The sequence below is a fragment of the Ovis canadensis genome, chromosome 1, assembly GCF_042477335.2.
Source record: "Ovis canadensis isolate MfBH-ARS-UI-01 breed Bighorn chromosome 1, ARS-UI_OviCan_v2, whole genome shotgun sequence".
Lineage (NCBI taxonomy): Eukaryota > Metazoa > Chordata > Mammalia > Artiodactyla > Bovidae > Ovis > Ovis canadensis.
In genome coordinates, this window is record NC_091245.1 from 10,676,894 (window position 1) to 10,821,072 (window position 144,179).

At 40.1% G+C, this 144,179-nt stretch overlaps 6 protein-coding genes across 49 annotated transcripts in view; 1 reads left to right on the forward strand and 5 right to left on the reverse strand.

Moving 5' to 3' along the window:
• Window positions 1–16,482: 16,482 nt before the first annotated feature.
• On the reverse strand, window positions 16,483–17,481 carry LOC138432794 (platelet-activating factor receptor-like). The gene has a single exon (XM_069574382.1). It carries the CDS (start codon window positions 17,479–17,481, stop codon window positions 16,483–16,485), a length of 999 nt encoding a protein of 332 aa, XP_069430483.1.
• A 4,065-nt stretch (window positions 17,482–21,546) lies between these two features.
• On the reverse strand, window positions 21,547–24,940 carry TMEM35B (transmembrane protein 35B). Its single transcript, XM_069585841.1, has 3 exons — window positions 24,579–24,940; window positions 22,939–23,119; window positions 21,547–21,986 (listed from the first exon to the last, which is right to left on the reverse strand). Exons 1-3 carry the CDS (start codon window positions 24,870–24,872, stop codon window positions 21,889–21,891), a joined length of 573 nt encoding a protein of 190 aa, XP_069441942.1. The 5' UTR covers window positions 24,873–24,940; the 3' UTR covers window positions 21,547–21,888.
• Window positions 24,941–26,385: 1,445 nt separating this feature from the next.
• Window positions 26,386–72,713, reverse strand: ZMYM6 (zinc finger MYM-type containing 6). 11 transcript variants are annotated; one of them, XM_069585718.2, is made up of 17 exons: window positions 72,531–72,678; window positions 71,280–71,441; window positions 69,073–69,204; window positions 60,313–60,397; window positions 59,247–59,496; window positions 55,505–55,679; window positions 55,215–55,406; window positions 49,895–50,045; window positions 49,162–49,277; window positions 48,051–48,323; window positions 47,735–47,885; window positions 46,981–47,153; window positions 45,368–45,518; window positions 42,700–42,834; window positions 42,220–42,260; window positions 30,245–30,389; window positions 26,386–28,342 (listed from the first exon to the last, which is right to left on the reverse strand). In XM_069585718.2, the coding sequence occupies exons 5-17, from the start codon at window positions 59,381–59,383 to the stop codon at window positions 26,511–26,513; spliced, it is 3,672 nt and encodes a 1,223-aa protein (XP_069441819.1). In that variant the 5' UTR covers window positions 59,384–59,496; window positions 60,313–60,397; window positions 69,073–69,204; window positions 71,280–71,441; window positions 72,531–72,678; the 3' UTR covers window positions 26,386–26,510. The 11 variants fall into 11 exon arrangements, with proteins under 11 accessions (XP_069441819.1, XP_069441808.1, XP_069441799.1 ...); XM_069585707.2 differs by lacking the exon at window positions 72,531–72,678 and adding an exon at window positions 72,249–72,455; XM_069585698.2 differs by lacking the exon at window positions 72,531–72,678 and adding an exon at window positions 72,341–72,444.
• Window positions 60,742–72,709, reverse strand: LOC138437859 (ribonuclease P protein subunit p20-like). Of its 5 annotated transcripts, none has more exons than XM_070289242.1 (5): window positions 72,341–72,457; window positions 71,280–71,441; window positions 69,073–69,204; window positions 64,476–64,572; window positions 60,742–63,170 (listed from the first exon to the last, which is right to left on the reverse strand). In XM_070289242.1, exon 5 carries the CDS (start codon window positions 62,573–62,575, stop codon window positions 62,108–62,110), a length of 468 nt encoding a protein of 155 aa, XP_070145343.1. In that variant the 5' UTR covers window positions 62,576–63,170; window positions 64,476–64,572; window positions 69,073–69,204; window positions 71,280–71,441; window positions 72,341–72,457; the 3' UTR covers window positions 60,742–62,107. The 5 variants fall into 5 exon arrangements, with proteins under 5 accessions (XP_070145343.1, XP_070145342.1, XP_070145339.1 ...); XM_070289241.1 differs by having other exon boundaries at window positions 60,742–62,642; window positions 72,341–72,439; XM_070289238.1 differs by lacking the exons at window positions 64,476–64,572; window positions 72,341–72,457 and adding an exon at window positions 72,531–72,709 and having other exon boundaries at window positions 60,742–62,642.
• A 23,775-nt stretch (window positions 72,714–96,488) lies between the features above and the next one.
• On the forward strand, window positions 96,489–124,506 carry ZMYM1 (zinc finger MYM-type containing 1). Of its 30 annotated transcripts, none has more exons than XM_069585922.1 (12): window positions 96,532–96,761; window positions 106,731–106,867; window positions 109,537–109,700; window positions 110,257–110,484; window positions 111,071–111,140; window positions 111,349–111,598; window positions 117,136–117,310; window positions 117,402–117,614; window positions 119,531–119,684; window positions 120,615–120,740; window positions 120,909–120,946; window positions 121,553–124,506. In XM_069585922.1, exons 4-12 carry the CDS (start codon window positions 110,440–110,442, stop codon window positions 123,824–123,826), a joined length of 3,345 nt encoding a protein of 1,114 aa, XP_069442023.1. In that variant the 5' UTR covers window positions 96,532–96,761; window positions 106,731–106,867; window positions 109,537–109,700; window positions 110,257–110,439; the 3' UTR covers window positions 123,827–124,506. The 30 variants fall into 30 exon arrangements, with proteins under 30 accessions (XP_069442097.1, XP_069441984.1, XP_069441991.1 ...); XM_069585937.1 differs by having other exon boundaries at window positions 110,316–110,484; XM_069585890.1 differs by lacking the exon at window positions 106,731–106,867 and having other exon boundaries at window positions 96,497–96,761.
• A 6,538-nt stretch (window positions 124,507–131,044) lies between these two features.
• The window catches only part of LOC138437952 (lysine-specific demethylase 2A-like), a 14,163-nt gene continuing 1,028 nt past the window's right edge, over window positions 131,045–144,179 (reverse strand). The window contains exons 3-4 of the mRNA XM_069586118.1: window positions 138,433–138,827; window positions 131,045–132,118 (exon numbers count right to left, since the gene is read on the reverse strand). Coding sequence (XP_069442219.1) covers window positions 138,816–138,827 — 12 coding nt within the window. The 3' untranslated portion in view covers window positions 131,045–132,118; window positions 138,433–138,815. The remainder of the gene's footprint in view (window positions 132,119–138,432; window positions 138,828–144,179) is intronic.

Genomic DNA, 144,179 nt, shown 5'->3' on the forward strand with positions numbered 1-144,179 from the left:
GAAGGACTGATGCTGAAGCTGAAACTCCAATACTTTGGCCACCTAATGCGAATAGCAGTCTCATTGGAAAAGACCCTGATGCTGAGAAAGATTGAAGGCAAAAGGAGAAGAGGGTGGCAGAGGATGAGATGGTTACATAGCATCACTAACTCAATGGACATGAACTTGAACAAACTCTGGGAGATAGTGGAGGACAGGAAAGCCTGGGGTGCTGCAGTCCATGGGGGTCAAAAAGAGTTGGACACGACTGAGCAAATGAACTAAACTGGTTGTGTCTTATAAATGTCAATTGGGTGCAGTTGATTAACTGTGTCATTTAAACATTTTATATTCTTACTGAATTTTTGTCTATGTATTGTATCAGTTTTGAGAGAAAAACACTACCTCTCCAGTCTAATTGTAGATGTGTCTATCCCCCCTTTTAGTCCCGTTAGTTCTTCCTTTACATATTTCCTACATTGTTTTAAGATGTATTATTAGATCATATAAGTTTAGATTTGCTATCTACTTTGGATGGACTCTTTTATCATTGAGTTGTTGTCATGCTGTGTTAGCCACTCAGTGGTGTTCAACTGTTTGTGACCCCAAGGATTGTAGCCAGGCTCCTCTGTCCATGGAATTCTCCAAGCAAGAATACTGGAGTGGATTGCCATACCCTTCCCCAGGGGATCTTCCTGACCCAAGAATTGAACCTGGGTCTCCCGCATTGCGGACAGATTCTTTACCATCTGAGTCACCAGGGAAGCCCCTTAAGAAATATCCTTTTTCCTCTCCATTAATACTTCTTGACTCAAAGTCTACTTTAATATTAATATAGCTGCACCAGCATTCTTTTAATCAATATTCATATATCTTTTCCATATTTTCACTTTCAGCTTGTCTGCATCCTTTTATATAAAGTGTATCTCATAAAAAGCAAATTGTTGGGTTTTGTTTCTTATCTGATCAGACCAGTGTTGACTCCTAATTTGATCATTTAGTGATTTACATTTAATGTAATTACTAATATAGTTTGGCTTATCTCTGTCATCTTGCTGTTAGTTTTCTCTCAGTCCCATTATGTCTTTGTTCTTTTATGTTACTTACTTGCCTTTTTTAAATTAATTGGTGTTTCTCATTTTCTATTTTTCACTTCCATCACCGTCTATTGCTGTATATTCTCCTATAATTCTTTCAGTGTTTACCCTAGAGGTTGCAATATGCATTCTTGACTTATGACAGTCTAGCCTACACTAGTTTTTCTTATATTGTGGGTATACTAGTGAGGTATACTGGTGATGCCTTCCTCAGTTTTGGTCTTTATCTCACCTTTTTTCTGGCTGCACTGGGTCATCATTGCTGCAGGTGGACTTTCTCTAGTTGTAGCAAGTGGGGGCTACTCTTCATTACGGTGCACAGGCTTCTCACTGGGGTGACTTCTCTAGGAGCAGAGCACAGGCTTTAGGCACGTGGTCTTCAGTAGTTGCAGCACACAGGCCTACTTGTTCCTTGGCATGTGGGATCTTCCTGGACCAGGCAGGGATCAAACTCGTGTCCCCTGCATTGGCAGGTGGATTCTTAACCACTGACCACAGGGAAGTCCCATTTTCACCTTTATTTTATTTTATTTTATTTTGACAGTGAAAAGAGTTTTTATTTGTGTGTTTATGCAACCAACTTGATACACTGGTATATTTGTTTCTCATTGCTTTCACTTATTAGAAATTAGGGTTTTTTAAATTTTTATTTTTACTTTATTTTACTTCACAATACTGTATTGGTTTTGCCATACATTGACATGAATCCACCACAGGTGTACATGAGTTCCCAAACATGAACCCCCCTCCCACCTCCCACCCCATATCATTTCTCTGGATCATCCCTGTGCACCAGCCCCAAGCATCCTGTATCCTGCATCGAACATGGACTGGTGATTCGTTTCTTACATGATAGTATACATGTTTCAGTGCCATTCTCCCAAATCATCCCACCCTCTCCCTCAGGGTCCAAAAGTCCGCTCTACACATCTGTGTCTCTTTTGCTGTCTCGCATACAGGGTCATCATTACCATCTTTCTAAATTCCATATATATGTGTTAGTATGCTGTATTGGTGTTTTTCTTTCTGGCTTACTTCACTCTGTATAATCGGCTCCAGTTTCATCCATCTCATTAGAACTGATTCAAATGCATTCTTTTTAATGGCTAATACTCCATTGTGTATATGTACCACAGCTTTCTTATCCATTCATCTGTTGATGGACATCTAGGTTGTTTCCATGTCCTGGCTATTATAAACAGTGCTGCGATGAACATTGGGGTACATGTGTCTCTTTCTATTCTGGTTTCCTTGGTGTGTATGCCCAGCAGTGGGATTGCTGGGTCATAAGGCAGTTTTATTTGCAATTTTTAAGGAATCTCCACACTGTTCTCCATAGTGGCTGTACAAGTTTGCATTCCCACCAACAGTGCAAGAGGGTTCCCTTTTCTCCACACCCTCTCCAGCATTTATTGCTTGCAGACTTTTGGATCGCAGCCATTCTGACTGGTGTGAAGTGGTACCTCATTGTGGTCTTGATTTGCATTTCTCTAATAATGAGTGATGTTAAGCATCTTTTCATGTGTTTGTTAGCCATCCGTATGTCTTCTTTGGAGAAATGTCTATTTAGTTCTTTGGCCCATTTTTTGATTGGGTCGTTTATTTTTCTGGAATTGAGCTGCATAAGTTGCTTGTATACTTTTGAGATTAGTTGTTTGTCAGTTGCTTCATTTGCTATTATTTTCTCCCATTCAGAAGGCTGTCTTTTCACCTTGCTTATATTTTCCTTTGTTGTGCAGAAGCTTTTCATTTTAATTAGATCCCATTTGTTTATTTTTGCTTTTATTTCCAGAATTCTGGGAGGTGGATCATAGAGGATCCTGCTGTGATTTATGTCGGAGAGTGTTTTGCCTAGGTTCTCCTCTAGGAGTTTTATAGTTTCTGGTCTTACATTTAGATCTTTAATCCATTTTGAGTTTATTTTTGCGTGTGGTGTTAGAAAGTGATCTAGTTTCGTTCTTTTACAAGTGGTTGACCAGTTTTCCCAGCACCAATTGTTAAAGAGATTGTCTTTACTCCATTGTATATTCTTGCCTCCTTTGTCAAAGATAAGGTGTCCATATGTGTGTGGATTTATCTCTGGGCTTTCTATTTTGTTCCATTGATCTATATTTCTGTCTTTGTGCCAGTACCATCGGAGAAGGCAATGGCACCCCACTCCAGTACTTTTGCCTGGAAAATCCCACGGATGGAGGAGCCTAGTAGGCTGCAGTCCATGGGGTCGCAAAGAGTCGGACATGACTGAGCGACTTCACTTTCCCTTTTCACTTTGATGCATTGGAGAAGGAAATGGCAACCCACTCCAGTGTTCTTGCCCGGAGAATCCCAGGAACAGGGAAGCCTGGTGGGCTGCTGTCTATGGGGTCGCACAGAATTGGACACGACTGAAGCGACTTAGCAGCAGCAGCAGCAGCAGCCAGTACCATACTGTCTTGATGACTGTGGCTGAAAGCAATCTACAGATTCAATGCAATCCCTATCAAGCTACCAGTGGTATTTTTCACAGAACTAGAACAAATAATTTCAAGATTTGTATGGAAATACAAAAAACCTCGAATAGCCAAAGCAATCTTGAGAAAGAAGAATGGAACTGGAGGAATCAACTTGCCTGACTTCAGGCTCTACACCTTTATTTTTGAATGATTTTTTTTCTAGGTTGTCAGTTTTTCCCCCAACACTTTGAAGATGTCATTCCGTTGTCTTCTACCGCTATTTTCTATGGAAAATTACATTTTAATCTTATTATTGCTTCTTTGAATGTAATGAGTCTTTTGTATGATTTTAAGATTTTCTACTTTCTGAATTTAAACTCTTTGACTAAAATATGTCTGTGAGGTTTTTGTTTGGTTGTTTTTTTAAATATAAATTTATTTATTTTAATTGGAGGTTAATTACTGGTTGTTTGTTTTTATCACACTTGGAGTTTACTGAAGTTCTTGAAACTGTGAGTCAAAGTATGTCATCAATTTTGAAAAATTCTTAGCTCTATTTTCTTCAGCTATACCCCTTACCCTATCTTCTCTCTCCTCTCCTCTGGCTCTCCATTACAAGCATATTGGAGTTTTCATTGATCTCATATTTTTTGCTCTGTTCTTACATTTTTTTTCTTCTTTATTCTCTGTGTACTTCTATTTGAATATTTTCTATTGGATTTTCTTGAATTTTGCTAATTTTATAATCTATGTCCAATCTGCTGTTAAGTCCATCCAATGAGGTCTTAATTTCAGGTCCTAGAATGTTTATTTGGTTCCTTTTCTTTCTTTTTTAAAGTAATGTCATAGTTTTTTAAAGTAAAGAAATTCAGATTAGTTTTCATTTTTCTTAGCAAATAGTGATAGCTGGGGGGTTTAGACAAAGATGGGCTATAGTCTCAACTTGGAAGTCCCAGCTATGACCAGTTATACAGTCCTCATCAGCAGGTAGTGCCAGAAGGGACTCTCCCTTCTAACAAGATTCTCTGTTCCATTTGCAATGGAAATATGTGAACACTTCTTTTAGCAGAGGATATAACCTACTATCCCTGTTTGTTTAAGCCTGTCCCACTTCTTAATAACAACAGCCTTTTCAGAGAGGTCACTCACCTGCATCAGCCAGAGGAACCTGTTTTTTTCAGTACATCCTCTTGTTTTAGTTAAAATGCATAATGTAGAAGATCAGTTATAATACAAAATCTCAAACATCTCCACTTCTGACATTGTGCTAACAATAAGTTTCTTCTTATTGTCACATTCCAGCTTCTCTGTTTCATGTTGAAAAATATACAGATATAATTCATTTTTACATATCCAAATTTCCTATTCAATATTCAGCTTCAGTGTCTGTCCTGAGTGTGACCAGTGTTTAGATGCTACGTTTTATATTCCATTATATTACACTTGGGCTTCCTTGGTGGCTCAGCTGGTAAAGAATCCGCCTGCAATGTGGGAGACCTGGGTTCGATCCCTGGGTTGGGAAGATCCCCTGGAGAAGAGAATGGCTACCCACTCCAATATTCTGGCCTGGAGAATTCTATGGACTGTATAGTCCATGGGGTCTCAAAGAGTCGGACATGACTGAGTGACTTTCACTTTCACATTACACTTTATTCTTACAGCACTATAGAAGCAAATCTATGCAAAGAAGTCCAAATTAAAAACAAAATTTTCAAACTGAGCATTTAATCTTCAACCACTAGTTCATCACAATTGCAAGAATTAGCACCACTATCTTTTGACACCTTTCCATATTCAAGTATTTTTAAATTTTTTATTTACTCATTTATTTGGCTGCCTGAGATCTTAGTTTGCATACAAAGGTCCGTCTAGTCAAGGCTATGGTTTTTCCAGTGGTCACGTATGGATGTGAGAGTTGGACTGTGAAGAAAGCTGAGCACCAAAGAATTTATGCTTTTGAACTGAGGTGGTGCTAGAGAAGACTCTGGAGAGTCCCTTGGACTGCAAGGAGATCCAACCAGTCCATCCTAAAGGAAATCAGTCCTGGGTGTTCTTTGGAAGGACTGATGTTGAAGCTGAAACTCCAATACTTTGGCCACCTCATGCGAACCGCTGACTCATTACAAAAGATCTTGATGCTAGGAAAGATTGGAGGCAGGAGGAGAAGGGGACGACAGAATATGAGATGGCTGGATGGCATCACCGACTCAATGGACATGAGTTTGGGTGAACTCCGGGAGTTGGTGTTGGACAGGGAGGCCTGGCGTGCGGCAGCTCATGGGGTCGCAAAGAGTCGGACACCACTGAGCAGCTGAACTGAACTGAGCTGAGGTCTTAGCTGTGTCATGTAGGATCTTTTATTGCAGCATGCAGAATCCCCAGAACACAGGCTTAGCTGTTCTGCAGCATATTGGGTCTTACTTTCCCAAATAGGGATCAAACACTCGTCCTCTGCATTGCAAAGCAGATTTTTAACCACTGGACTACCAGGAAAGTCCAATATCCAAGTATTAGAAGAGACACCTTATGAGTGCTATCTCATCTTTTACATCTGAGTAAAATTGATCATGCAAAGGGGCAGTACTTTGCCAAGGTCCTGTATCTGGAACACGGTAAAGGTGGGATTCTATCCTGCTGCTGCTGCTGCTAAGTTGCTTCAGTTGTGTCCGACTCTGTGCAACCCCATAGACTGCAGCCCACCAGGCTCCCTCATCCCTGGAAGTCTCCAGGCAAGAACACTGGAGTGGGTTGCCATTTCCCTCTCCAGTGCATGAAAGTGAAAAATGAAAGTGAAGTCGCTTCAGTCATGTCTGACTCTTAGCAACCCCATGGACTGCAGCCTACCAGGCTCCTCCATCCATGGGACTTTCCAGGCAAGAGTACTGGAGTGGGGTGCCATTGCCTTCTCTGGGATTCTATCCTAGGTCTCTCTAACTCCAGATCCCATGCTTTTCCCCCTCTGTATCCCATGTTTCTGTCATGCCTTAATTTACAAGAAAAATTTAACAATCGAAGCAAAATAATTTGAACATATTGGAATATTAGATTTTGCATTTTCTTCCAAATCATAGTAATATATCATTTTTTTCCCTCAGTTGACACTTTTACAGAGACAGTTTGCTTATATGGCTTAGGCCTTCCCTATGCAAACTGCTGCCAGTTTTGAATTTTCAACCCCAGCTCTGATTATCTCTGATGCTCCAAGACAGAAGCCTTGACAGGCTACAACTAAGAAGGTTATTTGACTCCTCATCGTTTTGTGTGCCAGAGGCCAATAAATTATTTGATGACAGACTTTTCCTATGTTGTTTCCATCAGTGTTGAAATGCTAATGATTCTTTCTTCCTCTCCAAAATTACGATGGTAAAAATTTATCATGTAACACTAATCACTCATGTTTATTGATAGATTTGCTTCTAGCAAGAGATTAATTTTTTTAACTTTTATATATAGGTTTTTGACTGGGTGAAATTAGATATGTGAATTCTGCTTGTTAACTGTTATTCTGTTAATAAAAAAATCCCAAGGTTGCCAATATTACCTTCTCTCTATTGTTCTCAAATCAATCATTGGATTCCTTTTTGAGAATTCTAATTCTCCACTGAAAATGTCTATTTTTAATACATTTTGTCCTTCTTTTCCTCTATATTCTTTAATCATTTTAGTTAATTTTAAATATTTAAAGTCTTTGTCTTATACTCCAACACCTAGATCATTTATGGATCCATTTCTATTTTCTGTTTATTCTCTTGATGATCAGTTTCATTTTCCTACCTCTTTGCATGCCTAGTAACTTTATTGCATGCCAGACATTGTCTGTAAAAGACATGTAGAAGCTCTGTATGATATCTCCCATCATAGAAAATTCCATCTTTTATCTCTTAGGCAGACAGAATAAGGGACTAGTCACCTCAGTCCAGTCAGAAGTTAACTAAGACAGAACCGGGTGACAGTTTTAGTATGATTTGGTCCACTTATGATTCATTTCTGCTTTCAGGCTGATGTTTCTCTAGATTTTGACCAAGAGTCCAGAGGCTCTCTGTCTCCTCAACCCTGAAAGACCTGCCGGAGATTCAGCTCTGCCCTTTAATGATTCTGCACCTAGCCCTACTTCCTATTTACCCTCACATCTTCTAAGTCTGGAAACTTTCTTGAGGGGAATATCAGCAATGTTTTTACATCAGGCCTCATTATTCTAGTTGGACTTTGTGTCCTAAGCATCTCAAGATTATGAGAGACTTCGCTTGGGCTTCTGGAAGCCCTCATCCTAGCTTCCCAGCCTTTCACACTCAAATTCTGAACTCAGAAAATGTCCTGTAGTTATAACCAGCATGTTTTAGAGATCCCAACTTTTCACAACAGCCCCACTTAACTGCCAAAAGACTTGTGGTTCCTTTTTCTACCAGCAGAAGCTCTCTGCATGAGTCAAGCTCAGTTCATGAATAGAATGAGCAAATGCCCAGGGAAGAAAATATCCAGTGACTATCAACCCAACTTTAAACAAGGAATCCTTGCTATCTGAATTCCCATTCTCCTAGTCATTGTTCCTCCCATGGCTCTTCAGTATATTTAACATATGATTTTTGTAATTTATTTAGCTTTTTCTAGTTATTACAAACAGAGTGGAATATTAGGGTGCTGTATCCTATGCAAATCAGAAGCCCAAAACACAAGTTTGATTTGAATTAAGAGCTAAAGAAAAAAACAGCCTTCAATTTCCAATGCTGACTTAAAAGATTGTCAAAGATAAATCTATGGTCATGATGCTGATGTGATTAATGAAGATAGGTATACAAGGCAAAAGCTGGGCCAAAATCCAGAAATATTCTTTGGCCATGTATTGTACATTGTTTGGATTTACTAAAAGACATAGTTTCCAATTTTCACATTGTTCATGGGGTTCTCAAGGCAAGAATACTGAAGTGGTTTGCCATTTCCTTCTCCAGTGGACCATGTTTTGTGGGTCATGGCATCCAGTCCCATCATTTCATGGCAAATAGATGGGGAAACGAAGGAAACAGTGACAGACTTTATTTTCTTGGGCTCCAAAATCACTGCAGATGGTGGCTGTGGCCATGAAATTAAAAGATGTTTGCTCCTTGGAAGAAAAGTGATGAAAAATCTAGACAGCATATTAAAAAGCAGAGACATTACTCTGCCGACAAAGGTCTGTACAGATAAAAGCTATGGTTTTTGCAGTAGCCATGTATGGATGTGAGAGTTAGATCATAAAGAGAGCTGAGTGTTGGAGAATTGATGCTTTTGAACTGTGATGTTGAAGAAGACTCTTGAGGGTCCCTTGGACACCTAGGAGATCAAACTAGTCAATCCTAAAGGAAATCAGTCCTGAATATTCATTGGAAGGACTGATGCTGAAGCTCCAATACTTTAGCCACCTGATGCAAAGAACTGACTCACTGGAAAAGACCCTGATGCTGGGAAAGATTGAGGGCAGGAGGAGAAGGGGGCAACAGAGGATAAAGTGGTTGGATGGCATCACCGACTTGATGGATGTGAGTTTGAGCAAGCTCTGGGAGTTGGTGAAAGACAGGAAAGCCTGGTGTGCTGCAGTCCATGGGGTCACAAAGAGTCAGATACAACTGAATGACTGAAATCAACTGAACTGATAGTTTAGTTCTGTTCTGATAGCAGTGACAGTTTTTGGAGTAATTCAGATTATACACAATACTTTCTGGAAATTCCCAAAGATAGAATACATTGATGAAATACAATAGATATGACCTCAGTGTCACTTTCAGACACATGGTAGAAATCTCAACTAAATGTGATTAAATTAATTATATTTAATTTATTTAAGATATATACACCAGAAAATTAAATGAAACAACTAACATTCTCCAATAAAGAGCAAACCATACTCATTGATGGAAAAATATATTAATTTTAAATAGGTATTACCAAGTTACTTGATTTATACTATTGCTTGTTAATTAAAAATATTAGTAAAAGTTTATAGAAACAGCTGACTAGTTCAGTTTTAAAACTAAAAAATATTTCTATCAGTTCAGTTCAGTTCAGCCACTCAGTCGTGTCTGACTCTTTGCGACCCCATGGACTGCAACACGCCAGGCCTCCCTATCCATCACCAACTCCTAGAGTTGACCCAAACTCATGTCCATTGAGTCAGTGATGCCTTCCAACTACCTCATCCTCTGTTGTCCCCTTCTCCTCCTGCCTTCAATCTTTCCCAGCAATGGGGTCTTTTCAAAATAGTTCTTCGCATGAGGTAGCCAAAGTACTGGAGTTCCAGCTTCAACATCAGTCCTTCCAATGAATATTCAGGACTGATTTCCTTTAAGATGGACTGGTTAGATCTCCTTGCAGTCCAAGGGACTCTCAAGAGTCTTCTCCAGCCCCACAGTTCAAAAGCATCAATTTTTTGGCACTCAGCTTTCTTTATAGTCCAACTCTCCCATCCATACATGACTACTGGAAAAACCATAGCCTAGATTAGACAGACCTTTGTTGGCAAAGTAATGTCTCTGCTTTTTCATATGCTGTCTAGGTTGGTCATAACTTTCCTTCCAAGGAGTAAGAGTCTTTTAATTTCATGGCTGCAGTCACCATCTGCAGTGATTTTGAAGCCCAAAAAAATAAAGTCAGCCACTGTTTCCCCATCTATTTCCCATGAAGTGATGGGACTAAATGCCATGATCTTAGTTTTCTGAATGTTGAGTTTTAAGCCAACTTTTTCACTCTCCTCTTTCACTTTCATCAACAGGCTCTTTACTTCTTTGCTTTCTACCATAAGTGTGGTGTCATCTGCATATCTGAGGTTATTAATATTTCTCCTGGCAATCTTGATTCCAGCTTGTGCTTCATCCAGCCCAGTATTTCTTATGATGTACTCTGCATGTAAGTTAAATAAGCAGGATGACAATATATAGCCTTGACATACTTCTTTTCCTATTTGAAAGCAGTCTGTTGTTCCATGTCCAGTTCTCACTGTTGCCTCCTGACCTGCATACAGATTTTTCAAGAGGCAGGTCAGGTGATTTGGTATTCCCATCTCTTGAAGAATTTTCCACAGTTTAGTGTGATCCACACAGTCAAAGGCTTTGGCATAGTCAATAAAACAGAAATAGATGTGTTTCTGGGATTCTCTTGCTTTTTCGATAATCCAGCAGATGTTGCCAATTTGATCTCTGGTTCCTCTGCTTTTTCTAAACCCAGCTTGGACATCTGGAAGTTCACAGTTCATGTACTGTTGAAGCCTGGCTTGGAGAATTTTGAGCATTATTTTACTAGTGTGTGAGATGAGTGCAATTGTGCGGTAGTTTGAGCATTCTTCTGCATTGCCTTTCTTTGGGATTGGAATGAAAACTGACCTTTTCCAGTCCTGTGGCCACTACTGAGTTTTCCAAATTTGCTGGCATATTGAGTGCAGCACTTTCACAGCATCATCTTTTAGGATTTGAAATAGCTCAACTGGAATTCTATCACCTCCACTAACTTTGTTTGTAGGGATGCTTCTTAAGACCCAGTTGACTTTGCATTCCAGGATGTCTGGCTCTAGGTGAGTGATTACACCATCATGGTTCTCTGGGTCATGAAGATCTTTTTTGTACAGTTCTTCCGTGTATTCTTGCTACCTCTTCTTAATATCTTCTGCTTCTGTTAGTCCATACCATTTCTGTCCTTTATTGTGCCCATCTTTGCATGAAATGTTCCCTTGGTATCTCTAATTTTCTTGAAGAGATCTCTAGTCTTTCTCATTCTATTGTCTTCCTCTATTTCTTTGCACTGATCGCTGAGGAAGGCTTTCTTATCTCTCCTTGCTATTCTTTGGAACTCTGCATCAAATGGGTATATCTTTCCTTTCTCCTTTGCTTTTTGCTTCTCTTCTTTTCACAGCTATTTGTATGGCCTCCTCATACAGCCATTTCACGTTTTTTGCAAAACTGTATTTCTATTTCTATACATATCAGAAAATGTTTTTTTGAAATAAAAAAACATGGCATGTGAAATACACAACCATAATGAGATCTCACTAAAATATAAGGCAGTAGGAACAATAAAAGGAAAATATTTGTCTGACAATGAATAAGATTCAGACCAATAATCTCAAAACAAATTACTATAGAGACTACTTTGTGGCCACTATAGATTGAGTTATAAGCCTGATTGAAGAGAGAGCTGAAGAAATTTAGCAACAAGGTGTCCTTTTCTGTTATTTTAAAATTAAATTCCATTATTGAAATTTTTGAAAAAAAACTCAAGAATTTCTGTGTGAGAATAGAAATGGCTTGAAGAAATGGTAAAAAAAAAATTATAAATTATAGTAACACATATAATGAAATTAAAGTAACATTTTTCTGCAATAATATTTTATTAAATACCACCCAAATATAATATTTAAACATAATATGTAGAATTAAATTCAATCATCTTTGATAATTTGCTGACTTTCAGTCTTGAAAACCACAGCTTTAAACATATTTTTCTAGTCTGTCGTTATAAAGGTATGTTTGTCAAGATAGATGGATGAAACACATTTTATTTAACAATGTGTTTGCTTAATTAATTTGCTTAATTTTGGCTTAGCAGTAATAGAATCCGCCAACAATCAGGAGATGCAGGAGACATGGGTTCAATCCCAGCATCAGGAAGATCCCCTGGAAGAGGAACTGGCAAGCCGCTCCAGTAGCCTTGCCCAGAAAATCCCACGGACAGAGGAGTCTGGCAGGCTACAGTCTGGGGTCACAGAGAGTCAGACAGGAATGAGCACGCACACTTCCACTGCTTGTTTAATTTATAACTTGCAAATATTCAGACATATAATATGTGGGCCTCCATCCATACTTTTGCCCAGGATCCCACAAAGGCTAGGGACGAGCATGAGCCCAGCAGCCCAACCAGTACATTTCAGAACTAGACTGGTGCTCACTAAGAATTAGAGGTGAGGAAGTATGCTTTAATGATCGCATTAGGGGACTTCCCTGGTGGTCCAGTGGTTAAAGAATCCACGTGCAAATGCAGAGGACATGGGATCCATCCTGGGTCCAGGAAGATTCCACATGCTGCAGGGCAGCTAAGCCCATGCACAACAAATACCAAAGCCTGCATACTCTAGGGCCTGCAAGCCATAACTAGTGAGCTCCTGTGCCAAAAACTACTCAAGCTTGTGCATGCCCTAGAGTAGGTGCTCCGCAACAAGAGAAGCCCCCGCAAGAAGAAGCCGTGCACCACAACTAGAGAAGAGCCCCTACTCGCCACAACTAGAGAAAGCCTGCACACAGCAACCAGGGCAACCAAAAAAATATTTTAATGTTAAAAAAAAATGATAGCATTAGGGCCAGATGGTGGACGTGTGCCAAACCAGTGGCAGAACAGTCCTGGGAGAATCCTAGGATGACAGTTCTGGGAAGAAGGCCCCAGTCCCTGAAGCTGGAATGTAGTCCATGGAGCTGGTTTCAGGGCCAGTGAAGGACAGCTGCAGCCACAGGGGCACCTAGGGGACCCAAGGGGAAATACTATACTCCCGCTAAGTCTAAAAGAAAGGGAAATAGATGGCAAGGCAAAGAATCAGCTGTAGAGAGCGCACCTGGGGCCAGGACCTGAGGACGAGAGAGAAACCAGCTGAAGTCTGATTTCCCTACAGAGGTGGAAGGAGCAGGTGGGGCCTGGTCTCCAGGGGAGGACTCAGGAAGAGCAAGCAGGGCCGCAGAGGATGCAGGGCTGGCTGAGGGACTCTAAGCAGGTGTTTGCAGAGCCCAAGGGGTTGGATCCAGAGACCTGGACAGTAACTGAATTGAGGGAAAAAGCGGGAGTCAGTAGAGAAGAGAAACTTTCTTCTTTCTGAGTCAGGAGCAGCTTCTCTGCACCACATGTGCACCCCACAGCCACAGGGTGTAGCCTGGGTGGGTCGGGGTAAGAGTTGGGCATTTCTGGTTTCATTAGAGGGACAGGGCCCTAGGGCATACCGAAAACATGCCCTAGACGCCACCAGCTTCTGGAAACAGTTGGCAGATGAGTTTTTCCTGGATCCTAGAGAAAGTGGGTGTCCAGCATCTAATCAAGGACTAATCTGGGCTCCTTCTTTTTCATCCTGGATTGAGAGTGGGTCTTAGGTCAAATTCTTGAAGGTTTACAATAAATAAGGCAACCAAGAATCCAAAAGGATTGACAGTGCAAAGCAGTCTAGTCTCTCTCATCCCTAGGCTCTTTGCCTCTGGGTTATCTCCCCAGGTTCCCACTCCTCTGAGTCAGCAGGGAGAGAATTCCAACACACAGTAACTCCAGACAGATGCCTTCTTTCCACTGTGCCTGACTCCCAGAGGCAATCGACTCTCAAGTTCTTTTTCCTCAGGTCAGACAAAGAAGACTAAGTTAGACATCTCCCAGAGGAAACTACTTCACTAAGGGAAAAGTCACATCAAAAGCAAGATAGTACAAGACCACAGGGATGGATGATGCCACAGGGAATCATTTTTTATTTGGACAAAATAAAATTCAGCCTCAGGAGATTCAGCTGGCTCTAGTGTGGACACAGGATCATTTCTCAGACTCAGCTTTGCACAGTCCCTGGGGATGAGCAATTCATTCCACCAGAGCAAGTGAATTCATGATGTGGACTCAAGCTGTTTCTGCTGGCCTTGGCTTGAGACGATGGTCGGTGTTGCCTGGAATGAGCCAACGTAACTCCCAGGGAAGGAGAGATGACAATTACTGCAGACCTACCAATGGGTATTTGGGCTCTTGCTTAATTCCTCCAGTGAGAAAGGCAGGGTAAAGTTTGGCTAGTGCGAGGTCTCAGATGATACCCTTTCTCTTCCTACTCCTGCCCCAGACAGGTTTCAAACAAATATGGAGGAGACTGAGAAGCCTTCTAGGAAAAAAAAAACAAATTAACTATGCTCACAGTTGAAATATAGACAGAAGTCCAGAGAGGCAAGTGAAAATATCCATTTCTAATGAGGGTGTGGTAAAACAGGGAATGTTACAAGCTGTTGATTGGTATGTAATTGGTACCCCATTTTTGGAGGCAATCTGGTGACGTGATTAAACAATTTAAGTGCACATACATACTCCTTGACACAGCAATATTATTGCCAGGGATTTATTCTATAGATTTACAAGTATGCAAAGATTTGTGGACAGCGACCCTCTTTGCATCATTATTTATCACAGTAAAACAGTAGAAACAAATGCCCATTAACAGGGGGATCAATTGAGTAAAATAAATACTTTGCATTTATTAAAAAAATGAGGTTGATCAATATGTGCTGATATTAAAAGATGTACAAGATATATTAAATGAGGAAAGCACAGAAAAGCCTTGTACTACTATCCCATTTGTGGATTTTTGGAGGAAATTGACTATAGATACATTTGTACTGAAATAGAAAACCTCTGGAAAGATATACACTACAAGAAACTGTGAATAGTGGTTACCACTGGGAGACCTTTATTTTCTATTTTGCATTTTTCTCTACTTTGTATTTTTATGAACGTGTATTACTTTTAAAATGCAAAAGAAAACATTTAAATAAGGAATAAAGGACCAATGAAAGGTAATTTATCAAAAATAAAAGAAGAAATTTCTCAAACTTACTATTAGAAGGCAAATTCAGTAATAGGACAGTAATAGTAAGACATGATGGCTGATTGGTGAACTTGTCCTGACCCAGCTGACTTGGTAACGTGAATATGCTGCCCTCACTCATTAAACTAAACTCCTTGAGACCCAAGCAGTCTTGCTATGGAGCCCCCAATAACATGGCTAAAGAGAGGGAGAGGTTCCCTTTCCCACTTGAAGCCAACTGCTAAGTCATCAAGGCACAGGGAGAGAAAGAACCAGAGGCCAGAACCATTGGCAGGGATTTGCACCCAGTGACAGACTCTGCTCAGCTGAAGCTGAAGGCAACAAGTCTGGCCAATCCCTCTCCCAGGTAATAGCAGGATGGATATCCAGCTTGGTTATCACCAAGTCTTGGCCCAGGAATCTTGGCCTATTGGAGGTTATGGACGAGTTGCAGATAACCAGCAACAGCCAAAAGGAAGCAATCTTCAGTACTCAGTCAGGAACGCATCTGGGTAATATAAGCTTAGAGAATCCCGGAAACACTTGAAGAAAATCTGAGACTGGAGTGTCTGAATGAGTCCTTGGGCATTTTAAGCTAATGATATTCACATTTCATGCATTCATCTGACATAGTGAAGTGTTACTACGTGCAAAGAACAGTAGCAAGCAGTAAATAAGGCAAACATGGAATTCATTAAGTTGAATTGGATAAAAATAAAACTGCCACTATTCAACCTTTCTGGGTCTATAAAAATGGCCCTTTCTTATGGATCAACATAAACACATTCTGAAAAGAACTACAGGGAGAAAAACTAAGGAAAAAAAAAAGGATAGAACTATCCAGTTAATTTCTTGATTGCAATTACCGAAAGACCTATAAGGGAGCAATCATATCTAATCCAGTCTAGGGTATGGTGTATGTGGTGCTGATCAAGAAAGCTTCCACCTTTGAGGAGGTGACAATGAAAAGAAATTAGTGAAGGAGACCGAGGGACATCATTCCTGGCAATCAATTCCAAAGGCCCTGAAGGGCAGGAAACTGGTCTGTTCCAGGAACTGATAATGTGACTCAACCCATGGAGACGGGCAGACGTGGTAAAGAGGGAAGATGCGGATGAGAGGATGCTGAGAGTGAAGCTGGAGCCAGTCAGGCCTTGGAGGACCTTTTAAGGACTTTGGGGTTTATCCCAAGAGATTTTAAAAACAATGGCATACTACGCGTATCCAAACACTGGTAAAGTCTAGGGAACTTTCGGGTTACAAAGAACGTTTTTTCCCCTTTTGGCAGAGCCTGGAGGTCTACAGTTACAGGCGGCTAGTATGTGGCTGTGTCAGAATTGGAATCCACGTCCTTGCAAAGAGCTTCCTCCACCCAGGACTCGGCTGGGAGGGTGCCAGGGGTGAAGCAGGCAGCGGGCCAGGGACCCTTCTAGGAAGAGGCCAAGGAGGCCGAGTGCGCCCCAGATGCCCCCACCCCCAGACGGCAGCTCAGCGCCCAGCAGTCCTGGCGGAAGCGGCGCACCGAGAAGCAGTAGATGAGAGGGTCCAGGCAGCTGTTGAGACTCAGCAACGCCAGGCTGAGGGTGTGTAGGACGTCGAGCGTGGAGGTAGCCCGGCATCCGCCGCCTTCGCGGCTCGCGGCGACCTCCTGCCCCGTTACCCAGGGCGCCAGCAGCAGATGGTAAGGCGCCAGGCAGAGGGCGAAGACCAGCAGGAGCCCCAACACCATGGTCCTGGCTGCGCGCCGGTGCGGACCGGCGGGGGCTGGGCCCGGGCCCGAGGGCGAGGCGAGCGCCCGCGCCAGGCTCACGTAGGCCGCGAGCACCAGCAGGAAGGCGGCGGTGAAGAAGGCCACGGTGGTGTAGGCCAGGCCGGCGCGCGCCCAGCCGCGCTCCAGGCAGCGAGAGGCGCCGCCCGGCCCGGGGCGCAGCGCGTGCGGGGCGGCCAGCGAGGGTGCGGCGCAGGCCAGGCCTGCCAGCCAGGCGGCGGCGCACGCGGCGCGGGCGGGGCCGCGGCGGCGCAAGGCCGGGCGGGCGGCCGCCTTGGGCCCGGGCCGGTGCACGGAGCTGCAGCGGCACACGCTGATGAGCGCCGCGAAGGCCACGGCCGCGTAGGTGGACACATAGTAGGCGGCCCCGGCTGCGCGGCAGACGGCCTCCGGGAAGGGCCAGTGGGCCGGGCCCAGGTAGTAGGTGAGCCACAGCGGCAGCGTGAGCGTGAAGAGCACGTCGGCCAGGGCCAGGTTGAGCAGGTAGAGACGCAGGGCCTGGCCCAGGCGCCTGCCGCTGCGGACGAACACCGCCAGGGCCGCCACGTTGGCCGGCAGCCCCAGGCCCAGCGCCAAGGCATAGGCCGCGGGCACCACAATGAAGCGAGCAGGGTCGTCCCAGGGGCTGCAGCCGCCAAGGTCCCCCACGCTCCTGTTCATCTCGGACCTTGGACTAGCAAGAGGAAGAGAGGTCACTGTGGAGGCCAGCCGCACAAGAAGCCCTCCACCCCGCCTTTCCTCGCCAGACCCGTCCTCTCTTCCAAAATCCGTGTTGGGAGGAGACTAGAAGCCGGGAAGCCCCTGTGAGGGAATGAGGAATTAGTTCCACTGGCACCCGCTGGAGGTGGAGCAGGGGGGACGCCAGAGTTAGTAGAATGAGTTTGGTGAAAGATGTGGGAAACGAGGGCGGGTCAGGAATCCCAGACAGCTTGGAAATTTTTCACCTTGGTGACTGGGAAGGTGCAAGTGCCCCCTTATAGGTGGAGTAGGGTTCCACTTTGTGGGGCGCTGGCATGTGCATTAAGCCCCAGCAAGGCTGAGCCAACAGGAAGTCATGAGAAACCAGGGTGGAATACAGACTCCTTCCCCGAAAGCCTCCAGCTCCAGTGCCATCCAGGTCAGTAGGGGAGAGGCATGGATGGAGTTACCGCCGTAGGATGCAGTGACCCAGGAGACAGGCCCCTGCACAGTGACCTTGGACTTACCTTGGTGAATGTCCTCTCTGGGGCTTGCCTGGAGCACCTTGGGCAGGGCTGAAAAGGTTTCACATCTCAGGCTTTCCAGCCTGTTTCCTTCCCCCTCGTCTTTTGACCACAAAGAAGTCCGGGGTCTGATTTGGAACTTTAGACAGCAAAGCAAATGGAGCACAGGCCCAGAAATCAGGCAGATTCTAGATACACACATTTATCTGCCATGTGACCTTGGGCAAATTACTCAGCTTCACGGAGCCTGTCTTCTCTGCTGTAAAATGGAGATTAAAATACCTACCACAGGGTTGTTCGGAGGATTATGAGAAAACATAAGTAAAACTCTGAGCACTGGCTGACACTGGGGAGATACGTCATGACCATTAGCTCCCTTCCCCTCTAGGCAGCACACAGATAAATGTGTGCACCCACACAGGCGCACACACACAGCGTTAGAGACAGACACCTCAGTCAAACAGCACAAAGACATCTGGGCATACTGCCCCTCTCTCCAAGGGGGGATAAGCACACAAGCCCATGTCCTGTTCCTATGTTTGGCATACAGTCACACTCCTAGGATATCCCAAAACTTGGTTCCTCCAATACCAAAATTTGTACTTCTGCCTTTGAACTTTGCAGGCTCATCCTTTCTGGGATCCTGAATGAGTCTATCCCTTTCTCCCCCTCCCTCCAGGCACTGTCCACCAAGTCTCCGGCCCTCCACTTCCCCACTCTGAACCTCTCTCTGCCATCCCACCAGATCACTCCTACCTCTTGTTGCTCTGGCTGCTACAGCTCTCTGGGGCCCTGGGTCTAAGCAGCTGAGACAAAGCAGAATCCACTCCCACCCACACATCCTAGACCCTCCCATCAACCAACTAATCCTAGACAGGACATGAAGAATGGGAGCAACAGCTGGAGGGGCAGGGGTCCACCTGTGGCAGCTATGAGTGGGGTTTGTGGGATGCAGCCAGAGCCCCAAAGGAAAGGAGTATCATTGCAAGGCATGGGGGCACAGGGAGGGAGACAGAAATGGATAAGGAAGGCCTTGCTGCTGAATGTCATTCTGCTGACCTGACCAATGCTTAGGCTGTGGTTTGGGGAGGAGGGTGCCATTTCCTAAGGCCTGGCTTCTCCTCTGAGTGAGGCAGCACTGCTAAAGCTGAAGATACTCCTGCTGCTGTCAATCCCAACTACTCCTCCATACCAGCTGGCCAGCCTACTTCTCCAGCACCCTGCCTTTCCTGCAGCTGCTGGTTGGGCCCTAGAGTCAAGCTTGCAGGGCCCTGTAGCTTCTAATCACCTTACAGGCCAGGCCTTCAATCTAATGCCAGCTGTGAGAGATTTTACTCAAAGTCCCGGCTGGAGACAGGCTGGCTGTGGAATCCTGGAAGGGGTGGAGATGGGAAGAGGCCAGGCTCCTAGGATGTCCAGGCTCTACTTTCAAGAGCTTCGAAATATCCATGCAGAGGGGCAATTCTCGGAAGCAATGCAGATTTAATTACGTTGGACTGATCATCCCGTATACCTTCAAGTTGAAGAGCAGGGGTGCCACGCCTGCCCACTTCTGACTTTGGCAGCTGGTGCGGTGGGAAGTGTGGGTTCTGGAGTCAATCAAGCCTTAATTCTAGTCTCAGCACTGACACGTGGGCACTTACGCTTTCTGAATCCACTTTCCCATCTATAGAACTGCTATTTAATAACAGCATTTACTGAGCACTTATTATGTGCAGGCACTATTGTAGCACTTTAACTCACTAAGTCTTTGCAGCAACTCTATGAAAATATTTGCCATTATTACCCATATTTTGCAAGTAAGCAGTAAGAGGCACTACCTACTCTCTCCCTTCTCTTTGCTGACCACTTGACCAGTGTGGGTAAATCTTAACTAGTCTAAGTCCCTCGTGGGAATTCCATTCCCCATGCCAGTGATTGGTGTAAGAATGGAAATGTGATATAATTCTGTAGAGTGGGATATGAGGGGGAAACCTAGGGGTCTTCTAAAAGAGCTTTCCTCTTTCTTTTCATCGTGGTATATTATAGGCAAATGTGTTATCTGGAGCTACTGCAGCTATTTTGCAACCCTGATGTCAGTAGTCAATAAACTGAAAGCAGCAGAGGACAAAGTTGAAAGAATATCAGTCTGGTGTCATCGTAAAGCAGCCAAAATATGCAACATTGAAACTGAAGCTATGTTATCTCTGGACCTCTCATGACAGAAAAAGGTTCCTTATTGTTTTGACACTGTATATGTCGTGGGTTTCCCAGATGCTCAGCAGGTGAAGAAACTACCTGCAATGTAGGAGACACAAGTTTGATCCCCAAGTTGGGACGATCCACCAGAGAAGGAAATGGCAACCCACTCCAGTATTCTTGCCTGGAGAATTCCATGGACAGAGGAGCCTGGCAGACTACAGTCCTTGGGGTCACAAAGAGTCAAACACGACTGAGCAGCACCGGCGTATGTAGTATGCATATATATACACATACATACCCACACACACCTACTATAGGTAGACTGCATCACTGTGTTTTCAGACACCAAAGAGTGCCAGTTTGCCTGAGATTCCCAGCTTGTCAGTGTCAGAGCAGAAATTAGTGTTCTATAGTGAAGATGAAATGGAGTAATGTACACAGATTTCTTTTACTCCTGTGGGCTCCAAAAAGCCACTGACCCTACCCGCAAAAGCAATTTGTAGGCTGGTGGCTAGCGTATTTGTATAAGTAAATGAACGTTTTTTCTTCATTATTTCCCTTGATAGGAAGCACATCATTTCCCTACCTAGGTGAAGACGGTTGGTGATCACCCTAACATGGTCACTGGCCCTTGAGAACTGTCTCACACACACGCTTCTGACTCCCCAGGGCTTCTGCAGTTCACCCCAGGTTTCCGGCACTGCTTTAACACGCAGCACTTTTGGAATTGGCTGTCCCCTGCCTCTACATAGATGTCCAAGGAGCACTGCACTGAGTGCCCTGGCGGTTTCAGATCCTGTAAAATGATGACTCAACGTGCATTTCTGTTAGTTTTGTGACTCTAAGGTGCATGAGATAAAAAGGAATGGGAGGGATTATCTCATGTGGCTCAGCAGGCAAAATCAGGTATTTGTAATATTCTGCCATACTCAGTGTGTAAATTCTAAGCTTATAATAAAATCTTAAAAACATGCATGCCTTTTGAATCAGCCCCTCACTTCAAAGGAGAGAAAATAAGTATGTAGAGGTGATTTACTGTGAGGTTTACAATAGCTAAAAACACTGGGAACAATCCAAATGTTCCTAGTGGGGGCTTTTATAAATACATCACACTGCACCCTTACAGTGGACTACTACGCAACCATTAACATCACTGAGATAAAACAGACATGGAATGGTGTTAATTACAGTGTGTTAGGTTTAGAAAGCAAGCAAAATAAAGTAGTACATACAGTCTCATTTTCATTAAAAACATATCTGAATAAAGACACAGAAGAAAGTTGGGAGGTACAGTTATACAAAGGAATAGAAAGTATCAATAGTTATTTGGGGGCATTAAAAGTTCGGGTGATTTAAATTTACTTTCGCATGACATGAGGAATGCTAAGAGTATGTAACATGGACTCTTCAAAAAAAGAGCAGTAAAATGTCTGAGCAAAAGGCAGGGCCAGGCAGACCAGATGTCTACTTGAGAAAGCAGGGCCAGGTAGACCAAATGTCTACTTCAACACTGGCCACCCTTGGGTATACGGGTAACAAGGTGATGCTCTGTGTTCCACCACGTTTCTGCTTTGACAGTGACATGGCCTGAAGGGACAAGACAATCTACTCCCAGGATTCCTTGAATGGACTTGGAGACTTCTTCCTAGTGGGTCTGGACATCTTTTCTGGTTTGGACTTAGAGCTAGCAGATATCCAGCAGCAGCAGGAGCCCCAGGCAGACGATGGCTGGAATGCAGGTGTTCAGTGACTCTTTTAGAGACATCAAAGTGAAGATAGCCCCTAGAATGGAAAATGAGGTTCCTGAGGCTCCCTGGAAATGCCTGGGAGATCCAGGAGATCAAGGCCCTCCAGCCAAGGCTGACCCACTCCAGCCTAAGCCCTCTCTTGAACACCGTTCCCCTCCCCCCACACACACCCCCTAAACTAGCTGCTCTCAACCCTCTGATCCCCCAGAAAAAGCAGAACCAGAAATCAGAAGCTTCTTAAACTAACACAGCCCCTCTCAGATGGCAAGAAAGAAAACAGGAACAATCCAACCAAACAGGGCATGGAGCGAGTAGGTGGGCATTTTCTGAAGGATCAGATTGCCCCTGATCCTTCTCCTTTCTCATCCCCAGGGAAGGGAAGGGAAGGCCCGTGGACTGGTGGTGGACATGGCGGGGAAGAGCTGAAAATGGGGCACGCTGCGGAGATGGAAAGCCAGCCTGGAAGAAGGGCAGGAGCACCAGCAGCAAGGGTGACGCAAAGCCAGGGGATACAGAAGAGCCTGAAGAAGTCTGGCCTTTGAAGCAGCAGCTGTCTTTGTACACTGGCAGTTCCTGTGGGGAGAGCCACTAAAAGGGGGCCCTCCAGGAATCATCTGCCTTTCTGTTCAGGGGGCCCAGCTTTCTTGCTGTTCCACCTGCCAGACACATGAGTCCAGTAGCAGCTGCTACTCCCTCCCCTCATCTCAGGGCAGGGGGTGAAGAGAAAGGGGTAGGGGCTTTTAGGTTCCAATATATCCTTATGACAGAAATATCATGCAGCCAACAGAACTGCCGACAATTGTTATAGTGTAAGTTTTAAAAGCACCTATCCTAATCTGAAGACCATGGAAACTGCAATTGAGCAGAAAGTGCTTCTGGTTCCAGAGAAAAAAGGGTGGCAACAGTAAAGAGAACAGTCAGATTTTTTCCATCACCCTCCCCCAGAAGTCCCCATTTCACCAGCCCGGTTGCACACCCCCCCTTACCCATCATGAGCAGTGTCAAAATCAAGTTACTCATCTCTTGCAGCATCGGTGGGCCCAGGACCAGCAGCAGCCCAGCCAGCAGTTCCAGCCAGCCCACAGCCACTTGGTAGCTCATGGGATCTGGCTGGTAGCCGAACACCTTCAGCGGAAACACCTCAGCGAACTGCACGAACAGGGCTTTCTAGGGGTGGCAGGGAATGCCTGTCAGCCACAGTCACCAAGGATCCACTGCCCAGATGCTCCACAGGGGCATTCTGTGCCAGCACCCTTAACTTCCCCAGCAAAGGAGCTGGTACATCTAGGCCAGGGCCAGGGCTGACCTCAGCCAGCCTGGAAAGGAGAGGGCCTCCCTGAGGGGCTGAGCTTTGGCATCAGAGAACACTTTATGCTCCAAAAAGGGCTGGATGGTGGTACAGAGATGGAGGAACTTTCTCACCAGTTTACAACCCCGCCCCAGATTCCAGGAAGAGGAAGCTAGGCTTGGCCCGTCTCATCTAGCGCCAAGGCTTGGGAACTTCATGACTTCTCTTTCCTTCTGCCTGGCCTGGCTTCTCTTCAGGCTACTATGCAGGAGTATTTGGAGATGAGGAAGGGGATGGAAGGAGAGACTTTTTTGTTCATTAAACAGATTCTACTGAATATCATATGCTGGGACCCAGATCTCACTGCAGCAGACAGCACAGGAAGTGAGGGGTTCAGAGTGAGTGACTCAACTCACTGAGTCAAACTCTGTCCTGAGCCACATGACTTCACCTGGACCCTTAGCGTGGCTACTTTTTCCTGCTCCCCAACCTCAGTTCTACCTCCCCTACTCAGGGCTCTAAGGAAGAAACTTTAAGCCGTCAGGCTCTGAGGATGTTTCCCCAAACAACCCACCCTAAGCCAGGCCAAAAGAGGGCAGGGGCGGGGAGGTGGGGTGTACTTTGTCTAGAAAGTCTGGCTGGTTTAAGGGGCTGGGTGGATTGGTGTGCAGAAGGACATCTCAGCATTCCCGAGAGTGGAACCAGACAGGGAGCCGAAGGGCGACTTTCTAGGCCTCCCTCTCCGGCTCCGGGAAGGATTCCGGATTCTAAGTTCAGTTCAGTTCAGCTGCTCAGTCGCGTCGACTCTCTGCGACCCCACGGACGGCATCACGCCAGGCTTCCCTAAGGTAGTTGAAGGTCTAAAGTTTGGGTCCTGCTTCCTGACTAGCTGTGTAACATTTAGCAGAAACACTCCACCTTCAGGGCAAGTTTCCTATCCGGCTAAGCGGGGATTAGTTAAACCTCTGCCTCGTGAACTTTCCAAGAACTCAAGCAAACGAAGGAGGGCAGCAAGGGAGCTCGGTCCTACTCCCTCCCGCAAAGGGACCCCGAGCTTTCCTCTTCCGACTCTAGATTTGCCTTGAAAGGGATACCCGATGGGAAGGGGATGCCAGAGAACTCGGAGGAACTCCCCAGGCCGGTGCCCACGTGTACGCCGCGGGGCAGGCGCTCTCCCCCAGCGCTAGCGCCATCTAGCCCGAAGGCAGGCGGGTCCGCGGGGCGCGGGCAGGAGGGGCGGGCCGGCCGGGCACCTGGGTAACGGCCGGGGTTGCAGCCCCCGCTGCCGCGCGGTCGATCCCCCGCCCGAACGCCCTCCGCCCACACCGCGCCGCTCACCATCTGCTCCGACACCGGAGCCGAGATCTGCTCCGAGAGCTTAGCCGCCCCCGTGAGCGCGAAGAAGCTGCCCAGCAGCACGCGCAGAGCGGTGAGCGGGAGCGCCATGACCGCGCAAGCATGCGGGCCGCGCCCGCCCCGGGGTAGGCGCCGCCGAAAACCCGCCCCCTGCCGCCCGGGCGTTGCCTCCCTCCCCGGGCGGCCGGAAGACTTCACCTCCCAGCGGGGCTGCCTCCCTCGCTCGGCCCTCCACCGGCTGCGAGAAGAGACGGCGCTGAGGCAGGGCATCCCCATCTCACAGCTGGGGACACTGACGCCCGATTGCTTTGACACTAAACGGTCCCTTCTGAATTTAGGGAAAGTTTCTCAGCCAATATGGACAGAGCAGAAGAATCAAACATGGGTATCTGGACGTGGCTTGCAAAAGAGCTCCATTTGGGTCAAAAGACGTTGATGGGGTGGGGGGGTCGCTCCCGCCCCTGCCACGCTAGCTTGGCGATCGGAGCTGTCACCTAACTTCAGCGGGCCTCAGTGGTGTCCTCATCTGAAATGTGGATAGCGCCGTATCAGTCCTGAGATACAGCACAACGCCTGGCACAAAGAATTATTTGTAAATTATTTGTGAAATTATTAGGAATAAATAATTGCTAGTGATTATAAAATAAGCTGTTTCTTATCTTTGCCTTAAATATATTTTCGCTCTAATATCTCTCAGTTGAAATTACAATGTGAAGGGTGTTTGAAAATTCAGCTATGGGCAGCGGTGGGTAGAGACGTTTTCACTGAACAAAACCCTACAGTCCACTCCTGGCCCATTTTCTTTTACTGAAATCTATCTAAACCTGGATGAGAAAACTGAGACAAATTCAGAAAGTGCTTTTTTTTTTTTTTTAACCAATCCCCCCCCCCCCCAGCTAACAATGCTTGTTTACATTTTTTAATGATTTTTTAAAAAAATTTAAGGTAGCTTTCATGACACTTGAAAATATATGAAATTCATATTACAGTGTTCATAAGTAGTTTTATTGAACCAGCTTGTCTGTGTATTGTCTACCACTGCATTTGTGATGCAACACGAGAATTGAGTAGTTCCCACCGCATTGCCTGCAAAACCTAAAATATTCACTACCTGGCCTCTTATGAGAAAGGTTTGCTCAGTCAGGTCTAGAGACAGAGAGGCCCCTAACAGAGATCTCAAATTCTCCTGCTGCTTCCATTTCCTGTCAGCCACGCTCCATGGATCTGGTTTTCTATCTACCCATGTGTTTCTAAAGGCCAAGCAGTTTCAACATCCAGGAGTGTTAGCTATTACACTATAAACTGGGCCTTTCACTGAGTCCCTTTGCTGTCCACCTGAAACTCACAACACTGACAACACTGTTAATTGGCTATACCCCAGTGAAAAATAAAAAGTTAAAAAAAAAACACCAAAAAAAAAAAAACCCTCGGCCTTTCATTACCTACGTCTTTGTCACTAATCCAAATGACTGATCCATCAATAAAATAGCTAAGTTCTCTACCTTGGACTATTAAAATTATATATAGTTATGAACTTCCCTGGTGGCTCAGATGGTAAAGCGTCTGTCTACAATGCGAGAGACCCGGGTTCGATCCCTGGGTCGGGAAGATCCTCTGGAGAAGGAAATGGCAATCCACTCCAGTACTATTGCCTGGAAAATCCCATGGACAGAGGAGCCTGGTAGGCTACAGTCCATGGGGTCCCAAAGGGCTGGACACGACTGAGCGACTTCACTTACTTACTTATGTATAAATGTGTAATTATTAAATTCCTCAACAAAAAGAGAAAAATTATTAAAACACATATTTAATCACCAAGAACATATATCCACATTAGGAAATTATTATTTTCAGATACTCATACAAAATTTAACACAAAATTATAGACTCTGATAATAAGGAATATGCAGATTACTATTCTTTCTCCTTTACCAATTTTTCTATCCTTGGAATTAAAGATGTGACAGCAAGTCGTAGTGCAGGGCCAGAAACCAACAGATTTCTTTGTTTTGACTCAGTCAAAGCTGAAAAGGTAGCATCACATAAATAAATAGTTGAAAAAGGTAATAAGCATTTCATTGCCTTTTCATGAAGTTCTGGGTAACTTGCCTTTGCGTTTATCCAAAACTGAGTTACAGACATTGATTTAAATACTGATTGTAACCTTAAATCTGATGATAATTGTGCCAATTTTTCTTCTTCAAAGTCCGTGAGATTACTATTTTGGTGATTTGTAAAAGGATTAATTATCCACAAATTTCCTGAACGCAAGTCTTCTTCTGGTGGATAATAGTCATTGAGCATTTGAGAAAGTCCTTCCAGGTGCTCTAATATAATGCTTGCCATACCGCTCATATTTAAGCCTGATGAGCTTGAGAATTCAGAAAATGAAGGGAACATATCATAATCATTCTCTTGTGTGCGCTTCAACCACGTTTTTAACTTTTTCTTAAGCATATCCATTTTATTATACAAATTGAAGAGTGTAGTCATAGTTCCTTGGAGACTTAAATTTAACCCATTTATAAGTGAAAAAACATCTGATAAATAGGCCACCTTTGCAACCCATTCCTCATCAAAAAAATACTTGGCCAAATCTGAATGCTTCTGATTTAAAAATATTTCAATTTCATGTCGTAATTCAAATAATCTTGTTAAAATTCTTCCTCTTGATATCCAACGTACTTCAGCATGAAGTGGTAAATTCACGTGCTCAGACCCCATCTCTTCACACAAAATTGTCAACATTCGTGAATTCAATGCATTGCTCTTTATAAAGCTTAAAATTTGTGCTGACTGCAAAAGAATTTCATGTAAGCATGGAGACAACTTTTCTGCTGCTAAATGTTCACGGTGAATAAAACAATGTGTAAATGCCACTGTATTCGTGGCAACTTCTTGAATTTTTGCCCTTAAACCAGAACACCTACCAGTCATGCTTGCAGCCCCATCTGTACAGAGACCAACACAATGCTTCCAGTTCAGAGATTTACTATCAATATATTTATTTATTAGTTCAAATATTTCAAAACCCGTCATTTGGGAAGGTATTTCAATGCAACATAATAATTCTTCTTTTATATCATTACAACCATAATCAATGAAACGAATATAGCACAAAAGAAGGGTGGTATTTGAGATTTCTGATGATTCATCTATCTGGAGGGCAAACCACTTGGACTCTCTGACTTTTTGAATCAGCTGATCTTCAATGTCTGCAGACAGCTCATCAATCCTGTGTCCAATTGTATTATTAGAAAGAGGCATGGTTTTCATTTTGTCTCCAGCACTGGAACCCAAAACTTCTGAACACATTTCTACTAAATATGGTTTAATTAATTCTTCAGCAATGGAAAATGGCTTTTTGCTGGCAGCAATTTGGAAAGCAATTAAATAAGAAGCTTTCACAAGTGACTTTTCAACTAGTAAACACTTTTTTAAAGCACTGTTTTGACATTCCATTTCTAGAGATTTTTCTTCAAAAAAATCTACTGGTTTGTTTTCTAATTCTGAATGCTTTGTCTTCAAATGATGAGAAAGATTTGCTGGCTTCATGTTTTCACTGGATAAAATTTCTCCACAGATGACACACTGTGGCCTCGGTGAGCTTTCTTTTGATCCCGGACAGATAATAAAACCAACTTTTAAATATTCCGCATCATAAGTCTGGAAAAAACCTATTCTTTTTTTCTTTGCAGGTGGAGAATCAAGTTCCACATCATTTTTCTCATTAGGCATAGATAAATCTGAATGAAATATTTGAATCAGTTATTTTCAAGAATAAGCAATTTATGTTTATCCCCCAAGCATTTAAAATTTATATTTTGTTACTATTTATATTTCTCAAGAGCATATACTAATTAAGGTTTAAACACAAACCATAATACTTCCATGATGCCATTTTTAATTCAGCTTTTAGCTGAATTTCTGTTTGTTCAAAGCTTGGTCACTGACAGTAGTATTAATAACGCTGTAGGCAGTCATACATGTCCTAGCAATGCCATGTATTTAATACATTAGTGGAATTAGGGTGATGTCTACAGAATACACCAAGTTAAAAATAAACTATTTTACTTTTTAAAAGATGTGGGGACGGGAGTAAGAGGAGAAAAAAAATGCTGAAAAAAGTTAATATTTAGTGAATCTAGATGAAGGGTATATTCATTGTATATATTCATATACCCATCCATTCATATACTCATTCATTGTGCTGTATTTTCAACCTTTCCAAATTCTGAATTTTTCAAAATTAAAGTTGAGGGGAAAGGGGTTTCATACCCAGTGTCAAACTGCTGAGAAATGGATGTTCTCAAACATTGCTAGCTGGAGCATAAATTGATATAACTTTTCAGGAGGGTAATTCTGCAGTAACACATTAAAATCTAAGCCTTAACAATCTATGACAGCTTTTGAATCAGTAATCCCACTACTTAGGATTTATCCTAAGGATATAATTATACAAGTGAAGAAAGATCTGTTTATACACCCTTAACTCAATACTGTTTATAACATTAAAAAACAGGCAACAATCTAAATGTTCAACCTTAGGAAGATGGATATACGTTATATATATATTCATATGTTATATACATTGGAATCTATGCATCCATTAAGAATCTCAGTATATATTTAAATTTATGTTGATATGAAATGTTTTCATGCAATGTCCAGTAAAAAAGTAGTTTACAACAGTATATGGAAAACATCCTAATAGAATCTCGAAATTCAAAAGATGTAATAAGCACACACATACCCACATATGTAGCTGTCCACAGATCCCTTACTACCTTCCATATGTGGATGTGTATTTAATATAAAATATAGGTAAACAAAGAGTGTATCATTTTAACAGGAATATAAAACAAATCAGATTTACTGAGGAAGGAAAACAGAATTCTCCTTGACTCCTACCAAAAGAAAGACATCCTACATAAAAACTCATGGTTAGTTGTTGACAGAGTAAGCTTTTAAATATAGTATATTCTGTGAAGTAAAATTATCATTAAAAAGAAATAGCAAAAAAAGTTTTCGGCAGTATATTTATGGCTGAGTACCTTTGCTGTCCACCTGAAATTATCACAATATTGTTAATTGGTTATATACTCCAATATAAAATAATAAGTCAAAGAAAATGTTTCAGGCAGAACAGGCTATAAAAATACTTGAAAATATAAGGGTAGTGGGATTAAAAGCAGTTAACATGGACTGGGGCAAGAGTATACAACATTTTCAAATAATTTTCCTGATCACCAATACCTCAGACATATAGTTATACTTTTAGTAAATTAATTCAGTGTTTAAAAAAGAACCAAGGTTAATCCACTAAGGCTTTTAACTAAATTTGTATTTAGTAATTATAATAGTCTGTCAGTACATCTCAAGAGCAAGGCACATGTACAGAAGATGTTCGTTCAGAAGATACTGTCCACATAATGCTTTGGTACATATGGACTCAATTTAGTAGTTATTAGTGTTTGTTAATGACAATAAATACAAAAGGAGTAAATTAGATGTTCAAAGTAGGTGATCCAAGAATTAATGATTTTCACATTTAAGAAACTGTCAATGGCTCTTCTTTCTTAAAAAATCAGAAACAAGCACACAAAGCAGAGGACAGACTTACTGCGCGTGGAAAGCACAACACGTACCTGCCTGACATTCCTTGTGTTGTGTATGTGGTTTGCAAGAGGTAGCCTTGGTCTGTGTGACAGGTTTGCACAGTAACGCTTTGTTCTTTAAAACTTTTGAAGACTGGGAAGACAGAAGTTTCATGGCATCTGTCTGCACACTTCCCTAGTTAAAAACAAATTCAGAAACCAAAGAGAGATTTTTTTTTTTTTTAGTATCTTCTCACTGACTAGAATTGCTATCGATCGAAAGGTGATATATAAAAAGAAATATAATTCTCTGAAAGAGTGGTACAATAAAATAGCTTTGGAAAATATATATTAATTACTAATTCTTCTTCAATCAGTATCAGTACTATTTACTGGTTTTTAAAAGTATTCTGCCTACAGTAAGTACAACGGAAACAATCTGCAGATTAGGACAACTGGATATTCAGAAAAACTGGATCAAACTTCAGACCACATGCAAAAAAATACTTCATATTGATTAAAGACCTCAACACGAAAAAAACAAAACTTTAAAACTAATGGAGAATTTTCAAATAACCAGAACTCAGAGAAAATACTGTTCATCTAAGAAGGCCTTCTCATCTCTCCTTGCTATTCTTGGGAACTCTGCATTCAGTATATCTTTCCCTTTCTCCCTTGCCTTCTTTCTCCTTTCCCATTCTTCTGTGCCTGGTTCAAAACTGGGAAAGGAGTATGACAAGGCTGAATACTGTTACCCTGCTGATTTAACTTAAAAGCAGAGAACACAGGGCTTCCCAGGTGGCACTAGTAAAGAACCCGCCTGCAAATACAGGAGAAATAAGAGATCCAGGCTCAATCCCTGGGTCAAGAAGATCCCCTGGAGGAGGGCACGGTAACCCACTCCATTACCCTTGCCTGGAGGATCCCATGGACAGGGGAGTCTGGTGGGCTACAGTCCATAGGGTCCAAAAGAGTTGGACATGACTGAAGTGACTTAGCATGCATGCACACAGATTACATCATGCCAAATACCAGGCTGGATCAATCACAAGCTGGAATCAAGACTGCCCGGAGAAATATCAACAACCTCAGATATGCAGATGATACTAGATGGTAGAAAGTGAAGAGGAACCAAAGAGCCTCTTGATAAGGATGAAAGAGGAAAGTGAAAAAGCTGGCATAAAATTCAACTTTCAGAAAACTAAAGATCATTGCATCTGGTTCCATCACTTCATGGGAAACAGAAGGGGAAAGAGTGGAAACAGTGGCAGATTTTATTTTCATGGGCTCCAGAGTCACTGCAGATGGTGATTGCAGCCATAAAATTAAAAGACACTTGCTCCTTGGAAGAAAAGCTAGGGCAAACCTAGATAGTGTATTAAAAAGCAGAGATATCACTTTGCCAACAAAGGTCCATATAGTCAAAGCTATGGTTTTTCCAGTAGTCATGTACAGACGTTAAGAGTTGGACCATAAAGAATGCTGAGCGCCAAAGAATTGATACTTTTGAATTGTGGTGCTGGAAAAGACTCTTGAGAGTCCCTTGGACTGCAAGGAGTTCAAACCAGTCAATCCTAAAGCGCAGTCCTGAACATTCATTGGAAGGACTGATGCTGAAGCTGAAGCTCCAATACTTCCTCCATCTGGTAAGAGCAGACTCACCAGAAAAGACCCTGATGCTGGGAAAGACTGAAGGCAAAAGGAGAAGAGAGCAGCAGAGGATGAGACGGTCAGATAGCATCACCGACTCAATGAACATGGATCTGAGCAAACTCCAGGAGATAGTGAAGGACAGCTGAGCCTGGTGTGCTGCAGTCCAAGGGATCGCAGAGTCAGACACGACTTAGTGACAACAACAACAACAGAGAAAGAATTCTTAAATTAAACATGAAAGACTACAAGTAGAAAAGGCTGATACAATTGACTGCCTTGAAATTTTAAACTTTTGCAAACAATGGCCTTTAAAGGTGAAGGACAAACAACAGAATGGGCGAATGTATTTAAAACATGTTCTTTCATTCAGTAAACATTTACTGAATATTTACTACAAGCCAGGCACTGTTCTTAGCCCTGGAAGGTCTTAATTTAAAAACAAAACCCAGAAAATTAGGATTGTATTTTAAGAGTGATGGGGAACCACCAAACGGTACACAGCAGTCCCTCGTGTCTGCAGTTTTGCTTTCCTTGGTTTCAGTTACCCATGGTCAACCGCAGTCTGAAAATACAGTATTACTCCAGAAATACACAATTCACAAGTTTATGTTATGGAACTGCGCACCATTCTGAGCAGCACGATAAAATCTCCTGCTGTCCCGTTCTGTCCTGAAGAGGAAGTGAACCATTCCTTTGTCTGGCATATCCTGCCCCATTAGTCATTTCGTAGCCCTGGTGGTTCAGACAGTAAAGAATCCGCCTGCAATGCAGGAGACCTGGGTTTGATCCCTGGGTTGGGAAGAGTCCCTGGAGAAGGGAGTGGCTACCCACCTCAGTATTCTTGCCTGGAGAATCCATGGACAGAAGAACCTGGCAGGCTACAGTCCATGGGATCTCATAGTCACACATGACTGAAGCAATTAACACTTCCACTATTTTTTCCACTTTTAGCCATCAAGGATGTCAAATGATTGCTGTGGTATCACAGTGCTTGCGGTCAAGTAACTGTTACTGTATTTAGGCTCCCAGATAGCTCAGTGGGTAAAGAATCTGCCTACAATGCAGGAGACACAGGAGACGCAGGTTCAATCCCTGGGTCGGGAAGATCCTCTGGAGAAGGCCATGGCAACCCACTCCAGTCTTGCCTGGAGAATCCTGTGGACAGAGGAGCCTGGCGGGCTATAGTCCATGGGGTCACAAAGAGTCAGACACAACTGAGTGACTGAGCACAGCACAGCCTAACTCTTACTGTACTTGATAATGGCATCCCCAAACGCAAGAGCAGCAATTCAGATATGCCAAAGAGAAGTCCTAAAGTGCATCCTTCAAGTGCAAAGGGAAAAGCGTAACACTTCATCACAATGCCTACGTACTTTACCTCACTTAATCATCTCATATCACGACAACAATGGTGATACAGTACAATAAGGTATTTTGAAACAGAGACCACATTCATATAACTTTCATGGTAGTATACTGTTATAACTGTTCTATGTTATTGCTATTGTTGTTAATCTCTGTGCCTAAGTTATAAATTAAACTTTATCATAGATGTGTAGTACAGGAAAAAAATTAGTGTATATATTGGGTTTGGTACTGTCCATAGATTCAGGCACCCACTGAGGGTTTTGCAACATTCTCCCCACAGGTAAGGGGAAGACTGTTATTTAAACTTACTTTTTAAATAGATGTTGAAAGAAAATAAAGTGAAGTCGCTCAGTCATGTCCAACTCTTTGTGACCCCATGGACTGTAACCTACCAGGCTCCACTGTCCATGGGATTTTCCAAGCAAGAGTACTAGAGCGAGTTGCCATTTCCTTCTCCAGGGGATCTTCCCAACCCAGGGATTGAACATGGGTCTCCGGCATTGCAGGCAGGCACTTTACCATCTGAGCCACCAGGGAAAGCCACAATAGATGTTAGATGCAATAATTTCGAATGATGTAGTCATTCATAAAGTATATGCGCGAAAAATAAGTTTTCTACAACTGTGTGCCATGTGTCCAAACTCAGTCTTGAACACAATGTTCTCAGTCTCTTATACATCCTTCTAGAGATGGGCTATATAATTAAGTTGCTTCTGATTACACATGATGTTGTTGTTCAGTTGCTCAGTCATGTCCAATTCTTTGTGACGCCATGAACTGCAGCAAGCCAGGCTCGCGTGTCCTTCACTATCTCCTGGAATTTGCTCAACTCATGTCCATTGAGTTGATGATGCCATCCAACATCTCATCCTCTGTTGCCACCTTCTCCTGCCCTGAATTTTTCCCAGCATCAGGGTCTTTTCCAATGAGTAGGCTCTTCACATCAGGTGGCCAAAGTATTGAAGTTTCAGCTTCAACATCAGTCCTTCCAATGAATATTCAGTGTTGATTTTCTTTAGGACTGATTTGCTGTCCAAGGGACACTCAAGAGTCTTCTCCAGCACCACAGTTCAAAAGCATCAATTCTTCAGCACTCAGCCTTTACACATGGTAGCATATTACTAGCAAGGTTCAGCACCTTGCTTTGCCACCTAGCTAACTATCTTGGAGATATTTTCATATAACTTTATACAAAGCTGCCTGTTAACACTTTTATACACTGAATGCACTATATGTAATTTGAAGAGTCCCTGCTGCTGAACATTAAAGGTTACAAATCTTTTGCTACTATTAACAAAAAAAATATCCTTACATACAAATTGATTCTGCATGTGCTAGTATATCTATAGACTGAGGTCTCTTCTCTTTTCCTGCAAAGCTTTTACTGTCTCCATTCGGTCCACGGCTTGGGAGAGGGCTCCTGGGTCATTAAAAAGCTGCCTAGTGGCTGCAGGAAGACACTCAGGCAGAAGTCCTGACACCTGGGGGATCCACAGTGGCCCCTCAAAGGCAGATGGGCCAGAGGCTCCAAGCCCTTCTTGAGTTGAGGTTGACCCCTCAAAGGGACACTCGCCAGCCCAACGGCAGCCAGTCTGTCAGGTGGATGCCCAACTTCTTGCTGAGTTTCACCTCCTCATCTGTGAAGTGATTCTCTAAGACGTCATAGAGATGGGGGTCTACACAGGCAGAACCATGGTATGAAGATCCAAAAGGGCTTGGTTCAGGTTCTTCTCCACGACCACAGCAGTGTCCATGGTGTCCAGGGTTTTACCTCATTCATCTTGGGACAGCTTCTGCACACCCTGGAAGAGGATACAGCCACTGCACCAGTTTTGTATCTTCAAGACACCAACTCTCAGAATAAGTGGCCCACATTCTCCAGAGCCACAGTGCCATGGTGGAAATGGATGCTCAGAGAGCAGTACGTGTAGGAGGCCTGCAGATGCAGGTTGACCACACGTTTCATGCTGGCCTCCACCTTGGTGGAATAATTCTGATTAATCTGGGAGTTCTTGGTTGACTGGCAATAAAGACAATGTTGGCTGGTCCTGGAGACAGTGAATAGCTGAGAAGATGGTTCTGAAGGTTAGGACTGGAAAAGAGGTTGGAGGGTGGTCAGAGGCTGGAAGAAGAAGCATCCTTGGGTCTAATCCAGCTAGACCCTATTGAAACAAGAGAGATCCGCAGGACCGCCAGGTGTGCTGACTAGAATAAGGTCGTATAAGTGCTATTTGGTGGGTCAAAGTATATGAAAATCTGTATGTTACAATGTATAGGAGTCTGTTTCCCAATACTGTTAAACATCATCAAATGTTTTTTGCTGTTTCTCAGTAAGTGAGAAATTATATAATAGTAGTATGGTTAGATATTTTTCATGTTTAAGCATTATTTATATTTCCTCTTCTGTGAACTGTCTACTCATATCCTTTTCGTGGTTTTCCTTTATCTTTTAACTCTATGCATGTTTTTGAATGGGCAGTATAACATGGGACAATTCCAAAAATTCAAATAGCAAATAATGAAAAAAAAAAAATCCTCCCTGTTAAAATTCTCCCCCAGTCTTTCAGTTCTCCTCAGAGGTAATCACTGCTGTCTCTTTATTGGCTGCCTTCCAGAGGTATTCTATACAAACATACAGGCACGAAACATATATAAGACTGCTTTGTGTCTGTACATAAAAGAGCCACCACATTCTTTTTAACTGCGTGATATTCCACTGCACAAGATATGGTATATTTAACTACAGTCTGAACAGAGCAGCTGTGTATGCGTGCAAGGGACTCCACTTGCCACGCCATGTGACTAAGTGTGGGATTGGAGAGGATGCATTTCAGACTCTCTATTTAGGGCTATTTTCTTTTTTTCTAATTTATACAATATCTCAGGATGAACTTACAACAGCCCTGATCACTGATGAAACAACTAGGATGTTTATAGGCTTTTCCTACTACAAACAATACTGCAATTGTTATCCTTGTACATCATTTCATAAATGTGCAGAATATATCTGAAGGGTAAATTCTTAAAATTGGAGCTCCTGAGTAAAAGGGTATCTACATTTTAAATTTTAACAGGTTTTACTAAGTTGCCCTCTGTAGCAGTTTTACCAACGGCTATCGGCATTTTTATATTTCCCATCTGATAAAACTATAGTTCTAAATGGCATTTCTCTAATCTTGAAGCTGAATTATGTTTGTGTATATTTAAGAACCATTTTTTTTCCCAAGTCTATAAAATTATGGATCATACTTTTACCCATGTTCCTCATGGGTGCTGGATCTTCTCAATGACTCACAGAAACTCTTTACATATGGGAAAACACAGCCTTCTACAACATAAATTGCAACTTCTTCATTTTCCTCATGTGTCCTGACTTTGAAATGTAGTTGAATTTTCCTCACAAATCTTTATGGCTTTTGGGTTCTGTGACATATCTAGAAAGACTTTCCCTATTTCTGCATTAAAGTTCTTTCCTATACTTTTTCCTAATACTTTCATTATTTTTTAAACTTGAAACTTTTCTCCATCTGGGCATCATTTTGGCTTAACTTAGGAGGCAGAAATCCTATGGTATTTTCTTCCATATGTCTACTCAGTTGTCACAACACTGTTTATTGAAAAATCTAGATCTCTCCTAATGATGTGAACTGCCACCTTTATTATTTCTAAAACCGTGTGTGTGTGTGTGTGTATATACATACATATATATATTTACATATATATTATATATATATTTATGCATGCATGCACGCATGCTAAGTCACTTCAGTCATGTCCGACTCTGTGCGACCCTATGGACAGCAGCCCCCAGGTTCCTCTGTCCACAGGATTCTCTAGACAAGAATACTGGAGTGGGTTGCTATTTCCTTCTCCAGATTTATATATAATATATACATAATATTTCTATAATATTTATAATTATATATAATTTTGAAATATGTTTTTATTTATTAAATATATAATATATTATACATTTATAAATATATAATATATTTATATATATTTAGGTCTATTTCTGGACTTCTTTTCTATTGAATTGTCTATCCATGGCTTCCTGTTGTTTCAACTATGTAGCTCTATAAAATCTGTTGTATAAATGATTCACTTCACATCTAAAACTACCACAGCATTGTAAACCAACAATATGCTAATAAAATTTTTTAAACTTTTTTTTCAAATGTGTAGTTATAATTTGGGGAACTAGCTCTTCCCCTTCTTTATTCTTCTTTTTCAGAATTTCGTTGAAGGTTTTTAAAGCATCAGAGTGACAATCTGACTTGTGTTTTAAAATGATCATTCTGGCAACACTGTGGAGGAAAAAAAACTGCAAATGGCAAGAATGGAAGGAGAAAGAAAAGTAGGAGGTCACTGCAATAATACAGAAGAAAGATGATGATGGCCCAGACTAAGAAGATGGCACCAGAAGTGATAAGAAGTAAGGAACACTGGAGAGGGAGTAAAAGGGCTGGACAAAATAAAAGGACTCTGCTTTACCTGAGATGACTATTCATCATCTAAGAGTAGCTGGATGGATACCTGAACCTAGAGCTCAGAGGTCAAGGCAAGAGAAGTCAGTCTGTAATCAGCCACTATCCAGGCGGTTTAAAACCAGAGGACTGTATGAGTCCCCTATAAAGAAATGTATAGGCTGACAAAAGGGATAAGTATGATGACCTAGAAGTTGAAGGTATTTCAAGGAAGGAAAGAGAGATCAGCTGTATCAAATATTACTGAGAGCATGAGGAGAAGGAGAACTGAAAACTGACCACTAGATTTGGCAAAATAAAGACTGATGGAGGTCTTGACAAGACATATTTCAGCAGAGTGGTACAGACAAAAGCCTGACTAGAGTGAGATAAGGAAAGAAAGCAGATTAAAAAAATGATGCAACAAGCAGAGGCCACCCTTAGAGGACTTCTTTCCAAAATGGAAAGCAGAAAAATGGGACAGTAACTGAAAGGCCATGGTATTAAATAAGGATTTTTTTCAGGTAGGAAATAATACCACGTTTTTGTGTTGATAAAAATGATGAGTAGAAAGGAAGACAAATCCAGAATACAGAAAGAAATCTATAAGAAAAAAGACAAATACAAAAATGAAAGAAAACGCAGATGTTCAGAAACAGAAATATAAGCAAACTCACTAGTAATCAGTGACATACAAAATAAAACAATAAGATATTACTGAAGACTGGCAAAAAAAAGTTTAAATCTGAAAACATAAAATGACAGTAAGGCTGTAGGAAATGAGTACAAACATAAACTGCCGGTGGAAATAAAAACTGGAACACCCACTCAATAGGGCAATTTGAAAACTAAAAATGTAAATACACTTTGTCCTCAAAATTCCACTCTTCCATGTCTACACTAGACAAACACACCTGCCACGTGCACAAGAAGACATATACGAGATGTTCATTCATTGCAGCAGATATTTTTGATAGTGAAGCAACATATGTTTATCAACAGGGCAACAGATAAATAAAATGTGGTATCTATAGGCAATATAGGAGATCAAACCAGTCAATCCTAAAGGAAATCAACCCTGAATATTCACTGGAAGGAGTTTTGCTGAAGCTGAAGCTCCAGTACTTTCGTCACCTGATGCAAAGAGCCAACTCATTGGAAAAGACACTGATGCTAAGAAAGATTGAAGGCAAAAGCAGAAGGGGGCAGCAGAGGTTAGACAGTATCACTGACCCAATGCACCTGAATTTGAACAAATTCCGGGCGACAGTAGAGGAGAGAGGAGCCTGGCATGCTGCAGTTTATGGGGGTGCAAAGAGTCAGACTACAACCGAGCAACTGAACAACAACAAAATATACAATATTATACAGTAGTAGTAGAAATGTACCAAATCTATTAAGAATCAGATGGATATTTTAAAAAAATTATTATTTTCGATGGATGTGTATATATGAATGTGAAAGATTAAAAACAGTCTGAAAGGACACACACCAAATTTGTAACAGTAGCTGCATCGAGGGATGTGAAAAAGGACTGGGGGCAGTGATTCATTGTTTAAAAAGGGAGGGTAAGAAAAGAAAAAACTATGAGCAAATAAGCCAAATCTATCAATGGTTAATTATGGATAGAGGGAATATAGTAGAACATGGAGTTGGCAAAGCTTGGTTCATGGGCCCATCATTTGTTTTAAAGTTTTACTAGAACAGAGCCACTTACTTATATATTGTCGACGGCTACTTCTCCACTACAATGGCAGAAGTAAGGAGCTGCAACAGAGACTGCATGGCCTGCAAAGTCTGATTTACTCTCTAGACCTTTACAGAAGAAGTTTGCTGACATCTGCAGTATGTTTTCTTCTTTGCACTTTCCAGTACCTCACCTTTCCCCCAAACTTAAGACCACTTAAATAACCTGAAGGAATCCAGACCAAAGTCCCAGAGAAACAAAGAAAAAGATTCTAAAACAGTCTGGTTTTCTTTTTTAAAAATCATAAAAATACATTATTTATTATTATACTTTTTATAGCCTCAACTGAAAATATTAATCAGAACTATTCTGTAACACAGTTTAAATGACTGGTGAATTACAGAAGTACTCCATATAGGGAAAACATATATAGGGCAGTCACATTTAATATGAGAGATATGCTTCTGAATAATTCAAAAAACCAACATAATTTAAGACTAATTGTCCCATACATATAGAGGAAGAATGCATTATCACAGAATATACACTTATAATATAGAATATTTTTATAATATATAATAACATAATAAATAATACTTCATAACAATAATATTAAGGCACAATGCATTAATAATTCATTATATAATTAAGCAGCTAATAAAATTATTAATTCTATAACAGTGATTTATTAATCATGTAATTTTAAAATATAAAGTACAATACATAATATACATATAAATATGAAATTAACTTAATGACAGTTCATTAACTAATGTGGTATACTGCCTAAAAATAATTAACTAGTGTTATCATTATCCTCTTCCAACCTTAATAATGGAAGAGTTAAGAGATATCAAATTAAGTAGGATAAACTCTCTCTCCACATTATGGTGAAGGCTGGTCTGATTTCCTAGAAGACTTTTGCTAAAGAATGAAGCTAATGAATCTAACATGGTTTGGGTTTTTTCTCTTTTTCTTTCCCACTAAGGATTTCTTCATATGCAAAGACACTTGTCCATCTTTCACCTCACCACCATGGAACTGCAATCCACATACGGATCATCTTCAAAACTAGCAACTGTTGCTGAAATATGGTCAAAAGTCTATGCCAGTCACTTCATTGCTAGTTGATGTGCTGAAGACCCAGGCTAATTGCTGGGGCCCTCTTCCTATTACCTCTGTTTTTCTAATTCTAGCAAGTCCTCCTTTATTAATCCCTGGAAAACAACCCAGGCAAAAATCTCAACATCCCTTTCATCAACCTTGCACAAATTTACCTTCTTTACCATTTTAAAAGCTTCTTTATTAGCAGATGTTATGTTGTCTTCCAAGTTAAAGGCTCTTTAAATTCTGGTAAAGCTGAAATAACCAGTCCACCCTAAAGGAGATCAGTCCTGAATATTCACTGGAAGGACTGACATTGAAGCTGAAACGCCAATACTTTGGCCACCTGATGCAAAGAACTGACTCATTGGAAAAGACCCTGATGCTGGGAAAGATTGAAGGCGGGAGGAGAAGGAGACAACAGAGGGTGAGATGGTTGGATGGCATCACCGACTCAATGGACATGAGTCTGAGAGTAAACTCCGGAAGTTGGTGATGGACAGGGAGGCCTCGCATGCTGCAGTCCATGGGGTCGCAGAGAGTCGGACACGACTGAGCGACTGGACTGACTGACTTGACTGACTGAAAGCTGAAATGTTTTGATAGCTTCAGCGCTCCAGATATAGCTTGCCTGCTCATTTTTATATTCTTAAAACCTTGGTGGGCTTTAAACTTGAAAAGCCAGCCATGACTTGTAGTAAACCTTTTTGTCTCAGTGTCACCTCCTTTCAAATCATCAAAAATACTTCATGTCTTAGCACAGATGAGAGCTTGGCTTTAGGGGCACATTATGGTAACATTGATCTTACATCTGTGTTGCCAGGATTTTTTCAATTTATTCCATCATCCTTGCCTGGTTATAAGATAATTTTGTGAACTGAAGGGTGTATCTGCTCTAAATCCACTTTGGGGCTTTTTGAACATTATCTCTAATACCCTGCAGGGTGCACTCTCCTAAATTAACAGCATGAGATATCATAGCAATGGTCTAGCCTTCTTCACAGAGTTTTATGACATCTAACTTCTCCAAATTTACTGAATTTGGGGCACACTTTTTAATATAGCACTACCACTTAATGAACCTGAATCACACCATTATATGATATTGTTTTAAATACTTTTAATTGTATCAAGAGCAAATATTAAGAGAGCAACACCGTAATGAAAACATTAACCCAAGATCTGACACATTAGGTTTTGTGTGATACTGATAAAGGACGATGGGGATTTTGTTCTCCTGCTAAAGTGATGCTGACATACGACAATGACAAAGTCTGCAATTCTTTCAGCCTACCAGAAATTATGCATTTCTTTACTTTTTTTTTTTTAATTTCAGGAAGTTTCACAATAAAAAGAGAAGTTAAATATTATTTTACTTTGCACTATTCTCAGCTTCACGTAATTCAAAGATGCATAAAACAATAATACAGTGAACTTTTTCAGAACCTTCTAGTCGAGAAGAAAAATACTTGAAAGTAGTAAGAGGAAAATAACCACCCAGATGGAATTAACAAGTATTTAAAGAAACTAAGGAACCAGAACACAAACAGTAAAATAAATCAGAAATGCATTATTAATGATCTAACTTTAAAATTCAAAAACAAAAATTAGTGCATAATATATTACTCCACTTTTTAAAACAACTAAGTAGCAAATAGAAATGTACTCAGACATACATTAGAAGCTATATATTAAAATGAAACTAAACCCAAAGAATATTAATCAGGAAGGTAATTAATAAAACTTACATTTTCAATGATCTTTGTTGCCTCTTCAGTAACAACTGCACCTGTTTTAAATTAAAATACATTATTATCCCTAGAATATACACAAGTAAACACTGAAACCAAGAGGTTACTTTCCTCTCTCTAAGGTGGTCTAGAGTCTAGTCCAGAATTTCTCAAAAAATAGTACAAGGAAATTTGGCATCAATATCACCTGGGGTGCTTGGTAAAGGCAAGGGATTCCTGGGTCCCAATCCTAACATACTGTGTTAGAATCTCTGATGTTAAAGGCAGCTATATTAAATCATTTGGGTTCCTTAAAAAATATATTATACATACCACTTCCTTCACTATGCATGCCACTCTGCTTGCTACCCACTTCCCTCAGAGACAGAGGGCCACGTTTCTTCATATAAATGTACATGTGAGTATTACCAGTAAGCGCTATTTACACTAGGAAAAAACCTCTACCGTTTACCCAAATGCCTTTACTTCAAGTCATACCTTTTAAAACACCACTCCCTGTGGGCTGGGCAGGAGATATTTTTGCCAATGACACCACATTGGTTATAACTGGTGTTGTATTTGTCCTTGCAGCAGGGAGCACCGCTGGAGCAATGTGTGCCTTAGAAATATTTGCTGATTAAAATAAACAAAAAGGTAAGACAAAAGGATCACATGCACACATTAAAAAAAACTCTTAACAACTAAGTTCCAAGGCAATACAAATATATAACTGCATAATGTTGGGTTTCCCAAAGAAAGGCAATGCCAAAGAATGTGCAAACTACTGCGCAACTGCACTCATCTCACACGCTAGTAAAGTAATGCTCAAAATTCTCCAAGCCAGGCTTCAACAATACGTGAACCATGAACCTCCAGATGTTCAAGCTGGATTTAGAAAAGGCAGAGGAACCAGAGATCAAAATGCCAACATCCGCTAGATCATCGAAAAAGCAAAAGAGTTCCAGAAAAACATCTATTTCTGCTTTATTGACTATGCCAAAGCCTTTGACTGTGTGGATCACCACAAACTGTGGAAAATTTTTCAAGAGATGGGAATACCAGACCACCTGACTTGCCTCTTGAGAAATCTGTATGCAGGTCAGAAAGCAACAGTTAGAACTGGACATGGAACAACAGACTGGTTCCAAATAGGAAAAGGAGTACATCAAGGCTGTATATTGTCACCCTGCTTATTTAATGTATATGCAGAGTACATCACGCGAAATGCTGGGCTGGAAGAAACACAAGCTGGAATCCAGATTGCCGGGACAAATATTAATAACCTCAGATATGCAGATGACACCACCCTTATGGCAGAAAGCAAAGAAGAACTAAAGAACCTCTTGATGAAAGTGAAAGAGGAGAGTGAAAAAGTTGGCTTAAAGCTCAACTTTCAGAAAAGTAAGATCATGGCATCTGGTCCCATCACTTCATGGCAAATAGATGGGGAGACAGTGTAAACAGTAGCAGACTTTATTTTCTGGGGCTTCAAAATCACTGCAGATGGTGACTGCAGCCATGAAATTAAAATTCTTTCCTTGAAAGAAAAGTTATGACCAACCTAGACAGTATATTGAAAAGCAGAGACGTTACTTTGTCAACAAAGGTCCGTCTAGTCAAGGCTACAGTTTTTCCAGTGGCCACGTATGGATGTGATAGACTATAATGAAAGCTGAGCACCGAAGAATTGATGCTTTTGAACTCTGGTGTTGGAGAAGACTCTTAAGAGTCCCTTGGATGGGAAAGAGATCCAACCAGTCCATCCTAAAGGAAATCAGTCCTGAATATTCATTGGAAGGACTGATGTCGAAACTGAAACTCCAATACTTTGGCCACCTGATGCAAAGAACTGACTCATTTGAAAAGACCCTGATGCTAGGAAAGATTGAAAGCGGGAGGAGAAGGGGACGACAGAGGATGAGGTGGTTGGATGGCATCACTGGCTCAATGGACAGGAGTCTGAATAAACTCTGGGTGTTGGTGATGGGCATGGAGGCCTGGCATGCTGCAGTCCATGGGGTCGCAAAGAGTCAGACACGATTGAGCAACTGAACTGAACTGAACTGAACTGAATGTTGGGTTGGGTGATCCTGTTTAGATTAGTGCTCACTAGGACTTACAGGGTGTTTAATTCTCTAAAATTAGAAACTTCAAATGATACTCAATGTGTAAAAATACAGTTATCGGCTTCAGGATTAACAGGACTTTTCCATTAGCGAATGTTAAAATTTCTACACCTAAAGCTTGATTCAAATAAAAATTTAACCTGATAATTTTTATGAATAAGTTGGTGACGTAGCTCTCCATCCACATAAGAACACTGATTTTGTTAACCCACATTATAGAATGAAAATTCCACCATTACTGGTCTTAGGGAATGGATGATAACACAAAAGATTAGCACAAAGCATATGTGGTTAAGGTGATGATTAATAAGATTGCAAAAGTAGACAAAGGCCACACCATAAAGCCAGAGCATATGAATTCTGTCAATTCAGGAGCACTCCAGGCTTTGATGAGAGAACATAACATCAAATGTTTTTAGCCTAACTCAGAGAAGTGCTGCTTCAGAGAGCTACTTTCAGAACATGCCACGTATCTATTCATCTGGATATTGTGACCACATTAGCTGTCCTACTTGCAAAATTATTTTATTCTTAGCCAGGAAAAGCTTTGCTACCCATGAAGAACTGGTCTACTTTATTTTTTCTGATATAATTAATGTGTTGTTCTTTTTCCCTTGGCTACAAGCAAGCTCTGAATCAAATCTTACACCAGTAACAGCCACCATATTAATATATCCTCTTCCTTTGTTTGCCCTGATTTTCTATTTTTATTTCTGCTTTATGAACTGAATAGCAATGTATCACTTAGTGTAAGTTATTTATATACAGATAAATTCAATCAAAAGCAAGCAAATCTAATTTTCCTAAAAAATTATTGCTTACATATTTATTGATTCCTTGGTATGTTTGATTTTGAAAACAAAAAGCATCAAGATTAATTTGCCCACTAGGGCAATCTTTAAGGATTCTTAAAGGAAAATTTAAGTAAATTTAGGCTATGTGAATGCAGTGAAATTTTGTTATTACATTATTTACAACTTTGAGTGCTGACAGTAACTTAGCACTGACGGAAAGATCCCATTAGCCAAGTTTAATTTTACCTTTATTTTGTGAAAAAGGGTCATTCATAATTTGCTGACGATGACAAAACTCCAAAACACAAAATAGGTTACAGAAATGTTTGATGTTTCCTCGCCATTTTATGGACTCACTTAGCTTTCCCTGTCGTTTACAACCATCACACTTGGCCATCTGAGAAAGAAATGTGAAACAGGATAGGCTGAAAACTATAAAATAATGAAAACATAACACTAATCATAAAACCAGAAGGAACTATGAAAACAGAATGTGTGAGTCAGTTGAGATCACAAAACTTAAGGTTCCTACCTTAAGATACTGTAGTCAGAAATATACACACTATTCGTTTTATATAGACGCCCTCAATTGAGAGGATATAAAAATTGATCTCCTGTTTTCAAAATTACTGGTGAAGGAATCAAAAGATGGGTTTGTTTTTGTTTTTTTTTTAAGGTTAAGAGGCAGCCCACTGCAGTATAAAGAATATGGGCTATGGTCCCTCTGCTGTGCACCTGGACTGATACATCATTCTTAATCAGCTATACTCCAATATAAAATAAGTTAAAAAAAAAAGAATATGGGCTTTGTAGTCATAAAGACTTTGATTCATTTGACAAATATCTAACTAGGTTTCCTTCGTCTTGAGCATTGAGATAGGTCCTAGTCACATAATTATGAAAATGACATACCTTCTCTCAAAGAAAACTATAGTTTAGGTAGGTAAACAAGTAAACAGGTGATTTTACTGGAGTGTTACAGGTGCTCTTCCTCTCCTACCAGATTCTTCATGGGACCATTACATAACCTCCCTGGACCTTATTCTTTTTCCTTATTTATAAACAGGCAATACCAGAACAACCTAACAATAGCAATACCATACCTTATCTCTTAGGACTGTGAAAGTGTTAGTCACTTAGTCGTGTCCAACTCTTTGCAATCTCATGGGCTGTAGCCCACCAGGCTCTTCTGTCCATGGGACTCTCCAGGCAAGAAAACTAGAGTGGGTAGCCATTTCCTTCTCCAGGGATCTTCCCGACCCAGGGATCAAACCTACATCTCCTGCACTGTGGGCACGTTCTTTTACCATCTGAGCCACCAAGGAATGTGGTGAAGATTAAATGAAATAATATTTATGAAGCACCAGACAGGTATTAGTGGTTTAATCAATTGCAGCTTTTGTTGTTGGGCTTTCAAGAAAGTAATTTTTTAAAAAAGAAGGTAGATGTAGGATAGGGAGGTCAGAGTCATTTAACTCATGAAGTGAGAGCAAAGGCTCACTTCAAGTTCCTCAGAACTCCTTCTGAATGAGAGAGCCACTTAAGGCAACATAACTGTGTAAAATCCCAACTATAAAGAACTAAAAGTTATAAATAAGATCCATGTGCCTTACAAGAAAGCAAAAATTAAAAGGAACAGTTCCCCAAACAACAATAAAAATCTCCAAAAATCCTATCTTCTTGACCCCAAAGATTTCATATTTGTAGTCAACTGAATTTTGCTTTAGGAGCCCACAGCCCATAATTTATTTATTTACCTAGTTCTAAACAACCAATTTCTCTTCACATAATCTGAATATATTTTAAATAGAAAATAACTGTACCAACTTCAGAAAGTCGAAGAGGCACGTCATATTTACCTGATAAAACAGAACCGTAAATTTGGTCATGCAGTCTTCACAACAAAACTCTTCCAACTTGCCCTCCAGTCGATTTTCTACCAAATTAGGGGATGTCTGTGAACAATAACTGCACATCTTACAGTAGTTTCCCCATCGTTCTCCAAAGTCACGGGCAGAGAGGAATCTGCAAACTGAGCACCAGAAGGATAAAACGAAGAGACATCAAGTTTACATTAACCAGAAGGCAGTGAAGTGAATTTCTACAGTCTTCAATAATACCAGCCTTAAGCTAACTTCTAAATCTGGACACAATTATTTGGCTCTAGGTTAAAAGAGAGTCCTATCTGTATTCACAAAACAAACTCATATCACCTTTGAAACATACACTCCAAATATTAGGTTATCTATATTCAGAAACGTAAGAGGTATAAAAGTTCCTTAAGCCGAGAAGCAGTAATTGCCCAACTACCCCATTTATGAAAGGGTACAAACAATGATCTTTGAAGTTAAACTTAACAAAGAGATTTTCTATACTCCATACTAATACCATTGCTCTAATTATATTTGGAAAGGTTTTCTTTATTGAGATTATTATAACATTTAAAAGGATAGACTGAGAAGTGAGTTAACTATACACTCAATAAAAAAGCTTCAAATTATACCTCAAAAAAGAAATTTCTTGAAAATTAATTGTGGATTAAGAGCCCAACTCATCACGAGTTACTTCATAACCACCACATGCTCTGTGGCTACAATGAGCTTTTTTTCTTACCTTCACTACAGAATGGCTTATCAACCCCTGAGAATCGTACAGTCTCCTTTATAATTTTTTGTAGTTTACAGTAGTCACACATTGCCATAACTCTGTTTTTCTTTTTGTATTCATCAGAGCAAAGCTTGCCACAAAACAGAAACATCTTCCCCTGCAGAGGAAGAACAGTCATTAATATCTAATTAAAGTGTTGCTTTAAAGAAATCTTTTTCTCTCTCACTTCAAAACAAAGTGGGTGACTGTCAAAGATGAAAAGACAAAAATGCTTCTATTGGATAAACTCATATGTTCAATGCCTTTTATGATCTCTCTTTACCTTGTAGAAAAGAAGTTCTGGTTTTGTTGCAAACAGATAGTTACAGTGCTGACACCTGAGTCTGGCAATCCTGTGGGTTAAAGCAACTTGCTGGAACTGAGCAGGAGGCTGGAGACTGGTTGCAACGGAGCCACTGACGGAGCGGGGGGTAAAGGCAGAGGTGTGACCTCTTCCGGCTGACACTGCTGACCCAGAGGGTGGGCTTACAATCACTTGGGTCTGAGATATGGGCACTGCCGAAGAGTTTGCTCCTTTTGGCTTGTTAAATACATTCTGAATAAATACAGATAAGGCAAAGATTGTATCAAGTAAGAAATAAGATAACTTGGTCATTTTCATTTTCTCACTTTAATAAATTAATTTCCCCCAATGTTTCTGCAAAGTTTTCCTAAGGAGTTCACAGGAAGAGTTGAAATGGCATATTCCCAGAATAGGACTGAGGAATGTAACACTAAAAGGTTGCAAAAAAAAAAAAAAAAAAGGCTACAGACTAAAATTCAGGCTTTCCAGACAAAGATCTCTAGTACATGACTCTAATAAGTAAGAGCAGGCCTCTCCTTTCCCTCCACCTGCACACCTATTACCAACCAGAATCTCCTAGCTATTAAGAGCACAGTGGACACTTTGCTTTCTCCCTAGGGCCAAGGATACCACATCAGGGATCTTCCCACCCAGGAGGATCACTAAATTCTACCCTTTCTCTGTGTATTAGAGAGTAAGGAGAGAATGCGACAAGTGGAGGCTTCCAATTCCGTGCTGGGAGTCATGATGTATCTGGCCCAGGATGAGAGGAAGGGACACAGGAACCCATCACCATGCCACCTATCCAAACCACAGCCGACTTCCATTCTTTTGAAACGGAGACAGCCAGGGGAGAAAGTGGAAGAGAAAGGTAGTTAGGTGAGAAGGCTGAATAAAGAAGGACTAAAGCTCAAACCTTGGGCTCAGACATTCTGCAGAAACGGCCTCCTGGACTGTAACTGAACAGAATCTCTTTCCTTCCTACCCGAAGCTTGATCTTTGATAAGGATGGTCCCTTCAGCAGTTAACATTTTGCCACAGACCACCGCCTAAGAGAACTGCAAGGGTACAGTACTACCTATGGTCGTACCTGGAAAGCCACCACGCAACTGGAGTTGCAGAAGCTATGTATCGTTCCATTGGACATGGCCAGGTGATACTGAGGGACTGCTTTAGTTTTACAGCTATGGCACAAAACCTGGACACCTTGGTAACAAAACACAAAAACCAATGACTAAGTTACACAGATGAACAAATAAACCAAAAATGTATTAGGGGAGTAAAAGTATCAAATATTCAGTAATATGCAGAACAAAAATGAAAGAACTTTATAGTAACATGTACAGCTAACTACAATTAAGTCCACTTACACAAAAATTAACTTGGAACATACATGTGTTTTTTCTCTCTTTTCACATATGAAATTACAAAATAAATACTTTGATCAAGAAAATCACTGAAAAACTTTGTTGCTTAAAAATCAGCTCTTTGAGGGACTTCCCTGACATCCAAGGGTTAAAACTTTACCTTCCAATGCAGGGGGTGTGGGTTTGATCCCTGCTTGGGGAACTAAGATTCCACATGCTTTGTGGCCAAAACATAATACAGAAAATATTCTAATAAATTCAATGAAATTTTTTTTAATGGTCACATCAAAAAAATCTTAAAAAAATAAATCAGCTCTTTGAAACTAAAGCAACCTTGGGTCTTTATTTAAACCACACAGATTGCTTTAGTTTTGTAATAAAGTAAAAAAAAAAAAAAGCAGTTACATTCCTCTTCAATAGTTACAAAATCTATACATGTATGGAATTAAACATTACCTGAAGAAGTAACTGTCTTAACTCTGTAAGCAGATAAGCAATTAATAGAGCAGAAAAGCTCTGTTTTCCCTGAGTCATTCGTAGTCTCAATCATCTCAGCTGAGGGCCTCAGTGATTTCCCCAAGGCATATGGAGGAGTTTGGGCTGAGTTCTATTAAAATAAAATAACATTTAAATACCGAGTACAAGTATACATATATATATATATGCTCTAAGGAAAGAAAAAAGGAAACGCTACCTACAAGCAAAGGCTTTGGCTAAAATATTTGAGCACGATATTTGACAATGATAGCAGCTACACTAGGTATAGGTTTTCCTAAAACTGGGATGTGGGAAAAATAAATTCTTCCGTCTACTAATACAGGCGTACTTCATTTCATTGTGCTTCACTTTGTTATGCTTTGCAGACACTGCATTTTTCACAAATGGAAGCTTCGGTGGCAATCCTGCATCAGGCAAGTCTATTGGTGCCATTTTCCCAACAGCCTTTGCTCACTGTGACACATTTTTGGTAGATCTCGCAATCTTGCAAACTTTTTCATTATTTTGTTATGGCTGTCTGTAATCAGTGATCTTTAAGGTTACCATTGTACCTACTCTGGGGCTGCCATGAGCCACAGCCATTTAAGACAAGCTTAACTGGGAAACGTTGTATGTGCTCGGACTCCTACACTGACTGCTCGTTTCCCGTCACTCTCCCTCTCCTCAAGCCTCCCTATTCCCTGAGACACAATAATATTTCAATTAGGCTAATTAATACCCTACAATGGTCTTCAGATAGTCAAGTGAAAGGAAGAGTCACATATCTTTCACTTCAAATCAAAAGCTGTAAATGATTAAACTTAGAGAGGAAGACAGAAAAAGCTGACAGAGGCCTAAAGCGAGGCCTCTTGTGCCAGTAAGCCAAGTTCTGAATACAAAGGAGAAGTTCTTTTTTTTTTTTTAAAGGAGAAGTTCTTGAACATAATTAAACCCGCTGCTCCAGTGAACACATAGATGTTAAGAAAGCAAAAATGTCTTACTGCTGATATGGAGGAAGTTTTAGTGTCTGAAAAGATCAAAGCAACCACAATCTTCCCTTAAATCAAAGCCTAACCCAAACCAAGGCCCTGCTGCTGCTGCTTAGTCGCTTCAGTTGTGTCCGACTCTGTGCGACCCCATAGACGGCAGCGCACCAGGCTCCCCCGTCCCTGGGATTCTCCAGGCAAGAACAATGGAGTAGGTCGCCATTTCCTTCTCCAATGCATGAAAGTGAAAAGTGAAAGTGAAGTCGCTCAGTCGTGTCCGACTCTTTGCGACCCCATGGACTGCAGCCTACTAGGCTCCTCAGCCCATGGGATTTTCCAGGCAAGAGTACTGGAGAGGGTTGCCACTGCCTTTTCCAAGCAAGGCCCTACCACTCTTCAATTCAACAAAGTGTGAGACAGGTGAGGAAGCTTCAGAAGAAAATTTTGAAGTGGGCAGAGGTTGGTTTATGAGTTTTAAGGAAAGACACCATCTCTATAACATCCAAGTACAATGGGAAGCACCACGTGGTGATGCAGAAATTACGAGCTATTCAGAAGATCCAGCTAAGACCGTTAACAAAGGTGGCTACATTAAACAACAGATTTTCAACACAGATGAAATAGCCTTCCACTGGAAGAAGATTCCATCTAGGACTTTCACCCTACAGAGAAGCCAATGCGTGGTTTCAAAGCTTCAAGGAAAGGCTGACTCTCCTGTTAGGGGCTAATGCAGCTGGTAACTTGAAGTGGAAGCCAATGTTCACTCATCATTCTAAAAATCCTCAGGCCCTTAAGAATAAGGCTAATTCTACTCTGCCTGTGCTCTGTAAATGGAACAACAAAGCCTAGACGACAGTGTATCTATTGACAACACGGTTTACTGAATATTCGAAGCCCACTATTGAGACCAACTCCTCAGAAAAAAAGATTCCTTTCAAAATACTACTGTTCAATGACAATGCAACTGGTCACACAAGAGCTCTGACAGAGATGTACAATGAGATTAATGTTGTCTGAAAACATGCCTGCTAACAAAGCATCCATTCTGCAGCCCATGGATCAAATTCAAGTTTCATTATTTAAGAAATACATTTTATAAGGCTATTCCTGCCATAGTGATTCTTCTGACAGATCTGGACAAAGTAAATGAAAAGCCTTCTGGAAAGGATTCACCATTCTAGATAGTGATTCATTGGAAAAGGTCAAAGTATCTACATTAACAGGAGTCTAGAAGAAGTTGACTCCAACTTTCAAGGATGACTTTGAGGGATTTAAGACTTCAGTGAATAAAGTAACTGTGCATGTGAAGTCGCTTCAGTCATGTCCGACTCTTTGGCACCCCATGGACTGTAGCCCACCAGGCTTCACTGTCCATGGGATTCTCCAGGCAAGAATACTGGAGTGGGTTGCCATGCCCTCCTCCAGGGGATCTTCCCAACCCAGGGATTGAGCCTGTGTCTCCTGAGGCTCCTGTACTGCAGGCGATTCTTTACCGCTGAGCCACTGCAGAAGCCCCTGCAGATTGGTAGAAATAACAAGAGAACCAGAATTAGAAGTGGAGCCCAACGATGTGACTCAATTTCTGCTATCTCATCATAAAACTTTAATGCTCACAAAAAAGTGACTCCTTGAGATGAAATCTACTCCTGTAAAGATGCTGCAAAGATCACTGAAATGTCAACAAAGGATTTAGAATATTATGTAAGTTTGGTTTAATAAAGCAGTGACGAGGTTTGACAGGATTGACCCCCATTTTGAAAGTTCTATTTTGGGTCAAACGCTATTGAACAGCATTGTATGGCTAGAGAGAAACTGTTTATGAAAGGAAGAGTCAATCCATGCAGCAGACTTCATTGTTGTCTTATTTTAATAAACGGCCATAGCCACCCCAACCTTTAGTAATCACCACGTTGAGCAGTCAGCGGCCATTAACATCAAGGCAAGACCTTCTTCTAGCAAAGAGATTATGACTCTCTGAAGGCTCAAATGAATGGTTAGCATCTTTAAGCAATAAAGTATGTTTAAATTAAGGTATGCACAGTATTTTTTAAGACATAATTCCACTGCACACAGCATAGTATTTACACAGTATAATGTAAATAAACTTTTATATGCACTGGGAAACCAAAAATTCTTGTGTCACTTTATTGCAATATTTGCTTTACTGTGGTGGAATGGAACTGAACACATAATATCTCTGAGGTATGCCTATAAACGCTCTCTTCCTAAAGGTGAGGAAAAGACACATTCTGAATAAGTTATCTAGTGAGCTGCTTTCCTAGCTATGGAAACTGGATGAACTCAATTATGCCTCTAAAACTCTTAACTGATGAAAACTCTATAAATACTATCTTGGAATTATTTAAAGATAAGTTGTTCACTTTTTGAAAGGACCCAATGAGACCTGAAACATACCTCTTTAAACCAAATATATATAAATGATATATATGTGTGTATATATATACATTATATTTGTGTGTATATATGTATATAAGAATTGCTAATATACTCTTCCTTTACTGCAGTGGCCTAGAACCAAACTCACAGTATTTCTGAAGTATGTCTGTAAAATAAAAACTGAAAAAAATTAGTAACTATTCAAATATATTAGCAACAACAAAATACATTAAAAATAATGAATTAATTAGTCATAACATACTTTTCTCATCACAAATAATCAGAGACCAAGTAATCCACAAACCTAAGGACCACCCCCAGGAGAGACTTGGACATCAGTCTAACAGAGAGTCTACCACCTTGAAGGTTATTTAACTAGTAAAACTCTTTAGCAGGAGACAAAAAAGATGTTTAATGTATATTAGGAGATTCTGCAGAACTACCTGTTTTTCAAGCTGAGTTTCACAATAAAATTTGCCTGTAAGTTTATTCACGTTTTAAGAAACACAATAATAATGCCCGCCATTTATATAAATTAAAAATATTATTACTTACTGAGTGCTCATCATGAGCCAGGCGCCATACTAAGCAATTTTATTTACACTGTACCAAAAAATCCTTCCAATAACACAGTGAGATACTTTAAAAAATTATATTAACAAACTGTAACTTTAATCAACTTAACCAAAAAAACCCAAAAAACAGAAAAGTAGGAGATTTAACTTACTTCATCTGGATCCAAAGTCCAGGCTCCTAACCACTACCCCATACTATCACTGGCACACTGTAAAATCTTTCACTAATAAATTACACAGGGAAGTAAAAAGTAGGAAAACATAAATTGCAAAGTTTCTTTACATAATCTTCTGGGTAAAAGAGGAACACCACTTACACAGTGGACAGAATACAATACCAGTAACAAAATCAGGAATGGGACTGATTTGGGGACTATATATACCCACACACACACATACATACACATATAACATGGATTCTATTCTTGCAAAAATAGTAAGCAGACTGCCAAAAGTGGCTAAGTTCCTAGAAAAAGGATACTTTATGAAGATGAATGTCCATTACCAACTGCTCAGAGGAATTAAACCAAACTCCCTAACTGAAAAAAAAATTTTAATTATTATTTATACGTTTTTTGAAAATAATAACTTCTTTTTTTCAGGACTTCCCTGGCAGTCCAGTTAGTAATACTCTGTGCTTCCAATGCAGAGGGCACAGGCTCAATCCTTGGTCAGGGAACTAAGATCCCACATGTCACATGGTATAGCCAAAAAATAAATAAAAATAAAATTTCAGTTTATTTCTTAAATAAATAACTTTTAAAGACCCCAATTTATTCAGCAATGATTAAATTGACAAATTAATACATTTAGTAACAAAACTAATTAAAAATTAGCTAAAGTAAAAAAAAAAAGGCAGTTGGAAAACATAAAAATGCAAAAAAAAAATATCTGAAGCATCCTAATAAAGCAATGTTACCAAAGTAATGACAAATTAATTCCAAAACACACTTAAAATACATACTTTCTAAAATGAAGAAGATATGTTTTATATCTGCTGATTATATCATTTTTTAACTTTTGGTCATAGTCTATCCACAATAATATGGAGTTTTCTTCACTATCAATAGAGCACAAAATTTCAGACTCATAGCAAACCATGAAATTATGTTTGTGAATTCGTGGCCATGAAGGAAACCCTAAAGAATGATCTAGTTCATCTATATTATCTTACTATCAAAATCAACCCTTACAGTTTCAGAATCTACCCCATTTTTCTGGAGGGGAAATCACACACCAGGGTCAACTGGTGGGAAGAGCTTACTCTCTTCTGCACTTCGTCCCTGTGCCGCCATCTGGAAAGGCGCGAGCCTGCAGAGCACACGAGATGGCTATTCGTACCTGCTTATACGCCGTGATACTTGTGGAACTAAACACCTTCTGGGACTGGCAGGGGCCAGAGCTACTGTAGCAGTAGCTCCCACAGTTCTCACAACAGTTCATGCTGAGGTTGTTGGCAGAATGAAATTTTGAAAAACAGGCATCGCTACAAAGACCATGTACCACATTTTGATATTTAACTTCAAATCGAATCTAGGAAAGAAAAACACACACGGACACAAAGTAAGCAGAGCCAGTAAAAAACCTCTGATCTGTGAACAGAATCTCAACAAAGACGAAACAGAACTTACATCAGCATTCTTCTGACACATACTGCACTTAGTTGAAATGCTACTGGTATATATGGTAACAACAGGTTTTTTCTTTAGCTCATAAGAAGAAAGGCATGATTGGCTGCAGAAATCTTTGCTGGGAGAGGAATTTTCAAATGGGGTTGTGATCACATCCTTTGGATTTAAAATGTCTCTAAAAATAAATAACAAAGGCAAAATGAAATGTGTTCTTCCTAATTGTAATCTCTTCCTCTTTGTGAGCTAAAATAACTACATTTACTAAGGGCAGCTATTGTATAAGTAGAAAATGGCTGGCCCTGGGAAAGGCTTCTGGAAAACTGGGCTCGATGATTAGTTCCATTACTTCTCAGCTGAGGGACAATGAGTGAGGCAGCGGGCAATTACTGGCTCAATTTCCTCATGTATAAAATGGAGTTCATAAAACTTAATTTATAGACGTGTTGAGGGAGAATTACATTTAAAAGATATCCAGCCAGATGCTCATGAAAAAAACATTGAGGCTTCCAGTTCCAACCAAGTTTCATCTACTAGAGCCAAAAAGAACAAGTGTCCATCCCACAACTCCAGACCACAAAACACTCGTCCTCTTATGAGCCAGTAGCTGCCAAGAGTAGAAACATAAATGAAACAATGAATGAAAAAAAATTTTTTTTCAAATGTAAGATTTGAGAAACATAAATTATCAAAGATTTGCACTAAAATTTAGCATGATATAGAAAACTTTATCATAACTAAAGAGATCCAAGAAACAAATGACAAACAAAAGGCTTGGTATCAGAGGACAGATGGAAATAAGAATGAGAAAAAAAGAACAGAAATAACTGAGTTCGCCTATGAGACTCCTAGTTATTTTGTGAGAGCTCACTGTTGCAATAAGCACTGCCAGTAAAAAGAGGCTAAGTTATTGCCGTTCTTCTGACAAGTATAAAGACTGAAGGAAATAGTCATTAATTAGAAGAAACACTAGTGTAGGCCACATAGTAAAGAATAATAACGGCAATAATATTATGTACTATAATAATGTACTGGATAACTACTATGTGCCAGATATTGCTCTCTTTACTCAAATTATCCAATCTAATGATCATAAAAAACTCTGTAAGGTAAGTATTATTGGGAGACCAAATCAGAAAGGTTAAATAGCTTGTCATTCAGCTGAGCAGGCAGTGAAGCCAGAATGTAAATCATGGCAGTCTGATTCTATCATCCACAGTTCACCATTCCACTATTCTACCTTCCATCCTGTACTCATCACACTCAACTATTCTATGGTACACTACAAAAGAATTTCAAAGGCGACAGAGCACTACTTTACTTTTCTATAACTCAGCCTTAATAAAAGTGGATATGCTTACTGCACACGAAATATTAATCCTGAAAAGTGATTCTTCTACTAAAATCAAAGCAATTAAGACATTCATTTAACAATGAAAACCTACAAGTGCCATGTATACATACATATACCAATGAGAATGACTTTTTAATGAAAACCTGTGCACATGAATATAAATGCATTCTGAACCTTACACATCCAAATGTATATGCTACACCTAAACATTTACCTTAGAAAAACTATACCTCTTCCAACATCAACATGGCTCAAACACTTTTTCTAATTTCTCATTTAGTTTATAAGAACTCTAAGTACAACTTTTTAATTTTATCATCAGATACCAGGTTTAACAGTATGACTCAGTTTAATTATCTACAACAGTCAGTTGGTAAGACATCAAGTAACTTTTGGCAACTTGCAAAAATCAAACCCCAGCTGAAAGGATAGATTTATCACCTACCTTAGCCTAAAGGAATGTTTCACAGTCTCTGAAGGCAATGCCAAACAAGGAGACAAAAATTTTTCTTGTCAACAACAGTACCGTGGTAAAAAGCCAGTGACAAGAGTGACTACTTTTAAGATAACAATATGTATTTGGATGTATAAGTCATGTTACAGTCTTTCAAATTTCATTAATTTGGGCTTCCTCGGTCCAGTGGTTAAGACTCCACATTTCCACTGCAGGGGGCATGGGTTCAATCCTTGGGTGGAACTAAGACCCCATGTACCACGTGACTTGGTCAAAAAATAAAATAAAGTAAAATTTAATTAATTTCCTCTTGATATTTGATATATTGAAGCTGAACACCTAAAAATAGAAAACTAAATTTGGTTTTCACTGTAGTCATGTATGGATGTGAGAGTTGGACCATAAAGAAGGCTGAGCACCAAAGAATTCATGCTTTCGAATGGTGGTGCAGAAGACTCTTGAGAGTCCCTTGGACTGCAAGATCAAACCAGTCAATCCTAAAGGAAATCAACCCTGAATATTCATTGGAAGGACCACTGCTGAAGCTAAAGCTCCAATACTTTGGCCACCTGATACAAACAGCCAACTCACTGGAAAAGACCCTGATACTTGGAAAGACTGAGGCAGAAAGAAAAGGGGGCAGCAGAGAATGAAATGGTACGGGATGGTTAGATAGTATCACCAACTCAATAGACACGACCTTGAGCAAACTGGGAGACAGAGGAGAGTTTATTCTTCCAGATCAGTTTCATGAGAATGACATAAAAAGTTAAAATAAGGTATTGGGCATTTTGTAACAAAAGTAAATTTGAATATTTAAGTAAAATATTTTAAAATTTCTCTTTCCTTTTAGTTGGGGATTTCCATTTTAATAGGATCTACTTTTAGATACCTAAGGTCAACACAACCAAGCAGAGACAAAACAGAGGTCACAAATTATATGTTAACTATACATAATATCAAATTTATTATTTAAAATAATAAGATCCCACTTATTAAGCATTTGCTGTGTGCTAGGTCCTGTGCTAACACTTTCTCATTAAAACCTGAGGAAGTAGATACTATTTACTAATGAACAAACTGAGGCTGAGAAAAGTTAAATATCTAGCCCAAGGTCATGCAGCTAGTAAGTGATAGAGCTACTAATACAATCAAAGCCAAGCTCGTTTCTTGCCCCACATTAGTGACTACTCCACAACTCACTACATTCCTAGAATTACACTACCACCCAAATAGGCAAAACACGCCAAATTCTTTAAACTTACTAAGTTTATGATTATTATTAATTTTATTATTTTTTATTTTTCTGGCCACACCATGCCCACCACGCCCATCTTACCCAGTTCCCCAACCAGGGACCAAACGCATGCCCCCTGCACTGGAAGTGCAGAGTCCTAACCACTGGACCACCAAGTAATTCCCAAGAAAGACGTTTATAGGGCTCTGTTGCTACTTCTTCCTTTCTCTTCATCTACGCGTTACTATAAGGCAACAGTGATCTTCAAAAAGAGTCACAAGGACTTCTCAGGAATAAATGCATGGTTTTTGTGGCCAATTACCTTCTATAGAATTAAATAACTTTCATACACTATTATAAGGGTGATATTATTTCATTCTATACTTCAGTAACTTTCAAGATAACAAATAATTTTGAATGGTTGTCTACAATTACAACAGACATACAATACGTGCGTGGTCCTGCAATTTCTCACTCCTTTCTAGTAAAATTTAAATTGAAAGACATAGGAAAACTGGTTTAGGCAATCCTTTTTTACATCAAGTCACTAATTTAACTTTATAAACTTTAGAATTTGCAAATTTCTCAATTAGCTAAAAAATATTTCCAAAGAAATGTGCCAAAGAGATTTAAAGTAACAATAGTATGTTTGAACTAAATACACTAAAAAAATAAAAAGATGTAATTAAGAATCTCATACTTTGAGCAGTTTGCACAGGTTTTCTTGGGAGGAGGTAGTAGGCAGACAGATGAAGACTGTCCAATGATGCACCTTGTGGAGCAAAAGAGCTGAGTAGATCCTGTCTTATGAAATGCAGTTTGACCCTTATAGAGCATCTTTTTACAACCAGAGCAAAAAACCTGAAGAGCTACAGCTGGAACTGGAGGAAGCGATACATTTGGGCCAGATGATGCAAGAGAAAGCTGAAAGCCTGGGGTCAACTGTTGGGCTATAAAAACAAAATAAGAAAAAGAAACAAACAGAAAAAAAAAGTTTTCATATCAACATGAACATATATACATTCTCTATATTTTAGGACAAATTCCCTCAGTCTGGAAATGCAATACTGAGACAAGGAACCACTCCAGAACAGGTGATTTCCAATTTATTTAACCATGACACACAGAAAAAACCACACTTCACATCACAACCCAGGAGGCACATACGCAGATTTGTATGTCTGTGAACAGGCATACAAAATTAAATAGCTGAAACAACAGTTTTATGAAGTAATATGTTTCCTTACTATATGCATCACACTCTGATATACAGTTGATCCATGAACAACTCAGGGGCTGGGGTGCCAACCCCCTGCAGTGGAAAATCTGTGTCCTGCTATCTCTGCCTCAAAAACAAAAGAACAGACAAATGACCCATCCAAGGGCAGGCAGATGAAACTGTGGATAGAATCAGGACTCAAACTCTTAATTCCTCTGATTTCACATACTGCAATTTCCAACTGAACATAAAAATTTCCCCATACTTAATTTACAGATCTATAAAAAGAAAATACTGGTACTATATTTATTGAAAAAAATCACCCAAATAAGTTGACCTGCACCTATTCAAATCCATGTGTTCAAGGATCAACTGTAATTATATTCCACTTTTTAAAATTGTGGTCAAGACCAGCCAGCCAGCCTGAAAAGCACTGCTTTGTCTAAAGGAAGAAAACAGACTTACATGAGGAGGTACTTTCCATCCATTCTACTAGTCAGAATATAACAGAATCGGATCGTAACTAACTTACAGTTCTGCTTCTTACCAAGAGGACTGTCACTGACTGAAAACACAGCACTAATTTTCAGTTCACTTTCCTGAGCTTTTGGCTTTGAAGCATGTATATATTCCTTAAAGAAAAAGAAGAGACAGAGAAACAATATAGTGTTAGTACCTGAGTAAACTAGAAATTCAAACAAAAAAAATAACTGTCATATTTATTTCTTCTACCTTATAATCCTAGTCACCTTCACAAATACCTCAAAAGTCAAAATTTACGAGTTATTAGACTGATTTAATCTTTACAAAAAAAGATTCTGTAACTGGATTCTACAGTTACAGAATCTTTTATGATACTTATGTTTACTTACCACATGTAATCTTGAGAGGGAGGGGACATACATATACCTGTGGCTGATTCATGTTGCTATATGGCAGAAACCAACAAAATATTCTAAGTCAATTGTCCTCCAATTAAAAAAAATGTGTTTAATGTAATCTCGCTATACACAGCTATTTCAATGCTGAGCACTACTTTTTTTTTAGGCTGCATTTATAAGGGAGCAATAAATGAAATTAAATCTGAGTGATTTAGAGTTTGGATCAAATTAGTAATTTTATCCAACAGATTTGCAAGCTGTCGTATCTGTTAATGGCACAAAAGATATGTGTTTCAATGCAATCTGCTCATTATATGCAAAATCATCACAGCCTAAATCAGATTTATCTTTAATATATTCTTCAAAATGCTTTAAAATAATATATATAATCATGGAAAAAAATTTAAATACACAAATCTCCCTTTAAAAAGACTAACCTTTATTCTGAGATATGAACTATCCTACCTTTGGGGGGAGGGAACGGATGTTAAAATAGCCTTACATATTTCAAAATAAAAAGCTTTTTTAAAAATAGTCTTGCTTTTTTGAAACAATGGTGACAATTAGTAACTATATTTTTAATCTCCCTGTACTTAGCAAAATAACTGATATATCAGTTTCCAAAGTTACTCCAGCATTTCTCTGGAATATTAAATGCCAAAGATTAAAAACCACTGCATCAATTACCACTTTCCATGGCACCAAACAAGCTACTGCCTTTAACGTAAGACCTACTGAACCTTCTCTATGGATGAGAAAAGTGAGCTTTAGAGACGTTCATCAACTTGCACAAGGTCACAAAAATACCAAGCGCACAAATGGGAATCAAACCTAGGTCTGTTTCAAAACCCATGCTCTCTCCCTTATAAATGCACAAATACAATATAACATAATTACAACAATGAATTCAAACCCTGGCCCCCAAGTCAAGTTCCCCTGGTATAGGCTCTCCCATCTCCTTTCACTCACAGCACTTGTCATAATACATCGCTTCACATTTATTTGGGTGATAATCTGTTTGATGTCTAACATCCCTCTTCCTCCCACACCAGACTGAAAGGACCATGTCCACTATAGGCAGGGATCCCGTCTGTTTTTCCACTTCTGTACATTCAACACCCAGCACAGTCAACATAACACAACGGAGAAGACTATGGGCTCTGAGAGCAGACAGAAACAAGTGTAACCCTGGTTCTTTTTTTGCAGTGGGGTGGCCAGGCACCAACACAACTTGAAAGTTTTTATTGTATAGGACAGTGGTTACAGAACACAAAGATTCGGGAAAACCCACTGCCTGGGCCCAACAAAAGTATTTGCCTTCTCGGTTCACAGTTCTCTGGGCCGCACGGGGACAGCTTCTTCCTACATGGCTCTAGTAGAAGGTCCGTGACAGTAATCAATACAAGAAGAGCCACATCTGAGTCCAGCTGTAGGCGGGTGGGTGGTTAAAGTGGGCCAGCCTCATTTCAATTGCTTGAGTGTGACCCTGAAGACACAGATATGGATGGCTGAGTTGTTGCAGATCTGGAGCAGCGGCTCTGCTGTATCCATCCCTGGTTCCCACTCATCCACAAGCTCCACGGCAGAGGTACCGGCAGTCTTGTGCAAAGCCCTGAAGCTGCTAGCCTGCAGCTGTAGGGCAATGTGAATGACACCAATGATAGGCAGGCCCAAGTGGTGGATGAAGATCTCAGTGCAGGCATTCTGACTCCCAGCCCTTCGGCCTAGCAGTTTCCGGCAGCAGGCCAGCTGGACCATAAGGCCAGTCTTCTTGTGGACATAAATGTCACTGGGCCTCCAGGGCAGGCAGTGGGGAAGCCGCTCCCACAGGGTGTACTCCACTGGGTCAGGCTCAGCCTTGACCACCCCAACAGGCTCTCGATTTTCAGCCACGCTGTGTGTCTCTCTCCAGTCCACAGTGCCCTCCATGTGCTCGTGGCCCACTCCCCACTCAAGCAATCGGCTGATACAAGACGCTGTCCACAACCCCCAGGCTCTGAGAAGGGAGAGAAAGAAAGGGTGCACCGCAGGAATGACAGGACACTAGCAATCCCAGTGTCAGGAATAAGTCATTTGATCTTTTTCAGTTCCAATTTCCTTATCTAAAAAGACAGTATTACCTAACCCACTGGACTGAATTTATGGGACATATGATTTAAAACAAATAAAGTACATAGCATGATCCCTTACAATTAGCCAAAAGTTAAATATGACTCATGAACAAAATGCTACCTCTTATTATTATTTTCATAATTATAACACCGAATAAACATTTGTTGAATGAATGAATCCAAATTCATTCAATTCAAAGTGTGTGTGCGTGCTCAGTAACTCAGTCGTGTCCAACTCTTTGCAACCCCATAGGCTGTAGCCACCAGGCTCCTCTGTCCACGGAATTTTCCAGGCAAGAATACTGGAGTGTGTTGCCATTTTGTCCTCTAGGGGATATTCCCAACCGAGGGACTGAACCCACATCTCCGTGATCTCCTGCACTGGCAGGTGGAGTCTTTTACCACTGAACCACCTGGCAATTCAAAGTGGACATTCTTAAACAGTATACTTAAATAACAATATTCACTTATTGGCACTTGTAAAAAAGAAGTTAAAAGTACATACATAGACTGCCTTCAACTTAAAAAAAACCCACTTAAGACTCAATAAAAGATTGTCCATCATCAACTCAATCTCTTAATATTTTTCTAATATGCCTGCTACATTTCCCTAGTCAATCTGTCTTACTTCACAAAGTAACTGTTCCACACCTCCATCACTCCTAAGTCCAAACCCCATATATTTCTGACTCAGTAATGTTTCTGTTTCACCAAGAAAATAGAAGCAGTTAAGTAAGAATTCCCTCAGCATCCTGACTGCCTCTTCCACCATGCCTACACATGGACTGGCAAACTGTCCTTGAACCTTACAGGAAAAGGCAACCTTCTCAGCCATAGCTGAAACAATGCCTGTTTTCGGGGTCCCTTTCCCTCCCCCTTTTTACAGCACTTCATACTTTCTTTGTGTATCCTAAGCCTCTCTCCACCTTGTCAAGGAAAGCAGCATGAACTGTAAAGAGGCAAAAAGGTAGTCTATATGGATTCTTAGAACTGCAATTCAGGGGTCACAGATTGTGGAGGAACCCAGAATAGTGTCCCAGTGGAGGAGAATGCATAGGAGATTTCACGGGGAAAAGGAGGAAGTTCAAGCAGGCTTACACAAGCTGTTGACTAAGAATTTGGACTGGAGGATAAATCTGTTCTGTACATTCAGTTGGGTTATCGAGCACACCTCATCTGTTACTAGAGAAAGGTATGGTTTCCTTAGTCCAGAAGTAGTCCAGTTCTTAGCACTGTTCTTTCCTTTCGGCAACTCAGCAACTATTCAGCAATTCTGCGTTACAGAGTTCACCCAGAGCTCAGCGTGGGTTCCCAACAGGATGACCCTCAAGGGGTCTCAGCCGTTCCTGCCTTTGTTCCTTTCACAACTTCCATGCTGGTCTCTTCCCTTTAGCTTATAAGGAACCTATCCCATAGGGAACTACTGCCCTCTCTGCTCTCTCCCTTCACAACCAAACTTAACAGGAAAAGTATTCCATGCTTTCTCTACTTTTTCACTGTGATTCCCTCCTGAACACAATGCAATCAAGCTGTTGCTTCAACTGAAAGATAACCAATTATCTCAAATTGCATAATTCAATAAACAATTTTAGGTTTTATCTTTCTCAGTCTCTCAAAAACATGTGACATCACCAATAATTCTATTGGTTGTCTTCTGATTATATTATTTCAATTCATCATTACTATTTCTTAGCATCCTTCATTAATCTTATACTCACCCCAAGTAAATGGTGGGCTCCCCAGGTGGTTCAGTGGTAGAGAATCTGCCTGCCAATGCAGGAGACACAGGTTCAATCCCGAGGTCAGGAAGATCCTCTGGAGAAGGAAATGGCAACCCACTCCAGTATTTTTGCTTGGGAAATCCCATGGACACAGAAGTTTGGTGGGCTACAGTCCATGGGGTCACGAAAGAGTTGGACACAACTTAGCAACTAAGCAACAACAAAGTCAATGGTTCCAAATTCAGTGGCATCGGAAACCCTTAAGGTCTTGTTAAGACATAGATTTTTGGGTTTCAGCCTCAAAATTTCTTATTCAGCAGGTTTGGAGCATGAACTAAGAACATACATTTCTAATAGGTTCCCAGGTAATAACAAGGCTGCTGCTTGGGAGATTACTTGAAGCCATTTTGAAGCATTAAATTAATCCAGTTCCTAGCGCTCTATCCTGAGCTCTACTCTTTTCTCTATTTTTGTTCCCTGAACAACGTCATCCACTTTCATGACTTCAACCATCACCTTATATAGGGTGACCAAATATAAATATAGCAAATAAAAATATAAAACAACCACTTAATTTTAAGTTTCAAATAAACAACAGATAATTTTTTAGTATAAGTCCCCAATACTGAATGCAACATGCATGCTGTCACTTCAGTCATGTCCAACTCTTTGCAACCCTATGGACTATGGCCCACCAGGCTCTGTCCATGGGGTTTTCCAGGCAAGAATACTGGAGTGGGTTGCCATGCCCTTCTCCAGGGGATCTTCCCAACCCAGGGACCAAACCTACATCTCTTACATCTATGTATATTGGCAAGCAGGTTCTTTACCACTAGCTCCACCAATACTTACCTGAAAAAAATATTCACTGTTCATTTGACAGGCAAATGTAACTGAACATTCTGTTTTTAACTGGCAACACAATACCTACATACAGATAACTCTCTAATCTCTAAATACCTCTCTCTAATCTCTAAATATGTGCAAGTGCCTCCGAGGGCAAAATTATCACTTGAATGCCCCCATGAGCCCCTTGAACACAACAGATCTCCAACTACACTCATTACTTCCTCTTAAATTCTGCTCCTAGCCCCTCAGTAAATAGTATCATCACAAACTGAACTTACTGAAGCCCAGAAACCTCTGAGTTTTCCTGGATCCTCCTTGACCCTCATACCTCATATACTATCTCTAAGTCGGATCTGCTGCTGCTAAGTCACTTCAGTCGTGTCTGACTCTGTGCAACCCCATAGACATCAGCCTACCAGGCTCCCCCGTCCCTGGGATTCTCCAGGCAAGAACACTGGAGCGGGTTTCCATTTCCTTCTCCAATGCATGAAAGTGAAAAGTGAAAGTGGAGTTGCTCAGTCGTGTCCAACTCTTCACGACCCCATGGACTGCAGCCCACCAGGCTCCTCTGCCCATGGGATTTTCCAGGCAAGAGTACTGGAGTGGGGTGCCGTTGCCTTCTCCGCTAAGTCGGATCAATTCTATCTAAATATCTAAAATTTATTCTCTTCTCCCACTTTACTGTTGAAATACCCAACCACTGAATATATCACATTCTCTCACCCCTCAATGAGTTGGCACATGCTCTCTTCTCTGTCTGAAGGTTTTAATCAACTGCTATAAGTCAAGCACTACCCACCCTGTGAAACCCTCCTCTTCTCCCTAGACAGACATAAGGTATCCTTTCCCTATGCTCCCTATGCATCTTACACAATCTTTTAAATTATGGTAATTATATCAATTCTGATTCTATATCTGTACAGATTATCTGCACAGATTCTGTATCTGTACAGAGGGAGCACAAAGCAACAGAAAGAATACATGTTTGAAGTCAGTCCAAGCTAAGTTCCTACTCTAACTCTGATGCTTCCTTTGAGTTTGGTTAAGTTACCTAACCTGTCCTTCCTTCAGTTCCCTCCTTTTTAAAACGGGGTGAGGATACTTTCCTCCTATGTTTGTAGAGTTTAAATGAGACTGGGCAAGACACAGTGAGCATACCTTTTGGCAGGGCACAGTCACCCACAAATAGCTACTTCTCCCATTTCCATACCGTTACTCCCCCTCATGCCATCAATTCACTTGAGAGCAGAGGCCCTGTCTTTTCATCTCTGTAGCGCCTCTGAAAACAAAGTGACTAACACAGCTTAGCATCCTGGTTAAGGGTTTGGGCTCTTAAACCAGACCACTTGGGTTCAAATGCTAGCTCATCGATTTACTAGGTTGTGTTACGTTTTATCTGTGTCTGTTTCCCTGTGTGTGAAATGGGAATAATAACATACATAACTCACAGGATTTGTGAGTGTCATGTATAAACTGCTTACAACAGTGTTCAACAAGTGCTATAGGTCATATATGCAGGAATAAAAGCTCAGTGAATAACTGAGTGACAATTCATATAGCTTTAGTAGCCCGGCTTCAGCAATATGTGAACCGTGAACTTCCTGATGTTCAAGCTGGTTTTAGAAAAGGCACAGGAACCAGAGATCAAATTGCCAACATCCGCTAGATCATCGAAAAAGCAAGAGAGTTCCAGAAAAACATCTATTTCTGCTTTATTGACTATGCCAAAGCCTTTGACTGTGTGGATCACAATCAACTGTGGAAAATTCTTCAAGAGATGGGAATACCAGACCACCTAACCTGCCTCTTGAGAAATCTGTATGCAGGTCAGGAAGCAACAGTTAGAACTGGACATGGAACAACAGACTGGTTCCAAATAGGAAAAGGAGTACGTCAAGGCTGTATATTGTCACCCTGCTTATTTAACTTCTATGCAGAGTACATCATGAGAAATGCTGGACTGGAAGACACACAAGCTGGAATCAAGATTGCCGGGAGAAATATCAATAACCTCAGATATGCAGATGACACCACTTTTATGGCAGAAAGTGAAGAGGAGCTAAAAAGCCTCTTGATGAAAGTGAAAGGAGAGTGAAAAAGTTGGCCTAAAGCTCAACATTCAGAAAACGAAGATCATGGCATCTGGTCCCATCACTTCATGGGAAATAGAGGGGGAAACAGTAGAAACAGTGTCAGACTTTATATTTTGGGGGGGCTCCAAAATCACTGCAGATGGTGATTGCAGCCATGAAATTAAAAGACTTTTACTCCTTGGAAGAAAAGTTATGACCAACCTAGATAGCATATTCAAAAGCAGAGACATTACTTTGCCGACTAAGGTCCGTCTAGTCAAGGCTATGGTTTTTCCAGTAGTCATGTATGGATGTGAAAGTTGGACTGTGAAGAAGGCTGAGCGCCGAAGAACTGATGCTTTTGAACTGTGGTGTTGGAGAAGACTCTTGAGAGTCCCTTGGACTGCAAGGAGATCCAACCAGTCCATTCTGAAGGAGATCAGCCCTGGGATTTCTTTGGAAGGAATGATGCTAAAGCTGAAACTCCAGTACTTTGGCCACCTCATGCGAAGAGTTGACTCATTGGAAAAGACTCTGATGCTGGGAGGGATTGGGGACAGGAGGAGGAGGGGACGACCGAGGATGAGATGGCTGGATGGCATCACAGACTCGATGGATGTGAGTCTGACTGAACTCCGGGAGTTGGTAATGGACAGGGAGGCCTGGCGTGCTGCGATTCATGGGGTCGCAAAGAGTCAGACACGACTGAGCGACTGAACTTGCACTTGACTTAGTATCCAGAGCAGACCCCTAGTACATGAGAAAACAGTCAACTTTTTCAACTTCTTCTCTACTATTTTCCAATATTCAAATATTTCCAATATGCAAACATGAAAAGGAGCACACACTGTTTGTTCAATCGGCTTTTCCATCATAGCCAACACCCAATCATGAAAAATTTTAGCCCATTCACCTTCAAGCATTAATATAAACCAAAGAGAACTGAAGAAGCCCCCATCCACTTAAATTTACATTGCAAGCTGTCAGTGGGATTTTCTTTACCACAATTTTTACATTCAGGAAGAATACTCAATTAATTCATAGTTCAATATTTCTTAAATTTTTAGACTACAGGCAAAGTACAATGAAAGAAATATTGGATCCGGAATCTTTAAAAACTGGTTTCGTATGCCAGCTTTGCCATGAGATCTTGACGAAGTCGCTTACTCCTCCATGCTCAGTTTCCTCATCTGTGAAACACAGGCTCTTTTATTTTAATTACTGAGCATATGCAGTCATTGTGCAGGCAACTGAGGTCACATAAGACCAGACTCTGAAAACAAAATTCACTGACCTGTAGATGCCATAACAAAAGTGAAAGCACTACACACAATTTAAAGAAAAATAGAGAGTGGCTAATTCCAAGTGACAAGACAGTTAAACCATATCTTAAAAGAGGAGAAACTTTCTGCCAAGCTACCTAGTTTAGGATACAAAGGCAGAAGAAATGGCATGTGCAAAGGCAAGGAAACAAAAATTAACATAATATAACTTTTTGTGAAATGCAAATAGTTTGCAGGATCATAGATTAGAAAAGGTGGGGAAGATAGCGAAGAGGGAAACAAAGGTCTAAATATGGATAGTTTGGATAGAACACGAAAAAGTTTGTTTTATCCCACAGGAGGAGACAAGGTCTTTAAAGAGAACAATGTCATCAAATTTGTAAAGAGTACCTTAGAGCTCTTTCCCTGTCGCTGTGGAGTCACGGGAGGCAGAGGTTTAGGTGCATTCAAAATTCGGCTCCAACCACCGCCATGGCACCATGGCTATAGCCCACCGCACCGTGGTGGAGGAAGGCATTTCTGCTGGAGGTGTAATGGACATGAACGCTGCTTTACAAGAGGTGCTAAAGACTACCCTTACCCAGGATAGCCTAGCAAGGGGAATTTCAAAGCTACCAAACCCCATCTTTTTGTGTTTGCATCTAATTCTGATGAGCTTATCTCAAGTTGGTGAAGGCCCTTGTGATGAATGATAAATCAACCTAATTAAGGACAATGATAACAAAAAAACCAGAAGAAAGGGCAGGCCTCTGTAAAACTGACAAGAGAGGGGAAAAATCCTGTAAAACAGATAGTTGCAGTTGTGCGGTGGTTATGGACTATAGCAGAGAGTCTCAAGCAAAGGATGTCATTGAGGGGTACTTCTAATATTAATAGAAGAAATGATTTAATTAAAAACTTGGCTCTTGTTACTCAAAAAAAGAGAGAGAGAGAGTACCATGGTATCACTGTATAGGATTTTCATGAATGTGACTGAAGAGATAATGTTTAATAGGAAACTCAATGTTATAAAAGTCCAGATGAGAAATAATGAAACAGAGAGGAAAAGGAAGAGTGAAAAACTCTTAAAAGGTAGAATCCACAAAACTGGGCAAACAAATGGTTACTTTTGGCAAAGGAAGAATTACTATCTGGAGGGAAAATAAGTGTCCCAGATACCACCATCCCCTACCCCACATCCTGCAGAAACTCCCTCAGAACCCTTCGCAGCACACGCCTTTAGGAAGGCGTGGAGGTGATGAACAGACAAATTATTTGACATCCCTGTCCTGGAATGATACTGCCTTTGAGATAATACGAGAAATAAAATATTATCATTATTATTTATATTTTCAGTATTATTGGTTTGCTTCTGCAATAAAGCCAGTAACTGGAGTATACGGCAAAGGAATTGTCCAAGACGAACAAAAAAATCACTTTTTGCAAAAACAACTAGCTGGTCTCTCCACATCGCTCTCCACAGATTTCTAATCTGGGTCCCTAAAAGGTAGCCATACGATCTTTCCAAACATGTTTATCTTATTCTACCAAGTAATACCCTACAATGGCTTCACAAAGTTCTCATGATAAGACCAACATAAAACCAAAATTTGTAACAAAGTCCTGCATAATCTGGCCTCAAATTACTTACAGTGCCTCATCCTAGAAGCAAGATAGCACAGGCTCTCAAGTCTGACACCTGGATTTGAATTCAGTTTTTGCCATTTAGGAGCTATGATCTGTGGTAAACTGCTGTGTACTTTGGTTTCCTCACCTCAAAAATGAGGATGATGATAAGGCTGTAAGAGTGGTGCTCATCACAGTCTAAGCACATGCAAGTTTTAACAAGTCAGTATTTCTAATGTCATGTTATGATGTACTCTACATATTGATATATCAATACCACTGTCAGTACTGTCATTATGATCACCATTATCATCGTCACCACCATTTTCAGTTTTTATGTTCTAGGCCCACTGGTCTTGCAGTTCTTCAAAAGAACAATGCATCTTTCCAGATCAGAGCTTTCCTATATGCAGATCACTCTGTCTGGAACACTATCCTCCATGCCTTTGCCTAGTCAATTCATTCTGCAAAATTCAGCTTACAAATCCTCCAAGCCCGCACCCGCCAATCAAAACTAGGCCAGATTTCCCATTTTAGGCCTTTTTTCCACAGCATTTGTCATAGTTTGTAATTATATGTATTTATACAATGTGATCAATTACTTGTGTAATGTCCATTTCCTCTACTAACCTGCAAGTTCTATGAGGGAAGAGATTAAACTGACCTTGCTCACTGCTGGATTTCCAAAGCCTGGCATAGAGTAGACCACAAATACTTACAGAATAAAAGAAAACTACTATCAGATACATGAGAACTCCTTGTAAAGGTACCAAATAATGGGAAAAGGGTAATACACATTAGTTTCCTCTCACAAAAAGAAAGAGTTATCAAGATCTTTTTTCATTCAAGGAACATAAGAGGTAATTTACCCATCTAACGGGGGGGAAATCAATTTGGGTTACAAGTCAGAAACTTTACTAAAAATTTGAATTCAACAGATACAAGAAAAGAAATTAAAAAACAATTTTTTTAATTAAAGCGGAAATGCTTACTTGAGCATTGTCAGGTTCTTCTTTCATTTTGTCCAGAAGGGCTTGCTGTGGTGCCAGTGCTTTGCCACATTCACCATCCAAAGGTTCTTTCATCCTAATTTTTTACGTAAAGGGATTCCTCAGTCTAAATAGATTTCTTCTTGGTGGTAGACAGCTGGATTCCTAAAACACAACATAAAAGATTGATAGTCAAGCTTCTTTTTTTTTTTTTCCTCCTTCATGTGTATCAAAAGCTCTGTGTTGAGCACAAGATTTTAGGGCTAAGCATTTAAAAAAAACAACTCTTCTGAGGCCATGACTATACTTCCTGACTTCTGTTCCTTCAGTAGCTGCCTTCACACTCAAAAAAAAAAAAAGTCTTAGAACAATAGTTCCCACTTCCCTTATATCTTTAAAGACAAACACTCTTGATTTTTTGTACGTTGAAAGTTACTGTGGGATTGAGCCTTGAAGACCAAGACGGGAGAGGAAATTACCAAACTCTTGGAAGAAAGGACCTAGAAATACAGTTTCTGAGACCATGAGAATCAGTACTTGAAGCACACCTCGAGCTTATATGTCTCAAAGTGGGGCACACCAAGCTCCCCAGCCCCACCTCTAACTCAGCCTTCACTGGAGGTCTCCATAGGGGCCCCATCTTTGGCCTTACGACAAGCTCTAAGCTCAAGATGCCACCAAATGAACTGGTATGCCCTTAAAGTGGTCCACTTGCACCTTTCAGGGTCTCATGGGGTCCATGCCCAGGAAGGAGCCCCTCTGAGCTCCACTGCCCAATCGCCTTCTTGTAAACAAGATTAGTCATTCAGACTTCCCTTCCCCTAGGAGACAACATATTAAATTGGACGTAGTACACCTAAAGCAAACGAAAACCCTGCCAAGTTGTCTTGATCCAGTCAAGCCAGGCATGGAAATGGTCAACGCCAGGCTTAAAAGCCAGTGCGAGAGATGAGAACTTATATGCCCACTTGCCACAGTTGTTAATCTATGAGCGCTCATGTCTTATTCGCTTCCCAAATCTTGTCCCCCACCAGTAAGTCCCACGCCTGTCAGTGGGTACAAACACGGCAACGCTGCATCTGATAGAGGTAACGCGACCCGCATATGCGTGTCAGCCCATCTCTGCGGCGAAAACCCCAACGTTTCAGCTACCCAGCTAGACTGCGCTTCTTCCGCCCTGCGCCCGCCTCATCACGTGGCGCGGCCACCGCCCCGCCCCATACGGCCCCTCCCGCTCCAATCGACAGCGCTCACCGTCTGCTGCCCTCGTCGCTCCTGGGAAGCCGTCGTCGCTCCGGGAAGCGGGGATAGAACCTGGGGACCCCACGCCGGGACAATGAATACGTTCTCTTACTGAAATTTTTCTCAACGGTCCATCGCAACGCAACAACCATACAACTGCGCGTGCGCAGCCCCGGTTGCCGCCCCGCCCCCTTCGCCCTTTCCCATCATGCTTCAGATCTGAGCTGAGCTGATTTCCCAGCATCCTCGCTCCTCATATATGGCTGACTTCTTAAAGAGACAGAGATCCAATAGTGAGAAGCTAGAGGAAGGGATTTGGGGGGAGAACCTAAGGGATACTGTAAGTGCTCTGCACCATTCTTATTTCCAGAAAGGTGACCTACTAAGAGAAGTTGAATAAGTGATAGCTAATATTTATTAAGCCAAGTGTTTGGTATGAATCTTTCCACTTATTCCTGACCACAACTCCAGTGGTACAAATGTTTTTCTGGGAGCTGTAAATGAAGAGATTAATGAACTTGTTCAAAGTCAAGATTTGGTACATTTGCATTAAACATTGTTTTGGAGATACAGCTATGATTTGTGAGGCTGTCATTTATTCATTTTGACTGCTATATAATATTCCATTTTATGAATGTGATACAATTTATTTACTAGTGATAGACATTTGAGTTATTTCCAATTTTTGGCTATTAGAAATAATATTGCTGTGAACATTCTTGCCTCTTGTGACACATATGCTAGGTTTATACATAGCAGTGAAATTGCTGGTTTTGTTTATATGAAAGTTAAGCAAATAGTTTCAATTTTTTTTTATTTTTATTTTTACTTTATTTTACTTTACAGTACTGTATTGGTTTTGCCATACATTGACATGAATCCACCACGGGTGTACATGCGTTCCCAAACATGAACCCCCCTCCCACCTCCCTCCCCATAACATCTCTCTGGGTCATCCCCATGCACCAGCCCCAAGCATGCTGTATCCTGCGTGGGACATAGACTGGCGATTCGATTCTTACATGATAGTATACATGTTACAATGCCATTCTCTCAAATCATCCCACCCTCTCCCTCTCCCTCTGAGTCCAAAAGTCCGTTATACACCTCTGTGTTAAGATTTAATTTATTTATTCGATTGCCCTAGGTCTTGGTGGGCTACAGTATATGAGGTCACAAAGAGTTGGACACACATATTAGTTATACCACATGAAATCTTCCTTAAGATGTGCAAGATCTTCTAAATGGGGCATGAAGCATCTTAAGCTGTGACAGTCAAGATCTACTTTCCATTGAACCAGGACACCCTGCATTGGGAGGTCCTCAAACAACAACTTAGCTGAACAAACAACTTTAGAAAATGGTTGTTTCGATCTGTACTCCCACCAGCCATTTATAAGAATTCCAGTTGCCCCACATCCCTGCAGATAATTACTGTTATTGTTGTAGTTCAGTCACCAAATCATCTCTGACTCTTTGCAACCCCATGGACTGCAGCATGCCAGACTTCCCTGTCCCTACTGTACACCTTTTAAATTTTAAACATTCTGGTGGGGGTATAGTCATATCTTACTGTGATTTTCATTTGGATTTCCCAGGCTTCTAATGAGACTGAACCCATTTTCCTGTTTTTTGATATCTGGATAGCCTCTTTTATGAATTGCCTATTCAAGTGTCTTACTCATTTTTGTATTGGATTGTCTGCTATTTTCTTATGCATATGAGTTCTTTGTTGAATACATGTGTTGCAACTATCTTCTCCCGCTCTGTTGCCAGCCTTTCCACTTTATTATTGGTGTCCTTTGATGAACATGGGCTTCCCTTGTGCCTCAGCTTGTAAAGAATCCGCCTGCAAGGTGGGAGACTTGGGTTCAATCCCTGGGTTGGGAAGATCGCCTGGAGAAGGGAAAGGCTACCCACTCCAGTATTCTGGCCTGGAGAATTCCATGGACTGTATAGTCCATGGGGTCACAAAGAGTCAGACGCAACTGAGCGACTTTCACTTCACTTTGATATATATAAAAGACATTTAAGTGTTTCTTGTGTCCTGTCAAAAAAAATTTTTCCTACCAAAGGTTCTGATTAATTTATAGAATTATCATTAATTTGCCTTCCTCATTAGATCTACAGTCCATCTTCAGTTGAGTTTTGTGTATGGGTGTAAGATAAGTCAGGTTTCATTTTTTCGATGTGAATATTAAACTGATTAAGTGCTATTTTTTAAAGGTCTGTCCTTTCCCCCACTGTTCTTTATCATCACCTTTACATATATAAGTTGTCTATAAATGTGTTAGCTTATTTGAAGACTATGTAATCTATTCTTTTTGTCTTTTTTGTAGAAATATGACTCTGTCTTAATTTCTATAATAACTATATAACAAATCTTGATGTATGTGCTCCTTTATGTCCAACTCTTTGCAGCCCCATGAACTATAGCTCACTAGGCTCCTCTGTCCGTGGAATTTTCTAAGGCAAGAATACTGGACTAGGTGGCTATTTCCTACTCCAGGGCATTGTCCCAACCCAGGGATCGAACCCGACTCTCTTGCATCTCCTGCATTGGCAGGCAGATTCTTTACCGCTTGAGCCACCTGGGAAGATCCACTGAATGTTGATATCTAGCAGAAAAGGTCCTTCATCTCATTATGTTTTCAAGAATGTTTTGGCTCTTCTTGGTCCTTTGCATCCCATTATATTCTTCAAGACTGTCTTGACTCTTCTTGATCCTTTGCATATCTATATGCATTTTAAAATCAGTTAGGATTTTGTTTAGGATTACAGTAAAGCTGTAGGCCTATTTTGGAGAATTGGCATTTGTTATTCACTGTGTTGGATTGTTTCCCCAAAAAAGGTATGTTGAAGTCCTAACCCTCAGATATGACCTTATTTGGAAATAGGGTTATTGCAGATATAATTATTTAAGAAGGGTCATATTGGAGTAGAGTTGGCCCTTAATCCAATATAACTATTGTCCTTATATGAAAAGGAGATGTAGAGACAGACACATGGGGGAAGACCACCAGGTGACAACTGAGGCAGAGATTAAAGTGCTGTAGCTTCAAGCTGAGGAAAATCAAGGATTGGTGGTAAACACCAGAAGCTGTTAGAGGCAAGGAAAGATTCTCCCATACAGATTTCAGAGAGAGAATGACTCCACTGATACCTTGATTTTGGATATTAAGCTTCCAGAACTGTGAGACAATAAATTTCTATTGTAGCACTTTATAACAGGAGGACCAGGAGACTAAGATAGCGCTATATAGGGTTGACTCTTCCAGTCCATGAAAATGGTATATCTCTCCATTTATTTAAATGTGTATAACTTCAATTAATAATGTTTTATACTTTTTAAGTGTAGCAAGCTCACATCTTTTTAAGATTTTTTTCAGGACTTCCTTGGTGGTCCAGTGGTTAAGACTTCACCTTCCAATGCAAGGGGTGCAGGTTCAATCCCCAGTTGGGGAGCTAGGATCCCACATGCCTCATGGCCAAAAATACAAAGCATAAAACAAAAGCAATATTGTAACAAATTCAATAAAGACTTTAAAAATGGTCCACATTAAAAAGGACTATATTTCTAAAAAAAAAAAAGAAGATTTTTTTCTATGTCTTTGATATTTTATTTTAAATGGTAAAATTTCATTTTCTAATAGTTTATTTCTAACAGTATATTTATAAAGAAAGGGAGAGAGATCTCTACAATTGACTTTTGTATGTTGATCTTGAAGCCAGCACCATTGCTAAATTTATTTATTTATTCTAATAGTTTATCTATATATTTAAACTTTTTAAACTCCAACTATGTAGAGAATAGAGAAAAGTTATCTCTTCCTTTTCAAGCATATGATATTTATTTATTTAATTTATTGCCTTATTGCACTGGCGAAAACCTCTAATAATGTGTTAAATAGAAATAGTGACATTGGGCATGTGTATCTTCTTCCTGCTGTGTTGCTTTCAACATAAAATCATTATGTACTATATTTGCTTTAGAATTTTTGCAGTCACTTGTGGGAGATTAAATATGCTAAATTCTTTGCAACTCTTCCCATCAGGAAAAGGATCTGTCTCCCTACCCCTTGTTTCTGAGCTGGGCCTTGTGGATTATACTGAATTGATAGAATATTGCAGGACTGATATTATGTGAATTTCTAAGTGTATGCTTTAGAGTCCTTTCAGCTTCTGTTTTACTTTCTCAGAACGTTCCCACAATATATCAAAGTTAGATAAGTTAAACTACTGAATGATAAAAAGAAAAAAATCATGCAGAGTGGCCCAAGAGTCAGCACCAATGCCCCATACTTGTGTGTGGAGCCATTTTAGATCCTGCACCTTGCTAGATGACTGCTCAGCCTCATAGGTGAGCCCAGACAGCACTGCCCAACTAAGCCAAAACTTGTAGAATCACAAATCAGTAAATGATTCTTGTTTTAAGTAAATAAGTTTTGGGGAGCTTTGTTATCTAGCAATAGATAGCTGTTTCAAAATTAATATCTAAAAATGGAGTACTGCCAAAACTAAAACCTAGAGGCTAAGAAAAGATTAACCCATATCATGTAGTGGCAAAATTTTTGGCAGCACTGCCACTTGTACTAACATAGAAGACAGAAAATGTGCTTAATGAACTTATGGATCTATAAGATTAGGAGATTTCCAGAAAGAATATTAAAGGTGCCTATTGATTTATTTCAACCATCTTTGATAAAGTATTGGAAAAGAGAAATAAGCTAAAGAAAGAGCAATTTTGTTTTCAAGCAGAAATTGCGCAATATATAAAGGATCCAGGACAGTCTCTCCAGCTAGTAAAATATCACCAAAATAAGAAATTGTGGGGCTTCCCTGGTGGCTCAGTGGTACCGAATCCACCTGCAGGGGACATGGGTTCGATCCCTGATCTGGGAAGATCCCACATGACTTGAAGCAACTATGCCCATATGCCACAACTATTGAGCTTGTGCTCTAGAGCCCAGGAGCCACAACTACTGAAGTCCACATGTCTTAGAGCCCATGCTCCACAAGAAGAGAAGCCACTGCACTGAGAAGCCCGCTCACTGCAGCCAGAGAGTAGCCCCTGCTCTCTGTAACTAGAGAAACGCCTGCACAGCAAGGAAGACTCAGCACAGCCAAAAAATAATAAATAAATATTTTTTTTTTTTTTTAAGAAACAGCCTCAGAAGAAAGACTGAATAAGGACATCACAGGTAGAATGTGGCCTCAAGGTCAAGATCAATTCAAGAATGCAGCTGTAAGAACTCATAAAGGGTTAAATATTATCTCATTGACCCTCTCACTCATTTGACAAAAGAGCTTCTAAGAAGTGTAAGGATGTTGTCTCAAGGCACTCTGACACACCAAAGTGTGGTCAAAGCAACTGTCACAGGCCAGCTTTAGGAATGTTCTGCCTCAGAAAGAAGTATGGGTGTGGGGTGGGGATGAGAGGCTCAGTGACTCAAGCCTGGGGCCGCATGGACACTGTAAGGCTCGGAGAACCGCACTCTGAAAAGGACATTCAGGGACAGCCTCTAGTGGACTGACAAAGTTTATTATCTAATTGTGTAGTTTTATAATTTTCAGGGAATAGAGCATAAGGCAGACTTGCACGTAGCCATTTCAGATAAACATCAAAGCATTTAAGCATAAAATACAGTTCCCACCGCCCAAGCCATAACATAGCTTTGGTGAAACTCTAAAAGGAGTCTTATCATGAAACAACAGTCCTTGCTCTCAGAAACAGGTGATCAGAAGGAAGCCTTTGAACGCCTCAAAGCCGGACGTATAACCCTTGGTTATCCGTTCCCAGCCTCAGGCACTCGGTGAACGCTCATAACCCTTTGCTATGCTCGTTCCAGCTTCCAACCTTCGTCATGAGTGGAGCAAATACATTTTCAGTATTTGCTCAAAACCTTCCAGCTCCTCCACAGATACCCTGGCTCTGGGCAGATGGCAATAGCAGAGGCCAGAGGAGCTGCAGGTTCCAGGTGATACAGTCATGGGCAAGCCTGAGCTTCAAGAGAGGGCAGGTTCCTAAGGATGGTGGAAGAAACTGGGCCCAGCCTGGCCGGAGATGCATGGTGGGGGAGTCTGTAGGTGTGTTCACCTTTTTGCTGTGATGTAAAAGATAGACCTGTCCTTAAATATTAGATCCATAAAACAAAGTTCATAAAAGCGGCAATTACATTTCTAAGGAATGAGGGATGTAAATAAAAAGGTGCAAATTGATTTAAACTTTTCTTAGCATTCTACCCCGCTGAAAATTAATTTGTTTCCAGTTTCTTATTGGAAATAGAAGTTGAATACACATTTTAAATTCTTTCCAAAAACAAGGTTCAGGGAAGAGAACAGGTCCTGGATGTGGTTAAAATAGAGATTATTTGAGGACATCTTAGAGAAAAGCCCTAACCTCATTCACTGATCCAAATAGGAATCAACATTTTTTTCTTTTCCCTCTTCAAGCTTTTCTTTCACGTTTGCATAAACTTCACATAAACCACGGATTTCAGAAGGAGAGACACAGTATTCACACCATTAATTCAAAGTGAAGGGAGGTTTTAACGTTGCCAGAGTCAGAGTCTCAGTCTCCTGTGTTGGGCAGAAAATTGTAAAATGTGCCTTAGCATCATGATACCGTCATTACTAATTCTGAACTTGTTCTGAAAAAACAAGTTAATAGGTTTGAAACCTCTGTAATTCTTGGGTTTTTTAAATATTAAATTTGAACCATTCATATTGCAATAAAATAGAATTGTGTTTAATACCCACATAGAAGCCGGGAGTGTCTGTGTCTGTATATGTGTATCTGTGTATTTTCCAGATCGCCCCCTAAAGATCTTTGGAGAAACACAGCGCTGCTTTTGATAAGCAAAGTCGTTAAATTACAGAATCTTCACTTGACACATTGCAGGTGACTGTTTTATAGTGAGAAGCGCTGATTTTGTTTTAAATCAAATCCTAGAACTGTGTTACTTACCACACATGGGAACCTCTCATTACCTGAAGTCATTAGACAAATATGAAGACAAAGACTGGTGGCAGATCCATCCATGAAGATGCGCATTTCTACTTTTGACCTCTATCTTCAGAAAAATTTCTGCATATTATGTTACATTTTGTGGTGAACAATGGTGAAATCAAAGATCCAACAACTTGAACACACTATATTTCGGTGGAAATATAGAAATCTGGAAATACAGAAATAGGGGAAACATGCCCTGGATTTCTAATAAATAATATGACTCCCCCCCCAAAAAAAAAGAAGTATGGAAATGCTTTGAGGGGGTGCATGGAATGAATCCAGTAAAACCTCATAAAGCACCCATAGAGACTTCCCTGGTGGTCCAGTGGCTAAGACTCCATGTCCCAATGAGCCTGGGTTCAATCTAGTTCAGGGAACTAGATCCCACATACTACAGCTAAAAGATTCGATGTGCACAGTGGAGATGGAATATCCCTCGTGCCTTAGCTCCCTGTGCTAAGACCTAGCACAGCCAAATAAATAAACAAATATTAGACTATAAGGGGTAATGACAATTTGAAATGAAAAAGATCTCTGGGCTCCAACTTTCAATGGACAGAGAAATTGAAAAGTCTATTAACCTGCCAAAATGGACCATTTCTTATGGAAAATGAAATTTTCTCAGGGGGCAAAGCCACAAACCCTGGGAGGAGGAGCAAACACATCTGAAAAATGGATTATGAAGCCAGTCCCAGAAAACAGAATAATCAAAGAACATTCCCTGTCCTTAGAGTAGGAGAATCTAACAACGGGTGCCCAGGTTGTGAATTATTATGAATCAATGACTGTTACGTGCTTTCTGTTCTTCCTTCTTTTGTACAGGAGTGTTGCTGGAGTCGTTATGTCTCTGTAGCATCTGATGTATTGAGTGTGTAGGGTGAGAAATAGGGGAAACAGATAGCTGGTCGTTTTAGTTCATAGGTCTCTGGGCTGAAAAGGTTGCATATGAGCAGCTGCGCTAAATGAACCACACCAGAGGAGTTTCATCTTCATAGGCTTGATTTATGTAGCAGGTTGTTGGAGGGTGGAGGGAATGAAAAGTACCCCTCGAAGTGAGACGGTATCTTGAGTTATTTTCCTCAAAGGTAAAATGATAATTTTTTAATTTTGAACATTTTTATATTTTATTTTTGGCTGTGCTGGGTCTTCATTGCTGAGCAGACTTTTCTCCAGTTGCAGCCAGCAGAGGCTACTCTCTAGCTGTAGTGTGCAGGCTTCCCCTTGCAGGGGCTTCTCTTGTTGCAGGGCATGGCTTGTGGGTTTCAGTAGCTGCAGGGCTCAGAAGTTGGGGCTCCCAGGCTCTAGAGCACAGGCTCCATAGTTGTGGCACACAGGCTTGGTAGCTCCACGGCATGTGGGATCTTTCTAGATCAGGGAGAGAGCCCATGTCTCCTGCACTGACAAATGGATTCTTTACCTCTGAGCCACCAGGGAAGCCCAAAGATAAGTTTTTTGACTCTGTGTGTTAAGGACTAAATTTCTACAACAAAGAAACTCTAAAATGTAATTGGTCAAATAAAACTGAAGTTTATCCTTCTCTCATGGCACAGTTCAGTGCATGTGTTCCAGGTCATTAGCAGTAGTGATTCCACACAGTCATTTATAGAAGGAGCATTCCTTCAAATTGTTTCTCCATCATTGAATCTGGGTATAGGTACATCTTCCTAAGAGTGTGGAGTAGGCACATATGGGTCTTAAGTTGCTGGGCTCAGAAATGGCACGTAACATCTGAGTACATTCTGGCCGTGTAAAGCTGCACTGAGGGTGGAGGGAGGGAATAGTGTCATGTTCCACACTGCAATTAAAATCCCAAAGTAAAGGAGACTGAACTTGATTAGAAGGCTTGCTATCTCCACCGTACCTTGTATAGTATTTCCGAAATGTCATCAATTGGCCTTGATGAATCATGCCTTGACTGTGTCTAACACTCTTGGATTTTAGTTTCTGTCTTAGTAATGCAGATGAGAAGTTCAATGCTAGTCTAATATTTTTATTTTGTAAGTAAATATTTTTTTCATGCCTGGAATTATTTTATTTAGAGTTTTTCCCACTTACACCTCCTGCACTATGCTTATGAACTGGGAAGTTGCCTATCAGTTACAACTTTTTTTTAAACATACTTCTACTTCATTAAAGCTGAAATGTAGTCAATAGTATTGAAATTTACATATTTACTATTTATTATAAATTACTCCTTTTTTATTTTTATACCAGGAAGTCCATTTGAAATCTGGGTGACTTTTTTTGAGGTACAGTCTTATATAAGTTTCAGGTGTACAACATAGTGACTCAAAATTTTAATTTTTTTGGCTGTACCCAGCATCATGTGGAATCTTAGTTCCCCCAACCAGGGATCAGAACCTGCACTCCCCGCAGTGGAAGCTAAGAGTCTTAACCACCCGACTGCCAGGGAAATCCCCTCAATATTTAAAGTTTATATTCGTTTCATAGTTATAATAAAATATTGACTATATTCCCTGTATTGTACAATATATCCTGTAGCATACTTATTTTGCAATTTTTTTAAATTTGGCAGCACCTCATAACCAAATACATTATTACTTTTTCAGTAAAAACTTCATGACTTCATACTAAATAGGATAAATAAAAACTAAAAGGAACTGGTGGCTCAGACAGTAAAGAATCTTCCTGCAATGCAGGAGACCCAGTTTCAATCCCTGGGTCAGGAAGATGCCCTGGAGAAGGGAATGGCAACCCACTCAAGTATTCTTGCCTGAAGAATTCCATGGACAGAAGAACCTGGTGGAGTCGGACACGACTGAGCCACTTTTACTTTCGTAACCAAGTACATTATTATTTTTTGGTAAAAAATAAATGACTTCATACTAAATGGGATAAATAAAAACTAAAATGAGCTTCACATTAGTTCTAGTCAGATTTTGTTGCTAAAAGAGTTCAGGTTAAGTAATTATGCCACTAACTGAATTGTGAAAAAAGTTTCAATTTTTGGAGCCTTTTGTATTTCAGAATTGTAAGTGAAGGATTGTGGACCTTTAGATTTAAACTTTTCTTACTTTCTTGTGAAGTTTTTGTTTATAATGGTAAGAATCAGGGGCAAGGGTTTTGTTAATATGCAGTCTATATCCCCTCTTTTCTGGAAATTTGGGAACACTGACTTGAATCCGAAAGTGAAAGTGTTAGTCACTCAGTTGTATCTGATTCTATATGACCCCTTGGGCTGTAGGCCACCAGGCTCCTCTGCCATGGGGTTCTCCAGGCAAGAATACTGGAGTGGGTTACCATTTCCTTCTCCAGGGGTATTCCCAACCCAAGGATCGAACACAGGTCTCCTGCATTGTGGGCAGATTCTTCACCATCTGAGCCACCAGGGAAGGCTACAAGTGACTTAAACAAAATGCGAGTTTATTTCTCTCATGTAGACGTTCATAGGATGTTGGCATGGCAGATTGATAGTAATCAGAAATGTCCATGAATCATGAGTTCATTATAATATATAGGTAATATAGATAATCATAAATTATTATAGAGTGAACATAGCTTGCAAACATCAACCAGATCTAGATGTAGGACATTAGTAGTCCCTTGGTGTCACCACTTCTAGGGAAATAAACTTCAGCATCCCCTCTTCTGTGAGCACTGCATTTTAAATTGGGAAGATAAATTGTCTTTTGGCAGCCAGATGAGGGAGTGGACTTGAGGGGAAAATTGAGGAGATAGTGGTGCCAACACAGAAGTCACATGGTTCATAGCAAGAGACCAGACTGATAGGAGCCCAGCTTTGCATCATGATAAAACCATCTCCAGCTCCAATACCAAACTCCGGGTTTAAGACAGAAAAACAGGTCTTTACAAGGGCTGTATTCAGAGACATCTCAAGAAGAGTAATACAGTAAATGTGTCACACCCCAAAATACTTGCGACACCTGCTGGGTAGCCGCCCTCTGACCTGTGTTGGGCTCCTCTGACCTCCTGCAATGTCAGCAATGCCCAATCACTGTCCTCACCTACGAACACTCCGGTCATGCACTAAGGCTGTGGAGCCAGAGCTGGTTCAGGGTTTAATCCAGAAACTTCAGGATCCTAGAAATGGCAACCCACTCCAGTACTCTTGCCTGGAAAATCCCATGGACGGAGGAGCATGGTAGGCTACACTCCATGGCGACGCAAAGAGTCGGACACGACTGAGCAACTTCCTTTCCTTTGTAGCGACAATAGAGATAGTCCCCCTCTCTCACTCTCTCTCAGGCTCAACCTTAGGTCTTCCACCGATGACCAGGTCTGGCCCAGGTCCCCAGCTGTGCACACACCAGCCTTGCAGCCTTTCTGTCTCTGCCTGCTCTTGCCAGGATCTCCACCCTCACCTCCGGCTGTGCCCCCACTTGGCTCCACAGGCGTCAGAGTGAAGTCGCTTTCATTTCTCCCCCTTGATTTTAGACCTCAAAGCACTTTCCTTGCAGGTACTTCTCTGCCCTTGGCATCTTCTTTTTTGGTACCAGGAAGAAGAGGCAATTTTCCCTATGGGTCCTAGAGACCCTTTGTGGCATTAAGTTGAACTTGTCTTGACTCAGAAGCCATTAGACTGCTTGTTATCTGACCTCTAGGAACACAGCTTCTTTTCTGTAACTAGCGGCCGGAAGGGATGGCTTAAGATTCCTTCTGGGATTTCCTTTTCTTCTGGGATTCTCTAGACCTTTTTCTCTCCTCTAGAGTGAGCATATCCTGTAAGTAGCTCTCACAGAATGGCTTTCTTTTAAAAATTCTTAGTAATTTTATTGAGATATAATTCACATACCATACAATATACCCATTTAAAGTATACAATTGGATGGATTTTGTGTATACACAGAATTGCGCAACCATTACAACATTATCAGAAGATTTTCACCACCCCAAAAAGAAACCCTGTATCTATTAGCCATCACTCCATACTTCCTCCCAACTCCTAAGCAACTACTTTATTTCTCTACAGATATGCACATTCTAAACATTTTTTTATAGCTAGAATCATACAATAAGTGGTCCTTTGTGACTGGCTTCTTTCATTTAGCATGTTTTCAAGGTTCATCTGTGTTATAACATGTAACAGTATTTTATTACTGTCTTTTATTACAAATAATATGGTGGACAGATTACCATATTTTATTTATCCATTTATCACTTGAGGTATTTTCGATTATAACAAAATAATGCTGCTATGGACAGTCAGATACAGGTTCTTTTGTGAATATAGGTTTTTATTTCTCTTGGGTATATACCTAAGACTTACATTGCTAAATTATATGAAAGGTCTATGTTTAACAACTTGAGATTGTCTTCCAAAGCGGTGGTATCATTTTTATATTCCCTCTAGCAGTGTATGAAAGTTTCATATTCTTCTCATCCATCCTTTATACATTTATTATTATCTCTCTTTTTAATGATAGCTGTCTTAGTGAGTGTGGAATTGTATCTCATTGTGGTTTTAATGTGCATTTTCCTGATGACTAATGATGTTGAGCATATTTTCATGTGCTTATTGGTTAACTGTTTATTTTCTTTGGCGAACTGTCCATTCAGATCAATTGTCCATTAACTGGCTTGTCTTTTTGTTATTGTGATGTAAAAATTATTTATATATTCTAGTTACAAGTGCCCCTATCAGATACATGATTTGTAAGAGTTTGAATCCATTCTATGGATTGCATTTTTACATTCTTGATGGAATTTTTAACTTTGCTGATATCAGATTTCTTTTGTTGCTTATGCGTTTTATCTAAGAAACCATTCCCTAGTCCAGTGTAATAAAGATTTATGGCAATGTTTTCTTCAAGGATTTTATAGTTTTAGTTCTTACTTGTAGGTGCTTGATCTATTTTGAGTTAATTTTGTATATAAAGTGAAGTGGGGGGAGGGGCGTCCAACTTCATTGTTTTGTATGTGGATACCAGTTGTCCCATTGCCATTTACTGAAAAGACTATCCTTTCTCTCCATTGAATTGTCTTGGCATCTTTGTCAAAATGAATATACTGTAAACGTGAAGGTTTACTTCTGGACTTACAATTTGTTTTCGGTTGATCTATATGTCAATACTTATGCCAGTACCATGTTGTATTGATTGCTACATATTTGTGCTAAATTTTGAAATCAGATAGTATGAGTCCTCCAATTTCATTTTTACTTTTGATATGGTTTCAACTGTTCTGAGTCCCTTGCGTTTCCATATGAATTTTAGGGTCAACTTTCCCATCTCTGCAAAGAAGCTTGCTAAAGTTTTGATTAGGGTCTATTTCTTCTTAATATAGCCTTCCTCATTTCTCAGGGAGAAGGTTCAGCTGCTGTGATATAACTTTTTATCCTACTTTCATAGTTGCTTCCTAAACTTTCTTTTCTGTTGAATTTCTAATATTAGCTATTATGGTTTTTTTTTAATTTCTGAGTTCCTTCTTGTTCTCTTATTGTTCAATTTCTTCAAAGCATTGTGGTCTTGTTTTGCAAATGTAAAAATTTTCTTAACTATCAGTTCAGTTCAGTTCAGTCATTCTGTCGTGTCTGACTCTTTGTGACCCCATGGACTGCAGCACACCAGGTTTCCCTGCCCATCATCAACTCCCAGAGCTTGCTCAAACTCATGTCCATCAAGTCGGTGATGCCATCCAACCGTCTCATCCTCTGTCATCCCCTTCTCTTCCTACCCTCAATCTTACCCAGCATCAGGGTCTTCTTCCAATGAGTCAGTTCTTCACAACAGGTGGCCAGAGTATTGGAGTTTCAGCTTCAACATCAGTCCTTCCAATGAATATTCAGGACTGATTTCCTTTAGGATGAACTGGTTTGATCTCCTTGCAGTTCAAGGGACTCTCAAGAGTCTTCTCCAACACCACAGTTTAAAAGCATCAGTTCTTCGGTGCTCAGCTTTCTTTATAGTCCAACTCTCACATCCATACATGACTACTGGAAAAACCATAGCTCTGACTAGATGGACCTTTGTCGGCAAAGTAATGTCTCTGCTTTTTAATATGCTGTCTAAGTTGGTCATAACTTTTCTTTCAAGGAGCAAGCATCTTTTAATTTAATGGCTGTAGTCACTATCTGCAGTGATTTTGGAGCCCCAAAAAATAAAGTCTGACACTGTTTCCCCATCTATTTCCCATGAAGTGATAGGACCATATGCCATGATCTTCGTTTTCTGAATGCTAAGTTTTAAGCCAACTTTTTCACTCTCTTCTTTCACTTTCATCAAGAGGCCCTCTTGTTCTTCTTCACTTTCTGCCATAAGGGTGGTGTCATCTGCATATCTGAGGTTATTGATATTCTCCCAGCAATCCTGATTCCAGCTTGTGCTTCATCCAGTCCAGCATTTCTTATGATGTACTCTGCATGGAAGTTAAATGGGCAGGGTGACAATATACAGCCTTGATGTACTCCTTTCCCAATTGGAACCAGTCCATTGTTCCATGTCTCGTTCTAACTGTTGCTTCTTGACCTGCATACAGATTTCTCAGGAGGCAGGTCAGGTCTGGTATTCCCATTTCTTTGAGAATTTCCCACAGTTTGTTGTGATCCACACAGTCAAAGGCTTTGGCATAGTCAATAAAGCAGAAATAGATGTTTCTCTGGAACTCTCTTGATTTTTGATGATCCAACAGATGTTGGCAATTTAATCTCTGGTTCCTCTGCCTTTTCTAAAACCAGCTTGAACATCAGGGAGGTCACGGTTCACGTATTGCTGAAGCCTGGCTTGGAGAATTTTGAGCATTACTTTACTAGCATGTGAGATAAGTGCAATTGTGCAGTAATTTGAGCATTCTTTGGCATTGCCTTTCTTTGGGATTGGAATGAAAACTGACCTTTTCCAGTGCTGTGGCCACTGCTGAGCTTTCCAAATTTGCTGGCATATTGAGTGTAGCACTTCCACAGCATCATCTTTCAGGATTTGAAATAGCTCAACTGGAATTCCATCACCTCCACTAGCTTTGTTTGTAGTGATGCTTCCTAAGGCCCAGTTGACTTCACATTCCAGGATGTCTGGCTCTAAGTCAGTGATCACACCATGTGGTTATCTGGGTCATGAAGATCTTTTTTGTATAGTTCTTCTGTGTATTCTTGCCCCCTCTTCTTAATCTCTTCTGCTTCTGTAAGGTCCGTACCATTTCTGCCCTTTATTGTGCCCATCTTTGCATGAAATGTTCCCTTGGTGTCTCTAATTTCCTTGAAGAAATCTCTAGTCTTTCTCATTCTATTGTTTTCTTCTATTTCTTTGCATTGATTGCTGAGGAAGGCTTTCTTATCTCTCCTTGCTATTCTTTGGCACTCTGCATTCAAATGGGTACATCTTTCCTTTTCTCCTCTGCCTTCCAAGTATTTTCTTTCTCAGTTAGGCCTCCTTGGACAACCATTTTGCCTTTTTGCATTTCTTTTTCTTGCAGATGGTCTTGATCACTGCCTCCTGTACAATGTCATGAACCTCTGTCCATAGTTCTTCAGGCACTCTGTTTATCAGATCTAATCCCTTGAATCTATTTGTCACTTCCACTGTATAATCCTAAGGGATTTGATTTAGGTCATACCTGAATGGTATTGTGGTTTTCTCTACTTTCTTCAATTTAAATTTGAATTTAGGAATAAGGAGTTCATGATCTGAGCCACAGTCAGCCCTAGGTCATAACTCTCTGGGGATATTAATTAAAGTTGATGAATTTTTAAGTCATTTTCTTCTGTTTCCTATATTATGTCTATTTATTCCAGGTTTCTTTTTCCTACTTCTTAGTTTTTGGTTTCTCCTTTTTACATTAAAACTTTCCTCATGTGTCTGCTGACCCTTGCTGCTCTATTAATTTTTTAGTGAAGCTCATGGAGGAGTAGATTTCACTGGATTTTTCACTGGGAGATCTCCAAATGGCTCATCTAAATATTTCTCAAGGGTTCTGTTTCTCTGGGGAAGAATTCTTCAGTTCTTCAAGTTCTCACCTGATGATCAATGTGACCTGGGCACAACATGGGGGGAAAAGACTTCAAGTCTCATCCTTCTGTTTGCAGACTTTCATTGTTTTCATACCCTATTTTAATCTCCACTCACCATCCCACCCTCCATTGTAACTGATGTCTCCAACCCTAAAGGCTCTCTGATTCAATTTCTACAAAAAGGAGTTGGGAGTGGGTAATTGCCTGGCTGTAATAGATGCTGGTGAGAGTGCTGAGGGATCTAAATGTTTTAAGTTTAGAGTGTCTATCAATTCCTACTTTTCCTCCTTATGCCAACACTCACCATATGCGATGCCTGGTACTTCTGTGTGTGCATGCTAAGTTATTTTAGTCATGTCCAACTTTGTGCCACCCTAGGGATCATAGCCCACCAGGCTCCTCTGTCCAAGGGATTCTCCAGGCAAGAATACTGCAGTGGGTTGCCATGCCCTCCTCCAAGGGATCTTCCCAACCTAGGGATCAAACCCACTTCTCTTAAGTCTCCTGCCCTAGCAGGTGGGTTCTTTACCACTAGCGCCACCTGGGAAGCCCCGGTGCTTCTGTGTCCTGAGCCTTTGTGGGCTTCTGTGGAGGGGATTGACTTCCTTCTAGAGATACTTTGCCTCTGCAGCTATACAGGTTTGCTTGTGTAAGTTTTGCCACTCTACCACAAGCTTTCAGTCTTCCAAACTGTGTTGAACTCTTCTGTTCTTTAGTATCTCCTTTCCCATATTTTTTGCCCTTTTAAAGTATGGATCTTTTCTGTATTCCTTTTAATGTCAGTTTAGTTGAATTGCAGGAAGAAGCATTTTTAACTAGAATTTAGTCCAGTCAATTCTACTCCCAAATATTTTTCACTGTTTTACTTTCTGAGGGAAGCAAAGAAACCTATGTAAAGGTTTGTCTCCTGCCATTCTACCCCATGCCAGGAAATGGGCCTGCCATGCGTGGGAAGTCATGGCGATGGCTTGACTAACTCAGTGAAGTAATGAGCCATGCCATGCAAGGCCACCCACGATGGATGGGTCATAGTGAAGAGTTCTGACAAAACATGGTCCGCTGGAGGAAGAAATGGCAAATACCTCCAGTATTCTTGCTGAGAGAACCCCATCAACAGTATGAAAAGGCAAAAAGATATGATACTGGAATATGAGTTCCCCAGGTTGGAAAGTGTCCAATATGCTACTGGGAAAAAGCAGACAGCAATTAATAATAGCTCCAGAAAGAGTGAAGCAAATGCACCAAAGCAGAAATGACGCTAGTTGTAGATACGTCTCGTGGTGAAAGTAAAGTCTGACGCTGTGAAGAACAAAACTGCACAGGAACCTGGGATGTTAGTTCCATGAATCAAGGTAAATTAGACATTGTCAAGCAGAAAATGGCAAGAATGAATATCAGCATCTTAGGAATCAGTGAACTAAAATGGACAGGAATGGGTGAATTTAATTCAGGTAACCATTATATCTACAGTTGTGAGCGAGAATCCCTCAGAAGAAAGGGAGTGGCCCTCATAGCCAACAAAGAGTCCAAAATATAGTACTGGCATGTGTAAGGAATACGCTGTGCACAGGCTTGTACTATAATTAGCAGGGCTTCTTTCAAAAATAAGAATGACTTTCTCATCACTCCCCAGGTGAAGGGCTGGGAGCAGGAGAAAGTACATCGTGGAGAAACATGTTGAAAACAAGATGTTGAAGTACTGATGTGACTGATGGAAAACCATTAGAGACTGTTCTCGAAACCAGAGCCTTGAGGGAGTTGCTGAGAAAGGTCATCCCTAGCTGAAGGGCTAAACAGAGTCATGAAAGGCCTGAAGGTTTGACATTGAGGACTGTGCATTGTACAACTTTATCCCCGATCTGAGATTATAAACAACAGATATCTCTAGAGCATGTACAAGGAAGTAGATGTTAGCAATAAAAAGCATGCAAGGATTAGGATCTGGGCTTTTGCCTGTGAGCAGCATCAGCCCTCTGATCCCCACCTTATTTCTGAGTCTTATTTTTCCTTATTCTTCGGTGGCACCGCTCCCTCAGGTCAGTTCACTGTTGGGCTGGTCCCAACAGGGTGCAATCTCAAAACAGCAGAATGACCTCAATTTGTTTCCAAGATAAACCACTCACTATCCCAGTAACCCAAGTCTATGCCCCAGCCACTAATGCCAAAGAAGTTGAAGTTGACCAGTTCAATGAAGACCTACAAACAATCTAGAACTAACACACGCACACACACACACACACACACACACACAAAGATGTCATTTTCATCATAGGGGACTGGAATGCAAAAGTAGGACGTCAAGAGATACATGGAGTAACAGGCAAGTTTGGCTTTGGAATACAAAATGAAGCAGGGCAAAGGTTAACAAAGTTTTGTGAAGAAAACACACTGGTCATAGTAAACACCTTCTTCCAACTACACAAGACGACTCTACACATATCACCAGATGGTCAACACTGAAATCAGTTTGACTATACTCTTTGCAGCTACTGATGGAAAGGCTCTATACAGTCAACAAAAATAAGACCTGGAGCTGACTGTGGTTCAGATCATGAGCTCCTTATTGAAAAATTCAGGCTTAAACTGAAGAAAGTAGGGAAAACCACTAGGCCATTCAGATATGAACTAAATCAAATCCCTTATGATTATTCAGTGGGGGTGATGAATAGATTCAAAGAATTAAATCTGGTAGGTAGAGTGCCTGAAGAACTATGGAAAGTTCTTCTATGGAACTATAAGAAAATTCTTATAGAGATGAGAATATCAGACCACCTTACCTGTTTCCTGAGAAAGCTGCATATGCGTCAAGAAGCAACAGTTAGAACTGAACATGGAACAAACGACTGGTTCAAAATTGGGAAAGGAGTATGACACAGATGTATATTGTTACCTTGCTTAACAGGCTAACTGTTTATGCAGAGTACATCAAATGCCAGGCTGGATGAATCCCAAACTGGAATCAAGCTTGCTGGGAGAAATATCAACAACCTCAGAAAGAGGAACTAAAGAGCCTTTTGATAAGGGTGAAAGAGAAGAGTGAAAAAGTTGGCTTAAAACTCAACATTCAGAAAACTAAGATCATGGCATCCAGTCCCATCACTTCATGACAAATCGAAGAGAACCAGTGGAAGCAGTGACAGATTTTATTTTCCTGGGCTCCAAAATCACTGCAGATGGTGACTGCAGCCATGAAAGTAAAAGACACTTGCTCCTTGGAAGGAAAGCTATGACAAACCTAGATAGCATGATAAAAAGCAGAGATCACTTTGCCAACAAAGGTCCATCTATTCAAAGCTATGGTTTTTCTGGTAGTCATGTATGGATGTGAGAGTTGGACCATAAAAAAAGCTGAGTGCTGAAGAATTGATGCTTTCAATTTGTGGTGCTGGAGAAGACTCTTGAGAGTCCCCTGTCTAGCAAGGAGATCAAACCAGACAATCCTAAAGGAAATCAACCCTGACTGAAACTGAAGCTCCAATATATTGGCCACCTGATGTGAAGAGCTGACTCATTAGAAAAGACTCTGATGCTGGAAAAGATTGACGGCAGGAAGAGAAGATGGTGATAGAGGATGAGATGGTTAGATAGCAAACTCTGGAAAATAGTGAAGGACGGGGGAGCCTGGTGTACTGTAGTCCATGGGGTTGCTACTAGTTGGACGTGCTCTGTCCATGCCTCCCTTCACAAGCACCCCACCCCTGCCGCTGCTGCTGCTAAGTCACTTCAGTCATGTCCGCCTCTGTGCAACCCCATAGATGGCAGCCTACCAGGCTCCCCCGTCCCTGGGATTCTCCAGTCAAGAACACTGGAGTGGGTTGCCATTTCCTTCTCCAGAGCATAAAAGTGAAAAGTGAAAGTGAAGTTGCTCAGTCGTGTCCGACTCCTAGCGACCCCATGGACTGCAGCCTACCAGGCTCCTCCGTCCATGGGATTTGCCAGGCAAGAGTACTGGAGTGGGGTGCCATTGCCTTCTCTAGTAAATAAGAGAACCAGAATTTACACATAGGCTGTCTGACCCCAAAGATAGTATTGCAATAAAGTGACTCCTTGCCTACTCTTATGTTAAGTACTAGGACATGAGCTGTAAGAGCAAAGATACCCAGTTTCAGAAACAGAGAAAGTAGATGTCAGGCAGAGATGCAGAGCAAGAGTTACAGAGCGAGTTTCATTTGAGTTTGTGTGATAACCAGCAAAGAAAATCCAATATATCTTTCAAACAGTTCCCCTGAGACACATAGTTAGGGTGCTTTTATTTTAATTACTTATTTATTTTTGGTTGTGCTGGGCTTTCGCTGTATGCACTGGCTTTCTCTAGTTGCAGGGAGCAGGGGTGACTCTTCGTGACAGCGCGCAGGTTCCTCACTGCACTCGCTTCTCTTGCTGTGGAGCACAAGCTCTAGCTAGACACGTAGGCTTCAGTAGGTGTGGCTCACAATCTTGATTGTTCTAGGGCATGTGGGATCTTCCCAAAGCAGGGCTTGAACCCATGTCCCCTGCATTTGCAAGTGGACCCCTATCCACTGTACCACCAGTGGTACAGTGGATAAAAATGCTCTTTTTTAGTATAAAGAACACTGAGGAGGGAGAAGGGCTCTTTAAGGAGACAAACAGAATTACGACTCATTCTTACTCTCCCTGGGGCACATTGTTCCACTTATCGCCTGATAGCTGGCTACGAACAAGCTGTTGAAATCTCACACTACTATTTGCATCATTCTTTGACTCTTGATTTTTTTTCCCCAACAAATTTATGAGACTTTTCCCCCATTATAAAAGTGATACAAGGTTATATTTGGAGAGGTAGGGAGGTAAATCGGAGAAGGCAATGGCAGCCCACTCCAGTACTCTTGCCTGGAAAATCCCATGGATGGAGGAGCCTGGTGGGCTGCAGTCCATGGAGTCGCGAAGAGTTGGACACGACTGAGAGACTTCACTTTCACTTTTCACTTTCATGCATTGGAGAAGGAAATGGCAACCCACTCCAGTGTTCTTGCCTGGAGAATCCCAGGGACGGGTAGCCTGGTGGGCTGCCGTCTATGGGGTCACACAGAGTCGGACATGACTGAAGTGACTTAGCAGCAGCAGCAGCAGGGAGGTAAATAAGTAAACAAACAAATATTTTAAGCTGGAAGGCAAAAAGAAATCAACCCTCAGTCTCATTGTCTCAAAGGCAACTATTCTTCACATTTAGCATATTTTTCTGTATCTTCTGTGAGTTATTTTTTCAAATGTATTTGAAATCGTACTACTTATGCAATCCTCCTCACTGTGCGGTAGCCAAGTGATTTGAATGGGACTGATACTACCTCCCAAGTCCAAGAGTGGTCCCTGATTGGTATAATTTAATAGTATCCTAGACTCCTTACCCGGAGAAGGCAATGGCACCCCACTCCAGTACTCTTGCCTGGAAAATCCCATGGATGGAGGAGCCTCGTAGGCTGCAGTCCATGGGGTCGCTAAGAGTCGCACACGACTGAGTGACTTCACTTTCACTTTTCACTTTCATGCATTGGAGAAGGAAATGGCAACCCACTCCAGTGTTCTTGCCTGGAGAATCGCAGGGACGGGGGAGCCTGGTGGGCTGCAGTCCATGGGGTCGCTAAGAGTCGGACACGACTGAGCAACTTCACTTTCACACATTGGAGAAGGAAATGGCAACCCACTCCAGTGTTCTTGCCTCAAGAATCCCAGGAACGCCAGAGCCTGGTGGGCTGCCGTCTATGGGGTCGCACAGAGTCGGACACGACTGAAGTGACTTAGCAGCAGACTCCTTACCACAGTAATTGGCTTCAGAAGCATCACAAGATCCCAGATAGGCCTGCTGATGTGAATGAGGAAGTAGATTCTGTGGTGATGACCTTGCTACCATGAAGGAGACCACCTTGAAAATAAAGTCAATCGAAGAGGGCAGAGCTTCATTATGTAATACACCTGAAATTAGCATACTGTTGTAAGTCAACTATATTTCAACTTGGAAACAAAAGAGGAGAACGGAGAACGGAGAGAATTATACAACCTAGTCCAGACAAGTATCAAACTTATCCCCTTTCCATCAGAAGCAGAAGCGTGCATTCACTGCTCCAGTTCTCTTAAAGTTGTTACACAAAAAGTAAGGCTTGTCTCACAGATTCTGATATTTTTCACTTCTAAGAGTCATTCATTAGAAACAGGAGCCTACACATCTTATATTTTATCAAGACAAACTTTATTAACCTAGAAACTAAAACACATTTATTGTTAGGAATTGCTCGTGAGTTCTCCAGGGGATCTTCCCAACCCAAGGATCAAACCCGGGTCTCCCGCATTGTAGACAGATGCTTTACCATCTGAGCCACCAGGGAAGTCCTCACATTTACGAAAAGATAAGACTTTGGGCTGCAAGTGACAGAAAACCAGAGCAACGTAGGTTAAGTACAAAAGAAAACCGATTGGCTCACATAATTTGAAAGTTCAAGAGTTGGATATCACAAATGGGGATGACTGGGGAGAAAAGGTGTCAAAATTGTCATTTTATGACCTAGACTGGAATCTGAGTACTCAGTCTCCTGGGCACTGTGATTAGGTCAGTGATGTTCATTTGATGGAATCAGCACTTTGCCAGGATTTTTTTTCCTAACTTATCAAGAAATATACTTCCATATCCAGTGAAAATATCCTTCAGGCATGGGTATAAAATAAAGACATTACTAGAAAAGGAAAACCAAAAGAATTTGTTACCAACAGACCTGCTAAAGGAAGTTCATCAGCTAGAAGGAAGCTGGAATATCCAAGAATGCAGAACAGAAATGGTAAATATTTGGGTAAACTTAATAGACTATTCTTCTCCTTTTGAGTTCTTTAAAAATAGCTGATATTCGACAGAGAAATTTTAACACTGTCTGATGGGGTTTATAATTCTAATACATGAAACAACTATAACATAAGTAGTGGGAAGGCGACAAAGGGATTTATATGGTAATAATATTTCTACATTCCACTTGAAGTGGTAAAACATTGGTTCTAAGTAGGCTATGAAAAGTTACTTATGTTTACTGTAAACACAAAGTGATCTTTGAAGAGATACATAAAAGAGATGTCATAAATGCAATTGATAAATTAAAATGCAATACTAAAAAAATGTTTGAATTAGTCAAAAAAGGCAGGAAAGGGGAACAAAGGGAACAGAGTAAGTAATAAAGTGGTATACCTGATTACTATGTAACTGCATCAGGAAGGCAAGAATAACTGTTGGAGAAACTTTAGTTACCAGTCTAGTATTCTAGTGAGTGTAACTGTAGAGTATATATTTATGGACCAAAGAAGCAGAGGAGTCCCTTTTGACCTGGACATCACATTTGCAAAGGGCCTCATATTTAGCCGTTTGATATCATCTCAGGAAGTATGTTCAAAGACAGAATTGTAGTAAATTCACCACGGAACTTTATAAATCTTGTATAATCCTATTATGACTTGAGGAATAGCACAAATGTTTGATTCTATTTTAGTGTTGAAATTTAATTTTTTAAGTAGCATTTAAAATAGCCATGATTTTTGCCACACCGTTTTGAGATTATTTTAATGCTAACATAGTATTGGCTCCTCAAAACGGGAGAAACCTGAACACCTTCTCTTACTTCTGGGGCTAATTCCTTTTACCGGGAATTTACTCTGTACCTGGTATTTTTACTAAGTACCACTGCCTTGCTAATCTTCACAGGTTTACGATGCAAACACTAAAATTTTCCCCGCTTCTAGGACGAAAGTGAAAGTCGCGTCCGACTCTTTGCGACCATGGAATTCTCTAGGCCAGAATACTGGAGTTGGTATCCTTTCCCTTCGCCAGGGGATCTTCCCGACCCAAGAATCGAACCGGGGTCTCCTGCATTGCAAGCAGATGTCTAGGACGAAGACACTGGGATTTACACAAATTGCCTATAGAGCCATCACTCAAACTCACGGAACCTAAACGCCCCGCCTGCCGCTCCCACTCCCACCCACTTTCCAATCCCAAGGTCGCCTTTTCAAGGGGGTGAGCCTGGCCGGATGCACTGCGCAAGCTCGGCCGCAGCGCACGACGGGAAAGGGGCGGGGGCCTACGCGACCGTTTTGCGTCGAAACTGCTTTTAGAAACATCGCGCGGCGGGCGTTCCTGAAAGAAGTTAGTAAGTCTGCTTAAGCGGTTGTGGCGTCGATCTTTATTCCTGTGCTTTACCAGAGGCGAGCGGAGAGTTTCACCAGTCAGAGGGAGGGCGAAGTGTTTTGCAGAGCCGGAGTTCTAGGAGCCCAGCCTTGCCTGTGGATGCCGCCCGGTGGGCGTCGAGAATTCAGGGTCAGTCCCCCCGCTAGTGTTTGTCGTCGTCTTTAACTTTGTCCTCAGAGTCGGGGCGTCTCAGCCCCCACTTTCCGCGTTTCTCTCCGCCTTCTACCCCGGCGCCGTAACTGCTTCTCAGCCTTGGATGTCTCTCTGCGGCCTCCGTTTCTGAAACATTTCATTAGATCACACCTGTGGCTCTGCCTCGTTAAGGCAGTTTATTTTTTTAAACTTAAAAAATCTTGACACTCCTTTTGCAAATAGAATTGTACACGGGATGTTTGCTAAGAGAGATTTTCAAATTATAAGAATTTCGTCATTAATTCGGATTTGAAATTGGAATTAGATGAAGGTGCAGTCTTCATCATTTTATTTCAGTATTTTGCTCTAGTGTACAAGATTGAAAGTAACTTGGTTTCATGGATGGTTACGTTTTGAACTTTCTCAGGTTTCAGCCTGATACTTTTCAATTAAACTGAACCGAAAGCTCAAAAGTAGCTAAGTGGAGAGTTCTCGAAGGGTTGAATCATTAATAACATCTGACGATAGCTTGTATTTCTCATCACAAATATATGACAAGACGCCCCCAAAATATATAACACGAGTTATATTACAGTTAGTCCTGATGGGATCAGGACTCACCACTTTGCCCATCTAAAATCTTAGTCTTAAATCAAGAGTACTACTCAGAGGAGTAGATTCCTTTGCTAAATAGTGAATTTACTTCTAGGATTTTCTGTAAGTGGACATATACTGTTCAGAACCCAAAAAGGATAGGTCCAAAGCTGTAATCTTCCTTACTAGTGATAATATCAACTGTGTTCACCTGGATGGAAAAGTTATTTTCTATGGGTCTCTGTAATTTAGCAAATTAATGCTTTGGGAGGTCTCCAAAATACCTAACATTTGATGTGTAACACAGCTGAGTGTCTCTTAGGATTTTATTAGGTTTTTGGTTTTTTTTTAAGTAAATCTTTACTTAAGAAAAGAACTATGAATGAAATGGTTGCTGAACCCCAGAAGCTTTAAGTGCAAGGTTTTTATATTCAAAGTACTTTCCTGATATGACTCCCATCTGCTCTTCTAACCTTATTTCCTTCCTCTAGCACTCTTGCATTTTATCTCCAACAATATCTTCTTATAGCATAGTGAGTTAAGAAGACAGGAATTTTGGGTTGCCTAAGTAGTTGAAACTCAAGTGGTACAATCTTGGAGGAAAGAACCTCTGAGACATAAGCCCCCCAAATTTGCAGACAAATATTCCCCTCCTCCACTCTTTGGGCTTCCCTGGTAGCTCAGATGGTAAAGAATCTGCCTGCAGTGCCGGAGACATGGGTTCAGTCCCTGAGTCAGGAAGATCCCCTGGAGAAACGAATGGCTACCCACTCCACTACTCTTGCCTGGAGAATTCCATGGACAGAGCATGGGGTCGCAAAGAGTTGGACAGGACTGAGCAACTAACACTTTCACTTTGCACTTTTTAGCTAACTCCTGAACTGCGCATCTACAAAGCAAGACTCAAAAAAACCTAGCAGAAAACAGCAGTTGGGAGGATAAACACCTTAAAATAGATTATAGTAGCTTCGCAAAGTTAGGGGCAGTTGAAATTTAAGCCCAGCTAAGGTAGAGGGGACTTGGTAAACATGTAGACTTTCAGTTGAGATTCCCCGGGCAGGGGGAGGGTGGGTGGGATGCAAACCTAGAAGTAAAGGTCACAGTTCCTAAGAGATAAGACTGCTTTATCCTGGAAAGTGTCCTCAGGGGTAGTCTTAATTTTATAATTATTGCCAGTGGCTGGGTTTTAGCATGCTAGAAGCTATTCTGATAGGCCTCGATTTATCTTGTCTAGGCATATCTTATTTTTAGTTCTCTCCGATAATGGCAACCCACTCCAGTACTCTTACCTGACAAATCCCATGGACGGAGGAGCCTGGTAGGCTGCAGTCCGTGGGGGCGCTAGGAGTCAGACACAACTGAGCAACTTCACTTTCACTTTTCTCTTTTATGCACTGGAGAAGGAAATGGCAACCCACTCCAGTGTTCTTGCCTGGGGAATCCCAGGGGTGGCGGAGCCTGGTGGGCTGCCGTCTGTGGGGTCGCACAGAGTTGGACATGACTGAATCGACTTAGCAGCAGCAGTAGCAGAGCTGAGTGGGTTTAGAAGCTGAGTGGAATTTGAATAGGCAAAAATGACTTTGCAAGGAGAAGAGTAAGAGCAGAAGTATAGTGGGGAGGAATGAAAAGATTAAAGTGACTCAGTTTGAAGCATCAGGTTTTATGAAGTTTATATCTTAAGGAAAGAAAAAAATTTAAGCATAGAATTATCTTCTGTGTCCCTTTGGGCCTCCTCTCTCCCCCTTTAGTGTGTAGTGTTCATCTGCATTATACATTAACCAGACCTCCCCCAAAATGGGAATGCCTTCTGGCATTTATTATTATAATGCCAATATATATAATGGCCAATAGTATTATTATGCCAATTATTTTTCCTCCCTCTAGCAATGGATTCTTTCCAAGCTCAGTGAGGAGTCATGGTGACTTCCTGCTCACTTTCTACATGCTTATCTAGACTTTGTATCTTTGATGACCTTTATGTAAATTATCAGTGTGTTATTTTTTTTTAAACAAACGTAAAGACAGCTTTTATTTTTTTTAATTTTCATTTTTACTTTATTTTACTTTACAATACTGTATTCAGTGTGTTATTTTGACATATGATCCTTTGTCTTGAAAATGAATGTGATAGTCCCTTCATCTCCTAACAGATGAAACAGTCCTCGGCACTTTCTGAAAGTCTTTGCGCTTTATAATCCTCAGGTTGGCTCAAATAAAATCCTCTCTTTTAGACTGACAATTGTTCAATTTTTAATCAACAGGTTTTATATATGCAGTATTGTCATTTGCAGGAGGGAAGTGTATACATTCCCTCAGGAGGTCTGTTTATCTATCTGGAAGTAACTTCTAATAGCTTGCAAATTCTTTGCAGTCTCATGGGTTTTTGTTTGTTTCATTGAAGTTGACACAGTATTGGTTAATTTCAGGTGTATACCAGAGTGACTCAGTTATATATTTATAATATATATATATACACACACATGTATATTTCCATGCTGCTGCTGCTACTAAGTCGCTTCAGTTGTGTCCGACTCTGTGCGACCCCAGAGACTCCAGCCCACTAGGATCCCCATCCCTGGGATTCTCCAGGCAAGAACACTAGAGTGGGTTGCCATTTCCTTCTCCATATATTTCCATAACTTATATATTTTCCATTATAGATTATTATATTGGCTGTATGTATTATTACTGTGCTATATATAAAGTAAATCCTTGTTTTATGTATGAAAGAAAGTGTTAGTCACTCAGTTGTGTCCAGCTCTTTGTAACCCCATGGACTGTAACCTGCCAGGCTCCTCTGTTCATGGGATTCTCCAGGCAAGAATACTGGAGTGGATTGCCATTTCCTTTTCCAGGGGATCTTCCCAGCCCATGAATCAAACCCAGGTCTCCTGCACTGCAGGCAGATTATTTACTATTCTAGCCACCAGGGAAGTCTGTTTTATGTATAGCGGTTTGTATTTGTTAATCTTATCCTCTTAATGTATCCCTCCTTCCCCGCTTTCCCTTTTAGGAACCTGTTAAGCTTATTTTCTGTGTCTGTGAGTTTCTTTCTGTTTTGTGTCTAGACTATTTGTATTATTTCTTAGATTCCACTTTAAGTAATATATTTGTCTTTGTCTAACTAGATCACACCATCGTGATTATCTTGGTCATGAAGATCTTTTTTGTACAGTTCTTCTGTGCGTTCTTGCCACCTCTTAATATCTTCTGCTTCTGTTAGGTCCATACCATTTCTGTCCTTTATTGACTCCATCTTTGCATGAAATGTTCCCTTAGTATCTCTAATTTTCTGGAAGAGATCTCTAGTCTTTCCTATTCTGTTGTTTTCCTCTGTTTCTTTGCATTGATCGCTGAAGAAGGCTTTCTTATCTCTTGTTATTCTCTGGAACTCAGCAGTCAGATGCTTATGTCTTTCCTTTTCTCCTTTGTGTTTCACTTCTCTTCTTTTCACAGCTATTAGCAAGGCCTCCCCAGACAGCCATTTTGCTTTTTTGCATTTCTTTTCCATGGGGATGGTCTTGATCCCTGTCTCCTGTACAATGTCACGAACCTCTGTCCATAGTTCATCAGGCACTCTTATCTATCAGATCTAGTCTCTTAAATCTATTTCTCACTTCTACTGTATAATCATCAGGGATTTGATTTAGGTCATACATGAGTGGTGTGGTGGTTTCCCCCACTTTCTTCAATTTAAGTCTGAATTTGGCAGTAAGAAGTTCATGATCTGAGCCACAGTCAGCTCCTGGTCTTGTTTTTGCTGATTTATAGAGCTTCTCCATCTTTGGCTGCAAAGAATATAATCAGTGTTGACCATCTGGTGATGTCCTTGTGTAGAGTTTTCCTTTGTGTTGTTGGAAGAGGGTGTTTGCTATGACCAGTGCGTTCTCTTGGCAAAACTCTATTAGCCTTTGTCCTGCTTCATTCCGTATTCCAAGGCCAAATTTGCCTGTTACCCCAGGTGTTTCTTGACTTCCTACTTTTGCATTCCAGTCCCCTATAATGAAAAGGACATCTTTTTTGGGTGTTAATTCTAAAAGGTCTTGTAGGTCTTCATCGAGCTATTTCAAATCCTGAAAGATGATGCTGTGAAAGTGCTGCACTCAATATGCCAGCAAATTTGGAAAACTCAGCCGAGGCCACAGGACTGGAAAAGGTCAGTTTTCATTCCAATCCCAAAGAAAGGCAATGCCAAAGAATGCTCAAACTGCCGCACAGTTGCACTCATCTCACACACTAGTAAAGTAATGCTCAAAATTCTCCAAGCCAGACTTCAACAATACGTGAACCATGAACTTCCAGATGTTCAAGCTGGTTTTAGAAAAGGCACAGGAACCAGAGATCAAATTGCCAACATCCGCTGGATCATGGAAAAAACAAGAGAGTTCCAGAAAAACACCTATTTCTGCTTTATTGACTATGCCAAAGCCTTTGACTGTGTGGATCACAAGAAACTGTGGAAAATTCTGAAAGATGGGAATACCAGACCACCTGACCTGCCTCTTGAGAAATCTGTATGCAGGTCAGGAAGTAACAGTTAGAACTGGATATGGAACAACAGACTGGTTCCAAATAGGAAAAAGAGTACGTCAAGGCTGTATGTTGTCACCCTGCTTATTTAACTTCTATGCAGAGTACATCATGAGAAACGCTGGGCTGGAAGAAGCACAAGCTGGAATCAAGATAGCTGGGAGAAATATCAATAACCTCAGATATGCAGATGACACCACCCTTATGGCAGAAAGTGAAGAAGATCTAAAAAGCCTCTTGATGAAAGTGAAAGAGCAGAGTGAAAAAGTCGGCTTAAAGCTCAACATTCAGAAAATGAAGATCATGGCATCTGGTCCCATCACTTCATGGGAAATAGATGGGGAAACAGTGGAAACAGTGTCAGACTTTATTTTGGGGGGCTCCAAAATCACAGATGGTGATTGCAGCCATGAAATTAAAAGACACTTACTCCTTGGAAGGAAAGTTATGACCAACCTAGATAGCATATTAAAAAGCAGAGATATTACTTTGCCAACAAAGGTCCACCTAGTCAAGGCTATAGGTTTTCCAGTGGTCATGTATGGATGTGAGAGTTGGACTCTGAAAAAGGTTGAACGCCAAAGAATTGATGCTTTTGAGCTGTGATGTTGGAGAAGACTCTTGAGAGTCCCTTGAACTGCAAGGAGATCCAACCAGTCCATCCTAAAGGAGATCAGTCCTGGGTGTTTTTTGGAAGGAATGATGCTAAAGCTGAAACTCCAGTACTTTGGCCACCTCGTGAAAAGTTGACTTATTGGAAAGGACTCTGATGCTGGGAGGGATCGGGGGCAGGAGGAGAAGGGGACGACCGAGGATGAGATGGCTGGATGGCATCACCGACTCAATGGACGTGAGTTTGGATAAACTCCGGGAATTGATGATGGACAGGGAGGCCTGGCATGCTGCGATTAATGGGATCGCAAAGAGTCAGACACGACTGAGCGACCGAACTGAACTGAATTAACATTAAGCATTAACTGAATTAACATTAAGCATCTTTTCATGTGCCTACAGACCACCTGACCTGCCTCTTGAGAAACCTATATGCAGGTCAGGAAGCAACAGTTAGAACTGGACATGGAACAACAGACTGGCTCCAAATAGGAAAAGGAGTATGTCAAGGCTGTATATTGTCATCCTACCTATTTAACTTATATGCAGAGTACATCATGAGAAACGCTGGGCTGGAAGAAGCACAAGCTGGTCAAGATTGCCAGGAGAAATATCAATAACGTCAGATATGCAGATGACGGCACCCTTATGGCAGAAAGTGAAGAAAAACTAAAAAGCTACTTGATGAAAGTGAAAGAGGAGAGTGAAAAAGTTGGCTTAAAGCTCAACATTTAGAAAACAAAGATCATGGCATCTGATCCCATCACTTCATGGGAAATAGGTGGGGAAATACTGGAAGCAGTGTCAGAGTTTATTTTGGAGGGCTCCAAAATCACTGCGGATGATGATTGCAGCCATGAAATTAAAAGACCCTTACTCCTTGGAAGGAAAATTACGACCAACCTAAATAGCATATTAAAAAGCAGAGACACTATTTTGCCAACAAAGGTCCGTCTAGTCAAGGCTATGGTTTTTCCAGTATTCATGTATGGTTGTGAGAGTGGGACTGTGAAGAAAGCTGAGCGCTGAAGAATTGATGCTTTTAAACTGTGGTGTTGGAGAAGACTCTTGAGAGTCCCTTGGAGTGCAAGGAGATCCAATCAGTCCATTTTAAAGGAGATCAGTCCTGGGTGTTCTTTGGAAGAAATGATGCTAAAGCCAAAACTTCAGTACCTTGGCCACTTCATGTGAAGAGTTGACTCATTGGAAAAGACTCTGATGCTGGGAGTGATTGAGGGCAGGAGGAGAAGGGGATGACAGAGGATGAGATGGCTGGATGGCATTGCTGACTCAACGGACGTGAGTTTGAGTGAACTCCGAGAGTTGGTGATGGACAGGGAGGCCTGGCGTGCTGCAATTCATGGGGTCGCAAAGAGTCGGACACAACTAAGTGACTGACTTGACCTGATTGTCCATCTGTATGACTTCTTCAGAGAAATGGCTGTGTTCTGCCCATTTTTTAATTGGGTTATTTGGTGTTTTTTGATAGTGAATTGTATGAGCTGTTTGTATATTTTGGAAATTAAGCCATCATTTGCAAATATTTGCTGTCATTCTGTATGTTGGTTTTTGTTTTATTGATTATTCCCTCTGCTGTTCAAAAATTCTTTAATTTGATAAGGTCTCATTTGTTTATTTTTGCCTTTTTTTGGCCTTGGGAGACTGATCTAAGAAAATATTGCTATGATTTATGTCCAAGATGTTTTGCTTGTGTTCCCTTCTAGGAGTTTTATGGCATCTTATAATTGGGTCTTTAAACCATTTTGAGTTTACTTTTGTACATGGAGTGAGGGAGTGTTCTAATTTCACTTATTAACATATAGCCGTCTAGCTTTCCTAACACCACTCGCTGAAAAGACTGTCTTTCTCCACTGTGTTTTCCCACCTCCTTTGTCATAGATTAGTTGACCATATGTGAGTGGGGTTATTCTGTTCCACTGAGCTATGTGTATGTTTTTTGTGCCAGTACCATGCTGTTTTGATCTCTGTAGCTTTGTAATGTAGTCCAAAGTCTGGAAGTATTACGATTCCAACGTTGTTCTTTGTGTTTATGGTTCTGTATAAATTTTAAGATTATTTGTTCTAGTTCTGTGAAAATTGTCATGGGTATTTTCATAAGAATTACATTAAATTTTTAGTTTGCTTTAGGTAGTATGGACAGTGTAACAGTATTCTTCAAATCTAAGGTCATGAGATATCCTTCCATTTCTTTGAATCATATTTTGTTTCTTTTATCAATGTTATGTAGTTTTCAGTGTATAGGTCTTTCACTTCCTTGGTTAAATTTATTTCTTAGAGTTTTGTGAAGGGGTTGCCATCATATCAAATGGGATTTTTTTTAATGTAATTTTATTTATTTATTTTTAACTTTGGGCATCACTGAGTTTGGTTGCTTCACCCAGAGTTTCTCTGGTTGTGGTGAGTGGGGTCTGCTCTTTTGTTGTGGTGCGCAGCCTTCTCTTGCAGTGGCTTCTCCTTTTGCAGCACACAGGCACAGTAGCTGCAGCTCATGTGCCCCATTGCTCCTTGGCATGTGGGATCTTCCCATACCAGGAATTGAACCCATGTCCCCTGCATTGGCAGGCGGATTCTTATCTGTTACACCATCAGGGAAGTCCTGTTTACTCTCTTTCTGATACTCATGTTTTCTTTTAAAAATAATGTGAGTTTTCTGCTTCATAATCTATCCCTCTTTGGTTTAAATTAAAATTTGTTTAATTAACTAGCAAGAAGATGTTCCACATTTATTCTGTGACTACTAATAGTCTCCAGTGTATATGTGGTTTAGCTCCAGTTTGGGAAGATGGATGGGATGTGTTAAAAAGAGGTCTCTAGGGCTTGTTACTCCTTTGTTCATCTTATTGAGAAAGGAGGTAATGAATTTGTTGTTCATATGTCTTCTGCTCTTTTTGTTTTTTGTAGTAGGTAAAGAAGTGTTATGTACCATTTTCTTCTGTCTCAAATATATTAGATTAGTTACATTTTCAAGGTACTTTCTATTCTTTGCCTGTATAATGACTGACATGTTTGAAGGAATCCCTCAATATTCTATTTTTAATTGATCTTTAAAGTTAATATAGCACATTTACTTTCAAGTGAAGGGGGATCTACAATCTAGTAGTTAGTTTCCAGCGAGTTTTACTCTACTGATTGTATATAATGCTCAAATGGACTGAGCAGAGGCTGTATGAGTTTTTATTGCACTTCACCATGAGGCCTTATTTAATTTTCTGCCTAGAGATAGGAGATTACAGTAAAAGCTGAGTTGAAGATCAGGGTGAGGTTGGTGGTTGGGTTCCAACCTCAAAAATAAAAGACAGTGTCAGAACTTGGGAATTTTCAACATACTAACTCAGTATAAAACCATAGACCTGGAATTATTCCAGGAGGAACTTTGACTTAACCTTATCTGTTTTACTTTTCTCTTGCTCTCCATAATCATTATTTGTAAAGCAAAGAGTTTCGTTTTGTCATGGAGGTGGTATAAGAAAAGGAATCCAGGAGACTTGTTCTCTGCAGTGAAGATTAGGAAGGGAAAGAGTTCCAGAGGAGTTAGAATTGGAGGTGGCAGCTGCAAGAAAAATGAAAAATAGGCCAAGAACCGCCTGCCAACACAGGAGATGTAGGAGATGCAGGTTCAAAAAGAGAGAGACACAGGTTTGATGCCTGGGTCAGGAAGATTCCCTGGCAGAGGGCCTGGCTACCCACTCCAGTATTCTTGCCTGGAGAATCCCATGGACAGGGGAGCCTGGCAGGCTACAGTCTATAGAGCGGCAAAGAGTTGGACATGACTGAAGCTACTTAGCATACAAGGAAACAAGGAGAATGCAAGGAATCAGTCTGTCCTTGAAAATAGAGGCCTTGGGACTGAACAATTGTTGCCTGAGAACTGGGTTTACGTCTTCGTGGTTGTCAAGCCAATAAACACAATCATGGCAAATACTGGGAGAAGGAAATATTTGTTATTACTTACTTCCCTGGTGGCTCAGTGGTAAAGAATCTACCTGCTAGGGCAGGAGATGGAAGTTTGATCCCTGGGTTGGGAAGATCCCCTGGAGAAGGAAATGGCAACCCACTCCAGTATTCTTGCCTGGGAAACCCCATGGACAGAAAAGCCCAGCGGGCTACAGTCCACGGGATAGCAAAGAATCGGATGAGACTGAGCACATATACACGCAGCAAGTAAGGAGAACACTGGGGAGCTCACCCAAAGCATTGTCTCCCCAACAGCAAAACTGGGAAAGTGTTAAGCTAAAGTGGAAGAAAGAAAGCGAAGTCACTCAGTCATGACCGACTCTTTGCAACCCCATGGACTGTAGCCTACCAGCCGCCTCCATCCATGGAATTTTCCAGGCAAGAATACCGAAGTAGGTTGCCATTTCCTTCTTCTTTAAACTAAGGGTACTTGCATATTCACGAAGGGGCTTGAACAGAGAAGAATTCAGCATAGAACTGGAACAAAGGTCGACAGAGCCCAAGGTTTAGTTGATTGAAGTCTGGAGGGTCAACATCATCTTCCCACCCTCCAGCTGGAAGGGAGCCTTAGTTCCTGTGGACCTCAAAGGTATTATTCCCTTGAGGAACCAGGACCCTGACCCCACGGCGGCAGTGTTGTTTTCTTGACTGCTCCTCCCTTGTTTCAGCATTGCCTCACGTGGCGCTTGTGGTAAAGAACCCGCCTGCCAGTGCAGGAGACATGAGAGATGTGGGTTTGATCCTTGGGTTGGGAAGATCCCCTGGAGAAGGGCATGGCAACCCACTCCAGTATCCTTTCCTGGGAAATCCCATGGACAGAGAAGCCTGCCAGGATACAGTCCATAGGGTCACAGAGTAATACACAACTGAAGTGACTTAGCACACACGCACTGGTGTTAGATTATCTAGTTCAACTCATTAATTTTGGACTTCCCTGGTGGCTCAAACGGTAAAGAATCTGGGGACCTGGGTTCAATCCCTGGGTCGGGAAGCTACCCTGAAGGAGGGAATGGGTACCACTCCAGTGTTCTTCCCTAGAGAATTCCACAGACAGAGGAGCCTGGCAAGCCACAGTCCGTGGAGTTGCAGAGAGTCAGACATGACTGAGCAGCTGCCACCACCATGAGCAAGATCATTAATTACTAAGACCTGCTGAAGGGCAAGCATTGAAGCCAGGCTTAGATCACAAATGGTTTAGGCCAAAATGGTTCTCTTACATCAAGAAAGCCATATGTGGTTCTCTTTCTCCAGGGACTCTAATCTGTCTGCTTTGCACGATCAAAAGGCTCCTCAAAAGTTATAAAATGGGAGTTCTTTTTTAAGCTAAATGCACACAGTCTTTTATATTTTGATTTTGGATATTAGCTACTGTTAAAAAAAAATTCAACCCAATAAATTTGAAGATCTAATTAGTTTCATTCAGAAATCTGTCAATATGCCATCTAGTGAATAGCAGGATATGCCGTCTAGTGAATAGCAGGATATTCAAGGAGCTGTACAAGATGGAAGGTTTTATAGGCAGAAAGAAGGTAGGATAAGGAAGCTAAGAGAGTAGACTATTTCAGACAATGTTTTGGGCAGATTACCTCATTAGTGCTGACCAAGAAATTAACTGACTGGCTTAAAATTTCACTGTTTGGAGAGTCTGAAACTGCAGTTCAGTTAGGTATTAAGTCTTGATGGGACTTAGCACAAATAAGTCCATCTTGGGCTTGTTGTTTCTTCTTAATACTATTTACCAAAAAGGAATTGATGGGAGGTGGAGGAGGCATTAAGTATAATGAGAAAATAGATTCAAGACAATCATTTGATCCAATTTGGTGATTAGTTGTGAGACTTTGGGAGAGGAGGAATTTATGGCTCTACCTAGATTTCTGGCCTGGAAAATTGGGTATATACCATAAAGCCATTTCCCAAGAAAGACGACATATATAAAGCAGGCTTATGGGGGTAATACGAGAATTAAGTTTTTTGGTTTTTTTTGGCTGCGGTAGGTCTTCATTGCTTCATGCAGGCTTTCTCCAGTAGAGAAGAAGGGGCGCTACTCTTTGTTGTGCGTGCAAGGGCTTCTGATTTCATTTTGGTGGCTGCTCCTGTTGCAGCATGCAGGCTTCCGTAGTTGCTGCTCATGGGCTTAGTAGTTGTGGCTCACAGCAGACTGAGTTGCTCCTTAGCATGTGGAATCTTCCTGGACCAGGGATCAAACTGGTGTCCCTTGCATTGCAAGGCACATTTCTTAACCACTGATCCACCAGGGAAGCCCAGGAATATAGTTTTAAGTCTCTTGAATTTGAGGAATGCCTGGAACATTGAAGTGGAGATATTTAATAGGTAGTTGGTTACCTGGGCTAGAGCTGAGGTATATAGGGGGAAAAGAGCATATAGATGATACTTGAATCCCAGATTGTGCCCATGAGCAAGTGAAAAGAGTCCTGAGGAATTGTGCTTAGAGGAACACATATTTAGAAGGAGATGACGTAAATGAGAAAAAGACTGGCAAAGAGGTTGGAGGAGAAATAGGTCTTGGACTTATGAGTCAAGGAGGGACAGAATTTCAAAGACAAGAGAAGAGTTGGTTAGAGGGAAGGCAGTAGCTTTAGAAATTGGATTTTTGTTTGTTTGTTTTTAATGTATTTAAATGCTTCTGTGAAAGGAACCGGGAGACGCAGGTTTGATCCCTAGGTCGGGGAGATCCCCTGGAGGAGGAAATGGCAACCCACTCCAGTATTCTTGCCTGGGAAATACTATGGACAGAGGAGCCTAGTGGGCTGCAGTCCACGGGGTCACAAAAAGTCGGACATGACTGAGTGACTGAGCATGAGAGGAACCAATAATCAGGGGAAGGGGCGCTTGAGGGAATAGCAGTAGAGAAGGCTAGTCTTTATGCCAGAAGAAGGCATAGAAGTTTATTTACTGGAGAAGTGTAAAAAGCAAAGCTATATTGCAGAGTAATGGATGAAGGAAGGGTACTGTGAAAGAACCTTTTGTGCCTCCAGAAAATTACTATATTTGAGGGAACTTTTAAAAATCAGACTCTTCATCAGTTCCTAATTTATTTTAGGAAACTGTTTCCCAAGGAAAAAACCCATTAGTTTGGAACTAGAGGATTTCTTTGCATCAGATACTGAGATGAAAGAATCACCAACAAATGGTGAATGTGACAAGGCAGTGGCAACGCAAGTGAAGAGGCTAGATGAAGTTAAGGTAGAACCCGACAATACTCAGGTAAATATTTCACCTTATTTTCTATTTTCCAGGGTAGCATTTAATTAAAATTTTAGTTATGCAGATGCTAGTTTATTGGTTGAAAATCTTAATTTCTTCCCCAAAGCAGTTGACCAAGTAACGGAGAATGTGTGGTTAAGTGCCAGAATAAGCATGTGCAGGAATGAGAGAGATGGACTGTTTGGATGTGGGTATTGGGTTTAATAAAAAAAAGATTGCTTAAGGTATTATGGGTCTGTCTGAGGTTAGCACATATTTGTTTTCATTTTTCTTAACTTGAAACAATATAAATAACTAGTTATATATGCTTTGTGCTACTATCTCTATTAAGTAATAGAATTATTTAGTACATTTTAAGTACTTAGAATTTTTCTTTGTTTATCCAAATTAGATTCATTTTTATCCTTAAACTTTTTTAGACTTATCAAATGCTAAAGAACCTATAAAGGATAAATTAGATCAAGCTATAACCAGGGCTAAATTTCCTTAGATTGTCTGTACATGAACCTGTTGAAATTTACAATGAAAAGCAATTTCATTTTAAATTTACTTCTAGTATTCTGTTTGCTACTGCTAAGTCACTTCAGTCGTGTCCGACTCTGTGCAACCCCATAGACAGCAGCCCACCAGGCTCCCCTGTCCCTGGGACTCTCCAGGCAAGAACACGAATGGGTTGCCATTTCCCTCTCCAGTGCGTGAAAGTGAAGTCGCTCAGTCATATCCGACTCTCAGCGACCCCATGGACTGCAGCCTTCCAGCCTCCTCTATCCGTGGGATTTTCCAGGCAAGAGTACTGGAGTGGGGTGCCATTGCCTTCTCCGAGTATTCTGTTTAGAAATAACATAAAGTAAATTAGTACCAAGTAAAGGGTATGACTCCCGTTGGATGACAATGGGCAGTAATATTGTCCATCTAGGAAATACCTGTTACTTCTTCAATTCTTGAACATTCAAAGACATAGAGCAAGTTTAGGTTGATTGCCTGATGCTCTGAAAAAAGTCCTGCTTTGTAAGACTCATTCAGCCCAGTCTAAGAATTTTTGTGTTTAAGGTCCTTATGAAGACAATTAGCTGTTAGTGATCAGAACAAGAAGGGGAAATAAGTACCATTATTGAGTATGTCTACCCTCTTTTTGTAGTAGCTGCTGAGGGACTATGTTAACAAAAATTTATAAAGTTGTATCTAGGTACAGTAGAAAATACTGTAATAATTAGTGGGTGTTACCAGCCAGAAGTCACCAGAAAGGGAATATTTACTTAGATACCATGGTTCAATGCAATAATACAATTCACTGAACAGACTTCAGTGTAATATATAATTTTCTATTGATTGATTGATGGTTTTCATTATTTTCAACTTTTTTTTTTTAGGAGTACTGTCAAGCCCAGCAGCCCAAAACTCAGGAGAATGACCTGAAAGTCAACTCTGCGTTTTCAGACGGTAGTACTAGAATTACTTAAGTTAATCATATTTATTCTGACGAATATGATGGCCAGTTTATTCTACATTTTTAGAATCCCCTTGAATAGTGCATTGATTGTTTTGGGTTTCAAGTCCAGAAGAAGTAACCTCTAAAAGATAGTGAAAGAATACATACTTAATTTTATATAAATACTAATTTTTTTTCCTTCCTGTTTTGTATTTATAGCTCCTCAGATCACTACAGGCATTCAGCTTTCTCTGGCATCATCTGGCATGAATAAGATGCTTCCTTCAATTTCAACCACAGCTGTTCAGGTTTCCTGTTCTGGTTGTAAAAAAGTTTTTCAAAAGGGACAAACTGCTTATCAGAGGAAAGGTTCTACTGAGCTTTTCTGCTCCACACCATGCATCACTGAATACATTTCATCTGTCAGTTCACCAGCTCTTCCGAAGAGAACTTGTTCAAACTGCTCAAAGTATATAATTCTAAATTATGCCCTCTTTTACTTCCCTACATAGATCTTGATCAGAATGTTGGTTGTAATTTTCTTTGTTTTTTCCTGAAGTAATCACCTTGGTTTAGGGTAAAGAAGTTGCTTCCGCTTTTGGTTCCTGTAATAGATTGTTCAGAAGTAGTGTTTGTGTGTGTGTTTATTAAGAGAATTGCAGAAATTAAAACGATAGGAATTGTGTTTCTCTTTACCTTTAAATAATGTGACTTCCAAAACTTATTTTCCTCTTCTTTACATTGGAAATTCTCTACAATTGGGGTTACTGTGTGCCCATTCTGTTTTATCATTTAACTGTATAGAGAGTAACTTACTAAAAAATTAATCATAATAAGTTACTTTTTGACCTTCCAAGGAGTAAAGTTTTATAATGCTTCTCTTGTAGTGGCAAGTGAAGTTGTTTCATAATTTTCCTTTAAAAAATTTAATGGCCTTCAGTAAACATAGGTGTATGTATGTAGTCTTAAGGTTTCTGTGAACTATTATTGGGGTCTCTTTTGCTAACTTTTTTACTTATGTGAGACAATTTAGGTAAGGAGAAAAGAAGTAATAGTGATTCATAACATCCAGAATTTTGAACTCTACACTGAGAGATATAAAGGTTCAGTGCTTTGAGAGTCATATGGTATTATAAATCTGGTTTGTTATTTCTCATTAAATGCTAGTGGTAAACATTTTAAATGTTCTTTGTTTCAGAACAAGAGAATATATGAGCCACCAGTTTTGCCACCAAATATGACTAAATGCCTTTCAAATAGTACCTTGTTTTGGAATCAAATTGCCATGATCTGAATCTTGCTTCCTTAGTTCACATTTTGATACTATATGTGGTCCCTGAGTGGCTTTATCAACATCATCTGGGAGCCTGTTAGAAATGTAGAGTCTCAGGTTTCCCCAGGCCTATTAATCAGAACTGCGTTTATCCCCAAGTGATTCATATACATGCCAAAGTTCAAACAACATTGAGAACTTCTTTGTATTCCCATCTGTCTTGTTAAATGTACATAAGAATTATGATCATTCAGTAATATATTTAAGCAGTCAGAACAATACTGGCATGTAATAAGAACCCAGGAAATGTTGACTATGGGTGGTATTTTCTGAACAAACTCAAACTCTTCACATTGGTTGCTTTAGCTCCTCATTTGGCTGCTGCTTCAGAAGTTAGCCCTGGCTTCATCTTCCTCCCCAGAATTCTACTACGTTTTCTCTTGTGCTCTGTAAACCTTTTAACGCTGTACTTTGTTCTTTCTCTTTTTTGCTGTGGGCTGTATGGCATTCTCTTCAGCATGCTTTCTTTCTCTGCAGAATCATAAAACTGGAAGGGACTTTAGAGATCATCCTGTTCAAACATTTTCTTTTGGTTTTGAGGAAACTGAGGCCCTAAGAAGTTAAGGTATCATGTTCCTGTGTTTGGAGTTTATCCGTTACACATCTTCAGCAGAGCTCCCAGGCAGATTGAAAAGGCTGAAGCAGGAAAGATTTAGTGTGTAAGTTGTTCTTTAAGGCAAAGAAATCCACTATGAACAAAAAAACAAGTTTTAACTTTATTTGGAGTAAAAATGTTTTGATACAAAATACTTAATAGGTTTGGTGGAAAGGTAGTGATGCTTAGGCTAGGAGAGGCCAATCCATTGTTCAGAATAACATGTACTTTTTTCAGAACTTTTTATTCTGCATTCATCTGTGTTCATTATTATCTTATATTGATATGTACTTCTCAGAATTTTTAGCTGATTACCAGTTACCAATGAGGTTTTTTTAATAGCAGTGATTTAAAATCTATTTTGAGTCAGTGTAGGGTTTCTTTTGTTTTTTGAAGATCAGTTGATTTACAATGTTGTGTTAGAGTCAATGTAGTTTTTATTCTGTTTCATGAGCCAATTGAAAGATAGCTTTGAAAATGACATTTTAAATCATGTTAGAAAGATAAGACCCTTTATTTATTTGGCCATACCTAAGGATCACAAGAAACTGTGGAAAATTCTGAAAGAGATGGGAATACCAGACCACCGGACCTGCCTCTTGAAAAACCTACATGCAGGTCAGGAAGCAACAGTTAGAACTGGACATGGAACAACAGACTGGTTCCAAATAGGAAAAGGATACATCAAGGCTGTATATTGTCACCCTGCTTATTTAACTTATATGCAGAGTACATCATGAGAAACTCTGGGCTGGAAGACACACAAGCTGGAATCAAGATTGCCGGGAGAAATATCAATAATGTCAGATATGCAGATGACAGCACCCTTATGGCAGAAAGTAAAGAGGAACTAAAAAGCCTCTTGATGAAAGTGAAAGAGGAGAGTGAAAAAGTTGGCTTAAAGCTCAACTTTCAGAAAAGTAAGATCATGGCATCCGGTCCCATCACTTCATGGGAAATAGATGGAGAAACAGTGTCAGACTTTATTTTTGGGGGCTCCAAAATCACTGCAGATGGTGATTGCAGCCATGAAATTAAGGGACGCTTACTCCTTGGAAGAAAAGTTATGACCAACCTAGATAGCATGTTGAAAAGCAGAGACATTACTTTGCCGACTAAGGTCCATCTAGTCAGAGCTATGGTTTTTCCAGTACTCATGTATGGATGTGAGAGTTGGACTGTGAAGAAGGCTGAGTGCCGAAGAATTGATGCTTTTGAACTGTGGTGTTGAAGAAGACTCTTGAGAGTCCCTTGGACTGCAAGGACGTCCAACCAGTCCATTCTGAAGGAGATCAGCCCTGGGATTTCTTTGGAAGGAATGATGCTAAAGCTGAAACTCCAGTACTTTGGCCACCTGATGCGAAGAGTTGACTCGTTGGAAAGACTCTGATGCTGGGAGGGATTGTGGGCAGGAGGAGAAGGGGACCACAGAGGATGAGATGGCTGGATGGCATCACTGACTTGATGGATGTGAGTCTGAGTGAACTCCGAGAGTTGTTGATGGACAGGGAGGCCTGGCGTGCTGTGATTCATGGGATCGCAAAGAGTCGGACACGACTGAGTGACTGAACTGAACTGAAAGGAGATAAGTCCTAGGTGTTCATTGAGAGGACTGATGTTGAAGCTGAAACTCCAGTACTTAAGTCACCTGATGCGAGGAGCTGACTCATTTGAGAAGACCCTGATGCTGGGAAAGATTGAGGGCAGGAGGGAAGGGGAGGGCAGGATAAGGTGATTGGATGGCATCACCAACTCAATGGACATGAGTTTGGGTAAACTCCAGGAGTTGGTGATGGGCAGGGAGGCTGGCGTGCTGCAGTTCATGGGGTCGCAAAGAGTTGGACACGACTGAGCAACTGAACTGAACCACATGTCTTGAAGGATCTTAGTTTCCTGACCAAGGATTGAACTGTCACCCTTGGCAGTGAAATCACAGAGTCCTAACCACTGGACTGCCAGGAAATTCCCATTTTTTTTTTAATAAGGCCGTAGTATATTAGAAGCCATCAGTCTAGTATGCCATTAGCAGAAAAAGCCAGTCAGCATTGTGGACTTCCATGCTTCTGCCAGTGTGGTTTCTTCTGCCTTCTTTCCCCTCTGGTTAATCTCTTACTCTCTGAAAAATCTTCCTCAGATATCTGTACCCTTGATCTGTTCCCATACCACTCCTTCCTCTCCTCTCTCCCACCTGCCACCCAAATAATTGTTCCATGGTCTGTGTCTTCCTAGTGTCCGTAACTCCCAAAACATTTTTCATAAAATAATGTTCTTAAAGAATTGATATTGCTCCAGTTAGACTATGAACCTCTGGACATTAGGGACTAGATTATATTCATCTTTGTATTCCCAAATCCTAAACACTGTTAGGAACACAGTGAATCCTAGAAAAAAATTTTGTCACAACTCAGATACTGCATTTAGAGCTACAGCTTAAACCAGTAAAATGACTGGTGTTAGGATAATGAAAACTGACGTATTATTTTGGTGCTGTTTAAGGAGGCAGAAAGCTTATAGTACAGATAGTCCCCAACTTCCAGTGGTTCTCCATGATGATTTTTTGACTTTACAGTGGTGCTAAAGTAATACACATTCAGCAGAAACTTACTTCAAAATAGAAACTAACTTCAAATTTTGAATTTTGATCTTTCCCTGGGCTAGTACAATAATATGCAGTATGATATTCTCACAATGGGAGGCAGCGGCAGTGGGCCCCAGCTCCCAATCAGTCACATGATCACAAGGATAAACAACTCATAAACTTAAAATCATTATGTACCCCTACAGCCATTCTTTCACGTTTGGTACCATGTTCATTAAGTTATATGATATATTCATCACTTTATAATACTTTTTGTAGGATGATTTTACCCATCAGTAGGTTGTTAAGGTAAGTGTTCTAAACACATTTAAAGTAGACTAGGCTAAGCTATGATGTTCTATAGGTTAGATGTACATTTTCAACTCATGATATTTTCAGTTTAAAATGGGTTTATCTGGACATAACCCCGTCATAAGATTTGTACCTAAAAATTTGTTAATATTGGGGTATTAAAGTAGTGTTGATTTCAGGAGTATTATTTCATTTGGAAAACTGTTATCTTGAAAGATTGATATCCTGAAGGATCTAGGTAGCCAGATATTTTGTTTTTTCCTGTAGTAGCAGTTCTCAGATTTTCTGGTTTCTGGATCCCTTTACACGCAACAAATTTTGAAGACCCAAAGATCTTTATTTTATGTAGATTACATCTAGCTATATATATATTGTGTTAGAAATGTAAACTGAAGAATTTTTAACTAGTTATTAACTCAATAAATAGTGCATGTTGATATAAGTATTTTTTATGAAAACAGCTTTTTAAAAACTTTAGTGAGCATTGTTTTATTAGTATTGCTAACTGCTTTACTGTCTGGCTGGGTTTTCATATCTGCTTCTGCATTCAGTTTGTTACAAAATGTTGTTTTGGTTGAAGTCTAAAGAAAATCTGACCTTACAAATAAATATTTGAAAGAGAGGAGTGTTTAGCGTTTGAGATAGTTGTAAATTTTTTTTGATACTACTTGAATGGTAGTTTGTTAAATGTTAGTTGTAATGTGGAATCTGAAACCGCATCAGTGAATTTTTTGTACTGTCACCTGAAAATTTAGTGGTCTGTTTGTACTTAGAATGGTTCTTTTACCCGCCAATGATTTTTTCTGCATATTATCATCATTTGGAAAATACTGATTCCCTGAGGTATGCAGACTTCCAGATGTTGTCATTTCATTATGCAGTATTTTTAAATCACATTTGCTTTTGTTTTTTTGTAATTTATTTAGTTCTTACTCCTTTTTTTTATTCTATTTTGACTTTTTTTTTTTTTTGGCCCTGCCCTGTGGCATGTGGGATCTTATTAGTTCCCCAACCAGGGATCAAACCAAATTCGGATTTTCTTATTTCAAGGTTTATGTTTCTACTGTTTCACAGTTCTTCAGGTATATGAAACAAGAGGAGAGAGTTATTTAAGGGAGTGGTTTAGGTTATGAAGAGAAAAAATAATTGTGGTAAAGTTTAATGGTGCCCTTGTTGTTTATTTTTTAGAGACATTTTAAATCTAAAGGATGTGATCAGTATTCAGCTGGAAGATACTACCAATAGCAAAACTTTTTGCAGTCAGTCTTGTCTTTCATCATATGAAGAAAAAAGAAAGCCAGTTGTTACCATATGTACTAATAGTGTTCCAGCCAAGTGCAGCGTGTGTCAGAAGACTACTGCTGTAAGTTGCAATATTTCTCAACCTTTAGGGATTCTGAATATTCTGCTTAAATATCAGAGTTTTTACTGGATCTTTTTTTTTTTAATCCTAGATTCAGTACGAAGTGAAATACCAGAGTGTGAGTCATAGTCTTTGCTGTAATGCCTGTTTTTCAAAATTTCACTCCGCTAACAACCTCATCATGAACTGTTGTGAGAATTGTGGAGCTTACTGTTCCACTAGCTCTAGTATGTTTCATATACTTCAAATGGAAGGACAGTCTCATTACTTTAATAGTTCAAAGAGTATTACAGCACATAAGCAGGTATGAATAAAGATCACTTCATTTTGAATTTGATTGTACAAGACTCAAGTGAGAAATGGGACAGTTGACTCCCATTAGTTGGCTTGTGACTGTTTCCACCTTAGGAAACTGGGGGTATAGATTTTAGTACCATTGTACTTATTTTTAGTTGGTAAGATAATGAAAGAGGTGAAAGAATAGTTCTTTTTTACACAATAATTCATTATAAAAGATGCATGGAGATTTTCCTGAAGAATCTCAGGGTGATCACCTTACCTTGAAGAAAAGGCAAGCAGAAGGAAGCTTATTTATAAACTAGATAGCAACAATAACAATAGCCTATTGGTCAGTAGGACTCAACCACAAAAATGTTTTTTACTTTTAATTCCATATATTTAATTCTTACACCTCATAAAGCAAGGCTGAAAGATGACTCAAGAATGTCACATGCTTTTCTGAAGGAATCCTAGTAGGCAGTAAACCAATGAGAAATAATCCTCTACTTCTGATAGGAGAGCCTTGGATGTGTGGCTCTGAGAGCAGAGAAGCTGGCCCTGCTCTACTGGCTTGAGATAACACAGTTAGTGTTCTGAGTGCCTTTCATGAGGTGGACTGTCACACGTCTTGCATATTCAGATACTGTTTTGAAATACAACTCTATCCCTGTAAGTGCTTCCTTAAAAACAAGCAATTGAAGATGGGAGTCTCAACAAGCCACAATTCAAATAGGTCATTTGGGAGCCACAGCTTTTCTGTGGCAGAATTCCCACACCATGAAAGTATCCTACCTTGGGACCAGAAATGGGAGAACAAAGGGCATAGAACTCTTTGTCTGAAAGCAGTTAATGCCATTCCTTCTTTTCTTTCTTTACCCCTCACAGTCAGTAAATAGACCTCCCATTTTAAGAACCTGTATTTGAGTATTCAGTTATTCAGCATGTGTGATAGGGTACAACCGATTTGGCTAGATGAGTTAAAAGGCATGTCCGACACAATGCCATGCTCCATTTAAGGTATTGTATGATTTTGATACTGGAGAAAACCCATACTGTTAGTGAACTGTAGTCAGGAATTAGATTAAGTCTTGGCTTTCCCACATGAGTAATATGTTAATTATATCACTATTTGTTGGTTAATATTAAATATTGGTAAGTTGTTACATTTCTCAAAATATGAAAACTCATACAATAAGGGACAAAAATAGTAATTTTCAAAATTACACTGTTTTTTTGTTACATTGTTCATTTGCCAACATTCTTTCACAGAAAATCTATTATTTGTATTTGTCTTTGCATTTTGTATGCCTAAAAGCTGTTTGATTTCATTACTGTTAGTGTTAACTAACCATTTCACCAGAAAGAGTAGGTGGTGAACCTCTCAATTTCTATCCTTTTCCTTTGCACACTTAACTGCTTACAGAAGGCGCTATGTTCTGTACCTCTCACTGCTTGCATGTAACTTTCTTAGAATATGCTTGCAATTTTTACCGTGAAGTTACGCTAGAAAACAGTGATTCCCACGGCATTTTGTAATGTGTGTTAGGCACTTTTTTCTGACTCCTCCTTAGCACCAGTGGAAGGCTTTCCTTGGTTGATGCCCAAGTTGGCATTGGGGAAGGATCTGTAATTATTAAGACTTGTGTTCATTTATGAAGTTGGTTTTGATTTCTTGGAATGAAGAACATCTTTCATGACCACTTCATTGCTTGCATATGTGTTGTTATTGCTATTAATATGCCTAACAAATAATACAAATAATTATCTAATAGATTAATCCGTTTCCTTTCATTTTAGTCATTTCAACCTATAAGGGCCTTTTTTCTGGTTTTTAAGAAAGTGCAAAAATGTGACTTTGTTGTTATTATATTTCAATTAAGCAATGGTAGTGGGTATATGTCATAGAGCAGGAATCTGAATGTTATTTTACTCTCTTAACAGAAACCAGCCAAATCACTTCCATCTGTTCTTTGCAAATCATTAAAGCCCACAGATGAAATGATTGAGACTACCAATGACTTGGGGAAGACAGAGCTTTTCTGCTCTATTAATTGTTTCTCTGCTTATAGTAAAGCTAAGATGGAATCTTCTACAGGTATTATTTGCTTAATAGTTATCAGAGATTTAGTAACTGTTGAACAATATTACTGCTTTCCCTTAATTTATAACTTTAATTCATTGCCAAATTAAGCTGACTTAAAACAGGTAGTGGCTGGAGTTGAGGCCTGGGTGGGTGGGGAAGAAGCAGGGGGGAAAAAAAATCTCAAACTTGTTTCAAAGAAAGATTTTCCAGTGTTTTTGCATGAAAGGAAGGCCACTTCATCACAAGATTTAATATTTACTTGTAAAGATTGTTGTATTAGAATACAGAATCTTCTACTTAGCCCTGCTTTACAAAAACAAGACTCTGAGTTACATTTTTCACATGAAGCAGAGCTAGTTGAAAATACTTTGATGTTCACTGATAGAAAGGGATAGATAATCCAGAGCCAACTATGCATTCTACCAAAGAGTCTCATATGGGACCAATAGTGTTAATTTCATAGACAGTGGAATGAATAATTCCCCTGGGGCTTATGCATCATGCAGGTGGACTTATAGAAATTTCTGCAATACTTAAGATACCAACCTAGCTCCTTCATATTGAAGTTGATGCATCCTGGAATGGTTAGAAATGATACCGTTAGGAGATCCTATAGGAATCTTTTTTGTGTTCTTCATGGGTAATTTCACAGTACAGATTTACTTGAAACTCCAAGCAAATAATACAAAAGGACTAAGAAACTGCAAACGTAAAAGATATGAAAAATGTAAATTATCAGTTTAATGTTGGTATTAATGTTATCCTAAAGAACCTGGCTATCCGTAAGCCCTAATAAAAAGTACTCCAATATTCATCAATACTTAAAGCTATTAGATACTTACGTTATTCATTGAGATAGTTGTTATTAAACAGTGCTTTCTGATTGGTTGATTCTGCCTGGTTTATAAGAAATCTTTTCATTTTTATCAATAAATGTTTCAGTGGTATACGATACTTCAACGAATCTCCCTTCTCCAAAGAAAGATGCAACTCCAGTTATAAGCAATATAGTGTCATTGGCAGATACTCATGATGCCCTGCCCATTGTGAACTCTGATGTATTACAAGGTAAAAATCGATGTGAAGATATTTGACATATACACTCTTTTGCCATACTTGATTATAGAATCTGTCTTTTAAGTTTCCTTTCAGTTGTCTTGTATGAAATAAGTAATTGTAGTTAATGATACTATTTTATAGATTATGGTGTAAGATCTTGAATTTATGCTTTAACAGGTACAGTTTCTTCAGTAACAGCAAATGTCATTGAGGATGTAAGTTTTATTTTTAATTGTTTTTGCTGCTGCCTTTTTTTTTAATTGCATATTTTTGGCTGCGCTGGGTCTTTGTTGCATGGGCTCTTCTTTAGTTGCTGTGAGTGGGGGCTGCTCTCTAGTTGCAGTGTGTGGGCCTTTCACTGTGATGCCTTCTCTTGTTGAGCACAGGCTCTAAGCACGTGCGGTTCAGTAGTTGTGGTTCCCAGGCCCTAGAGCTCCGGCTCAGTAGTTGTGGCACACAGGCTTAATTGCTCTGGAGCCTGTGGGATCTTCCTGGACCAGGGATTGAACCTATGTCTCCTACATTGGCAAGCAGATTTTTCACCACTGAGCTACCTGGGAAGCCTACTAACTGCCTTCTTTTTTAAGCTTTCCTTTTTTAAACATATTATATGTGTATTTGAACATATTCATTCCTGTTTTGATCCTGGAGCTCAAAAACAGAGCAATAAACACCGTTTGGTATTCACATTCAGGTTCTTAGATCTCAAGTCTGACTTGAAATTATTAATAAGAATACTGAGTTATAATAATTGTTAATGTTTCCCTCTTTAATTAACTGTTTGAAAACTGTTCAAACAAATGTTGTCTTTTTCTCCCAAGGTTTCACCCAGTGAATCAAGTAATAGTGTGCAACAGCCAAGCCTCTCACCACCGTCATCTGTAGTCAGTCAGCATACGGTTGCCTTAAATACAGAAGAACAAAAAGATCATATGTTAAACCAAGATGCTACAAACAATATGAAATCCGTGAAAAAAAGTGACAGGCTACGCCACCCAAAATTTACATCCAAAATACAAAAAGTTAAAGGTAAATCACGAAGTATTAAAAAATCTTATTTTCAACGATTAGAAAACAGTATTAAAAAGGATGTAATGTTCTGTTACTCATGCCAGTTGTTCTGCCAGAAAAAATTTAACTATGGAAGAGAGTCACTTAGAGCGCAAGGAATTTCCCATTGGAAAAAAACTCTGGAAAAATTCAGAAAGCATGAAAAAAGTGAAATGCATTTGAAGTCATTGCAGTTTTGGAGAGAATACCAATTTTGTGATGAAGCTGTTAATGACAGTTTATCTAGTCATTCAAAGCAGATTGAAGGAAATAAAAAGTACCTAAAGCTTATAATTGAAAATATTTTATTTCTTGGAAAGCAATGTTTATTCTTAAGAGGAAATGACCAGTCTATTTCATCTGTGAATAAAGGCAATTTTTTAGAATTGTTAGAAATCCGAGCAAAGGATAAAGGAGAAGAAATATTTCAACTTATGAATTCACAAGTTGACTTCTACAATAGTACACAGATTCAAAATGATATTATTGAAATAATAAAGACTGAAATATTGCAAGATATTGTAAATGAGATCAATGTCTCCTCAGCTTTTTCAGTAATATGTGATGAGACAACTGATGGTGCCACTAAAGGACAGTTCTCAGTTTGTGTAAGATACCCACAGAAAACATCAAAGGCTGTATTAATTAAAGAAAGATTTTTGGGTTTCGTAGATGTTGAAGAGATGACTGGGACCAACTTACACAGGAATATCAAAGCTTACCTGCAGCAGATTGGAGTTGATTTGAGTAAACTACGAGGCCAGGCCTATGATAGCACCAGTAATTGGAAGGGAAAATTTAAAAAAATTGCAGCAGAATTTAAGAAGGAAGAGCCAAGAGCTTTATACCTGCATTGTTACACACATTGTTTGGATTTAGCAGTGATTAGATTTTGTAAAGAAGTAAAAGAGCTCCGAAGTGCTCTAAATACTCTCAGTTCTTTGTTCAACACTATTCATGGAGAAATGTCAGTAAATTTTCAAAACATTTATAAGCTGAGTCAAAGCAAAACATGCAAGAAACACACATCACAACCATGTTGGACAGTCCGTGATAATACATTACTCTCTCTGATTGAGGGTCTTCCAGAAATCATTGAAACGCTAGAAGTTCTGTCAAACCATTCTTCAAACACGAGTTTAGCTGATGAATTGAGTGATTTGTTGGCATTGGTTTCTAAATTTGAATTTATCTTTTGTTTGAAATTTCTTTATCGAATACTAAGTGTTATAGGAATTCTTTCCAAAGAGTTTCAAAGTGAAACAATAGACATTTTTTCTTTGTCTTCAAAAATAGAAGCAATTTTGGAGTGTTTATCATCTGAAAGAAATGATACTTATTTCAAAACTATCTGGGATGGAGCAGAGGAAATATGTCAAAAAATAACCTGTAAAGGTTTTGAAGTTGAAAGACCTTCATTTCAAAAGAGAAGAAAAATTCAGAAAACTATAGATCCTGGCAATTCAGACAGTATGTTTTTTCCTACCTCCGCAGAAGAACAATACAAAGTTAATATTTATTACCAAGGCTTGGATACTGTATTGCAAAATTTAAAATTATGTTTTTTAGAGTTTGATTATTGTAAAATGAAGCAAATTTCAGAACTGTTACTTAAATGGAATGAACCCTTAAATGAAGCAACAGCCAAAGAGGTCCAAGAATTTTATAAATTTGATGCAGACATCATCCCAGAACTTAGATTTTATCGGCACTATGCAAAGCTCAACTTTGTGCTGGAATATGATTTTATCAACTTCAGCAATCTTGGCCATTTATTTATTCAGCATGGTCTTCACAATAATATTCCTTGCATATCAAAGCTATTATATGTTGCTTTGTCTTGGCCAGTTACTTCAGCAAGTGTTGAAAACTCATTTTCTACACTGTCGCGTCTTAAAACATATTTATGTCGTACCAAGGGACAAGAAAAGCTTAGTGGCTTAGCCCTAATGGCTGTTGAGCAGGAATTGGTAGATAAACTGTTGGAACCTGAAAGGCTCAATGGAATTGTGGAAAAGTTTATCCTTCAGGTGAAAGAAATATAGTACTTGCTAGCTTGAATTCACCTGAAAGAATTTTTTTTTCTGTTGTATATTACAGTTTTTATTTCAAATGTTTGTCTTTTTAAGAAAAAAGGTTTTTCATCAGAACATGTAGCATTTACTTGGTTTAAAATTCATGACATAGAATGCTACATAGTGAAAAGGCTCCATCCCTTTTTAAATACTCTTTTCCCCCTCCCACAAGTATTCTCTGTTTCTCTTAAATATCCTTCTGGAAATACTTAGTCATAAATGTACTGTGCAATACACAGTGTTCTTCAGCTTGCCTTTTTCATTTAATATGACATTTTTGTCATGTTCCATGTATCAGTACATAGAGTTTCTGAGTCTTTGTTTAATAACCACGTAAGATTTAATTGTATGGAGGTACCATAATATATTGGAGCAGTCCCTACTGATAAACATTTTCTTTCCAGTCTATGTCAATTGCAGATATTGCTGCATTTAATAACCTTGTACATAGGTCATGTTGCACATGAGTTGCTATAAAATAAAATTTTAAACTGAAACTATTAGGTCAGAAGATTTACACATTTTTATTTTTCATATATATTGGCAAATTGCTTTCTGTAAGGATTGTATCATTTTATAGTCCCACCAACAATGTGAGAGTGCCTATTTCCTCAAATCTTTATTAACTATTAATAAACATTTTGATCGTTGCAAAGTGTTATTTGAATAATGATATATTGACCACCTGTTGCAAAGAACTAACTTTGGAAAAGACCATGATGCTGGCAAAGACTGAAGGCAGGAGAAGGGGACGACAGAGAATGAGGTGGTTGGGTGGTATCACCGACTCAATGGACATGAGTTTGAGTAAACTCTGCACGTTGGTGATGAACAGGGAAGCCTGGTGTGCTGTAGTCCATGGAGTCACAAAGAATCAGACACGACTGAACTAAACTGACTGATACTAATCTCTGGAGATGAAATCTCAGTGGAGTTTTTTGTTTTCACTTAAGAGAGTTTTATAGTTTCTGGTCTGACATTTATGTCTTTAATCCATTTTGAGTTTATCATTGTGTGTGGTGTTAGGAAGTGTTCTGATTTCATTCTTTTACACATACCTGTTCAGCTTTCCCAGACCATTTATTGAAGAGGCGAAGAGGCTGTCTTTGCCCCATTGTGTATTCTTGCCTTCTTTGTCAAAAATAAGGTACCCATAGGTGCATGGGTTTATTTCTGGACTTTCTATCTTGTTGCATTGGTCTATCTTTCTGTTTTTGTGCCAGTACCATAATGTTTTGATGACTGTAGCTTTATAGTATAATCTGAAGTCAGGAAGGTTGATTCCTCCAGCTCCACTCTTCTTTCTCAAGACTGCTTTGGCTATTCAAGGTCTTTTGTGTTTCCAAATGAACTGTGAAATTTTTTGTTCTAGTTCTGTGAAAAATGCTATTGGTAATTTGATAGGGATCATATTAAATCTCATTTGAATTTCCTTTTCTGTGAAATCTCACATTTAAACATTAAAACTAAATTTTGTTGTGGTTTTGGTTGACACATAGCTGGAGGACACTAGGAATTCCTTATCTACTTTATAAGAATGTGACTATTTTTTGGAATAATTCTGATAGAACTCTTTTTCTCTCTTTACACTTGGTGTGCATCATCCCATGCATATATAATTTTATACTTAATACATAGCCTTGTTCCACCTGATTGTAAACGTTATATAAAACTTTAAGTTACATTCTACTTATCTTTCTGGAGTTTGCCTTTTTCACTTTGAGATTTATACGTGGATTTCTAGTTGATACATTCTAACTGCTGAATTTGGTTTTGTCTAGTGGCTCAGTCCTGTCCGACTGCAGTCCATGCACTGCAGCAGGCCAGGTTTCCGTGTCCTTCACCATCTCCTAGAGTTTGCTCAAACTCATGTCCATGGAAATTTGATGCCATCAAACCAATGGATGATGCCAATCTCATCCTCTGTTGTCCCCTTCCCCATTCGATTATATGAATATACATGTTCATCCTTTATTTAAATAGGCATTTTATGTCATCTGATTCTGTATTTGTATAATGCTGCAATGATCCTTTGTGTATGTGGTATACACTTGTACATCCAGCAAATATTTTTTCAGCATATATGATACACCAGACACTATTCTAGGCGGCAGAGATCCAGCAGAGAATAAAATAAGGCCTTGACTCCCATGAAACTTAATGTTAGAGGAGGTTGCTTAGCAACTCATATAGATAGATAATAATACAGAAAAGAATATTTTTATGCTGCATAAGATAAAAGATGAGGCTTTGAAAGAGCTGAGGCCACTTAGGTTGTTCAGTTGCCAAGTCGTGTCTGCATCTTCAGTGAGTCAGCTGTTCGCATCAGGTGGCCAAAGTGTTGGAGCTTCAGCATCAGTCTTTCCAGTGAGTATTCAGGGCTGATTTCCTGTAAGATTGACTAGGTTTGATCTCCTTGCTGTCCAAGAGATTCTCAAGAGTCTTCTCCAGCACCATAGTTCTAAAGCATCAATTCTTGGGCACTCTGCCTTTGTGGTCCAACTCTCTCTTCAGTGGCCCACAAGTTGGGAAGGTCTGTTCTAAGGTACTTAACTTTGAAGTGGACTTGATGGGTCAAGACTGTGCATTAGACTCCTAGTTGAACCATTTTTCTGCTCCGTAATATCTTTATCTGTTCCACATCCTTGCCAACATTTAATATTGTCACTTTACTCTTAAAAAAAAAAAATCCATTGATTTCTACTTTAAAAGAAGGGAGTTAGTCTTTAGTATTCCGTGCTTATTGCATACATTTTCATTTCTTTCTGTTTTTTATAAATGTGCTTAACTGACCTTTCCTCTGAAGTCTCCTTTGCCTACCATGCGTTTGTCTCATTTTCATTATTTTCTAACAGTTTGCGTTTGTGATTTCAAGAGCTTGGGTGTTTTTTTCCAAATGTTATATTACTTTTTAGTAGTGTAAAGTCAGTAATACAAAATTTAGAACTAAAAAAGAGGAAAATGAGAACTACAGTAATTAAAATGGGATTCTTGGTAATTCCCTGGTGGTTCAGTAGTTAGCACTATGCACTTTTGCTGCTGCGGGTCCAGGTTCAATCCCTGGTTGGGTAACTAAAATCCCATAGTCTGTAGTGCAGCCAAGGCAAAAAAAAAAACCAAGCACTTTCTTTGTTGAATATTTATTATATAACCTTAGTACTCTTCTCAGTGCTTATTGTTATTTCACTTTTCACAACCAGTCGTTTTATGGAAGAAACTTAACTCATAGAAGTTAATGATCACATAATTAGTAAATGTTGGGTGAATCTAGGATTTGTACCAAGACAATGTGACTCCAAAACTCATGTTTCTAATCCCTGTGTTTACTACCTTTTATATAAGTTATTATCACAGATGTTCTAAATAAAAAGTTCACTACCCGGAGTACATTGAAGAATAGAAGATGGCAGAAATAGCTGCATACTCTTAATCTCCCAGATTCCTTCATAAAAGCAAAAATCTATGTATGGCATCTGTAGCAAGTCTTGGTGACACGGTATCCCCACAATCCCAAAATAAGAGCAGATAGTGACAAACTCAAAAGCAGCTGTAAAACCTGAGTAGTGCCAGCTATCTGTGTGGAAGGTCATGGACAAAAAGCAATGGGACATCTGATGGCCTTGAGAAAAGGGGATCTCCCAAAACATTGCCGCAGGAAAGTGTGGCAGGCCAGTGTCAGTGTGCAGCCGCACAAAGTGAAGGTTCCTGCAGCGGCTAAAATGCAGGTGTTTAAGAGAATTGCTAAACTCCAAACTTGTGTTGAAACTAACATATGTAAGTTTTCTTCCAAAACAACCTTTTCAAGGAGAAACTGCCGGCTCTAGACACCGGTTTCAGCAGGAATGGACAATAGGGGCAAAGGAAAGAACAGAGTGAAGTGGGGGAGAAACGAAGCAGCTGTCAGAACTAGGACATTTATTTTAGTCACTTTGAGAAAATAATATATTTCATGAACCTCAAGGATAGGAAAGTTATTCTGTCCCTTTTAAAAAAGTATTTAAAACTGATCAGTAGAATTGTGGAATATGATAGAAAATTATAAGAATATAAAACTAAATCCTTACAAAACAACCTACTGTTTCAAACGAAGGTTAAGTGGTAAAATTGTAAAAGAACAATGTAAACCAGAATTAGAAATGCTCGGATGAGTGGATAAAAGGTATAAAAACAAATGCAAAGAATTCAGGAAAGTATTAGAAGTTGAGTAAAAAAGTGAAAATGAGAAGGAACTCAAAAGTGAATAAGCAATTGATAATTCCTAAGAGAAATAGATGAAAAGAAGGAAAATGTTTTAAATCGAGAAGAGTGATACCTCATTGAAAACCTGATATCCATTAAAAAATAAGTCTGCGAAGAAATCCAAAGCAATGGACAAGAGCAGATACTAAAACCTTGGTGCAGGTTGTTATGCTGTTGTCTATACAGCCACCCTTCTATCTTCAGTCTTGTGGTGATGAAGCTAGAACACTGCCCGTCTCTGCTCTAAGTAAGTGCATGCTCAGTCATTTCAGTCGTATCCGAAATAGGGGACTCTCTAACCCCATTTCTGTTCTAGCTGTATTAGCCTCTGCCAGTAGGGGGTCACTAGAGGGAGAATGCAGGTCTGAAGGAAACAGCATTATGTTCCATCCTGTCTGCTTTCTGTGGGCTTTATATCTGCTTGTGATTCTTGTGAGCATTATTCCAGCCAGTGCTGTTACATCCAGCACTTCCTTCCCTAGCCTCAGCTGAATCAGGTTGCAGTTTTTATAGCACTTGAAGCACTTTCATCATGCCTACTGTCAGAGATACAAGCGGCCCCTTTTCAGGGATCTTGATCTTAGGTCCAGGCTCAGAGACCAGCACAAGCATCATCCCTCCTCATTGTCTTAACTTTCAGCTCCACGAGGCTCTTCTAATTCTTCTCATTTCTTTATTCTCTCATTGCAGCATATTAGCTGCTCTCTCCTTGGGTTTCCCTGGTAGCTCAGTGGTAAAGAATCTGCCTGCCAAGCAGGGGACACAGATTTGGTCCTTGTGTTGGGAAAATCCCCTGGAAAAGGAAATGGCAACCCACTCCAGTATTCTTACCTGGAGAATTCCATGGACAGAGGAGCCTGGTGGGCTACAGTCCACAGGGTTGCAAAAGAATCAGACACAACTTAGCTACTAAAACACCACCACCATGACATCTTGATGTTCTCTTTTTATCCCTTCAGTAACCTATTTATACTTAGTATGTTTTTATATTCTGTTCAGATAACTAGTATGGCTTCTGTTCTGAATGAACTCTGGCTGATACACTGAATCAAGAGAACTTGCTTGAAATTAGAAATACTTTATATATTGGAAAGACACACTGTACACCTAGGAACATTGACCCAGAATAGCCAGTACTGAGTCATGGCCTAAAAAAAAGAATGAAACAACTTTGAAAGGGTTTTTTTAAAAGAAAAAGTCCCTGGGAGCCCGGGCCCTCAAACAAAAGCAAGAGGAGGTCACTTACAGGGAAGATAAATCTGATCATTTTCATACTTTTTGATAGTGACACTGTTAAAAGATGATGAAGTAACATGAACTTAGGATTTTTCTCTTTTTGCGGGGGGTGGGGTCACACCATGCGAGATCTTCGTTTCCTGACGAGGGATCAGCCACGCACCACATTAGAAGCACAGAATCTTAACCATGGGACAACCAGGAAGTCCCCAAACAGGATTTTACATCCAACCAAATGGACTTTCAAGCATAGAAAGCCACAGACTACCATCAATAGTTAGAACAATAGCATTCTAACTCATAGAACATTATTTCCATGAATCCTACATGAGGAATCTATTAGAATAAGGTTCAGATAACCGGATTAATAGAGGCATTAAAGTAAGGGGTGATAAAGCTTTGCGAGTATTGAATGAGTAAGAATACTACCTTAATGATTATGCTAATATCAGTATTACAGTCAGACATTGTGTACTTCCTAATATTAGCACTAGCTAAGAAAGGCATCCTCAGATATCTGAATTTCCGTTCTATAGGACTCTATCAGGCTGCTAAGTATTAATTTCAACTCTTCTTTTTTTTTTTCCTCTCCCAGTCCTAGCAGCCTGTAATACCTCCTTGGTGCTCTTGAGCCTTTCTAGTCCTATAGTTCAGATAACTCATGTGGTTCCAGTCTCCTGACTGGATGTTGCCTGATACAACACTCGCTATGAATCTTGCCAAATAATTCAATCTGGAGTCTTTTGTCAAAACCCTAGATCTAGCTGCTTGTTTACTGGAAATGTAGGGGGTCAGAGGAACTTACTAACATCCATGGGATTAACCAGCAAAGTCCAAATCCTGGGAAACTGCACAGGATAAACACTTCTAACAAAAACTAACATGGAAAAAATGGCAGAGGATCCTCTAAAAGAGCAATAGGATGATACATGTATAAGTATATCTGAAAAAATTTATTACAGTCCTGGGGGTAATGTCACTGATTGGTACACTTTAAAATGAGGGAATTTAGGGACTTCCCTGGTGGTCCAGTGGTTAAAAAGGGGACAAAATTAAATTTCTGGCCTGGGAAGATCCCACATGCTGTGGGGCAACTAAGCCCAAGCACCGCAACTACTGAGCCTGCACTCCAGAGCCCATGAGCCACAACTGCTAAAGCCATGCGCCTCTGCAACAAGAGAAGCCACCACAGTTAAGAAGCCCACACCCACTGCAACTGGAGAAAGCCCAAGTGCAGCAACGAAGACCTAGTGTGGCCAAAGAGAAAATAGTTTTTCAAAAGAGAATTTTATGATACATGAATTATATTTCAATAAAGCTGTTATTTTAGAAGTAGGAGTCATATAGCAACAAATCGTGTAGACCATGTTTAGACCTTTAAGCAACTGGGGAAAAAATGGATATTTGTAATGACGTTGTGGTTATCTGTTTTTTAAAAAGTCACTTTTAGAGAAAAGCTTAGTGACTACTTAAGCTGTTAGTCATGAAATTACCAACATGTAATCTGGGGCTTCAAAATAATCATAGAAGAGAGGGAATATGTGAGGATCAAGATGAAAAATTTGCCATGATTTATAGTTGTTGAGTCTAGGTGATGGGTACTTTAGGGATTCATTGTATTGTTAACTCAGTTTTTACATGTGACATTTTCTATTGTAAGAATGTTACTAAATGATTAACTATTTCCCATTGGAATTCATGCCAGGAATGTAAAGGTGTTTTAATACTAGGAAATTTATTTATGAAATGCAACAGAATAATATATCAAATTAAGAAAATGATATCAAATACTATAGCATTGCTAAAGCTTTAACTTTTGTGCCTGATTTTTAAAACTTTGATAAAATTAGAACAAAAGATATTTTCTGTTAACAATAAATTGTTGGTAATATATTTATTAGTAGGTACGTAAAGACCTAGACAATAGTATGTATAACATTATCAGTTCAGTGGCTCAGTCATATCCTACTCTGTGACCCCATGAACTGCAGTATGCCAGGCTTCCCTGTCCATCACCAACTCCCAGAGCTTGCCCAAACTCATGTCCACCGAGTTGATGATGCCATCCTACCATCTCATCCTCTGTCATCCTTTTCTCCTCTTGCCTTCAATCTTTCCAAGCATCAGGGTCTTTTCAAATGAGTCAGTTCTTCACATCAGGTGGCCAAAGGATTGGAGTCTCAGCTTCAGCATCAGTCCTTCCAATGAATATTCAGGTCTGATCTCCTTTAGGATGGACTGGTTGGATGTCCTTGCAGTCCAAGGGAGTCTCAAGAACCTTCTCCAACACCACAGTTCAAAAGCATCAATTCTTCAGTGCTCAGCTTTCTTTATGGCCCAACTCACATTCATATATGACTACTGGAAAAGCAATAGCTTTGACTAGATGGACCTTTGTCAGCAAAGTTATGTCTCTGCTTTTTAATATGCTCTCCAGGTTGGTCATAGCTTTTCTTCCAAGGAGCAAGCGTCTTTTAATTTCATGGCTGCAGTCACTATCTGCAATGATTCTGGAGTCCAAAAAAATAAAGTCTCTCACTGTTTCCATTGTTTCCCTGTCTATTTGCCATGAAGTGACGGGACCAGATGCCATGATTTTAGTTTTCTGAATGTTGAGTTTTAAACCGACTTTTTCACTCTCCTCTTTCACTTTCATCAAGAGGCTCTTTAGTTCATTTTCTGCCATAAGGGTGGTGTCATCTGCATATCTGAGGTTATTGGTATTTCTGCTGGCAGTCTTGATTCCAGCTTGTGCTTCATCCAGTCCAGCATTTCTCATGATGTACTCTGCATATAAGTTAAATATGCAATATGAAATTTAAATTATCAGTATGAATTGTGTACCATTTTACTGAGTGCTTACCATCTACTAAAAACATTAAAAAGTAAGAAAGTAAAAAGTAAGCATCTTACCTCATCCATTTTTATACCTAGGAAATGATGTTAATGTTATTCTACTTCCTTTCTAGGCAGGCCAAATTTTCTAGGGAGATGGCAAGGGCAATAAGCAAGTTGAAAAATAATTCTAGATTACTACAGCCCCAGGCCAGCTCACGTGGAACACTGTTCAAGTGAGTCTCCCTATGAGCCTCCTTGGCTCTTTTTTTTAGTTCATGGTTTTCTTCATGCAAACTTACAAAATAGCCATTAAACCAAGATGGATAAAAAGTTACCCGATTTATTACTTACAGTGACATTACAAGAATCTTCAGGAGAAGAAGCACCCTGAAAGGTATCCAACATGCATGTTTAAATTTATGTATGTATATAAAACCAAAAAGCCCTCTCTTGTTCTCTTATTTGACTCCACCTGAGTTTCTACCAGTATGTCCCTTGAAGAAGTCTATATCAACTCCATGGACTACCCACTTTCCTGCCTCAAATGGACTTACGCTTTTACATCCATCTTGTTTAATTACCTTGTACTGGTGCCTGCTCAGTTCTTCCTTAATAGCAGTTATAACCATATTTTGTTTTCTTCCAAATATGTGGAAACTTCATTTTCCTTTTTAATCAAAAGTATGCCCCTCTGAAATGTGCCTGTGTATTAGTTCTGTTTCTCTGAAGAACACTAAGATGTATATAACCATTCCATTAAAGAAAATGAGTGCAGGACTTCCCTGGCAGTCCAGCTAAGAATCTGCCTGCCAGTCTGACAGAGGTTCGATCCCTGGTTTGGGAAAATTCCACATGCAATGGAGCAACTAAGCCCACGGACCTCAGCTGCTGAGCCTGTGCTCTAGAACCCATGAACCACAACTACTGAAGCCGGTGTACCACTCAACTAGAGAGGAGCCCCCGCTCACCACAACCAGAGGAAGCCTGTGCACAGTAACGAAGACCCAGTGCAGCCAACTAAGAAATTAAGGATGTTAAAAAAGACGAGTGCGTGGGAAACCAAAGACAGTCTTTTCTTGGAAAAAAAAAAAAAAGACTGCTAGAACTCTAAAGCAATTAAATTTAAAATATGATATTTGTGTATGAATAGATAGTTCACTGGACCAGGTATATAATGAAATTTAGTATATGATAAAGGCAGCTGAGCTAGTAGTGAAGGCTATTTTGGTTATCAAGAGACAGAAGCAACTCAAACTAGCTTAAGGAAATATTACTTTGGTGAATTGTGAAGCTGAATTCAGGTAGAACTGGAAACCATGAAAATAATGTTACCACAGCTGCTCCTCTTTATCATTAAGCTTTACTCTTTGTTCTATATTGGTTTCACTTTCGAGGAGTTCTCTAAGGTAGATAGAAGAAGATGACCAACACCAAGCCTGGGTTTTTGCCTTTCTCCATGGTGCCCATTACCTAGCCAACAGACCTGATAGTCCCAGACAAATAGGAACTCAGCAAAAGATTACATAGTTGGAGAACATAAGAAGAAATACAACAAACTGACTAAATTACAGTACAAGAAGATAAATATACAGAACAAAAAACTTATACATAAGCAGTAGCCTCAAGGAGAGAAGGGATAATATTGAAAACATCTGTGCATTCACGAACAGTTGCTCAGTTGTGTCCAACTCTGCAATTCCATGGACTGGAGCCCAGCAGGTTCCACTAGCCATGGGATTATCCAGGCAAGAATACTGGAGTAGGTTGCCATGCCCTCCTCCAAGGGATCTTTCCAGTGCAGGGATCGAACATGCCCCTCCGGCTTCAGCGTTAGCAGGTAGACTCTTTACCCCTAAGCCACCTGGGAAGTCAATCGAAAGCGTGAAGCAACACTTTCTAACACCATACACAAAATGGATTAAAGATCTAAACGTAAGACCAGAAACTTTATAAAAATCCTAGAGGAGAACATAGGCAAAACACTCTCCGACATAAATCACAGCAGGATCCTCTATGACCCACCTCCGAGAATATTGGAAATAAAAGCAAAAATAAACAAATGGGACCTAGATAAAATTAAAAGCTTCTGCACAGCAAAGGAAACTATAAGCAAGGTGAAAAGACAGCCTTCAGAATGGGAGAAAATAATAGCAAATGAAGCAACTAACAATCTCAAAAATACACAAGCAACCCCTGCAGCTCAATTCCAGAAAAATAAACGACCCAATCCAAAAATGGGCCAAAGAACTAAATGGACATTTCTCCAAAGAAGACATAACAGATGGCTAACAAACACATGAAAAGATGCTCAACATCACTCATTATCAGAGAAATGCAAATCAAGACCGCAATGAGGAACCATTTCACCCCAGTCAGAATGGCTGCTATCCAAAAGTGTACAAACAAAAAAGGCTGGAGAGATTGTGGAGAAAAGGGAACCCTCTTACACTGTTGGTGGAAATGCAAACTAGTACAGCCACTATGGAGAACAGTGTGGAGATTCCTTAAAAAACTGGGAATAGAACTGCCATACGACCCAGCTATCCCACTGCTGGGGATACACACTGAGGAAACCAGAATTGAAAGAGACACATGTACCCCAATGTTCATCACAGCACTGTTTATAATAGCCAGGACATGGAAGCAACCTAGATGTCCATCAGCAGACAAATGGATAAGAAAGCTGTGGTACATATACACAATGGAGTATTACTCAGCCATTAAAAAGAATACGTTTGAATCAGTTCTAATGAGGTGGATGAAACTGGAGTGTATTATACAGAGTGAAGTAAGCCAGAAAGAAAAACACCAGTTAGTGTACTAACGCATATATATGGAATTTAGAAAGATGGTAACGATAACCCTGTATGTGAGACAGCAAAAGAGACATATGTATAGAATAGTCTTTTGGACTCTGTGGGAGAGGGCGAGGGTGGCATGATTTGGGAGAATGGCATTGAAACATGTATAATATGTGAAACGAATCGCCAGTCCAGGTTGGATGCATGAGACAGGATGCTCAGGGCTGGTGCACAGGGATGACCCAGAAGGATAGTATGGAGAGGGAGGAGGGAGCAGGGTTCAAGATGGGGAACATGTGTACACCTGTGGCAGATTCATGTTGATGTATGGCAAAACCAATACAATATTGTAAAGTAAAAAAAAATAATGAACTGAAGGTCCAAAAAAAAAAGGCGTGAAGCAAGAATAAAGAGTTACAAGGGGAAACTTAATACTAGGTACAAAAATGTATAAAATTGAAATAAAGAACAGAAAATGTAGATTGGAGAAAATTAGAGAATATACCCCCCCCCAAAAAAGAAAAGGAATCTAAATGTTTAACTACAAAAAAAAAAAAAAATACAAAAGAAGCCAGTAACGGAGGAAGTAAGGGATGAAGACCTATAAGGCATACAGAAAATAGCAAAATGACAGAAGTAAGTCCCTCTTTACCAGTAATTACTTTAAATGGTTTAAACTCTCAGTCAAAAGACAGAGTAGCCGAAAACAAAAAAAAACACAGTGATGCACCATTTCATACCCACTGCTGCTGCTACTGCTATTAAGTCGCTTCAGTCGTGTCTGACTCTGTGCGACCCCATGGACGGCAGCCCACCAGGCTCCCCCGTTCCTGGGATTCTCCAGGCAAGAACACTGGAGTGGGTTCCATTTCCTTCTGTAATGCATGAAAGTGAAAGTGAAGTCGCTCAGTGGTGTCTGACTCTAAGCGACCCCATGGACGGCACCCACCAGGCTCCTCCACCCAATGGGATTTTCCAGGCACGAGTACTGGAGTGGGGTGCCATTGCCGTCTCCGTCATACCCACTAGAAGGGCCATAATCAAAACATTGAAAACAGCCAAGTGTTGGTGAGAAATTAAAACTGTCATACAACTGCTAGTGGGAAGTGGGCAAGTTATCTTAAAACCCAGGAATCTCACTCCTAGGTAGATATTCAACTGAAAACGCATGTTCACGCAGAAACTTGTTCATGAATGTTCATAGCATCACCATTCACAAAAGCAGAAACAACCCAAGCATCCATCAACTGATAAGTGGATAAACAAATTCTGTTTTATCCATACAGTGGAATATAAGCCTGTGCACCACAACTATTGAACCTGTGCTCTCGAGCCCAGGAGCCTCAGCTACTGAGCCCATGTGTCTAGAGCCCGGCTCTGCAACAAGAGAAGCCACTACAGTGAGAAGCCTGGACACCACGACTAGGGAGTAGCTGCCCCTCGCCACAACTAGAGAAAAGCCCAAGCAGCAACCAAGGTCCAGCAGAGCCAAAAATAAACAAAAAGTTTAAATAAAAATTACCCAAAAAATGTTTAGAAAAAGAGAAATCATATAGGTGAAATAACTTCATAAACTATAAATTTATATTGTATAGTTTACTGAGCTATTTCACTTACAGTATTTCATTCAATCTTTACACTATAATTCTGGGAAATAGCCTCAATAAACAAAGGTACTGAGACTCAGAAAGTTCAAGTGAATTAACCAAGGTCCTTAAGGTCACATAAAATTATTCCTTATAAATTCTTCTGTGGCTTAAAACAATCTATACAAAAGGTTTTAAAAATAACACGTTACAAATGGTTAACCAGCTTTCTAATACACATACCCATGCCCTGCTCTGAAGACATAATTCCAAACGGTGATTTAAAAACTTGTTTGTGTTTGTATTAACGGTTACTTTTTTTTTTTTTAGCTACACCGGGTGGCATGTGGGATCTTAGTTCTCTGACCAGGGACTGAACCCATGTCTCCTGCAGTGGAAGCTCAGTCTAAACTACTGGACCTCTGGGGTAGTCCCCAATGGTTTCATATGAGATATATGAGGAAGGATTTACTAGAACTCTTTCCAGTTCAGACAGTTCAAATCTGGATTCCCTAAAAATAAATTCATTTCTTTGAGACCAATATATGAGGAGTGGGTTGGACTTTTAAGATTACTAAGCATTAAAAAGCAGACATATTACTTTGCCAACAAAGGTCCGTCTAGTCAAGGCTATGGTTTTTCCAGTAGTCATGTACAGATGTGAGAGTTGGACTATAAAGAAAGCTGAGTGCTGAATAATTGATGCTTTCGAACTGTGGTGTTGGAGAAGACTCTTGAGAGTCCCCTGGACACCAAGGAGACCCAACCAGTCCATTCTAAAGGAGATCAGACCTGAATATTCATTGGAAGGACTGATGCTGAAGCTGAGACTCCAATACTTTGGCCACCTGATGTGAAGAACTGACTCATTTGAGAAAGACCCTGATGCTGGAAAAGATTGAAGGTGGGAGGAGTAGGGGATGACAGAGGATGAGATGGTTGGATGGCATCACGACTCAATGGACATGAGTTTGAGGAAGCTCAGGGAGCTGGTGATGGACAGGGAGGCCTGGTGTGCTGCAAGTCCATGGGGTCGCAAAGAGCCAAACACGACTGAGCACCTGAACTGAACTGAATGCTGGGAGACTTACTGAGAAAGAAGAAAAAAATATACAACGTGAAGAAACTCAATTTGGCAGTAAGATGAATTACATTTAAAATGACACTTTTCTTAGAAGTTGCCCCAATGTATTTAAGTCTTAATGTAGATAAATTTGAAGCTCAGTTCAGTTCAGTCACTCAGTAGTGTCCGACTCTTTGCAACCCCATGGACTGCAGCACGCCAGGCCTCCCTGTCGATCGCCAACTCCTGGAGTTTACCCAAATGCATGTCCATTGAGTCGGTGATGCCATCCAACCATCTCATCCTCTGTCATCCCCTTCTCCTCCTGCCTTCAATCTTTCCCAGCATCAGGGTCTTTTAAAATGAGTCAGCTCTTTGCATTAGGTAGCCAAAGTATTGGAGTCTTGAGGGCAAGAGTTAGAAGGGGGTAACTCCTTGGGATAAGACTGCTAGAGATTTTACTGGCCATTTTTGTTCTGAAATAGGCTTCTTTATCAGAGTGTAACTTAAGTTCTAAGTAACATTTCTTAATATAAACATTTTTCTCAGGCTCACCCTTTTTCTAGGGTCAGCCTGTAATCTGCATTTTTAAGATTAGATTTAAATCCTCACTGAACATTCAAATGTTCGCATTTTCCTAATAGGGACCTAACCTCATTCTAGGAACTGAAACACTGTACAGCCCAAATACACACACACTCTTCTTTCTGGTTGAACCAAGATCACCCGAAACGCCCGAATTTTCTCTCAGAATCCAGAAACTGACTGTCCTAGCCAGATTAGCAGCCGCTATGCAACACAACGAACCCTTACCTTCGCATCAGCAGTGAGAGCGTCTTCATCTTCTGTCCCTGTAGGGATGCATTGCTCGTGCAGTGGCAGAGATTCCAATTTATCTACAAGGCAACGAAGGCCTTCAAGCTCAAAATGGGTCAGGTGCACCTGTCTGTCCTTTCGGGGACTACACTGGGAATCCCCCACTTGGCCATTCTGGAAACCCTGGCTAGAGTCAGAGGATGAGTCCCCAGACAAAGTTTTCTTCAGACTTGGAAGACTTCGGCAGGTTTTGCCCAGTCCATCATAATCCAGGCTGACCCCACTGGCCGCAGGGCTGGTGAGGACAGAACGTCTGCTGCTCAAGCGCTGGGGCTCTCGGTCTACTGCTTCCTCGTCCCCGTTTCCAGACTCCAACCCATTTAACTCCAGATCTGCCAGTATGAAGAAAAAGTGTGGTATGAATGTGCCACTTGGCCATGTGGTCAACAAGAGAAATAGGTAGTACGAGAGGGGCCCTGAAGTTATAAATGACAAAGTCACCCCAGTTTAAAAACGGTCTTCCCTATTCCAAGCCATCTGTAACTGAAAATCAGTTACAAGTAAAAACGGGATCCTGACTTAGTAGGACAACTGAGGCAACAGTCAACTGGATTTTTAAAAGATTGGGAAGGGTGCAGTCTTTAATAAACTGTGCTGAAAATCAGTTACCCGTGAAAATAGCTGTAAGTGCGTTTCAAGTTCAAACTTAATTTAAGGGTTATAATCTCATTATCTTTTAAAAGACTAGGACTAATATGAAGCACACTGGCTTCCCTGGTGGCTCAGTGGTAAAGAATCTGCCTGCCAATGCAGGAGACACAGGTTCGATCCCTGGGTCAGGGAAGATCCCCTGGAGAAGGAAGTGGCAACCCACTCTAGTATTCTTGCCTAGAAAATTTCATTGACAGAGGAGCCTGGCAGGCTACAGTCCATGGGGTCGCAAAAGAGTCAGACACGACTTAGTAACTAAACAACAAAAACATGAAGCACATATATTTAAAAACCACCTTTGTTCAAAATTTTGGCCATAAAATTAAGCTTTGGAATCAAAATCTTAGCAATATGGCTAATAAAATAACATGAATATTTTTTAAAAGAAAGATTTTAATAGTCAAAGTTTTGAAAGAAGAATTTTTAAATGTTAAGTAGGCTTTTATTATGAAAGTAATAAATGCTGACTATTAATAATTTAGAAAATACAGGAAGGTGCAAAGAAGTAAGTCATCCTGTTTTTCTCCACCCTTGGAGAAACAACCGTGTGATGGATTGTCTTTCCATCTTTTTCTGTACATATGTGTATAACTACAACTTGACATATTTTTAAACAAAATTAGGATCATGCTGTATATACAATTCCGTATCCTGCTTTCACATATTGTTGAGCATGTTTTATTTTCAAATGACAACATCAGTTATCCTCAGAGGAAATGCTAAGGCACGAAGTATTTTGCTTACATGACCACAGGATATGGCAGTGTTGGCTCCTCTTTATTTTCAAGGCATGGAATAGCTGAAAAATGTATAACTGAAACTACCTTGACATCCAATAAAATGTTTCTCCTGATGTAAGTCAAGGAGACATTAAAACTCAGAAGAATACACATTTTAGAATCTTACCAACATGATTTAAGTTGTAACATTCCCATTTATTAACTCAGATCATGAGCAAGTTTTTTAATTTCCTTGAACCTTGATGTCACCATTTGTAAAATATGGATGATATATACACCTCACAGGTAATAACAATTTATACAGACTGCTTAGTTTGGTGCCTGAAATACAATAAGAGTAACTCTGATGATGCAATCCTAGTTTTTATTGTGCCAAAGACTGTTCTTTACACAATAAAACATGTTAAGACTTCTTTCTGCCCATACAGAGCCGCTTGCAGGATCTTAGTTCCCCAACCAGGAATTGAACCTGGGTTATGGCAGTGAAAGCACAGAATCCTAACCACTGGACCATCAGGGAATTTCCAACTGATTACTTTCTTGAAAAGCAAAGTACTAACACCAGATGAGATCCAGAATATTTCACATCTAATATTTCACGTCTGGGTAGGAGGATCAACTATAGCCGTATTAAACTTCAATGAATGGATTCGGTACTTCTAAGTAGATAAGTAAAAAGATAAACCATAAAAACAAAACAACTGGGGAATAGCCTGTGGAATATCCCTGGCCTTACCCTCAGTCCTGTGGAGTAAGAAAGTTCATGTAGGTGGAACACTTACCCATACTAAGGGACTCTTTCTGAAATTCCTTAGTTGGGTGAGAGCGGTTGGTTATGCAGTACACATAGCGCTCCAACACATACCAACACATCTCATAGTAGAATGGATAGTGGAATTTATTAGGAACTTAACATGGGAACAAAATAATGAGAAAATCAAGCTAATAATTTTTCAGGAAAGAGTAACAAACAATCACTCCAGTAATTAACTCAGGAAAAACTGTAGTTAACATGTAATCCTAGGTTGCCATGTGGAGCAAGAATTTAAGTGAATCTCTCAACTTAAAAAATGTTGGTCTTGGGAAATCATCACTAAAGATAACAGGTACTTGGAAAGACCACTTAGAACTATCAAGAAGCTGTCTGGTTGAGTGGGAAAGCATCAAAAAGAAGTTTTGAGACAGTAAAATGTTATTCAGGCACAATATACTTATTGTATATATCAACCATTCTTGCCTGTACCTGAGTCAGAAGGCCATGAAACACAGAATATAATGGAAAGTGTTTTTATTATGTCCTTACATGCATGAAAGTACAATTAGAGATGCACTCCCAAGCTGTACCTCATCTAGGACACCAGACTGAGTATTTCCTCCCACTGTTAGCTCTGAGCTTGCCCGCTTCATAGTTTGTACTCTACCAAGATGGTATGTCCTCAAATCAGGTTACTATTCTATGTGGCCTCATCAGCTGCTATCTTTAGCTTTCTTTCCATTCTTCCCCAAAATAGTATGAAATTATTCCAGGTGAATTATAATAAAAATAATTGCCCTTTAGATTTATCATGGTCAAGGAACCCGCAAATCAGCATGGATCAATCACGGAGGAAGATCAACCATGGAGATTATCTTGAATACTGGCATACCCCATTTTACTGTGCTTTGCTTTACTGAGTTTCACAGATATTGTGGCCTTTTTTTTTTTTAACAAATTGAAGGTTTGTAGCAACCCTGCGTTTGTCAGATGATGACTAGCACTGTTTAGCAATAAAGTGTTTTCTTTTCCTGTTTTAACTTGTCTTTTTTTGGTGTGTTTTCATAATTAATCATTTTTTAACAGAAGGATAACTGCTTTACAGGATTTTGTTGCAATAAAGTATTTTTCAATTAAAGTACATACTTTTTTTTAAAAGACATAATGCTACTGTACATTAACAGCAACAACTAATGTAAAAATAACTAACAGACTATGTATAATGTGAATATAACTTTTATATGCACTGGAAAAAGAAAAATACTCCAGTGATGCAGTTTGTGGCAATGTTCACTGTATTGCAGCAGTACTGAACCAAACCTGCTGGATCTCTGTTCGTATATTCTGCCTGTCTTCTTTCAGAGAGGGCTTCTTTCCAAAGGATAAGGAAAACAATACTTTTAAGATGGATCTGATATGTAACTCCTGAGAATGTTCCCACCTACTTTTCAAAGCTCCATGTCAGGCAATCTTTCCAAATCGAGGAGACTCAGATGGAATCCCTCTTCAAAAACCTTCACTAGGTCACAGAGCACCACTGGGGAATAAGATCACTTTCCTCATTGCAAGGCAGGAGAGACATGTACTTTTCATTAGCTTTCCAATGCAAAGGCTTTAGGCTCTGAATCTTAGTCTCTGATGCCACTACAGCTTCAACAACTAGAAGAGGTTTCTCCTCCCTTGTTTGAAAATGAAAGTAATTTATTTCTGGTACAGCAGGAGGGAACACAAGAATTAATAGATACTTGATCCCCGCCCAAATTAAACATAATACACTGTGCTTCTGTTTGCCTTTTAAGTTTTAAAAAATAAAGTAAAATATAAAATGGGCATTACACTTTTAATTTTCACTTGGAATTCAAGAGACTGAACTAATCATAGCCAGGACATCATACACCCCAACTACCCCATTATGTTTACCTATGCTGCTAGACACCACAGAGCACATCAATTTCAAAGGCTGGGTTAGAATTTTTGAAAAAAAAAGTTTTTCATATTCATTATAAAATTATTGAACCTTTAAGCACTATCAATAGACTTAGCAATACTCAATTCAAATAGTATATTTCTACACTGGTATGGCAAAAGTAACTAACATATTGCATTAAATTTGTAACATATTCTACATTTCTTTACTAAAGCATTCTCTACACATTCTCTTTTACGTTAAACTTTGTTAAGTTTAAAGAAGGTAACATAATAAATGTATGTCAGGTTGGTACTGGCAATGTAAAAGGCTGGGTGTAGAAAGCAAAAAAAAAAAAAAAAAAAGCCTTTGTGGACATGTGTAGAGGACCCAGTGAAATTTCATGGAAGCACAGAGTTCCTTATTTGGAAGGAAAGAATTAAGTCATATTTAGGAAAAATGGAACAGTATGTCAGTTAGATATTGAAATTTGACATTTTCTGATATAGTCTAGGAAAATGAGATAGACAAACCAAGATTTGTTATTACCAGATTAACAGTCTGCAGGAGACTTTTCCATGCAGACTTAAGGTGCTCATTTTACCTACAGTATTGAATATATATCCTCCCTTTCTTCCCTCAAACTGAACAAACAAGCAATGGGCATAATGGCAATTTTTGGCCAAAAAAAGGAACGCTTTTTAAAAATATTTTCAGATTGAATCTTACAACAAGGTAGATGGTATTATTGCAAAATGATTTTGAGTTAAATAAGAGTATTTTACTATGAAATTATGTGACTTTTCTCTTATAAAACATTTTAACTATTTTTACTATTATTTTAACTTCAAACTCACTAAACTACTATTATATCTTCTGTAGATTCACTACTTTTCAGTTCAGTTCAGTTCAGTCGCTCAGTCGTGTCTGACTCTTTGCGACCCCATGAATCGCAGCACGCCAGGCCTCCCTGTCCATCACCAACTCCCGGAGTTCACTCAGACTCAGATCCATCGAGTCAGTGGTGCCATCCAGCCATCTCATCCTCTGTCGTCCCCTTCTCCTCCTGCCCCCAATCCCTCCCAGCATCAGAGTCTTTTCTAATGGGTCAACTCTTCGCCTGAGGTGGCCAAAGTACTGGAGCTTCAGCTTTAGCATCATTCCTTCCAAAGAAATCCCAGGGTTGATCTCCTTCAGAATCAACTTAACAAGCTCTAAAATTCTATAAAATTCACTTCCATAAAATTTATTTTAAAAGCACTGTATCCTCTCTTAATTCTAACAGGGCAATCTCTATAACTCCAACAGCAACAATCTTGTCTCTTATGTATAGTATTTATATAATAGGTAGCTCTAACCAAAATACATGTTTCAAAATAGGCACCAAAATGATTAACTGATCATTAGTCAGAAACCATTCCTTCTAAAAATAATGAATTATTCATTAATAATTTTTTGATTTTTAATTCTGGAAACTTTCAAATCCACCAAAAAGTTTATAGAGCAGTACCACTAAGACTTTCATAGCTTTTCCAAGATTCATCAATCATTAACATATCACACTTTTAAATGGTGGGGGGGAAAGGCAGAATCTAACTAAAAGAGAATTTTGTGACATAAGAAAATTCTATGA

Excerpts from the sequence above, each read along its gene's own strand:
- LOC138432794 (XM_069574382.1), bottom strand. The coding sequence starts at position 17,481 with ATGAACAGGAGCGTGGGGGACCTTGGCGGCTGCAGCCCCTGGGACGAC.
- TMEM35B (XM_069585841.1), bottom strand. The coding sequence starts at position 24,872 with ATGGGGATGCCCTGCCTCAGCGCCGTCTCTTCTCGCAGCCGGTGGAGG. Across the intron at positions 23,120-24,578 it reads CTCCGGTGTCGGAGCAGATG|AAAGCCCTGTTCGTGCAGTT; the intron begins GTGAGCGGCGCG and ends TGCCACCCCTAG. Across the intron at positions 21,987-22,938 it reads TTTGACACTGCTCATGATGG|GGGCTATCTTCACTTTGATG; the intron begins GTAAGGGGGGGT and ends TTTCCATTCTAG.
- LOC138437859 (XM_069585831.1), bottom strand. The coding sequence starts at position 64,624 with ATGGGATTTCCCAAGCAAAAATACTGGAGTGGGTTGCCATTTCCTTCT. Across the intron at positions 62,643-64,475 it reads GAGCCCACCATTTACTTGGG|AGCCTGGGGGTTGTGGACAG; the intron begins GTGAGTATAAGA and ends CTCCCTTCTCAG.
- ZMYM6 (XM_069585663.2), bottom strand. The coding sequence starts at position 71,372 with ATGAAAGAACCTTTGGATGGTGAATGTGGCAAAGCACTGGCACCACAG. Across the intron at positions 59,497-60,312 it reads AGTCAGTGACAGTCCTCTTG|CCCAACAGTTGACCCCAGGC; the intron begins GTAAGAAGCAGA and ends TTGTTTTTATAG. Across the intron at positions 30,390-42,219 it reads CAACAAAGATCATTGAAAAT|GGAAGTGTGCAGACAGATGC; the intron begins GTAAGTTTTATT and ends GTTTTTAACTAG.
- ZMYM1 (XM_069585855.1), top strand. The coding sequence starts at position 106,840 with ATGGAATTTTCCAGGCAAGAATACCGAA. Across the intron at positions 109,701-111,070 it reads TAGAACCCGACAATACTCAG|GAGTACTGTCAAGCCCAGCA; the intron begins GTAAATATTTCA and ends TTTTTTTTTTAG. Across the intron at positions 120,741-120,908 it reads GAACTCTGATGTATTACAAG|GTACAGTTTCTTCAGTAACA; the intron begins GTAAAAATCGAT and ends ATGCTTTAACAG.